General features: G+C 41.3%; 1 protein-coding gene across 1 annotated transcript; it reads right to left on the reverse strand.

Annotated features, from left to right (window-relative positions):
• Positions 1-38,126: 38,126 nt before the first annotated feature.
• On the reverse strand, positions 38,127-118,496 carry LOC139709964 (uncharacterized). The gene is made up of 5 exons (XM_071621913.1): positions 117,968-118,496; positions 82,727-82,861; positions 53,162-53,259; positions 48,884-49,101; positions 38,127-40,343 (listed from the first exon to the last, which is right to left on the reverse strand). Exons 1-5 carry the CDS (start codon positions 118,031-118,033, stop codon positions 39,817-39,819), a joined length of 1,044 nt encoding a protein of 347 aa, XP_071478014.1. The 5' UTR covers positions 118,034-118,496; the 3' UTR covers positions 38,127-39,816.
• Between the last annotated feature and the right edge of the window lie 25,683 nt (positions 118,497-144,179).

Genomic DNA, 144,179 nt, shown 5'->3' on the forward strand with positions numbered 1-144,179 from the left:
TATGATATGTTCCAGGAGTTTACATGTGACTGATGTTTTAGAGATGGGACGGTAGTTTGCCGCCTGGTGGACATCCCCGGTCTTGAAAACTGGTGTCACGTTGGCCTGCAACCAGTCAGTAGGTAGTACCCCAGTGTCCAGGGAGAGCTGGAATATCTCACTCAAAGCTGGCGCAAGTTCGGTGGCACACTGCTTCAGGATAATGTTAGGGATGTTATCCGGTCCACAAGCTTTATGGATGTTGATGTTCTGTAATAGCTTGAGAACTCCATCAGCTGTGATCTGCAGGGGAGGGAGGGAGCAATTGTAGCTTTTTTCAATGCTGAGCTTACGATTGGTCTGGTCCCTTGTGAACACAGATGTAAACTGCTGCAGGAGGGTGGTTGCTTTGGTCCTGCTGTCCTTCACAAGGTTTCCTTCCAGCATGAGGGGAGGAACTCCATTCCTGTCTTTCCTCTTTGCCTTGATGTAGCTCCAGAAGGGTTTGGAGTTCTTGTTGATTTCCAGTTCATCGACGATGGTGGAGGTGAGATGGTCCCTCTCAGCTCGACGGAACTCTTGTCTACACTGGGGTTGAAAGGCCTTGTAGTCGGCCCATGAGTTAGTCTTCTTGGCTCTCCTGTACAGTCGTGCCTTCCTCTTCACCATTCTTTTCAGCTTGTGGTTAAACCAGGGAAGTGACTGTCTGCTGCTGCTCGACTTGGAGGGGATCCTTTGTTCTATGATGTCTAACAGGGAGTCTCGCAGCATAGTCCATAGGTCTTGGACGTTTGTCACTTGCCTCTTTCTTTCAATGAAATCTTTCATTCAGTAACCGACTAACGGTTGATCACAGTGGCTAGTCATTTTCTTCAAATTTGCTATGTGCTTGTAAATATCTGTAAATAAATTGTATAATAATGTATATAACACAGTCTGCAAGAATCTTCAGACTATTGAAGGAGGCAGACTTAACCAGAAGATGAGAAGAACTTGAGCCTTCTATCAGGTGTTGTTCCGTCAGCGATGAAGAAATTGATCATGGTTTCCAAATCTGAAGAAGTCCTGCATGCCTCGCCAGCAACTCTCGAGTTACAGACTGATCTCAAACATCACCTATGTGTCCAAGATAGCTGAAAGAGCAGTCGTCACCCAGATTCAAGATCTACTTCTTCATGATCTATATGCTAAGGCACAGTCTGCCTACCGTCCACATCACAGCATTGAGACGGCCCTTGTACGTATACATAATGTCATCCTGGTATCACTTGATCAAAAGAAGGAAGCTGTACTAGTTCTTTTGGATTTTTTGTCAGCATTTGATAAGATTGACCATTCTATTCTGATTTAGCGACTGTCCCAATGCTTTGGGTTTTCTGGCACTGTCTTACGACTGGATATGCTCTTACCTGCAAGGACGCTTTCACATTGTCAAGATTAGGAATGCTGTATTAAAATCTGTCCCTGACACCACAACCACAAGGCTTGGTTATCGGACCACTCCTCTTCACCCTGTATGTCGCACCTATCCAGGACATTATCTGAGCTCATAACCTGGAGTCCATGCCCTATGCCGATGACACCCATGTATACAGCATCTTCAGTCCTTCTGACAGAGACTCTGTTGTTGCTAGGATTAACGCTTGTCTCACTGAGCTTGGTCTACAGTGAATAAATTGACACTGGATGATAACAAGTCAGAAGTGATACACTTCACCTCAAAGTTTCTTCATTATCGTCTAGACATCAGCATACAAGTAGGAGGGGAAGAGATATCCAGCACAACAGATGTTGACGCTATGCTTGATCAGCATCTAACCATGAAGGCTCATGTGAACAAATTATGCAGTTCAGCAATAGGGCGTCTCTGTAAAATTGGCAATATTTGGGACTACACGTGTACTTTGATCAGCAAAGTACGGAAAGGCTCGTGCATGTGTTTGTGATGTCTAAGCTCGACTCCTGCAATGCTCTGCTTGGATACCTACCGAAAACAGAGATCAAGAGACTACAACGGATGCAGAATGTAGCTGCCAGGATAGTAACCAAGGCCCACAAGCAGCAACACATCACACCTCTGCTTTTAAGTCTCCACTGGCTGCCAATTCACCTCCGTTTTCAGTTTAAGATTCTCCTTCTGGTCTTCAAGTTCCTAAATGGTAGCATCCCATCGTACATGTCTGAACTCATGAAGGATTACGCCCCCACCAGAAATATTCAGTCAACTCATCTGAGCCTTCTCTATACACCCAGGGTAAATACCAAGTCCTAAGTACCAAGTACACTCTGGAATTCTCTTCCTCCGCAACTCTGAGATGCATCAACTGTCAACAGCTTCAAGAAGTCACTAAAAACTTACCTCTTTCGCACTGTTGTACTCTATAATTTTCTGTAGATTAAGTTTTGCTTGTTTTGCTTTGTTTTCTGTTATTTATGCATGTTATGAATGTGAAGCGCATGGAGACTTGTACTTGTAGTATGCACTATATAAGATGTTATTATAATTATTATCATTATCTCTGTAGGCAAAACCCATGGCCTTGAGGACCATGACCATGCCCCCTCGAGGATTTCAGGGGAAAGAGACAGGAATTTCTTGAAGTCTTTGTGTTGGAACCTATATGGCCAAAATGTGGAGTGCGGAACCTCTGTAGTTCCAACAGCCTGGTGTATTCCCTTTGGAATTTGGGCGTCAAGGGAATCCTTTGATCGGCCCCAGACCAGCCTTGGAACACCTACGTAGCTGCAGGTTCTCATGTGACATTGGCTGTTTCCACTGGGCTGTCGAATTGCAGCAAATACTTCCGCAGCAGGGCATACACGTCTGCACTTATCTGGTACGTACTGGACACTGACTCTGCATCCTCCACTGAAAAGGCAGGGCCAGAGAACGAGGACTGGAAAGACATTCATGTTGGGTTCGTCCTCATATGGTAAATTCCACTCTGCGTATGTCTTCTTCCTGGGCAGGGCACCAAGAGCTGTCAGTGGAGGCCGTCCAAACCAGGCTGCCAGCCAACATCGCCTCCATGGCTGTAGCTGGCACGGGAAGCAAGGATGGCCTGGCGGCACAGCTTGACTTAGGCCTTTTGATAGGTGAATGAGAAAAGAGGATGTGCGAGCGGCATGTGTGGGGTCGTTAGGGGTTCACGGGGAGAGGGAGGAAATGCGTGGAAGTTTGTGCATGGTGTTATGTTTGGTTGTGGCGTGGTGCGTACTGGATATTAGAATAATATATGGGAAGTGGATGGATGTCTTTTTTGTTTTCCTGATGTAACTTGATGAAAATTACAATTTACGGAAAGATCAGAAATAACCTACTACTTGCACAGATCAAACGAGTCAGCATAACTTTATAAAAGGATGACAAACAAGTATTGCTATTATCATTAGTGTGATCACAATAAATACATCAAAACATTGTTGGAATCAGCATTGGGATACCACCTCGGCCTGATGTTTACATAGATGTTGAAATCTCCAAAGTTCGTTCGGTAGGTGTGTGGAGCCGGGATTTGTAAAAACGTCTCGCGGGGATTTGTCAAAACTCCGGGAATTGTAAAAATGTCTCGCCGCGAAATGTAAAAATCTTGAATAGTGCATCAACGGGATTTGTAAAACGTCTCGCTGGAAAATGTAAAAATCTCGAATATTGCATCAACGGGATTTGTAAAAACGTCTCACTGGGAAATGTAAAAACGTTCAATTTTGCCGGGAATTATAAAAAACGCTGTCGGAAAATGTAAGAATCATGTACTTCAACGGTATTATGTTCCAATGGCATATAGATAATCTCGATGTCTAACAAAATTGCTCATGAACATTTACCATTATAATTTTCTTGTAAACTTCAAAACAGTTTCACCAAACTTGGCAGATAATATCTTTATGGTGATATGATCTTAATTTGTTTAGATAAGTCCCCCTCCCCCCTCCCCCCAAAGGCGAAGGAGGGGTAGAAGGGAGGAGTCGAAGCCTCAGAGTCCCTAAAGTCTGGAATTTTTCATCTTAGTCGAACCAAAAAAGATAGAGGTAAGTTAGTGCTATGAAGACATTAATGACAGAAATTTCATGTTTGATTATGGCGGATCCAGAGGGGCGCCCTGATTTCTTTTTTTTTGGGGGGGGGGGTTTGGGGAGGAGGAGAATTTTTAACATATTTAGCATCTTCTTAAAAAAAAATCTTTGACGGATTTTCACCAAACTTGGCAAATAGATTTGTTTTGGGTGATATGATCTTAATTTGCTAATATGAGCCCTAACCCCTCCTCCCCATACCGCTGAAGGGGGGGGGGGGATGGGGGAGTTGAAGCCTGAGAGTCCGTAAAGTCTGGAATTTGTGTATCTTCGTAGTCGAATTTAAAAAGATACAGCCAAGTTAATGCTATATAAAGGCAGTGATGACTGAAATTTTATGATTGATTATGGCGGATCCAGGGGTGTCCTGATTTTTTTTTTTTGTGGGGGGGGGGTTAGGGGTGAGGGGAATATTTCATATTTTCAGCATTTTCTTTAAAAAATCTTTGACGGATTTTCACCAAACTTGGTGATTAGCATTCTTATGGTGACATGATCTTAATTTGTTAAAATAAGCCCTAACCTTCCACTGCCGAAGGGGGGGGGGGGGATGGGGAAGTTGAAGCCTGAGAGTCCTTAAAATCTGGAATTTTTTATCTTTGTAGTCAAATAAAAAAGATAGAGCTAAGTTAGTGCTATTTGAAGGCACTAATGACGGAAATTTCATGTTTGATTATGGCGGATCCAGGGGTGCCCTCATTTATGGGGAGGGGGATGAGGATGAAGGGAATCATTCACATTTTCAGCATCTTCTCGAAAAATCTATGACGGATTTTCACCAAACTTGGTGATTTGCATTCTTATGGTGACATGATCTTAATTTGTTAAAATAAGCCCTAACCTTCCACTGCCGAAGGGGGGGGGATGGGGAAGTTGAAGCCTGAGAGTCCTTAAAATCTGGAATTTTTTATCTTTGTAGTCAAATAAAAAAAGATAGAGCTAAGTTAGTGCTATTTGAAGGCACTGACGGAAATTTCATGTTTGATTATGGCGGATCCAGGGGTGCCCTCATTTATAGGGAGGGGGATGAGGATGAGGGGAATCATTCACATTTTCAGCATCTTCTCGAAAAATCAATGACGGATTTTCACCAAACTTGGTGATTAGCATTCTTATGGTGACGTGATCTTAATTTGTTAAAATAAGCCCTAACCCTACCACCCAATACCGGCGGAAAGGGGGGATGGGGGAGTTGAAGCCTGATAGTCCTTAATTAAAGTCTGGAATTTTTTCATCTTCGTAGTCGAATAAAAGAGATAGAACTAAGTTAAATAAGTTAAATTTCACGTTTGATTATGGCGGATCTGGGGGTGCCCTGATTTGGGGGGAGGGGGTGAGGCGGAGGAGGGGAATTAATTTTCCACACTTTCAGCATCTTCTTGAAAAATATTCGATGGATTTTCACCAAACTTGGCAAATAGCATCTTTATGGTGATATGATCTTTATTTGTTTAAATAAGTCCCCCTCCCAAAGTCTCAGAGTCCATAAAGTCTGGAATTTTTCATCTTCTTAGTCTAACCAAAAAGATCGCTCTATGTTAGTGCTATAAACACATTAATGACTAAAATTTCATGTTTGATTATGACGGATCCAGGGGTGCCCTGATTTGGGGGGGGGATGAGGAGGATGAGGGGAATTTTTTGCATTTTTAGCATCTTTTTGAAAAATCTATGATGGATTTTCACCAAACATGGCAAATAGCATCTTTATGATGATATGATCTTAATTTGTTAAAATGAGCCCCCCCCCCCCACACACCACCGAAGGGGGGGGGGGGGGCATGGGGAAGTTGAAGCCTGCCACTGAGTCCTCAAAGTCTGGAATTTTTATCTTCTGAGTCAAATATAAAGCAATAGAGCTAGGTTAGTGCTATATGAAGACATTAATGACTGAAATTTCATGATTGATTTTAGCGGATCCAAGGGTGCCCTGAAAGAGGGGGTGAGAGGGAGGAGGGGAATTAATTTTCCACATTTTCAGCATCTTCTTGAAAAATCTATGATGGATTTTCACCAAACTTGGCAAATAGCATCTTTATGGTGATATGATCTTAATTTGTTTAAATATTATGCCCCCAATGCCAAAGGAGGGGGGGGGGGGGGTGGAGGGGATGAGTTGAAGCCTCAGAGTCCCTTCTGAAATTTTCATCTTCTTAGTCAAACCAAAACAGCTAAGTTAGCGTAAGTGCTTCAACACCCCCATTCCCCCCCCCCCCGATCAGCTGGGCACCCCTGGATCCGCCATAATCAAACATGACATTTCAGTCATGAATGTCTCCAGAGCTTCATATCACTTACTTAGCTCTGTCTTTTTTGGTTCTAAGACTAAGAAGATAAAAAATTCCTGACTTTAAGGACTCTTGAGTCTTCAACTCCCCCAATCTCTCCTTCTTCGGAGGCGGGGGGGGGGGGGGGGCTCATTTTAACAAATTAAGATCATATCATCATAAAGATACTATTAGATAAGTTTGGTGAAAATCCGTTATAGATTTTTCGAGAAGATGCTGAAAATGTAGAAAATTCCACTCATCCCCCATCCCCCTGAATCTGCCATAATTAAACATGAAATATCATGCAGTCATTAATGTCTTCATACCTCTAACTTAGCTCTATCTTTTCCGGTTCGACTAAGAAGTTGAGAAATTCCAGACTTTATGGACCCTGAGGCTTCAACTCCCCCAACCCCCTCCCCTTCGGTGGTTCGGGGGGGGGGGGGGGGGGGGGGGGACTCGTTTCAACAATCAATTGATATTATATTACCATAAAGATGGTATTTGCCAAGTTTGGTGAAAATCGGTCATAAATTTTTCAAGAAGATGCTGAAAATGTAGGAAATTCCCCTCCTTCCCCACATCCCACCCCCCATCAGGGCACCCCCTGGATCCTCCATAAACACGAAATTTCAGTCATGACTTAGTGATAATGTACGTGGTACTAATGCGTACATGTCGACAGTCAGTGGGTCGACTGGGAGCGCACATCCCGCGGGGCCCGGGCCTGGCCGGGCTAGCTAACGTGTACGCGCGTGTACCAAGCTAGTAATCTAAGTGCTTTTGTGCTGAGCAGCGTCTGCTAACTGAGCACAACTCCGTGCTTATACGTCATCAATCGGTTCAGGGGTGTTGGTCACGTGACTATCTTTTTCACAAAAGCTGCAACGAGGTCCTCCAAAAATGTGATATTTGGGGGAGTTTACCATCTTTTTCGCAAAAGCTGCAACCAGGTCCTCCAAAAATGTGATATTTGGGGGAGTTTCTTGAAGCGATAAAAACCGGAACGACACTGACATGTTTACATTGATAATCATGACATATATCTTACATTTCTTTTGCATATCAAAACATTTTGCAAGCATTTTATTAGGTCTTTAAAGTATGGCGTTCATAGCTGGTATAATTTAAATCTGAAGTCTAGTCTGAATTACACAAAGAAGCAAAAAAAAATGGCGTTGGATTGATGTAACAAGCAGAGTGCTGTAAGCAATAGCTGTGATATCACATATAGACTCAGACTAGATGTAAATTCGACAACTAATTAGAAATGAAAATCTCTCACCACTTATTCAATGTAATGGTCCCATGGCGCTGATTTCTGGCCCTTATCGCGTGACTCCAGGATAAGTTGAGTTCCTACCAAGCGGATTCGGGTAGACTTTCCATGATCCTTTATGAGTCTGTACGCGGCGGATTCAAGTTCATAGCGGTGGGCTTTGAGCTTTGGGGGGAGGACTGCTTTCACAGTGCAGCATGGCCGGGTCTCAGGTGAACGATGTCTGCTCTCAAAAGCCTGGAGAACGGCATTCCTATCAAACATCGAGATGAATTGTGCGATAATCGGGTCAGGGGTCTTCGGGGGTATCTCCACTGGTTCCTGTGTGGTTGGGTCGGGGTTTGCGAGGCAGGCGATGTACGTTGGCAAAAAGCATCGAAGAGGTTTCTTGGTCAGAAAAGCCAAGCTGCTTGATGGAGGCCACGAATATCCAGCAGTGCCTGGTTGGATGTGGGATTCTGAGTTTCGGCCTTAATCCCATAAAACAGCAAATGTTGTTTCCTGTCGTATATTTCCATTGCTGTCATTGCATCAAACAGTTCCTTTTCCATTTTTTTCCTGTCTTTCTCTAGCTTAGGCAACTTCTTGTTCTCGATGTCTGTCAATCTATCTGCTGAATCCTGCGCTGACTTTTGGAGTTTGGCAAGGGTATCGTTGATGGTTTTAATCCCTCGACGTACTTCTGCCATTCCATCATTCATTTTGTCCAACTTTTCCAAAACTTGTTGCGCGAAACAGTCAAACTTGGTACGGAGTTGAGTTATGGAGTTGAGTCAGAGACTCTTCCGTAGCGTAGCTGCGTGGTTTGGACATGGTAGAAACAATGTTGCGATTTTGCTGGCTGTAGGAATGGTTTCTCAGGAAATATGACCTTGAGCTTGACAAAATGTCAGAATTGTTACAATTGTCCATAATTCGGTCGAATATTCAATGCCGTAAACAACGATGCAGGTGGATTTTACCTCTTAGTTAAGGAGCTCAAATCACAGTACGTCCATGTTGTTTCTAGGTCATGAGATGACGCCTGCATGTCCAGAGATCAGGAGGTTATAGGTTCGAATCCTGCTCGAGTACGTATGGCCATGATTTCTTTTATCATGGCTACTTCTAAAACACTAATCAATTCAGTGCTTATTTACGTCGAAGTAGGGAAATTAATGTCAATTAGGTGCAATGAAAACATCTCGATGGAACATGACGCAAATCTCTCGTTTGAAGAGGCTACACCCCAGTAAATAATGCCAGTGCATATCTTGGCAATCAATGACTTAAAGTCAAAGATATAAAACACCTGTTTCTTGACCCTGGCCTAATCTAAACATCAGTCATCGCCACAGCGCCACAGGAGGGGGGGGGGGGGGCACCGCGAGAGGAGGAGATTGTTTTGGTTTTGGCATGGGCCATGTAGCTCCATGGTGCGTGTGTGTGTATACGTGTGTGTGTGTGAGTGTAGACATTCAGCGTATGCAGACAGAGCATGCCTGTACTGTAGTGACCGGAACTATTGTCATTCCATTTTGCTCTCCCCTTCTCCCTCCCCCATCTCTCCCCCCTCTCCCTCCCTCTCTCCCCCTCGCTCTCCCTCTCTCTCTCTCTCTCTCTCTCTCCCTCTCTCTCTCTTTCTCAATGATCCAGTCAGCAGGCTGATTGTAACCAGGGAGGTAGTCTCACCTCCCCGTTGTAACTCACTGCCAAATAGCACATTGTCAGCACCGGCAAACTGGCAATGCTCTCCTTCTTATTCCTGTATTTTCGTTATTTACGGGTCGATTTTTTTCGTTCGAAATGTAAAATGGATGACCATAGAATTTCTCAATAGAATATAAAATTGAAAACTTTAGATAGGATAGAGAAAATTGAGTTCACTTTGAATGGTCTGCCACAGGCAGATATCCTTATCATGCTCTTATGTAATACGACAGCTGCTTTCTCAACGATCCAGTCAGCAGGCTGATATTAACCAGGGAGTAGTCTCACCTCCCCGTTGTAACTCACTGCCAAATGGCACCGGCAAACTGGCAATGCTCTCCTTCTTATTCCTGTATTTTCGTTATTTACGGGTCAATTTTTTTCGTTCGAAATGTAAAATGGATGACCATAGAATTTCTCAATAGAATATAAAATTGAAAACTTTAAAAAGGATAGAGAAAATTGAGTTCACTTTGAATGGTCTGCCACAGGCAGATATCCTTATCATGCTCTTACGTAATACGACAGCTGCTTTCTCAATGATCCAGTCAGCAGGCTTGTAACCAGGGAGGTAGTCTCACCTCCCCGTTGTAACTCACTGCCAAATAGCACATTGTCAGCACCGGCAAACTGGCAATTCTCTCCTTCTTATTCCTGTATTTTCGTTATTTACGGGTCGATTTTTTTCGTTCGAAATGTAAAATGGATGACCATAGAATTTCTCAATAGGATATAAAATTGAAAACTTTAGAAAGGATAGAGAAAATTGAGTTCACTTTGAATGGTCTGTCACAGGCAGATATCCTTATCATGCTCTTATGTAATACGACAGCTGCTTTCTCAACGATCCAGTCAGCAGGCTGATATTAACCAGGGAGTAGTCTCACCTCCCCGTTGTAACTCACTGCCAAATAGCACCGGCAAACTGGCAATGCTCTCCTTCTTATTCCTGTATTTTCGTTATTTACGGGTCAATTTTTTTCGTTCGAAATGTAAAATGGATGACCATAGAATTTCTCAATAGAATATAAAATTGAAAACTTTAAAAAGGATAGAGAAAATTGAGTTCACTTTGAATGGTCTGCCACAGGCAGATATCCTTATCATGCTCTTACGTAATACGACAGCTGCTGGAGTAATCAAACCCTGGCTTGGCCTCCAGGTTTGTCACGCTGAGCAGAAAGTTTATTTGTAATGGACAAGTACTTCGACTCCCAACTCTCAAACGACAGATAAACGCACCCCACTTTGGAAAAATTCGGCTGGGGTCTCGCCTCAAACGAGAGATTGACGGCATGAGAATTTCATGAATTTCAATATTTTTTCATTGTCGTTCATATATATCTGATATCTGAAACATCAGGCGAAAACCTACCTCAGATTCAGATTGGTTAATATGACATTGTTTATCAGTTATCAAGCTCCTACATTATGTGAGTGGAGCTGATGAATAAGAAGAATTTGTTGGAAAAACTGGTTTCAATATAGAATTGACAATTTGAGATGGACATATGTTCATTGCTTTTATAACATCTTGACCAATGACATTGTGCGTGACTGCATTGTGGGGTAAATGCTCATGAATGTAATTTTCTACAGTAGTCACGATATTGGCGTATGCCAGTGCCGTATATAAAGAGAGTCTGGACAAGTGCTAAATTGGACGCGATGTCATTACTCAGTGTATAACGCGTTACAGGGCTAGCGTGTACGTTCAGCCGTCATAATGAAAGCAAGCAAAATAAGGGGTACATGTAGTTCACAATGGTGTTACGACCAAAATCACTCTGAGAATGATCGCACAAAAGAAACAATCAACTAATGTTCAGGCGGTTTATTAACAGTGATATTGATGGTACAGACTCGTAATCAGTTGCACATCAGTACAATAATGATCAATAGAGACAATTACAAATCGGTAGTGGAATCACTTACATGCATCCAAATCTTAGATCACAAAGTCCCTAAAGTTCCCTGGTAGTATCCATATACGATGTTCGATGCACAGATGAATGATCCGCGATGCACCGATGAATGATTCCTCCGACGTAAATCCAGACGCGCAGGTTGCGATAATCCTCGGTATAAATCCGGGGTAAAAATCCAGGATATACGTCCACGTTTAACTCCACAGTATATGTCCACAGCGAAATGTGCAGAATCCAATGTTATGACGACCACGTCCAGTCGATGCGTTGAATGATGATTCAGCCAGTAATATCTCGCTAGGAATCCAGTCCGTCACAGCTTTGCCGAAACAATGTCCGTTGACATTAAAATATGGGGTCCATCTCCAATGAGGGCAAATCAATTATCTGCAGGCAAAATGTCTCCCAGGCCTTATCTCCACAAACATAACAGGTCAGCACGTAACACAGGACTGACTATAACAAGTCGCTTCAGAGCCAGAAGTGATGTAACTCTCAGAGCAGAGGTGTTGGGTACTCTGCCTACTGCAAAATTTCTCTGGCTTATATACTATCCATTCACCCCCTCCTAGCACATTCTGTAACTCTCTCCAACCTGGGGCGACACACCTGAATATACTAGCAAGTCCTAGTTCCAGGAATCCTGGATGACTCACTTCATAACATCATTGCCAAAATTAACTACCAATCACATTGGGCTACAGGGACAGTGCGCCTCACTCAGCCAAACATGTAAGCACTTCCAAAACATTCTGGAATGGGTGAAATCATTCTATATTGAGTGAGCTATAATGTATTTCCTGTTACATACATGTACTGTATAGCTACATTGTATACCACCTAGAAAATTCTCCACTGATCTGGTCAGCCTGTATGTACTATATGTATACTACATAGAATGTTCTCCATTAATCTAGTCCAACTGTGTACATACACATTAAAACAACCATGCATACAGTACATCATACATATGTACATAACTACTAGTGTGTACATTTGTGACACTATCCCCCATGGGAAAAAGAAAGCCTTGCCGTAGCAAGGGTTTCTTTTACCTTCACAATTTCTCATTATTATTTACAATGATTGTGAGGTAAAATCCAAGTCAAACTACAATAATCACATACTATCACATGCTTTTTGGATAATAATAATAATAATAATAATAAGGTCTTATTTACCCAGGGTAGCCTCTTCAGTGTTGTCACTGCTCTACCAGAGGGCCCTGCTATTATTATAGCTGTATCAATTCCATGTTCTCTTTACATGGATACCAATTACAATGATATTGCTTGAATTCTCGGAGCTACAGTTACAATCATGTATGTTTAAACACATACACTGTAAGTGATATGCGGTGAAAACTTTTCACCTTTGAATTCTACCATGCTATCCACTACCTATGTCACACCAACTGACTTTCTGTCATAGCACTCTTTCAGCATATTGACATGACACATCCTTTGATCATTGCCTCTGTCTGGCGTACTGATCACATAGTTAACATCACTGAGTTTCTTTTTGACACAGTATGGGCCACTGAACTTGGCTTTCAGTGGTTCACCTTGTATGGGCAGCAGCACAAGAACTTTGTCACCTGGTTTGAAGGTTTGGGCGTTGGCATTTTTGTCTGCCTTTCTCTTCATAGAGTCTTGTGACACTTTCAGGTGTTCCCTAGCTACCTCACAAGCCTTTGAAAGCCTTTCACAAAACTTTGACATGTAGTCAAGTAGGTGGACCTCATCATCCTCAGTCATGAATTTCTCTTTGATGAGCTTCAGTGGGCCCCTAACTTCATGACCGCACACCAACTCAAATGGGCTGAAACCCGTCGACTCATTTGGGGAGTCCCTCGTTGCAAACAGCAGGAAAGGGATGCCTTTATCCCAATCCTCGGGGTACTCCTCACAGAACGCCCTAATCATTGTCTTTAGGGTCTGGTGGTAGCGCTCCAATGCACCTTGGGATTGGGGATGATAAGCTGATGACTTCAGCTGCTTTACACCCAAACGATACATCACCTCTTGAAATATGCCTGACATGAAATTTGACCCTTGGTGCACTTCCTTGGGCAACCCATACCTAGTGAAAAACTGCACTAGAGCATCTACCACAGTCTTAGCAGTGATATTTCGCAATGGGATAGCCTCTGAAAACCGTGTAGACATATCCATGATTGTCAAGAGGTACTTGTGACCCGACCTAGTCCTAGGCGAAGGTCCAACACAGTCAACTAGAACCCGACTGAATGGTTCTTCAAACGCAGGTATCGGAATCAATGGCGCCGGCTTCACTGAATGCTGTGGTTTACCAGCCACCTGACATGTGTGACAAGTTTTGCAAAACTCAGCCACATCCACATTCAACCCTGGCCAATAGAAATGCCTCATGATCCGATCCTTTGTCTTTCTGACGCCTAAATGGCCGCCAACAGGTAACTAGTGAGCAATCCTCAAGATCTCACCGCGGTAACAGGGAGGGACAACAACTTGACGGACCACCGTCCAATCATCATCAGCTGGCCTATGGGGAGGTCTCCACTTCCTCATCAAAATGCCATCTTTGACATAATAGCACTCAGGGACCTTTTCAGCCTCAGCCTCAGAACACGCCGTCTGAGACAAGCCTTTCAACTCAGAGTCTGCCTGCTGTGCTTCAACCAAGGAAGACTTGCTAAACAGCCCATCACTGTTAGCCTCGGAGCCTAACACAGCAACCCCATCATTCAAATCCTTGAAAAAGGTTTCTGCCAACCAAACACCGGAATTCTCCTCCACATCAACAGAATCCGCATCATCTTGAACAGCTCTACCAGCCTGAGACCTAGTCACAACACAATCTGGGAAAATCCCAGGAAACTCCTCCTGCAACTGCTCAGTTTCAGCCACCACCACTGGTTTCTCCAAAACAACTGGAGACGCAACCACCTTGTCCCCAGCCAAGTCATTCCCCAACAGGAAGTCAATGCCTGCCATGGGCAACTCAGGAACAACTCCAACAGTAACAGGACCAGAAACTAGGTCACACTTCAAATCCACTCTATACAGTGGAACTGACATATAACTGCCATCAACAGTCTGAATCAAGACTTTTGCATTAACTGCACAGTGGTATCAAACACAATACAAAAAGCATTAAAACAATTGATTTCAGTGCGCAAAATTATCGCAATTGTTACTGCACAATTTGAATTGTTATTTTTCTTTGTTTTTAATGTGCTCATTCAACCGTGAAATTACGTGAATTGTGTGTAAAAACTGTTCAACACACGAATTCAATCTCAATTGATAGAAATTACCACGAGAAACATGTCAAACCGGCCATTTTGGTAATTTTCACCCCGTGTTCACTCAACCGTGAAATTTTGTGCACAAGTCACATGGTACGATAGGAAGCACATAAATTATACGTTGCATGCCTTTTTATCCTGGAAAGTTGAAATTTGTTCCGATATCACCAAATCAAAGTTGCAAAATTGGGCTTGTGAACTTCAAAAAGTGACCATTTTGACTTTAAGTCATGCTCACTCAAGCGTGACCAAGTGATATCCACTGAATTTCACATGAAAGGTAGCCGAGAAATACAGATACATGATCCTGTATTCAGATTTCCTCAGAGGTTCCCGTTTCATAAATTACAGAGGTTTGTTTTAGGGGGAACTTACTTTTTGTTTAGTGTTTATATTGAGTGAGCTATAATGTATTTCCTGTTACATACATGTACTGTATAGCTACATTGTATACCACCTAGAAAATTCTCCACTGATCTGGTCAGCCTGTATGTACTATATGTATACTACATAGAATGTTCTCCATTAATCTAGTCCAACTGTGTACATACACATTAAAACAACCATGCATACAGTACATCATACATATGTACATAACTACCAGTGTGTACATTTGTGACAATGGACACTGAGTGTGAGCGTACTTTGGTATTGTATGACATGGCTCCACAAAGATTTTGGGACCAGTTTTGACCAATCGCAGGCTTCAAAACTCATAAGCCGAAAAACCCGAGTTGGCCAGACTCTCTTTATATACAGCTCTGGTGTATGCACTGGGATACCCCCCCCCCCTCTTCTTCTCTTATTTCCATATCTTGTTTATTGATGATGATATGAGTGTGTAGGAGAAGGTTTACATGTAATGCATAGGCTAACTGCTTGATTCGTCAAGCAAATAGATTATTGCTTATGTTGGGTTGCATATATTGAGATATATAGAGAGGATATATCATTGAGATTTTAATATTTACTTTACTGAGTTGTGATCATGTTTATTCCTTATATGCAGTTATCTCTCTATCATTCTGAATTAGATGTGTTATTCTGATTTTGTATCATATCGAGGTAGTTACCAAGACAGCTATGAATTCAAGAGCTTTGTAGAAAGATTCATTCTAGTAAGAAAACACTGTGACATCAAGATCATGGAAAACATCAAAGTCACTTTAATGACAAGAAATGGAAATTTGAAGATAGCGGTTTACAGTGTAGGGCAGTACAGTATCTGATATAACACACACTGTCCAGTTTACTATGAGACATGCACTCTATTGTAGCCTACATGAATTACATTGCAGGCCATGGTCAAGGAGGGGAAGGGGACACTAATCCATGGGTAAACAAAATGAGTCATGGGCAGTGCTTGGCAGAAACTCCTTGTTCTATTGTTTCCAAGACCCAAGCTACCCCATCACTGGAAATAGTTCCAAGTTTAGAAGTAGTAAGGTGCAAAATGAATATAGTCCTTTATTTGAAGAACAGATATTTAACAATATCTGATGTCCATCTAGACCATTGGTGGTTTATACAATCATTACTTGTTGAAGGCAAGATGGTTATTATAAATATGCATGATGCACATAAGGTATGGGTAATTTTGATACAGATTGCATGGCACCTCGATATCGAATTTGGAGTAAAGTGATGAGACTCTCAGTGTAGAAGTCTTTGTTAAAGTTTTACCATGTGCTCATTGCTGTCCTGAACTTTGGAGGAGCTGGATGCAGTTTGTGAGTGCAGGAGGAACTTTTGTAAGTTGTCAACATTTTACAACTTTCTTACTGATTTTATGCAGTAACTTTTATTCACTATGCTGTTGTACTCTTGTCTAGTGATTCATTGATAATTTATGTTAAAACTGATTTGTCTGGGCTGGTAACTCCTGCATTTTAGTCAGAACAGAAGTTAGAAGACAGTCCACCAAGCTATTCTCTATAACATGTAAGATGGTTCTTAGTAATAGTATGTATGAATATATACAATGAGAGATATACACAGCTGGCGATTTAATCATATAATCACGAGTTATATGGTCAGCTGGAATACAGAATTTCTGACTATATTACTTAGTTACTGTGTCATATAGGGTTGCTTGCATTTTAGAAGAAGAATCTGACTTGATTCTATCTTATTTGGTAATTTGATATTCCAGCTATGACAGTTAACCAGATTTATAATTCTGTGCGTTAAGATTATGATTTGTTTGAATCTGTGGCAGCAATATATTCATTGGGATATATTGTATGTATGGTTTTGTGCACTTTGAGCCATTGATTTAACGGATATTGCATAACCCAAATTGCGACAGGTTTTACAAATTAATGATTGCTTGGTCAGACTGCACATTTAATTTTATGTACATGACTATAGATCGTTGAGGGCGCACTAGACGTGCATGAACAAAATGGCGGTGCCCATGAACAAAATGGCGGCGCCCGTGAACAAAATGGCGGCGCCCATGTGCAGTACATATACCATAGATACGAAGACAGTGTGTAACATGTATAAGTTATTTAGAGGGAACGACTGTGATTTTATACTTTATTGTTCTTGATATACAGTTGGTTCCCTGGTTTTGTGTCAGTGCATTGGGTTGTATGGTTTATAATAGCATAGCTGAGAGTTTATATCGAATTTGTTTTTCTATCACTGTATAATAGATTTACATGATTCATTTTTGGTATTTAGGACCTACATGTATGTGTGTAACTAGCTTAGTATGTATTCAGTGTTTTGAGGCCTGGTGCACGTGTTATAATCACATTGTATATAATTTGGAATATATGGTTATATGCTTACTATTATTTCAACCTTATATCAGGATGTTCGCACGAGTATGGTATTCCTGCCGACTGATGTCCACTCATGTGATTCAGGACAGTAATCACAGACCTGGGGTACATACATTGTTGCTTTGTCTTTCATTGTTTTCATTAATTAGTGTGAATTTTGTGTCATTAGTGATTCCCAACTGAATATTGATTGTTGTGAAATTGTCGGGGTATCTGATTTGATACAATAATTACAATAAGTAATTATATGCTTGTAAGTTTTAGAATTATTTGTTTAACCAATAAATTATAAAGGTGATTTGTTAGATTTATTTGTTTAATTAGTGTTAGAATTACAAAGTATAAATTATGGTTTTAATTAGTAGACATGATAATGGAAGATGTATTCATTATGATATGGTGTTAGTATATTATAAGAAGGGTAAATTTATTGAGTACCGGTAGTATGTTAGTGATTTAACCTATATGTTTATTTATGAGAAAACATAATCTGTGTCAAGTTGTGAGACATACAGTATTACATTTGTGTGTATAATCATGTTCATATGAATTAAGTGCCTCGATTGTTGTACAGCAAGAATTTATTTTGGTGTCTTCATAACACTTTTTGGATGTTTCGTTTTGCGTAACCACATGTTTATTATGTTTTCTTGTTTGCTTGATTTTTGCAGGGTTGTTGTTTGGGTATGACATCAGTGATGTCAGAATAAAGTTAGCAATAACAACATTCTGAGTGCTGATACTCATTCATTTGAGTCCGAACCCAAAGATTGTTACACAATCTACACACCGGTGACTAACATCACCTCACGACAAAGTTGGCGACGAGGATGGGATTGCGATCACGGCGACTGTAACAACCCCTGGGCCTGATGCATGGAGTGACCGACCTGGCGCAGCAACAAGGTAGCTGAGCTGGTCCGATTACGACGAGGAGAACCTGGCGAGTGACTGACCTGGCGCAGTGACGAGGTAGCTGAGCTGGTCCGATTACGACGACGAGGAGTTGGCGAGTGACTGATCACGTGCAGCAACGAGGTAGCTGACCTGGTCATACTACGACGACGAAGCCTTGGCGAGTGACTGATCAGGCAGATCATCGAGACGACCTGGCTGATCTGGCGACGATTGCGAGGAGTGGCTAATGAGTGACTGGTCATAGATCAGTTGATATTAATGATTTAAATTTTCTTTTAAGAGTACTTATATGATTTGTTGAGCTTGCTTTTGTAATTATATCTTGTTGACTAACCTCCTGTCTTTCAACCTTGTGAAGCTTCTATCTCTTCTCTCCTATTCAAAAGTTTTTTTTTTTTCATTCAGGATGGCTGAAACAAATGACGTTGGTGCGATGATCCAGGCACTCACCAGTGCTTTGCAAGGGTTGAGTGTCCAGCGTGTTCCACCCCCTGTGAAGCTGAGCAAGTTCAAAGGTTCATCGGGTGATCAGCCGCTTAAGGAGTGGCTTGAAGACTTCCATAGCTATGCATCACATTACCGCCTTCAAGATGAATCAAAAGCTCAGAGCCTGTTGGACCACCTTGGAGGGGCTGCTAAAGAAGAAATTATGTGCAGAGGAGACGATGTCAAAAAGAGTTACAACAAAATAGTAGAAATTCTCCAGTCCCTTTTTGCACCCGTGGAGTCGCTTCCTGCTCTAAGTCAGGTATTTCACAATAGGAATCAACAGGAGCATGAGTCTTTGATTGATTTCAGCCGGGCCTTGATGCGGCTCTATAGTCGGATGATCAAAGCCGCACCCTCTTCTGAAGAGAAGGAAGCCCTGGAAAAGCTCCAGGATTCTGCGCTAAAGGAGCGATTTGTTCGTGGTGCAAGAGAGAAATGGATACAGCGGGAATTGAGGCGTATCCAGATGACCTCCAAAACCAAGTCATTTCAAGATATGCGGGAGGAGGCACAAGAGTTCTTTGAGGACCATGAAACCAGCAGGAAGACGCGAGTTCACGAATTAGCAGTAGGTATTGATTCCACTGTGCAAGATGTTGCTATTATGCAGGCCACCAGAAGAGAGGAACCCAGTTTACGAGACGAGTTAAATTCGCTAAAGAGGGGACTGGCTGATCTCCAGCACAGTATGATGGCCCTTGGATCTCAGCGACTGCCACGCAGATCCAACAACGAGATTAAATGCTACAACTGTGGAAAAAGAGGTCATGCAAAGCCCCAATGCACCGAGGAGACGCTGTGCTACAACTGCAAGGGCTGGGGCCATTTGAGCAAAGATTGTCCCCAGAGAGGGACCCCTTCCACACATCCACCTATCCAGAGAGGAGCAACTCCCACACCTCCATCCGCTCCCTCTGCAGAACCAGGTGTGAAGAGGAGTGAGGTCTTGGAAGGTGGTAAATCAGAGAACCATGAGGCTCTCCATCGGCTTGTTGCTAACAGCCCGCGAGGAAGTATGAAGATTGGTGGAGTTGAAGTGGGCTACATCTTGGACACCGGAGCCGAAACATCCATCATACCTTCCGCCATCTACCACACCAAGTTGCGGGGAAGACTAGGAGACCTCAAGGATGCCTCCAGATTGTTCTTGAATATTCGTGGGGTAGGTGGTATCGAGGTCCCAGTTGAAGTTCCAATTCAAGTTGGCACCCAAGAATTGACTGGAAGTTTTCTCATAATATCTGATCAGTCCTGCGAGGAGAGGCAAACGGAACATCCAGTACTCTTGGGCTGCAACATCTTGAAGAAGTTGGATGTGTCCCATACAGCTGGTTTTGGGTGGACTGTCACCAACAGAGAGAAGGAGATACCCAAGCCAGAGAGTACACAAGGCCTTTTGAAGATCCGCACGATGTCAGGTGAGACCCTTCCACCTTTCTCTGTTCGTAGAGTAGCATGCGGTGTTGACACCACTGATTGCCGGTACAATGACATCGTGGTCCATCCTTCATCTCAGGCAAAGGTGCGGGCATATGAGGGATACCATCACATTGACCAAGGCTCTTCGTTCAATGTACTGCTGGCGAACGAGACTAGCAAGGAGGTACACATTTCACCTGCAACGATGGTCGCCGAAGCACTACCAGGGTCTGAGAGGAAGGAAGTGGTGATCGATGTACAAGATGACAAGATTCTCTTGGCGGTATGTGAAGTGATTGAAGAGGAAGGAGTGGAAATGTCAGCTTCCCACCAATTCCAAGGCCAAGTTGACATGAATCTCCCACAAGCACCACAGCTTCCACCTGGTGTGAAACTTGAAGGCCTCAGTGAGGCAGAAGAAGCAGCTCTTTCTAGTCTCCTGTCGAAGCACACAGATGTATTTTCCAAGGATACTTATGATGTTGGGAAATGTGACATAATCCCTCACCAAATTCATCTCACAGATGGTCCTGCCATCCGATTACCATACAGGAGAATCCATCCCACTCAAATCCCAGAGGTGAAGAAGATGCTCCAAGAAATGCTTGACCAGGGGATTATCCGACCTTCCAAAAGCAGCTTTGCGAGTCCGGTGGTCCTGGTAAGAAAGAAAGATAACACCCTTCGTCTCTGCATAGACTATCGGAGGCTAAACGATCGTACGGTAAGAGACTCATTTCCCCTCCCCAGGATCGACGAGACATTAGAGGCACTGAGTGGAGCTAAGCACTTTTCCACACTTGACTTGGCTCATGGATACTTTCAGGTCACTATGGATGAGGAGTCGGTGGACAAGACGGCTTTCTGTGTCCCTTGGGGGCTTTTCGAGTTTGTTAGAATGCCGCAAGGTTTGACTAATAGTCCATCTACCTTTCAGCGAATCATGGAGTTCATCCTCGGTGACATGAATTTGAGTGAAATTGTTTTGTATCTTGATGATATCTTGATCTTTTCCAGCACCTTCGAGGAGCACCTGGCTCGTTTGGATAAGGTCTTGTCCCGCCTACATCTCCATGGCTTGAAAGTGAAGGGCAAGAAATGCAGCCTTCTTCGGAGACAGGTGGGCTACCTAGGGCACGTAGTTTCAGGAGGTGGCATCTCGGTAGACCAAGAGAAGGTGGAGAGAGTTAAGGCCTGGCCCACACCAAAGAATGCCACTGAACTCCGCTCCTTTTTGGGTCTGGCTTCCTACTACCGGAGATTTATTCCCAACTTTTCTCAGATGGCAGCACCTCTCCATGCATTGAATGGAAGGCAAGCAAACAAGCGGGGAAGGCTCTGCCTTTCACATGGGGAAAAGATCAGGAGCAGGCATTTGCTGCATTGAAGGAAGCTCTTACCAGCACACCCGTGCTTGCATACCCTCGATTTGACAGAGATTTTGTGATTGAAGTGGATGCTTCTTACTTGGGCTTGGGTGCTTGTCTTCTGCAGTCTGATGATGAGGGAAAGATTCATCCTATCGCCTATGCTAGCCGTGGGCTGAGGGGGTCTGAGAGAGCATACCCGGATTTATCGAGCTTCAAATTAGAACTTCTTGGGTTAAAATGGGCAGTGACGGAGAAATTTGGGCCATACATCCAAGGTAGACACACAGTTGTTTGGACGGATCACAACCCATTGGCTCATCTAAAGACGGCAAATCTTGGTGCGACAGAAATGAGGTGGGTGGCTCAGCTTTCCCAATATGACATTGAAGTCAAGTATCGCCCAGGTAGAACGAATAAGTGTGCAGATGCTCTCAGCAGGTGCCCTGGGAATGTCACCGCTGATGAACTGAAGGCCGGCTTTCAAGAAGTAGCATCATGCCTGGCAGTGAAAGTCGACACTCTAACGTCTAAATCTGTCGACGGCACAGGTGTGCAAGATAACGGGCCAGCAGTCTTGCCTTCGTATTCCCATGAAGAACTGGCCACGATGCAGAGAACAGATCAGGTGTTAGGGGAATTATGGAGGATGTGGGAAAGCAAGTGGGCACCTGGGAACAACTACAACCGAGGACTTAAAGGGCTGAGTGGCTGGGTGCGAGAGTGGACAAACTTCAATGAGCACAATGGAGTGCTGTACAGGTGCTACACTGATGCTGTTTTGGGAAAAGTGAGACAGATCTTAACACCATGTCTCCAGGAAATGCTGCTGGAAGCCACTCACGATAAGTGGGCTCATCAAGGTGTCAGGAGAACGAGTGAGCTCTTGAGGCGGAGGTGTTTTTGGCCAGGTCAGCATGAGGAAGTAAAGCAGCATATCAAGAAGTGCTGGAGATGCACTACAACCAAGGCCCCAACACCTATCGTCAAACCCCCGATGCGTCACCTTCTTGCATTCAGCCCACAAGAGGTAGTAGCTGTTGACTTTCTCAAGCTAGATAGAGGACGCCGAGGATACGAAGATGTCCTTGTTATTACTGATGTTTTCAGTAAGTTTTCACTTGCAGTGCCGTGTAAGGATCAGATGGCAAAGACGGTGGCAGTGGTTTTGCGAGACCATTGGTTTGCCCACTACGGGATACCTCTCCGACTCCATTCGGATCAAGGGCGATCATTTGAGGCCACCATCATCCATGAGATCTGCAAGTTGTACGACATCAAGAAGTCACGCACGACTCCCTATCATCCACAAGCTAACGGACAGGTAGAGCGATTTAATAAGACCTTGTGCCACCTGTTGATGTCTCTTGATACTTCCGAACGCAAACGATGGCCCGAGTTGATGCAGCACATCATTTACATGTATAACACTACGCCACATAGTGTTACTGGAGTGACCCCATACTTACTCATGTTTGGAAGGGAGCCAGCCTTGCCTATAGACCATCTGTTGAACAACGTCAACCATGACTGGGACGAGGACTACACCAGAAGACAGGCGGAGCTACTAAAGCGCGCCAATGAAGTAGTTAAGTCCAGGCTGCAGGCAGCTGCAAAGAAAGGGGAGAAAAATGAGGTGCACTCACCCCATCCTGTGCTGGAGATAGGAGATCGGGTCCTCCTCAAGAGACACGGCTTCACTACCAGACATAAGCTGAAGGACAAATTTCATCATGTCCCATATGTTATCGTTGGCAGGAATGATGATCATGATGTATATCAAATACGACCTGCACAGGGAGGTGAGGCAAAGTGTGTAAATCGAAGGCACCTCATCTTAGATCCACGATCCCAAGGTGAGAGTGACGATGATGACCTTTTCATTGATCGAATCCTCCCAAGAGGAGATTGCATCTCTTCTGACTCGAGCCGAGAAGAATCTGAAGATGTTGACTCATCAGATGAAGACATCAGTACTTGGGAATTCAACTTAGAGTATATTCCTAATATGAATAGAGACCCAGTACGGCTACCTCCACGATGCTCTGCCAGGAGATCAAAAGGGAAGCATAGAAACCCTGCAAGGCTTCCTGCATCATCAGTAACAGGAGTGCCATGTGCAGAATGAGTGGTGTCTATGATATATACTTTTGACTTTCTCTCTATCCTCTTCTCTTTTCTTTCTCTTTTCTCAGCTCTTCCTAACATAGAATATTGTTGTAATTTTGTTGTGTTCACTGAATAGACCAAAGTAAGACTGGTATGGCTTCAATGCATCTGACAGTTTTGTCGTTTTGTGAATTAGTGCAATCCTTGTGCATGGGAACAAGCGGGGAAGGATATGGTTATCCTTCCTGTGAATTTGAGTTTCTATATCATGTATCTAACAGTAAGCGTATTTAGAGTGCGTATTATTTTTGTGTGAAATTCACTCGTATGATTGTGTGCTAATTAATTTTTTTGTTCATCAATTTTCATTTTTTTTGAATGAAGATACCTGTATACTCAGAGAGCAAGGGAGTGCCTTTTTTTAGTATTGGGGTTACTTATTAATTGAATGTAACTTTCGGGACGAAAGTTATTCAAGCGGGGAAGATGACAAGAAATGGAAATTTGAAGATAGCGGTTTACAGTGTAGGGCAGTACAGTATCTGATATAACACACACTATCCAGTTTACTATGAGACATGCACTCTATTGTAGCCTACATGAATTACATTGCAGGCCATGGTCAAGGAGGGGAAGGGGACACTAATCCATGGGTAAACAAAATGAGTCATGGGCAGTGCTTGGCAGAAACTCCTTGTTCTATTGTTTCCAAGACCCAAGCTACCCCATCACTGGAAATAGTTCCAAGTTTAGAAGTAGCAAGGTGCAAAATGAATATAGTCCTTTATTTGAAGAACAGATATTTAACAATATCTGATGTCCATCTAGACCATTGGTGGTTTATACAATCATTACTTGTTGAAGGCAAGATGGTTATTATAAATATGCATGATGCACATAAGGTATGGGTAATTTTGATACAGATTGCATGGCACCTCGATATCGAATTTGAAGTGATGAGACTCTCAGTGTAGAAGTCTTTGTTAAAGTTTTACCATGTGCTCATTGCTGTCCTGAACTTTGGAGGAACTGGATGCAGTTTGTGAGTGCAGGAGGAACTTTTGTAAGTTGTCAACATTTTACAACTTTCTTACTGATTTTATGCAGTAACTTTTATTCACTATGCTGTTGTACTCTTGTCTAGTGATTCATTGATAATTTATGTTAAAACTGATTTGTCTGGGCTGGTAACTCCTGCATTTTAGTCAGAACAGAAGTTAGAAGACAGTCCACCAAGCTATTCTCTATAACATGTAAGATGGTTCTTAGTAATAGTATGTATGAATATATACAATGAGAGATATACACAGCTGGCGATTTAATCATATAATCACGAGTTATATGGTCAGCTGGAATACAGAATTTCTGACTATATTACTTAGTTACTGTGTCATATAGGGTTGCTTGCATTTTGGAAGAAGAATCTGACTTGATTCTATCTTATTTGGTAGTTTGATATTCCAGCTATGACAGTTAACCAGATTTATAATTCTGTGCGTTAAGATTATGATTTGTTTGAATCTGTGGCAGCAATATATTCATTGGAATATATTGTATGTATGGTTTTGTGCACTTTGAGCCATTGATTTAACGGATATTGCATAACCCAAATTGCGACAGGTTTTACAAATTAATGATTGCTTGGTCAGACTGCACATTTAATTTTATGTACATGACTATAGATCGTTGAGGGCGCACTAGACGTGCATGAACAAAATGGCGGTGCCCATGAACAAAATGGCGGCGCCCATGTGCAGTACATATACCATAGATACGAAGACAGTGTGTAACATGTATAAGTTATTTAGAGGGAACGACTGTGATTTTATACTTTATTGTTCTTGATATACAGTTGGTTCCCTGGTTTTGTGTCAGTGCATTGGGTTGTATGGTTTATAATAGCATAGCTGAGAGTTTATATCGAATTTGTTTTTCTATCACTGTATAATAGATTTACATGATTCATTTTTGGTATTTAGGACCTACATGTATGTGTATATCTAGCTTAGTATGTATTCAGTGTTTTGAGGCCTGGTGCACGTGTTATAATCACATTGTATATAATTTGGAATATATGGTTATATACTTACTATTATTTCAACCTTATATCAGGATGTTCGCACGAGTATGGTATTCCTGCCGACTGATGTCCACTCATGTGATTCAGGACAGTAATCACAGACCTGGGGTACATACATTGTTTTGTCTTTCATTGTTTTCATTAATTAGTGTGAATTTTGTGTCATTAGTGATTCCCAACTGAATATTGATTGTTGTGAAATTGTCGGGTATCTGATTTGATACAATAATTACAATAAGTAATTATATGCTTGTAAGTTTTAGAATTATTTGTTTAACCAATAAATTATAAAGGTGATTTGTTAGATTTATTTGTTTAATTAGTGTTAGAATTACAAAGTATAAATTATGGTTTTAATTAGTAGACATGATAATGGAAGATGCATTCATTATGATATGGTGTTAGTATATTATAAGAAGGGTAAATTTATTGAGTACCGGTAGTATGTTAGTGATTTAACCTATATGTTTATTTATGAGAAAACATAATCTGTGTCAAGTTGTGAGACATACAGTATTACATTTGTGTGTATAATCATGTTCATATGAATTATGTGCCTCGATTGTTGTACAGCAAGAATTTATTTTGGTGTCTTCATAACACTTTTTGGATGTTTCGTTTTGCGTAACCACATGTTTATTATGTTTTCTTGTTTGCTTGATTTTTGCAGGGTTGTTGTTTGGGTATGACATCAGTGATGTCAGAATAAAGTTAGCAATAACAACATTCTGAGTGCTGATACTCATTCATTTGAGTCCGAACCCAAAGATTGTTACACAATCTACACACCGGTGACTAACATCACCTCACGACATTAACCTAGTGAGCAAACTGTTGACCTAAGATCATTGATTTCTCTCTGGCCAGTGAAGAGAGCATTCTTGACATATTTACAACCTAGGAGCTTTTCACACAACTGCACGTGTTATAGACCACTAGGGCTTAAGTCAAGCCCCCCAGTCACATAGACATGCTGGATCACCCTGGATCTGATCCGGGGTGATCTGGGGAGAGATCTGTGTTGACGCCTTGGGCATCCTTGGATGTCCATGTAGGTCTAGGGACATCCGGGAGGCTAACACAGCAACTTTTGGAGGTCAAAAACATCTGGCGTCATCCAGGGACTACCATGTTGGCTGAGCAGTCCGGGATGGTCCATGTGGCTGCTGTTTAGTTGCTGGGAAGGTCCGTGTGGCATGTGTGGCTGTCCGGGACGAATGTGTAGGCGCCCTGAGTATCCTTGGCAGTCCAAGGACAGTCACGGATCATCAAGGCAGCTACACGGACCTACATGGCAGCCACATGGCAACTACACAGACTATCACATTCAAACGCGGTATTACAGGGATGAACAGGGATCTACACGATCCCTACCTGATGAGAATGAGAAGATTGAAGAAAACCGAAAATCAGCTCGCTTTTTATGGCAGATTTTTGTCTACCCGCGTGGTCCATGTAGCTGCCGTGTTAGTCCGTGTAGACGCCATGCTCTTCCGGCATGAACCATGTAGTTGTCGGGTGGGTCTGGCATTTTTCGTGTAAGCGCTGTGTAGATGCCGTTCTGTTCCAGCCTTATCCGTGTAGCTGCTGTGTTGATACCGTGTGTATCAACGCTCGTCGATGCTCCATCAAGGGCAAAACTATCCCGGAACTCCCTGGATCATCACTGGCATGATCCAGGGATCGCCGTGTAGATCCTTGAGGATCTGTGTTTATGTGACCGGGGCTTTCAGCCTGTGGAAATTCTTGAACATTAGAGTCTTTAGCAGCATCTTTTGATGTAAAATTAACTCTTTGGGAGAAACCTGTATAATTTTGTATCAGTCACTGTAAATACATGTCTGCCATGGAACAACCATCAGGGTGCAATTAAAACAAATGCTCATTGACGATGTGTATAAACATTCACTAGTTAATATGACTGACTGAGTTTGAGTAGTAACACTTATTTGAATGTTGATAAATGCACAATTTGAAGAAACGTTAACAATCACGAATGAACACATCTACTGATCTAAGACTGTTTATATTAATGAATGTACCTTATTCACTACCAGGATGACAAATTTTCATCCTGAAGTATTCATTGATGATGAAAATGAAATCATTATTCCTTGTTTACAATGTTCACACATTACAGGGTTGGTTTGACTGATTGGCAACTATGATGATCAGAACTGCCATTAAAACACCTTTGTAACCAACAACACTGCAAGTCTCCATTTGTTGCTGATACATATCATACTGTCACACTCTACTGGACACACTTTTGACCTGTTATGTTTCTTTTTCCCTTTTGGTATGTAGCTCTGTCATGGTACATATACACTTTTTAACCCCTACAGTTCAACGATCCCAGTGACACACTTCCGTTGCATGGCAATGGATATTTCTACCATTTTCTACCATTTCTGCCATCTAACACTTCTGGTGTAAGAAACAAGCACATGCACACAGACGTAGTTAAAAATTCAGACTTTTATTTAATAGAGTTTGAAGTAAACATCATTTCACAGATCAAAATAGAATAGCAGCCATATTCAGTTTCAACTTTCCCTGGGGAATATGCCAAGTGCTGTTTGCACAATCATAGAGCTAGGGGCGTTTTAACACAGTAAAATCTTTATATCCCCATGAAAGTTTTGCCATCACAACATTAATTTTCTAAACAAGAGACCCGGAGGTCTCGCGCTCACCCGAGTATCGCAAGTTCACCTTCCATGTATTCTGGCAGACTCTTACCTGAGAACATTGGAAACTTGCGGTGGGGTGGCTTTGAGAGCTAGGGGCATGGTGTCCATTTGCATATTACATCACACTGGTAAAAATACCTGCAAGGTACACTGTACTTTATAGAATGTTGGACTGCAGTTTAAAAGAAAAAGACTTAAAGCCCTATCACTTTTGATTCTAGAGAACAATATTATTCAATATTCCTTAATTTCGGAGGTGCAATTGCCTCCCCCCCCCCCCCTCGGGTTTTTTTTTTTTTTTTTTTTTTGGGGGGGGGGGGGGCACTGCAATGAACAAACTTGGAACTACAGTCACCAATGTACACACACAAAGTAACTTTGCTTTATCAAGTCTGGTTCTAGAGAAGAATTGTAAGTATTCCTTAATGTGTGTGTGTGGGGGGGGGGGGGGATTAGGCCCCCTTGGGTCTCCAAAGGGGAGCATGGTGCCCCGTTGACCAAATTGAGATTTTAACTCCCTGGCATGCAACCTGTCAATTTTGGTAAATATTCATCAAGGGGTGTTTCAACGATTATGAACATGTACAATTTACACCACCATTTGGACCCATTCCACCCTACTCCCTTGGGTCCCAAGAGGGGGGGGGGGGGGATCCCAAAGGGGGGAAAGGGGCACCCCTGATTCTGCCATGATCAAACTTAAAACAACAGTCATCAATATACTGACTCATTGTATTAACATAGCTCAATCACTTCTGGTTCTAGAGAAAATCTTTACAGATTCCTAACTGGAGGGTGGGTTGGGCCCCCTGGGGGCCCCCAGTTGGGGCATGGTGCCCATTTAATGGAATTGAGATTCTATCCCCCTAGGGATGCTACCGGCCAAGTTTGGTGAAAATTCATAAAGGGGTTTCAAGAAAAATATTAAAAATTATAATTTAGGCCCCAATTTAGGGCCCCTAGGGCCCCCAGGTGGGGCATGGTGCCCATTTGATGGGAATGAGATTCTATCCCCCTAGGGATGCTACCTGCCATGTTTGGTGAAAATTCATAATGGCATTTTCAAGAAAAAGATGAAAATGTACAATTTGGGCCCCATTAAGACCCCTCCCTATCCCCCTCCCCTGGGTCCCAAGGGGGGCACCACTGATTCTGCCATGAACAAACTTGAAACTACAGTCATCAATGTACTAACTCATAGTACTAACTTAGCTCTATCACTTCTGGTTCTAGAGAAGATTATTTTTTAAGATTTCTTTTTTTTTGGCGGGGGGGGGGGGGGGGTTGGGCCCCTCTGTGGGCCCCCAAGGTGGGGCATGGTGCCCATTTGAACAAATTGAGATCCTATTTCCCTGGGAATGCTACCTGCCAAGTTTGGTGAAAATCGGTCATGGGGTTCTCAAGAAGAAGATGAAAATGTAAAAAGTTTATGCACGACGGACGCCAGACGAAGAGCGATCGTAATAGCTCACTTGAGCCTTTGGCTCAGGTGAGCTAAAAACCACTATTTATAATGACCGATACACCTCTGCCAAATTGCATCGTTTCCCCCAAACATCTATAGTACACGTGTACATCTTGACAATGTGAGACGACAGTTCACACAATTAGCAAAAAATTGGAAAAACATGTTTGTAACCAGAACTGCATTGAACTGCATTGAACTGCATTGAATGTTAAGATTCCTTAGATGGCTTAATTGTTTTAACTTTTCCTTTGACCCTTGCTGTTTGACCCCATGGCTCACAACTTTCTTCAAGTAATCACTAACTGGTACTGTTGAACATTCATGACAATAGTTTTGAGCTTTTATTAAAGCATGGGAAAAATTGTGACATTTTAACATTTTCACTCGACCTTTGACCCCATAGCCCAAATATTTCCCTACATAATCACTGTGCAATAATGCACATACCTAGTTTAACTAGAGCACTTGGCCGGGGTACCCGATCGAACACATGTACCCCCGAACCCCCCCCCCCCCCCCATATACCCCATTTGGATGATTTTTTTTGTTTTAGGCTAAACTGTAAATTTTGTCCTGATCAGGGTGAACGTTGGCCCTGTAAAAGGTGGAACAGTGGGGGCAGCATATGTGACCGTGCATCACAAAACGAACAAAAAGTCGCACGCAGTGATTTTGTATGAGGACTGAAAAAAGGTGAAATGGGTCAACCTAGCCAATCTTGAGTGTTTCATATTTTTTGAAAGAGCGACTCTTCTTCTACCTTATGCTGAAGTTTGGGATCATAAAACAAACAGGAAATGGTATTTTAGCAGTTTTTCTCGAACACTTCTTTGTAGAATAGTGTGATTAGGTGTGTCTTATAGAGTCCCCTTTTCATTCCTCAAAGGCCCCGAATGCACCCTTCACTTTCAACTCTAATAACAAATAGAATAATGCCACTGCTTTGAAAGTTGGCATTAATTGCAGACAGAAGGTGTTAATAAAACATGCTCAATTTCAGCTTAATCTGATAATTCCTTCATTGTTGTTGCTCTGATGGTTTACATCCTGTTTTTTGTCCCATTCATCTAACAGCAAGCGCGGCTTGGTAAAGACTAAACACTCGAATAGACCCTGTACTTCAGAGCTTCTTTTCTCAGTTCACACTTTTCTGGAGAGTATGCTTTCTTTCCAATATTTAGATAGGTTAGGAGAGGCCATTTGAGCCGAGTTTTACATCGTTTTAAAGCTTAGAGTCTGCTCTTTCAAAATCTGCTCTTTAGTGAAAATCCATGTCTGGCGACTTTTTGTTGGTTTTGTGATGCAGGGTCACATACATTTACCGTTTCGTGTATAAAGACAGAACACGTGAGGGCGCCATCACCAAAAACAATAGGCGTCTTTGCTTTACCATAATACACCTTCATGCCAAATTTGAAGATTATCTACGAAGAAATGCAGCCAGTAGAGCGCTCACAAGAAAATCTCTGCGGCGGACGCGGCAGCGGTGCAACAAGGCCAAATCTGAAGCAGACACTGAAATATTTAGCGCTTCATGTATAAAGACGGAACAAGCAAGGGCGCCACCACCAAAAACAATAGGCATCTTCATTTCACTATAATGCACCTCTTTGCCAAATTTGAAGAAAATCTGATAAGAAATGTGGCTCACAAGAAAATCTCCGCGGCGGACGCGGCAGCAGTGCAACAAGGCCAAATCTGAAGCAGACACTGAAATATTTAGCGCTTCATGTATGAAGACGGAACAAGCAAGGGCGCCACCACCAAAAACAATAGGCATCTTCAATTCACTATAATGCACCTTTTTGCTAAATTTGAAGAAAATCTGATAAGAAATGTGGCTGATAGAGTGCACACAAGAAATGTGACATGGCATCCAAGTTGGAACACCGAGGGCGCAGTCACCACAAACTGTTGTGTCCTTCATGTAGAATGACCACCCATACACCTCCTTAGCAAGTCTGAATACAATCCTTTGAGTAACAATCAAGTTATTGCATAAATAAGCACTTCTGCAAATTTTGACATGATCAGGGTGACCTTTGACCCTGTAAAAGGTGGAACAGTGAGGGCAGCATTTTATCAATAGGTATAGATGTATAGTTTTGATTATATCCCTCACAAATAGCTTTCGTCCTCTAATTGGTCGAGAGCACTGAAAACAACAACACATAATTCTACCATACAAATCCGCGTCTTGCTATTCTCCCTAGGGAAATAGTAAAACAAGGAAAAGTAGAAATTACGCGGTGCGTAATATATGTCCCCGCCGGAAGCAGCATTTAGTAGCAAAATGTACAATATAGGTAAAAAGATCAAGGTCAAAGGTCAAAGAAGTCAAAGGTCAAAATTCTATGTAGAAGTTTTGAAGCCCTCACCTAGTGCCATCACATAAAGCCAACGGAATCGAAATCGGGTTAGAAATGGCGAAGGAGTAGCATTTTGTAGGCAATGTACAATATAGGTAAAAAATCAAGGTCAAAGGTCAAAGAAGTCAAAGGTCAAAATTCTGTGTAGAAGTTTTGAAGCCCTCACCTAGTGCCATCACTTAAAGCAAACGGAATTGAAATCGGGTAACAAATGGCGAAGGAGTAGCATTTTGTAGGCAATGTACAATATAGGTAAAAAATCAAGGTCAAAGGTCAAAGAAGTCAAAGGTCACAATTCTGTGTAGAAGTTTTGAAGCCCTCACCTAGTGCCATCATATAAAGCAAACGGAATCAAAATCGGGTTAGAAATGGCGAAGGAGTAGCATTTTGAAGCAAAATGTACAATATAGGTCAAAGGTCAAGGTCAAAGGTCACAACTGAAATTCTGTATGGAAGTTTCAAAGCTCCCATGTAGTGCTATCATATAAAGCAAACAGAACCAAAATCGGGTTAGAAATGGCGAAGGAGTAGCATTTTGAACATTTTGATCACACACGGACGCACGGATGGACAGACGGACGGACGGACACACGGACACACACACACGTACGGAGCCCGTTTCATAGTCCCCTGCTCGAACTCGTTCGGCAGGGACAAAAACTATATCACGCTGGTGAAATTCGCGCCTTTTTTGCTTCGCGTCGCGACGCGAAAGATTTCATGTGTAAATGAATGGGTATCGCAGCACCTTCGCTTCGCGAGAGATTTCATGTACAAATGAATGGGTATCGTGGCGCCTTCGCTTCGCGAGAACTACACAATTTTCACGTACAAATGAATGAGCATGGCACGCACACTGTAGATAATGCACTCAATACGTGTAACGTTAGAGAAAATAAGAGACTCAGACTCTTATAAAGCCCTCGTATATTCGGTGCCAGGTAAAAATGGCAGAGGTAAAAATGGCAGAGGTAAAAATGGCAGAGGTAAAAATGGCAGAAGTAAAAATGGCACGGGTAAAAATGGTAGAGGTAAAATGGCAGAGGTAAAAATGGCAGAGGTAAAAATGGCAGGGGTAAAAATGGCAGGGGTAAAAATGGCAGAGGTAAAAATGGCAGAGGTAAAAATGGCAGAGGTAAAAATGGCAGGGGTAAAAATGGCAGGGGTGAAAATGGCATGGGTAAAAATGGCATGGGTAAAAATGGCAGAGGTAAAAATGGCAGAAGTAAAATGTCAGAAGTAATGAGAGCGATTTCGTCAGATATAAACGTATGAAGAGGTTGTGAATGATAACCTAGCCAGAGCATTCTGTATTTATCGAATTATCAAATCCAACTTGCAGATTTGAGGAATATTGATTGAATTATGTTTTAAAAAGATTAGGGCACTCTCATTATTCTGAGTTTGATTCAAGTGCAGTGGCGTAATCTGTCTGTGTGCAGCCTGAGAAATAATAAACCACCTAAGAGCCTAGTAGGCCTATGGGAAATTATTTTTATTATTCATTATTATTATTATTACTATTATTACTATTATTATTAGTATCTATCATTATAAGGGGGTTCCAACGATGCTGCAAAGCCCTTAAACAGTATAATCCTACGTTGTTTCGCCCGATGAAGTTATCACACACACACAAACACACACACACACACGAACCCACTTTTGGTATAAACATACTCTCACATACACACTCTTACACAAATGAATTCTGCTCACGTCCAGGCTAGTATATTGTCATTATTTTTCATTTTTTGAACTGTTTAGTATAAAGAAGTGAAGGAGACATAGTCGAAGGAAACCGCTAATTTTTCACCTGTTCAATATTATTTTCTCACATTCAGGTTTCGTAGGAGCCTATTTATCTCACAAGGCCTGATCATGACATAATGTAGAAGTAAAAATACAAAACGGAAAAAACAAACTACAGCAGATGTATCGGCAGACATAAGTAAGCTCTTGCAAAATATTTGATTACATTTTTCAAGTATCACATGGCGCAAAAAAAAATATCTCGAAGTTTAATGAACACTTTGTGGTCACTTTACAAACTTATGCCTATCAAAACTGGAGACGAACTTTAGCAATAAACTGTTCTAGTGAGAGTAAAAACTGATAGTTTGCCGTGGGATTTCTTTCAATCATTGTTGAACGAATCCGCAGGCGAAAAAAAAATGTAAATGTTTGATGCCTTTCAAACTTAACTGTTGCTCCAAAGTCAGATTCCATTATGTTATCAACCTGGTGTGTTGCTAAAGATTGGTAGATTCAGCCATCGAAAATGACGTTGTTCCCTCGTTGTACAACAACAGTAAGAAAATCCAACCCAATCCCATCCAGGTAAATTGAAATCACCGCCTATGACTACCATAACTGATAGCGATTCAATTTACACAGGGATCGCTGAAGCTCTGCAAGACTCTCTTTACATGTGCCGTGGGGAGAAATGTAACACTGCCCTATTAAATTTCTCCCAGTGGTAACAGAAACAGTAAAAGATCCCTGCCAATTTTTCATACCTGCATGTCTGTTATCAAGCAATTTTATTTTCAGAAGTGTGCACACTTTTTAAAATACGTATTCAAGGGATCATATAGCTTTGGTTGGGACCTAATTTCAGGTTTCTAACATTTTTTGGTGAGATAATGAGAAACCTCTTATGAAATATGAAAGAACATGTAATTCCATGAGGAATTCAATGTTTATTTGATGAAAATTGGTTTTGAAATGGCTGAGATATCCAAAGCAGAGCGATTCTAATAAAGTGTGGGACCCGCCTTTTATTACGATCGCTCTGTTTTACTTTGTTTTTGAATGTTTCAGTCATTCCAAACCCGATTTTCTTCAAATAAACTTTGAATTCCTCTTAAAATGGTATGTTTTGTATTATTTCACAAGTGTTTTCTTGGTATCTCACAAAACGATAAAAGCCCAATTCTCATCTCTACCAATACTGTAGTACCCCTTTAACATAGTATAGGACCTACCAGATCTAAAGTTTGATATTTTACTGACAAGATACCTGTAGAGCTGTATAGTGGTTAATATGTCCCTTTTCAGGTGTACCGAGGCTCATCTTTTTACTGATTTAATTGGATTGTTGACTGGCCGAGCATTTTTCAAGTTACATGAGTGTCCTTCTCCCCGTGTCCCATTTCTCCCCGGTCTCCCCCGTGCTTTATTTCAGGAGAAGGCACGAAAAGCGCGTATTGCGAGAAAGGTGTCAGAAACATGAAGAAGAAGAAAAAATCTCTGTCACTTTTACCTCGTCCTCTTGCATTTCAACGACTAAATTTTTATCAATGGCATTTTTATCTCTAGCATTTTGACCACTGACATTTCGAGCACTGACGACTTTACCTCTGACATTTTTAGCACATAATTATTTACCTCTGCCATTTTTACCCCTGCCATTTTTACCTCTGCCATTTTTACATCTGCCATTTTTACCTCTGCCATTTTTACCCCTGCCATTTTTAGCCCTGCCATTTTTACCCCTGCCACTTTTACCTCTGCCATTTTTACCCCTGCCATTTTTACCCCTGCCATTTTTACCCCTGCCATTTTTACCTTTGCTATTTTTACCTCTGCCATTTTTACCTATGCCATTTTTACCCCTGCCATTTTTACCTCTGCCATTTTTACCTCTGCCATTTTTACCTCTGCCATTTTTACACCGAACCGTATATTCTACCTAAAAAGATGCTCACAGCGTTGTGGAATAGAATATTACGTTACAACAGAGTAGGCGATATCGTAGATCTATAATTAGACAACAACAAGAAGCAAGGGCTCTACGATGTACCATATGGCGTAGATCTATTCTAACGTTTAGGCCTCTTACGGGTTTTGAAGATGCATGTCGTAGACCCCCTACATAGAGATATTGGAAGGTCGTTCCAAGGTTTTGGGGCAATGTATGACAAAGTACGATCCCTTAACTACGGTATGCTAGATTCGAGGTAGTGTCTATGGCTATGCCTATCCCAGTGTTGACTGTCTAATTTTGGGGAGTTCATGCTTCGCCACTTGAAATTTGGTCTCGCAGTTCACTAACTCGAGCGACCCACCCTAAAAGATGTTGACAATAGTGTAGTAGATAGATCTAGGCCTGCTTAATTATTTCTAGCATAAGTTAGATCTAGCTAAGCCTATTTCTACATGTCTACAGTACGTGTAGGTTACCTAGTTCCCATAATTTTAGAGTGTCTAGTCTCTAACGTTAGAGGGTCTAACTGTTTAATAACGTTAGAACACAAATTACACGAATTTACGGTCGGTGGCACTCAATGGTAACTGATAGATTTCTAGTGCCTAATCTAACCTTAGACTCGCTGTTACTGAATGATCAACTCAAATTTACAATGAATATACTTGCATTATTAACAGAGGATAGTCCATATTCATGTACAGACAGCTAGAAAACGCTAGAAAGACGACAGAAAATACAATCAGCTGCAGCTCACAGTCACATCGTCGATCAGCTCGCTCGAGCACATCACCAACGTACTTGTTGACAGACCGGATATGCGTGTCATGTATGAAGCGCGTATTGAGTTTTTGCAGTTTGCGCATGTTTACCAGTACGTTGTTGCATGCACCAAGTACTTTAGCGGCTGAGCGCGCAGTTGTCTCTTCATAATACGCGTACGCGCTGCCCTCCTGCTGCTTTCCAAAGCATGATTGACTTGTCAATCTTCTCGAAAAGAGTAAAGCAAGATGCCCTTAAAAAGGGTAAATTACAGAATACCAGCAGTCAAATACTCTTAAATTCATTGGGAGGGATATAAAACAAATATACCAGGCCATTGTTCGAGGCAACTGTTGAAACTATGTGCCTTCGGTGACTTCAGTTGCACTATTTTCTTCGGGGCTGCGCCCCTCAGAATAGTGATACTGAAGTCACCTCATGCACATAGTTTCAACCAGAGCCTCTCAGGCCTGGTATATTTGTATACTATGATACATTTACATACCAAATTTGAAAAAAAAAAAAATCGGTCAAAAAACAAGGCCAGCGTCGCACACACAAGCAGACCCTGTTAAATTTACCTTTTCATGTATAAAGATGGAATAAGCGAGGGCGCCATCACCAAAAACAATAGGTGTCTTTGTTTTACCATAATACACCTTCATGCCAAATTTGAAGATGATCTAAGAAGAACTGCAGCCAGTAGAGCGCTCACAAGAAAATCTCTGCGGCGGCGCAACGAGGCCAAATCCATAGTATCCTCCGCACTCTGTTCGGGGGATACAGTTAAGAGTATACATTGAGTACCATGAATCTCCAAGGTATGGAAGAAAAATAAATTCTGCATTAGATAGAACAATTAAAAAACAGTTCAACCTGACCTTTGACCCCATGACAACAAAATTCCCAGGAGAAATATTGTCAGTTACTACATGCATTAGTACTCAATTTCAAGGAGATACCAGAGGCCTTTATTTGAGATATGGAGGAAAAAAATGAAATGATCTTTGATCACAAGGCTCACAACTTGTCCTGGAGAATATTTCTCTGGTAATCTACATATACACCAAGTTCTGTGAAGATATGCTCAGGCAATCCAGCGATATGGGCAGAATAATGACATGTTAAGAATTCGTCCTTGACCTTTGACATTTGACCTCGAGCATGTGCACCCTACAGTTGATAATCACAGCTTTGTCCACTCATACCTACAAATGCCAAGTTTCATTTGGATACCTTGATGGTTCTTAAGTTAGGCTGTCCACAAAATCGATTGAGGATGAAAAAATGGATGAAAGGATGGACAGACAACCTCCGCTAGTGACATTCTGTGGTGGATTTGTCTGTCTCCCCCCCCCCCCCCCCCACCACCCAGGGCATTGTGCTCCCGAGGACCCCCAGGTGCCAATTTGTACAAGTATATATTACATCACCCTAGTGATAACACCTGCTAAGTTTGGTGGAAATTTGACATGTTTTAAAGAAGAAATTGAAATTGTAAAATTTATGCCCCAATTTGGACCCCAACACAGCAGCAAGGGAAGCACCTCTGGATCCCCCATGAGCAAAATTGATGATACAGTCATCAAAATACTTAATAATACCATGAACTTAGCTCTACCACGTCCAGTTCTGGAAAAGAAGATATTTGAAGATTATTTACTGATTTTTTTTTTTTTTTTTTTTGGGGGGGGGGGGAATAACAGGGTGGCTATTTGAACAAATGAGATCCTATCTCTCTAAGGACACTTTGCATTTGGTAAAAATCTGTCAAAGTGTTTTCAACAAGGTGAAATAGTAAAGAGTGCATGCATGGCACGTGACAGATGCTGAACGATGAGTGACTGCAACAGCTCACTTGAACCTTTGACTCAGGTGAGCTAAAAATCATCCTCAATCATTCTTAGCTACTCCACTCCTGTAAAAAATGTCACCTTTAACATTAGCTTAATATACTTGCCACAAAGTTATTAAAAGTCCCAAACTCTAATCTTTGCAATGATATATAACTTGTCCTATTGCATTTCCAAAAACCTACCAAACAAATACTGTAAAACATGATATATTCGCGGCATGAAATTTTCGCGAATTGGAGCTGACAGCCTTTTTCGTGGCATGAAATTTTCGCAAAGTGCCACTGGCATTCAATGCATATAGTGTAAACGAGAACTTTCGTGTGCATTTTAATTTCGCGAATCTTGGCGCTCACGAAATTCGCGAAATTAAAGTGCACGCGAAAATTCCTCGTTTTACAGTAGTACAAATAGCAGGCCATCAGACAAACACAATTTTCACAAATTCTACTTTAATGTTGGGCATGCACACATGTTTACAATGACAACAAACTTTTGAAAATATTCCCAGATGTTTAAATTCTGCCATGAGGCAAGTAAGATATCAACATTTTCATTTCTGAAACAGCACAAAAGTCATTTTTTGCTGTTTTTCAACTGACTCTCCTTTTATTTATTTTTTTTTGCAATTTCTGGGCAGTCTAATTGTCTGCAACTTTATCAAGGTATCATGGTGATTGGTCACACATGTTTCCTGCATGCAATTGATATGTTAATTGCCTGTACATGACATTCACTACTGCTGTGTGGTGACCCTGTATTATTAGTCAGGAACTACATGATCAAGACAGCAGCTGCAAACAATTACTCTACGTATATTAAAAAAAAAATACAATTTATGAAATTTTCCCTAGGACAAACACACACAAACACTCACACAAGAACACACTAACTCACACATTAACCTATGCACGCAAACATCCAGCCCTCCGCTTACACTGTGAATTAGTCGTTGAATGCCTTCAAATATGGAACTTTTCCTTTACTTTTTGTTTGTTATAACATAAATCTGAATGTGTAACCAAATGCCCATACATTTTGAGAGAAGATGAGAATCACAAGTTCTTACACCCATGCACCCAACCTGTTTACCCCTGAACACATGGGGGCCCACTTCAAATCAACCCATGTCATGATATTGCAACAATCCAGCTGTTGAGATATTTATAGTTGGATGATATCCAAAAATTACCAACATTTGAAAGAACTTGAAGGCACCTTGAGACAATTGTGATACTATCTGACCTGCTTACACATATCACACACATTTTCTTGGATCATTTAGACAGACCAGATCTGTGTCGAAGCCCTGATGCACAGCTGGAGTGCTCACCACATTCTGATTCTGCCTCTCGAGTGCTGGCAGTGACACTTCTGCCTTGATCTTCCTTCTCATGATCTGGATCTCCTATCCTTACTTCTAATTTCTCATCTGGCTTCTCCAGTTTAGTTACAGGTTCCTCACTTTCTTCACTGGTGGAGCTCTGTAATGACTCTGATAGGCTTCCCTCCCCCTTCAGTGTTTCAACTTTCAAACTTCTGTCCTGGTTGGAGTCGCTGTTGTCACTGCTGACCCCTGAACTTTGACCCTCAGGGCTTGTCTGTTCCATAACCACTGTTCTGTCTTCCTGTGACCTTGATGCATGCCTTCGTACAGTCCTATGAGGACTCTGGGAATGGGAGGCATAGTGTTGCTGAGAGGTCCCTGGTGCACCAGAAGGAGGAGAGGAGGCTTGGGGATGTGGGAGGTCATTGTCATGTGGGTCGATGATGGTCACATGGGGAGGACGGTTTCGAAACAAGGCTGTAACAGATGAGGAAAAATTGAAAGAATTTAAATTGTAAACAAGAACTGCAGCTTACTACTGATTGACAAATCGCCCTACATCGACGTAAAGAAGCACTGAATTGATCAGTGTTTTAGTCGTAGCCATGATAAAAAAATCATTGGTGCATGTACTCAAGCAGGAATCGAACGTATGACCTCCTGATCTCTGGACAGGCATCATCTCCATTAGACCACCGAGCTTCTGCCCGGCATCAAGTGTTGGTTCTAATCCTTATGGCATGCAGCCGTCACAGCGTAATTATTCAAATTAATGAAATATTTCTGTCTACATGTTTTTCATTGCAACTGATTGACAAGTGCCCTACATCAACGTAAATGCGCACTGAATTGATCAGTGTTTTAGTAGTAGCCATGATAAAAAATCATGGAGGTACGTACTCGAGCAGGATTCAAACCTACAACCTCCTGATCACCAGACAGGCAACATCTTCACTAGACCACCAAGCTTCTGCCCAACAGCAAGTGCTGGTTCTAATCCTTATTGCATGCAGTGGGTACTGCTGGTGGTCCAGTGGTGATGACACCTGTCTGGAGATCAAGGGGTTGTAGGTTCGAATCCTGCTTGAGTACGTATGCCCATGACTTCTGTCATCATGGTTACTACTGAAACAGTGATCAATTCAGTGTTTACTTACGTTGATGTAGGGCAATTTGTCAATCAGTTGCAAACTTAATGTCTCCTGACAGAAGACAAACTAATTTCTGGTTTACCCGTGCTTGGAACGGAATTTAATTGATAACTAAGTCTACCGACTTTCACCAGGGATAATTTCGTCAGTACTACACAGTGCCTGCTGAATGTATTGGACACAATATTCTTTAGCCACTAGCGTATAGGTAATCAGACAACTTGTGGGAAGGAAGATACATATCTTCTATAAAGGGATTGTCTCTCGTGGAAGAAAACTCGTCTCCTTGTGTGAAAAAAGAAAGACAGGGTTGAACCTAAAAGTGTAATCGCAAAGTGAGGAACATCCTTATGAACACAGAAATACCGAGAAATATATGCAAGAAACAGAAATGGTCATTTTTTTATCACCCTTGAGAATGCATGACTGATAAATTTGTTAGGTTAAAATTATTTTGAAAATTTGTTAATCATAGAATGCAATAAGGTCCGTTTTGGTGAAGGTTTGTGAACCCAAAAATTAAAAAAAAAATATTCTGAAGGTTCATGAATTTAAAAAACAAACTTAGAGAAGCACTCTGAGAGCACAGACCTCCGCCAAGCAGCTCATTGTCACCACTAATCTTGTTCTTCCATATGTATGCATGCTGAAAGTTGCCCGATTTCCCAATATAGAAGCTTTTTGTTATGTCATAAGCTGCCAGCTGTACGATGCGCCTCGTTCTAGCAAGAACAAGAGCATGCACTGGTGGACGTATTCAAATTTCAAAAATGCGCAGCTTGAACTCCTAAGTTCATCGGCCTGACTTGCCAAAATATTGAAAATCCTTCTTAAAATCCGCAAAAATTGCCTCATCACTACCAAAATTTAATCATCTGTTACTTGTGTCATTCTCAACCTTAAGGTATTCCTTGTAAGTTTCCTCCAAATCTGTTCACAACCTTTTCAGTTATTTTGCACAAAGATAAACCAACAAACGCCGAAGAAAACATAACCTCCTCCTGTGGCGTAGGTAATAAGACCTACACCTTATTCCCCATATTTGTTAGTACCTGTATATCTATACACAACTGCTCAAAATGCATGTTAAAAGGTAAAAAAAATGTGATACTATAAGCTTTAACTCTTAATGTGCCAGGCCCAAAACCCCTAATGTGCCAGAGGTTTTTACCTAACGCCAGAACGTTTAGAAACTGGACTGACAATGAAATTTAAAACCGCCATATCTCTGAAACTATTGACTGTTTTGAATTGAGTTCTACACAACATATATCGAGAAATGTTTGTTCTTTCGTGTCATGTAGTCAGTTTGCCATAATATCTATCTGAACCTGAAATATTGCAGAAATAATTAATACATCAAAAAAATTATTATAAATTTTTGTGTGGTATGGAAAAAAAGAGTCAGTCGTGTTTTTTCTTCAATAGAACGCTCCCTTGACTCTGTGAGAAAGTTTTAGAGCAACATCTCCTCTTTCAAATGATTAAAAAATTGCTTTCTAGAAGTGTATGATTCCAAAGATACTAGCAGCTTATTTTGTCGTAGCAATTTCTCTCTCTGCCTCAGTAATTCATTCCCAAATCTGAGTCCTTTAGTCCCAGATCCTGTATTTGAAACTAAAGTAATTGTCCCGAGCCCTGGAAGAGTGTCTTTTGTCCACTGGAGAAGGAAGAACCTACTAATACTTCTTTTGACTAAGCGGACCGCGGGTGGGGGGGGGGATACTCTATTGAAATCAGCAGGCCTTTGTCCGCGCGCAATTCCTATGCTAGCGTGGGGACAATTAGTGACGTTCATCAAAACAAAAGGATGAAAGACTTGACTGACGAATGAAAGTTGACTCTCTTTGAGGAACAAAATGAAAGCAGCTTCCCGCAGGACAGCATCCAAGCGGAACAATGCGAGTGGAACGGCATAGACAATACACGCAGATTCAATAGCATACACACTCGTGGTTTACCAACGATACTTTTGATCCATACACATCTTGCAGAGGGTGCGCTCGCTGTGGATTTTCCTGACGCGAAAAAAATACATCTAGCTGAAAAATCATGTATTTACTGAAAATTTTCCAATGTAAGCATGCTCATATTTTTAGTGGAAACAACGGCTATGCTTATCAGCTACCAGTACATATCATTGGCAGTTTCTTGGTGTAACACATTACGGTACCACAAGAACTTAAATGATCAATGCTTTTCTCGCTCTTCTTAGTTGCCGATCGGCGACCATGGCACGTCAGGACTAAGGTTGCCGTTCGGCGACCATGGCACGTTCAGAGTTAATGTAATACAGAGTTTAAGCTTTGGGAAGGCCATGGTTCTTTATAGGTTATATAGTGTTACGAAGTGACAAAGTATGAGAAATATGATAAGTACCATATATCATAAATAATTGGTAAACCCAATGTGAAAATTCAGGCTTGCAGTGCTTGTTGCTCATACGTACAGTATGTACAGCGTGGAAAAGTGTGACATGCAATAGTTCTTGCAGACGCAGCTGTTATAACGGGCATGTGCCTAATATGGGTGATCCGTAAGATAGACTTGTGGGTGGAAATGTAGCCATTTTGACTGTGTGAGGACAATAGATTTATGCAACCATAAAATCCTTATATTTGAAAACAATTTCTTTTTTGTTTTACATAATATCATAAATATGTCCCAGTTAATGATAGACAAACATTTATACAATTGTTATTGTATTATAGAAAAATAATAGAGATTATATTCATAGCCTGTGTCATGCACCAACAGAACACCTGCCATGCACAGACAAAACATCTGTCATACACAGACAAAACATTCTTGGATCAGCACCGAATGACAGCAACTGTTCACGCCATGTTTGCCAACTTGAACTCTCATGTCCCGGATGGACACTTTTATTCCACCCCACCCTGGTTTCACCAAGGCACATCACGGTTCTCCATCACACCTCCCCCCAACAAGAGGAAAGTTATGAATGTAACTTTTCGACTATAAACACCTTCGTTGTACGGCTTACTTCACTGTTCTTGCGTACTATTCAGCTTACACGATTACAAACTCAAAAAGTTTTGTGTTGTTTTCTTACAACCTCACCTGCAATACTGCACTTATAATTACTGATTTTGAGCCTTATCAGAATCAGTTCACTCCAGCATCAATTGTCCACTTTTAGAACAATATATGAAAACTTGACAAGCCCCCTACAAACCATGTAAATACAATAATTGCGCAATGTGTCTATAGTAAGACACATGTGAAACTGTTTTCAAACGGGTGCACATACGGGTGCACATAATCCGGAAAGATTACACCAGATGTAATCAATCATTTTTTCAGTAGCATCCATATTCAGACTGAGACAGTATTTTCTGTCTCGACTGTAATTGTATCCTCACATACTTGACCAATAAACTTACATAACTCCAAACATGTATTATTGTACAGTATGATATATTTTTGTTAACACAGGCACTTCATCTTTAAATGTGGAAAACAAACATGCACTTTTTTTTTGAAATTGTTCCGACCGTCGCAAAGATATGTCTGTTTCTCTTGATTATAACAACATCGTATTTAAACACTATGACACATGTGTACATCTACTCAATGTACTTGCTAATAAATCTTATACTTATGTCAACTCTGCGTCATAAGTTAACCAAAACAACAAAAATTTAACAATCGAACATTTCTCTTTGTCACTCCACACATATATATTTTGTCACTCGTTAGCATGTTATAATATACATTGTATGTGCAAACTCTAGAAAATATCGAGATCATACTCGACACACAAATGTGACTCTGTCACTCTGTAACGAAATACATATACAGGTTATTGATTTACAAGAGTGACATTATATCTTGGCGTCTTTATGTCTCGCTGTCATTCAACACTTTTTCACTAATACGAAACAACACAAATTCTTTTGTTTTAGCACAAATCGGTTGACATAAAACTCAAAATTTGATCAACAGTTTTTCTGTGACTGGCCGGTTGTGTTTTACTATACTGTTTTTTGCATTTGCTAGCATTATCTCTGTAACGTATTGGTATACATAACAATATGAATCCTTTGACTCTTTGCGGTACATTGAATGAAATCAAAATAGAAGTGTGCAACTGAAGCACAACTTTCACTGTAATCTTACACACCACAAATGTTGTATCCTGACGCTTCCTGTAATGTTGGGTTTTCAAAATATCATACAATGCTTGGTGTGTAACGCATCATGAAATTTTTCAAGTGATGTCTCCTTATGAAGACAGAATATCGTGTACTAGTACTTTCTCATACTTCCTAGCATCACTCACATATACTGTTTTCGTTTAAAACAAACATGATTAGCATAAATACAATTTCTTCCTTCACAGATCCTTGGGAAAGGAAGACAACTGAACGAAAATACATTAACACATGTATACGTTGTCATATATACAAAAAAAAATCAACATCAGTTTCTTGTCTGTTTTGAGTCTTGTTTGAAATGTTCCGCTTGATGTAGGTTTCACTGTAGATTTGAGATTGTTATCGTTTGGCAACATTATCAGCGCGTGCACAGTTTCAAACCCGTGACAAAGCGTCTGCTAATTTGTTGTCCTTTCCTGCTATGTGCACAATTCTCAGAGGGTACGGCTGGAGAATCAAACTCCAACGGAAGAGACGCTGATTCTTGTGCTTGAAGCGTTCTAAAAATGTCAATGGGTTATGGTCAGTGTACACCACGATGTCTCTTCCACCGTCCAAATATGCTTCGAAATGTTGCACGGCTAGAACGACACTGAGACATTCCTTCTCCACAGTTGAATACTTTTGCTGATGGCGATTCAGTTTTTTGGAGAAGAAACACATGGGTAATGTTGTCGACCTTGCTAATCCCCAGCTAAGTGAAAGTATCATGAAGTACGTCCTCTACGTACTCATTCTGTGCTTCTTTGACGCCACAGAAGAGGAGATTTGTGCGCCCACCATGGATCTCCATGAGTGTCAGCTTGTCCTGTAGCTTGGTGATTACATCCACCATCTTTTTTCCCCATATGTCTTTTTTTGTAAAGCTCTGTAAGTTTGTCTGAATTCACCAACACAGAATCCTCGAGGTCAAAAATCTTTTTGTTGATGGAGGAAACTTCATTAGACGTAGAGTCGAGCTTTGCATAGACATTTTCTGATGAGAGTTGGATACTGCGATGATTGTCAGTAAGTGTGAGGTCAGTGGGCTTGGTGTCACTTGAGGATTTGGGCCGAGCAGAGTGAGAGTGGTGGTGCTAGTTTCTTGATGGTTGCTGGGTTTTGCGGGAAGCCATACTCATAATGTTTCTTGATGAGAATGAAGAAGACTTTGAATTACCACATGATACTGCTCCACTATGTGAAAGAAAGGTTTCACTGGAACAATGTGATAATTGGCAATTTGTTGAGGGCACAATTATGTTGAGCAATAGGTAATTTAATTTGAAAAATGAGGTGAAAAAATACTGCGGCAGCCGAAAACCTGAAATAAACTACAGTTGCACATTAATCTCCATCAAGAGTCAAGTGCGTACTGATGTAGATCAGACCTGACTTGGAACAAAATGTCTACCGGAAATGATACAGATATATGACATTTAGTTAAGAAGATATGATTGATCATTTGACATCTGAAATTCACAAAAGGTACCTAGATGACATCATGGAAAAGCGATCTTGATTAAAACATTATTCGGATTTGATAGACATTGTCAATTGACATCAGCATGGAAAATTTCATGTTAATTGGTCATGTTGTTGTTTCGATAGAGCATGCACAGATATGGCAGAAAGAAAGTATAAAAAGAAAATGAAAAAGAAAGGACGATTTTGATGAACACAATAGCCAGTACGCTGTTAGCATATCATCTAAAAAGTACACAATATTCAATTTTTACAAACAATTTTAGGAAACTGCAAATATCATCAGGCATTACTCCACTTTTTATTTCCTTTGACACCCTGTAAATCTTCTAAATTCTCCTATACAAGACTCCATGTACCATTCTCCAGTCAAAGACTCTGTGTACCAGCAGGTTTGGGAGATCTGGCAGACTGATTTTGCTTGGATATTGCAGAGTGTCTTAAAGGGATGGTACAGTATTGGTGGAGATGAGAATTGGGCTTTTAACTTTTTGCAAGATACCAAGAAAACACTTATGATATAGTACAGAGCATACCATTTTAAGAGGAATTCAAAGTTTATTTGATGAAAATCCGGTTTGGAATGACTGAAACATCCAAAAACAAAGTAAAACAAAGCGATCGTGCCACACTCTATTAGAATCGCTCTTTTTTTGATATCTCAGCCATTTCAAAACCAATTTTCATCAAATAAATGTTGAATTCCTCATAGAATTACATGCTCTTTCATGTTTCATAAGAGGTTTCTCATTATCTTACCAAAAAATGTAAGAAACCTGAAATTAGGTCTCAACCACAACTATACGATCCCTTAAAGGTATTGTGCACTACATGGCACCACTTGATTGTCTTTAGTTAGAGTAGTGATACACAGTGTAGGTCAATGTGTAGAACAAACATATGACATAAGATATCACAATGCTCAATGAATTAACCCACTTTCTGCTGTGCAGCAAAATTATTCACACAATCAACTAGAAAAGCACTCTGAGAGCGCAGACCACCGCCAAGTAGCCACTTTCCACCGATGATCTTGCTCTTCCCAAAGAGATTTTTCTCCTCTCCACCACTGGGGAAAAGCTCTTTAGGCTCTTCCATAGAGATCAGTGATTTCCACCCATAATACATGCTGAAAAATCGCCCGATTTTTCAATATAGAAGCCTTTGTTACGTCATAAACCCTCAGCTGCGCGGCGCACCTCGCCCTTGCAGAAAGTGGAACATGCACTTTAGTGCTCGTATGAAAACCTCAAAAATGCGCAGCTTGAACTCTCAAGTTCATTGACCCTACCTGCCAAAATATCAAAAATCCTTCATAAATTTCCAAAAAATTCTCGGATCACTACCAAAATTTAATAATCTGTTACTTGTGTCATTCTCAACCTTTCCTGTAAGTTTCATCCAAAGATCCGCCATGAACAAACTTGAAAGTACAGTTGAACAGTCATCAAATGTTTACTCACAGCATTAACTTAGTTCTATATTTTTGTGTCAATACAATTTCATGAGTTGTCTCTAACATTCAATACGTATAGTGTAGACAAGAACTTTCACATGCATTTCAATGTTGGGAATCTTGGCTCTCGTGAACTTTGTGAAATTAAAATGCATGCAAACATTCCTCGTTTTACAGTAAATATTTTGCAATGAAGCCTAAAATATATGGAAATATCATTACTTTTCTCAATAAGCAATAACTGTAGATGGTTTAGTCAAGAATTTTAAAAATCATAATTACTGTGCACACTTTGTATATCTAACGACGCTTAAAATTGATTATACTGATTCCAATTTTAACACTGGTTGTTTCTATCCCTAATTCACATGTTAAAACTTTTTTGAAGCAAAAAGCTGGGTTTTTGTTTCATCTGCAAATGGTAAAATAATGCCTTCAAGTTTGTTAAAAACATGAGGATTTCAAGGAGAAGATAATAATGTAGAAAGTCTCACACTACGCATGACACATGAAGGACGCCAGATGAAGGACACCAAGAATGATCATAATAGCTCACATGAGCCTTTGGCTCAGGTGAGCTGAAAATGCATTTAATCCAATTATTTCAAATATGTGACTTTACTTCACATTGTGTGCTAAACATTTCTATACCAATTAGGATTTTCTCCCATGTAAAAGGAAAATGTATGAACGAATATTGCCTTTCTTCCTGTGGAAAGCCTTCATGACATAAAGCGAGTCAAACAAATGAAATATCCCACAAACCTGATCGTTCCTGGCCCATGCTCTGGCGGGTGAGCCTCCGTCTCTCTTCATAGGACAATACTGGTGACCTTGTCTCTAACTCAGCCTCTAGCTCTGGCTCCTCAATAAAGGCTCCAACACACTGGCGCCACATCATGATGGACAGGAAGGAGAGGAAGACAAAGTTGGTTACCACACTGAAGAAGGCTGACGTCATTGGCCAGTAGAACATCAGGTATCTATGGAAGAATATTGTGTTATGTGTACAGTGGAGGAATCGTGCCTATTTGTACAAATATATACACTGTATTCTATCAACCAAGTGATAATACCTGCCAAGTTTGGTGAAAATTTGACCATGCATTGTCAAGAAGATAAAATGTACAATCACAGCCCAATTTGGAGGGGGGGGGGGCACTCCCGGATCTGCCATGAACAAACTTGAAATTATGGTCATCAATGTACTTACTCATTGCATTACTTTTAGCTCTATCACTTCTAATTTTAAAGATTCTTTAGTTTTAGGGGTTTTGGGCCACCCTGGGGGCCCAGGTGGGGCATTTGATCAAACTGAAATCCTATCTTCATAGTGATGCTACGCACCAAGTTTGGTGAAAATCTGTCATGGGGTTTTCAAGAAGAAGATGACAATGTACAAAGTTTATGCATGACAGACGCCGTACAAAGAGCAATCACAATAGCTCACCTGAGCCAAGGTGAGCTAATAACAAGGCAAGTGCTAAATTGTGTCTCGCCCATTCGCGTACAAGAAATTAATATTTTTCTAAGTCCCAGAAGTTCATTGACCCGCCTATGACCTTTGACCTTGTGGTGACCTTCAAATCCCCAAGGGACATTTACCATCCAAGTTTAGTCACAAACGGACAAAGGGATCAAAAGTTATGAGCCATAATCGAAACATGCCATAAAACCTTAATAGGCCCTAAAAATTTGTTGACCCCTTTCTGTGACCTTTGACCTTGTGATGGCTTTCACCTCCCCAAGGGACATCTATACCATACAAGTTCGGTCACAAACGGACAAAGGGATCAAAAGTTTTGAGCCATAATCAAAACGCGTCATAAAAACTTAACATTGGGCCCTAAAAGTTTGTTGACCCCTGTATGGGACCTTTGACCTTGTGATGACCTTCACCTCCCCAAGGGACATATACCATCTAAGTTTGGTCACAAACAGACAGATACATCAAAAGTTCTGAGCCATAATCGAAACGCGCCGTAAAAACTTAACATTGGGCCCTAAAGTTCATTGACCCCTGCCTGTGACCTTTGACCTTGAGGTGACCTTCATGCTTATTAAAATGTGTAACTTTGTATAACCACTCTTCCCTCAAAGTTTGATTGAAATTAAAGTCCTAAGTAGAGAGTTATTCAAGTTTTTGTAGTGTTACAGACAGACGACAGACAGACGGACGGACAGACGCCGCAGGCGATCCCTTAGTCTCCCCGCACCTCTGGTGGGCTCGACAAAAATGAGAGAGTAGTTCAGACGGACACATACATCAAAAGTTCTGAGCCATGATTGAAATGCGCCGTAAAAACTTAACATTGGGCCCTAAAGTTCATTGACCCCTGCCTGTGACCTTTGACCTTGTGGTGACCTTCATGCTTAGTAAAATGTGTAACTTTGTATTTACTCACTTTTCCCTCAAAGTTTGATTGAAATTAAAGTCCTCAGTAGAGAGTTACTCAAGTTTTTGTAGCGTTACGGACGGACGACGGACAGACGCTGCAGGCCATCCCTCAGTCTCTCAACACCTCCGGTGGGCTCGACAAAAATGAGAGAGTAGTTCAGACGGACATATACATCAAAAGTTCTGAGCCATAATCGAAACGTGCCGTAAAAACTTAACATTGAGCCCTAAAGTTCATTGACCCCTGCCTGTGACCTTTGACCTTGAGGTGACCCTCATGCTTGGTAAAATGTGTAACTTTGCATAACCACTCTTCCCTCAAAGTTTGATTGAAATTAAAGTCCTCAGTAGAGAGTTATTCAAGTTTTTGTAGCGTTACGGACGGACGACGGACAGACGGATGACGCCGCAGGCGATCCCCTAGTCTCCCTGCACCTCCGGTGGGCTCAACAAAAATGAGAGAGTAGTTCAGGCTACAAGATTTTGCAACCGACTGTTCCCCTGGCCACTCAACCTCAGAGTGATTCCTATATACCCCATAAACCTATAACACAATGTGTGGGTGGGAGTATAATGAAAGAATCAAAAACCTGAGATAAATCAGAAATTTCACACCCCTGCCTTGCAGGTGCAAACTCCTATTATCAGGGTCTGCCAGTGCTAAAACACTTTGATGTCAGATTCAATTTTTGATCGCACTTTTAGCCATTTGAATGAACAAGAATTTCATGATTTGTTTCTATCTGATCCAATACTTTGAGCTATTTCAAAATATGGGGAAAAATTGTGACATTCCAAAATTTTGGGCTATGGTATCAAAGGTCGAAGATTGAAGGTCAAGTGAAAATGCTTAAATTTCACTTTTTTTCTCCATATCTCAGAAATGGCTCACTCCTAAAGCGAACTTGCACCAGAGGAGTGCTTGAATGCTCCGAAAGTGTACCCTACCATTCTGAACCAAGCCAAAAGTGGACCACTTCTCTATGTGCTCCAAAAGGGTACCAAAAACGTACCAAAACTTCACATGTGAAAATACGCGTAACATGCACATACGTCATAATGCAATGAGTTCAGGACATCTGTAAGTAGTTTAAGTGTGCCAGGTGAATGACCATCTTTGTACAAAATGTGTGACCCCCTCTAAAAATAACTCATGAGGTACGCTTTCTCAACAGAGTGCTCGAACGCTCCAAAGCTGGCACAGTTCAGTATGGTACGCTTTGGTCTGGTTCGCTTTGGTTTCCTTTAGAGTGCTCGAATGCACCCTTACACTACTTTTGATCCACGATCCAAATCTTTCCTTACAGAATCAAGGTGCATTTATGCACGCACTTGATATAGAATCCTATACAGACCTTTGACCCCATGACCAAAAAATTCCCAAGAAAATCATTGTTAGGTAAGTACATGCATATATACTAAGTTTCATGAAGATATTTTGAGCCAATTCGGTGGATTCCATATACGGTGCGCCACCTATCGGTTGTAGTGGACAAGCCGATTTTCAACTTTGGGGTCGACATCGCGCTATGCAGCCAGAGCTACGCTGCAGCGCAGCAGACAGTAGCTGCATGCGCAATGCACTGTTTACTGTACAATAACTGTACTGGCCTAGCACCTGGCGATCGGTATACGCAGTAACTAAAGGTACGTGTTACGGTCGCCACAAAGCACAGCGGACTTAAAAAAATGGCAGACCCCCCCCCCCCCCAAACCCAAGGCCCAAGGCGAAAATGGCAGAACCCCAAGACCTAGCTGTCTTCCGGCGAATGCGAGTTGACGAACTGAAAAAATGCCTGAATGATCGTGGCATACCTCCCGTGCAGTCAGGAGAGGTGGGCCAAGCCAGACCAGAAGGCCAAGAAGCATAAGGAGGCTTTGGCAGCCCTGGTTGAGTCTGTTTGGAACAGCAGGTAAGTAACAATTTGGCATGTGAGATGCCTTTTTTTCCAACCAGCTTTGGTGTCTTTTGCCAAAGAAATAAGTCAAAAGCCAAGCCTGCATTTTGGAGTGTACATACATCGCGTCGAACATGCAACACGGAAAAGCCAGTTTGCTGCTAATACCATACCGTATCTATCTATCTCTCGATCTCGCAATTGATATCCGGCCGGCCCATTCCGGGCGCCCGCCCGCCCGGCGCGGCCAGCTGAGCTGAGCTGCGCTGCTGCATGTGCATATAATGCGAGTAATTTTGATGTCGACTTTTTGGAATCCACCGAATTCTGAGATATGGAGACAAAATCTGAAATTTAAGCATTTTCATTTGACCTTCAACCTCTGACCCCTTAGCCCCAAATTTTCCCTAGATAATCTTTATCTGGCAATACATGTAATACACTATGCTTCAAGAAAATAGCCTTAGGCATTGCATGAGCACTGCACCAAGAAGTTGATCGTCACAACTTATACTCATACATGTTACATAATTATGTCAAATTTCATTTGGATACCTCAAACGGTACGCTGTCCACAAAATTTATTACTGACAGAAATATGGACAGGTGGGTGGACGACAGACGGATGGAAAACCCCAAAACATAATGCCTCTGGTGACACTACGTGGTACACAAACAGCTCTACAATAGTCTACTGACTGACTATGGAATCTTCACACAGAGGAACTGCTGCTCCACTGCCCTCACCTTAACCCCGTAAACTGAGCATGAATCTGCAGAGTTGAGTGGTAGATCTCTAGCTGTTTCACTTTCACCTCCAGGCTTGCCTTGATGGCTGGTTTGTACTGGAATAGATAAAAAGTAATTTGTGAAATTACTGACCTCTTGCAACATAAAGATGATGTTGCAGACTCTCAAACTCTGATAAACATCACACCACAGAAATTAAACGAAGGCAAGACTGTTATGTTACCAACTGCAACTAGTGAGATTAAGAGGATCAGGAATGATCATCTTATCTGTAAGTGATAAATTCTTGTCTGTGCCTTTTAACTGCATTTTCCTTAAATGCCGCCCTCTGTCTCGCAAAGTGAAAGAACAGAAACAAAAAAAGCCCCGCTGATGAGTCCGAAGTAGCCCAGACCCCACCCATAAGAGCCCTATAAAAGCTGCCTGACAGCAGACATTCTTCCTCTTCCTTTTGCAGGAAACCAACCGAGGCCACAGCAAAAGGGGAAGGAGGGAGAGTCTGCACAGGCGAGAATCTATCACTTACAGATAAGATGATCATTCCTGATCCTCCTAATCTGCCTCATGATGAATTCTTACCTGTGCCTTTAAACTGCAGAGTAGCACAGATCCTAGCAGGTTGCCATGGAGACAGGGAGGTGGCCAGACTTAACCCTTCAATGCACAGGCTTCTTGGCTAATCAACAATTACATTCCTATCTGTGAAGTTGGCCGTGAACTTAAAGCCCAAACAAAGTTCTGGTACGCCTGCAAAAGTTGTCAAATTTCGCTCCCAAATGTGAACGTATGCCTAGGAAATGTGCGGAATAACGCTGTAATAACAAGATATTCGATGGGTAACAATGAAAATGCGAAGTATTAACCAAAAACGTTCAGTCTCAGAACTTACCCGAACAGGATCAGGCTAAACTCGGACTTGGGGATAACTCGGCCTCGCTTTGACGGTGGGCTGAGTTGTCTTGGTTGTCCCTCTGGATTGTACAGTGTTGTACTATGGGAGCGGCCTGTATAGCGCTTTGCGTTCTGGCTACTCGCAGTAATGGTCCGAGTTGTTACAACGCGCGCATCAAAAAACCTCTTTGGCGCGCATGCAAAATTAGTGTGCACCTATTAAGCACCTCTAAAAACAATCAAAGACGCTTGCTAAACAAAAACAAAAAAAACTTCAATGACAGCGCGTCTCAGCAACTGAGGTGATATGGTGCGTATACGCTTGAGGACCGCCTGCTAGCTGTCCATTCGTTTTGTTCAGAATTAGCACGCACTTTCCTGTCTGTTCAGTTACAGAGGCCTTGTTTGGTATTGGGTAACAGTATAAGAATATGGCGATCACGAACTGCGTGTAAATTGTCTGAAATAGGGTTGAGTTTTCGCTGAGACCGAGTTAGTCTGGATCCTTCTGGAATAAAAGTCAGTTTTCCGACTTTTATTATTTTTCTCAAAATACTCCAAAACGACTTATCATCCTGGCAAATCGCGTCAGCCAGGTAAGTTTCTTTGTAGACTCTTTCGATATATTGCAAGCAAATATGAAATGGTGCCAGACGGGTTCTCAAACCCTTACCAAAACTTTGTTTTCACTTTAAGCATGATCTACACGGCGGCGCGATCTACACGTGAAGGGCATTCATATGTCATAGAAAAACTGTCTGTGTCATTCCCACTAGGCAGGAGGGTTGACGCGTGTACCCTCGTGTGAATGTGCACTTAGTTATCGCAATACAGCACTAGTTTATGTAAGTTTTATGAAAGAAAATAATAAACTGTGTATGAATCATGAAAGAAATATCATGCTTGCAGGGTTCTTGTCAATAGCCGGTAACCGTTTATTTTTACCGGCTGTAACGCCGATCGTAACCGCCTGTGGCTTCGTTGAAAAAAAAAAATAAAAAAGAACAAGAAAAAAAAATATAAAAATAACAAAAATGAAGAAAAAATTGTTTCAATTCGAAACTGCACGCGCGGGCAGTGCACACTGACACTACTCAGTACTGTGCCCGTTCAATTTGTACGCGAGTCGGTACGTACTCGTACGAGCTGGCATGCAACAAGCGCTATACTATCTTAAGGCGGGAAGACTCAGAAACATGTTTCAGTCCCACTGTTATCCTTCTTTACCGCTTATTATCTGTGACGAATAACCGAGTACTGTTCCTCCCAATTTTCTTCTCTACCACATAACATAATCATAGCCATTCCATTTCCTTTTCGCGAGGTTCCATTTCTTGACTTGCCGCTTTCAAACACGCAACAAACGGAACATCGAAAACCAAATTAATGCTATCCATGTCTCATTCCCGTTTTGCAGAGTAGTTCATGTTTTCTCCTAAACCTCGCGATAGGTCACAGAAATACCTTCCGATGTTCCTACTAATTTATTGATAAAATCATTCGATTTTGTTTTTCGCGAGATACGCGTGCATGATATTCATTTTAGCATCTTACGGAGCTCTATGTTTTCTGTATTCATTTCCGAATGTGAAAGGAAACATCCGCTATTTATTTTAGTATCTAATTGAGCCGATAGATACCGTTAATCATTTCCAAATGTAAAAGCATCAATCTGTTATTTATTTTAGCATCGTACGGAGCAGAATATTACCGTTATTCATTTCCAAATTTAAAAGCAAACATCCGACATTCATTTCATTATTGTACGGAGCCGAAAATTACTGCTGTCCACTTCTGAAAGTGAAATGAATCATCTGACAATCAAGCATTGTACGGAGCCGAATTTTACTGTTTTTCATTTTTAAACGTCAAGGCAGACATCAGACATTTACTTTACCATCAAACGCAGCTGAATGTTACTGTTATTCATTTCAAAATGTAAAAGCAAAAACCCGACATTTATTTTAGCATCCTCCGGAGCCGATTGTTATTGCTTTTTACTTTCGAACATAAAAGCAAACATCAAACATTTATTTTATCATCGTACGGAGTTGAATATTATTGTTATTCATTTCCGAACGTCAAGGGATCATTCGACATTATTTTTGCATCTTCCGTAGCTGAACGTTATTGCTATTTACTTTCGAACGTAAAGGCAAACATCCGGCATTTATTTTATCATCATACGGAGTTGTATACTATTGTTATTCATTTCCGAACGCCAAAGCAAACATTCAACATTAATTCTAGCATCTTTCACAGCTGAATATTATTGCTATTGACTTTCGAACATAAAAGCAAATATTAGACATTTATTTTATCATCGTACAGAGTTGAATATTATTGTTATTCATTTCCGAACGTCAAGGAATCATTCGACATTTATTTTAGCATCCACCGTAGCTATCTATACTTTCGAACGTAAAAGCAAACATCCGGCATTTATTTTATCATCGTACGGAGTTGTATACTGTTGCTATTTATTTCTGAACGCCAAAACAAACATTCAACATTAATTCTAGCATCTTCCTGAGCTGAATGTTATTGCTATTTACTTTCGAACATAAAAGCAAATATCAGACATTTATTCAATCATCGTACGGAGTTGGATATTAATGTTATTCATTTCCGAACGTCAAAGGGATTATTCCACATTTATTTTAGCATCTTCCGGAGCTGAATGTTATTGCTATTTACTTTCGAACGTATAATAGCAACTAGAAATGTCGCTATGGCGACTGGTATGCCTCCGCCATAATGCATGATTCTCCTAATAGGTCTAGATAGTACATGTGGACAATGTGTGATTATATTTTCACAAAACTGGCAAAATATTGAAATGACAAGTTTGTCAGAAATGTGTTGAATGTTCACCTCCCTTGAACTTGGTTTAATTGGATGAATAGGAGAGCATGTATTTGGGGATTTAAGGACTTTACCTTGACTTTGACCCATTCATACATTTATGCATTGAGTAATTTTCATGGTACCGGTATGGAGAAAAAGTGCAATTTCTGTACTGAATAGTAAATTGTTACCATGTTCATCTGGCCTTAGACCCTAAAATTCATAAGATAATCACTTTCAGGTAGAACATGCATAGATATGCAGTAAGTTTCACGATAAATTGAGCCACTTCCGAGATATGGAGGAAAAAGTTAGTTCAGCACTTTCACTTGATCTTTGACCTTTTGACCTTTGAGGCAATAAAAAAAAGAAAAAGAAAAAAAAACTCTCCAGAGAATTTCTATTAGGTTACACATGCATACACCAAGTGTAAAAAAAAAAAAAACTAATCCTGCTGGCATTGCATGAACATGAGGGAAATAGTAAAATTTTGAAGTGTTGCACTTGACCTTTGACCCCATGAACCCTACATTCTCTAGATAATCACTGCCAGTCAGTACATGTATATATACTATGTTCCATGAAGATACCTTGAACAATTTTCCAATTTACAGAAAAAAAAGAAGTTTTAATACTTTTACTTGACCTTTTGACCTTTGACCTTTGACCTCATAACCCAAACTTTCACCAGAGAATCTAAATTGGGTAATACATGTATACACTAAGTTTCAAGAAAATATCTTCAGGCATTGCATAGATATGGTGGAAATAGTGAAATTTTATGTATTTGACCTTGACCTTTTGACCTTTGACCTTGAGCACATGCACCCAAAAGTTGATAGGCACAACTTCACCCCCTAATACACATACATGCCAAGTTTCATTAGGATACCTCAACAGCTTTTGATAGTTACCTTGTCCACAAAATTCATTACGGACGGACGGAAAGACGGACGGACGGACGGAAGGACGGACGGACGGACGGAAGGAAGGACGGACGGACGGACGGACGGACAACCCGAAAACATAATGCCTCCGGCACCACTTCGTGGCGGAGGCATAAAAATCCAGTATTCATTTTATCATCGTACGGAGTTGAATACTATTGTTATGCATTTCCGAACGTCAAAGAAAATATCCGACATTTATTTCAGCATCTTCCGGAGCTGAATGTTATTGCTATTTACATTCAAACATAAAAGCAAACATCAGACATTTATTTTATCATCGTACGGAGTTGAATATTATTGTTATTCATTTCCGAACGTCAAGGGATCATTCGACATTATTTTTGCATCTTCCGTAGCTGAACGTTATTGCTATTTACTTTCGAACGTAAAGGCAAACATCCGGCATTTATTTTATCATCATACGGAGTTGTATACTATTGTTATTCATTTCCGAACGCCAAAGCAAACATTCAACATTTTAATTCTAGCATCTTTCACAGCTGAATATTATTGCTATTGACTTTCGAACATAAAAGCAAATATTAGACATTTATTTTATCATCGTACGGAGTTGAATATTATTGTTATTCATTTCCGAACGTCAAGGAATCATTCGACATTTATTTTAGCATCCACCGTAGCTATCTATACTTTCGAACGTAAAAGCAAACATCCGGCATTTATTTTATCATCGTACGGAGTTGAATACTATATTCATTTCTGAATGTCAAAGCAAACATCAAACACTAATTTTACCATCGAATGCAGTTAAATGTTACTGTTATTCATTTCAAAATTTAAAAGCAAACATCCGACAGTTATTTTAGCATTGTATGGGGCAGAATATTACTGCTATTCACTTCCGAATGTAAAAGCAATCATCTGACATTTATTTTAGCATCTTCCGGAGCCGAATGTTATTGCTATTTACTTTCGAAAGTAAAAGCAAACATCCGACATTTATTTCATCATCGTACGGAGTTGAATATTATTATTATCATTCATTTCCGAACGTCAAACCAAACATTCGACATTTATTTCAGCATCTTACGGAGCCGAAAGTTATCCTTCTTCATTTCCGAACGCAAAATCAAATATCTGACATTAATTTTACCACCCTACGGAGCTGAATCTTACCGTTATTCATTTCCAAAAGTATAAGCAAACATCTAACATTTATTTTAGTATCTTAAGGGGTCGATTATTACCGTTATTCATTTCCAAAATTAAAAGCAACACCTGACATTTATTTTAGCATCTTACAGAGTCGATTGATACCGCTGTTCATTTCCAAAAGTATAGACAAACATCCGACTTTTTTTTTTTGTGGCCCGACGTCAGTGTCGAGCCCTGGCTGCGCGGACAAAAACAAATGTCAATTTCATGTTGATTTTTACCAGTAAATATTCTGAATATAAGTCTGGATTGTGTAGTATTATTCAGATTTATGTTCCATTTTGCATAGTCTGAAAATATCCCTATGTTCATACTATGAAAGTACTGTAGACTAGTTCATCTAGTTAGACATCTAAAGCAGCAGGCATAGGATGTAGCAGGCACATCATGACATGGTCATTGGAGATTGTAAAATTTTTTGCCTGCAGTTCTCCTTCTAAACTTGTGGATTTTTGTATTTCTCACAGTCTGTAGCATGACGCAAATCTCTCGTTTGAAGAGGCTACACCCCCGTAAATAATGCCAGTGTATATCTTGGCAATCAATGACTTAAAAACCAAAGATATAAAACACCTGTTTCTTGACCCTGGCCTAATCTTAGCATCAGTCATCGCCACAGCGCCACAGGGGGGGGGGGGGGCACCGCGAGAGGAGGAGATTGTTTTGGTTTTGGCATGGGCTATGTAGCTCCTTCTTATTCCTGTATTTTCGTTATTTACGGGTCAATTTTTTTTGTTCGAAATGTAAAATGGATGACCATAGAATTTCTCAATAGAATATAAAATTGAAAACTTTAGAAAGGATAGAGAAAATTGAGTTCACTTTGAATGGTCTGCCACAGGCAGATATCCATATCATGCTCTTACGTAATACGACAGCTGCTGGAGTCATTAAATCCTGGCTTGGCCTCCAGGTTTGTCACGCCTGAGCAAGAAAGTTAATTTGCAATGAACAAATACTTTGACTCCCAACTCCCAAACGAAAAATCTTTAGCGTGGTATAGCACCCCATCAGCTTTGTGGAAGTGGGGTCTCGCCTCAAACGAGGGATTGACGGCATGGAGGAAGGGAATGTCAAGGGAGGCCCCTAGGAACACTGGAAACTGCTCAGGCAGGGTCAGGATTTCTCCAAATTAACTAAAAACCCCACCGACATGAAGAGTCTCTTTCAGATGAGAGTAATAGCTCCTTTGATCTTGCTACTAGCAGCCAGTTGAGGTAATACAAAATTTAGATGCCCTTTTGGCAGAGAAACCGAATGAGAACGGCTACTACGTGTGTGAAAACCCATGGAGAGTCTTTTAGACTGAAAGGGAGCACCTTCTACTGGTAGACTCGATCTTGATATTGATTGCCAAGAAGGCAACGTGATAACGGATGAATACTGTATATGCTGTTATTTTTGCATACAGATATTTTCGCGAATGAGGAGGTCATAGATATTTTCCTGAGATGTTGTTTTCGGGAATTGATGCCGAAGCTAACGCAAATTATGCACTATTACCCCAGCGCATGGAGACAGGTAGGGTCTGTGGCTACTTAGGACACGTCAGTGGGGCTTTCTTTGTTTCTGTTCTCTCACTTTGCGAGATGGAGGGCAGCATTTAAGGAAAATGCAGATTAAAGGGACTGTACAGTACTGATTAAGGTGGGGATTCAGGTTTATAACATTTTTGGTGAGATAATGAGAAACCTCTTATGAAATATGAAAGAGCATGTAATTTAAAAAGGGATTCAACATTTATCTGATCAAATTGACCTTGAAATGGCTGAGATATCAAAAAAGCGATCCTAATAAAATTGACAGGCCACGGCTTTTATCAGGATCTCTTTGTTTACCTTGTTTTTTGGTATTTCAGTCATTTCAAAACCGATTTTAATCAAACTTTCGATTCCACTTAGAATTGTATGCTCTTTAACATTTCATAGAGTGGTTTCTGAATATCTCGCAAAATGTTACAAGCTGAATCCTCACCTCAACCAGTACTGTACAGTCCCTTTAAAGGACAAGTCCACCTTCATATACATAAGGATTGAGAGAATGCAGCAATATTAGTAGAAGACATCAGTGAAAGTTTGAGGAAAATCAGACAATCCGTTGAAAATTTATGAAATTTTGAAGTTTCAGTACCGCCACTGCTGGATGAGAAGACTACTACAGCTTGTGATGTCACACGTAGAACGATGGAACAGCTTGTGATGTCACACGTAAAACGATATAAAGAAAATATAAAGGAAATTCAACATACTTTCACTTTTCTTGCATAATAAAATAGCACTTGATGTGCCTCTTTCAGAAAGCAGGGGGAATAATATCACCATATATTAACATATATATGTCAGTAACAAGCCGAGGGATTGTGTACTTTTTTCACAATATGAAATTTTGTGGAATTTTCTTTAAATATTTTTCTTATATCGTTCTATGCATGTGATATCACAAATTGTAGTGTTTTCATCCAGGACTAACTGCACAGAAACTTCAAAACTTCATAACTTTTGAATGGATGCCAATTTTCCTCAAACATTCATTTATGTTTTCTACTCATATTGCTGCATTCACTCAATCCACATGTATATGAATGTGAACTTGTCCTTTAAAGGCACAGGTAAGAACTTAACATGAGGCAGATAGTACGTTCATATTCCATGTTTCATAAAAAGGTACAGGTAAATCTTAATGTATTTGATACCAGGGTACCTACAATTTGCATCAAGATTCCTTGTTCAGTGAAGTTTGTATCAGATTATAGCAATGTAAACTTGCCAATTGCAAATCCAAAGGCATTATTTGGGGTGGATAAAGTCTATCACATTATAATTACTTGAAACTTGACTGATATACCGGTATTTACATAGCATACACATTTAATTGTCAACACGGAGGGTTTCCACAATGAGAAATTCTGATTGGCTGCCACATATTGAATGTCGGTAAATGGGATGAAGTGCACCTGGCCTTAGTCCTACATGGCTCTTCCTTTCCACCTAGCTGCATGCCTCCTAAGTGACTGCATACTTTGGATGTTCACTAAAAGTAGCAAGATTATATACCTGCACATTCCAATGTAACTAAATTTAAATCCCATAAGATGTGACAGATTTAATATCATGAGTGTGCGGCCGTGCCGGGATTATCTAATGTTCCTCCTTTTGTTACGAGACACCCCTATTCCCCCTGCATGCAGAATGGGGGGCTTAATAACTCTTTTCATCAGCCTAGTAGTGAGGGCATTCCTTGGATGGAACAGAACAGGCTGTCTTACAAGTCGCATTCATGGCATTCATTTCCTTTCCCACTCTAGCAACGCAAGGATTACCCAACCACATGCTTTCCGTACATGGCTTCTACGAAAAGAAGAATGTACATCGGCAATTGCGCAACTCACTGTGGACGCCAGAATTCCACATCGTTCTTGCCAGTTAAGAAGAAATCACGTGGCAAAAAACAGGGTGAGAGAAATTGCCCATTTCAGACAGTTTACAAAAGACTGTGACTCCCGATGCATTCGCAATCGTCCAGTACGGTTGCCTATTGTAGGCTAAAAGGGGGTATCTCACTGAGCTGTGAATGTTCGCGAGTGTAGCGACTTCTACGGAATTTCAGGGTTTGCTAACAGTTGCAATCAAATTCGTAAACAATTGTCATCCAATTCGCAAACAGTTTTCATTGTCGTTAACAGTTTTTCTTGTCGCAAAGAAATTTTGAAAAGGTTCAAAATTCCTTTCATTTGAAAATGAAAGAAGATTCGGTATTTTGAATGCTCATTTAGCCAAAAAAGAAAGTTTTGTACCATGTGATTTATTTTCACACGAACGAAACTTGGGAATAAGGCCACAAATCGGATTAACACGCCCTGATACATTTTCAGATGAACAGATTATCTAGGCACAGGGAATTTGCGTTTTTCAGATTAGGATAACGAACCATCGGAATTACGAACCTTATTCTCCTTTCGGAATAATGAACGCCTAGCAAAGAATTTAACGATGTCAAATCTAAGAATTAAACTTATTTTCTTGCCTCAAAGATTTTCCATACTTATTTTATGAACTTCTAATCCCCAATGCCAGATACAAAAAAAAAAATGGTTACAGGTATTCCGAAGGTCCGCTTATGCAAAAATGAAAAAAAAAAAAAGGCTTGTTACTCTGAAAGTTTGCTATCTGAAAACGGGAAAAAAAAGGAATAAGGTTTCTTATTTCTTTTCAGAGTAACAAAATTAATTTTATGTCCAGATAAATGCTCCTGTAGAATAACACACATTCATGCAGTTTTGAATTAATGAATTATATTTAATTTTTACATTACTGAACATCTTATTTCACTTTTGAACCTTATAGGTGCAACAAACATCAAAGAAAAAGAAAAGAAAAAGAACGATGTAAAATTAAAAATTAAACTGACTTAGTTGCTTTAAATCTTTCATCTCCCATCTATATTGCTTTTCTGATTTAATTCTTTATAAAAAGGTGATGTAACATGCCAGGCATTGCTGAATAAAGAACAAACAGGTTAAACAAAATAACAACAGAAAAAGAGGCACAGGGAGAATGATGGATGGGAGAATGGTCTTGGAAGCAGGAAGGTCTTTTGGGGAATATTTCAGATGTGCATGTGCACAAATTAGTGATGCACTCTGATGCACTCTGTAGTGAGTCAAAAGTCGTGAAAAATCAAATTTCAGTTATGCCTTTATGTGGATTCTACAGACTCTTAGCTTTACACAACCCAGTTCCACATATTCAATGTTTTCTACGCTACCAGTGTCAGTCCACTTTCAAACATAGAAAAATCACTCTCACATTTCAGGTTATGTTGATGCTCACAACCGGTTTCTTTCTTCGGACGAAACAATACAGGAGTCGTAAGCAACGGCGGCGTTTACGCTCCACTGTACGCATTACTACAATAAGGCAACTGCATGGGTGTCAGACACAACCATCCAATCACAGGACAGTATCTACCAGTATTATCGACCAATACAGCAGCCCGAGTGTAAATTTCGTTGTGTTTGTGTCAGTGCCTCTGCATGAATGAGTCGGCGCGCATTTGTGTGTTGGCTGCATTATAGCATAATGGAGCTAGTGGTTTGCTGCACCAACACTAGGAAAGCAGAAGAAAGAAAAAGGGCATATCCCTGCGAAAAGCCTCTTTAAAAACGAGTTTGTTTCTTGCCTTCATTACCCTTCAATGTGGAAACTAAAGAGGATGCTTTATAAGCGAGTACCAATACCTACAAAGGACCAGAGGACGCCCATTTTGTAGGCAACTTAAAAAAAGGGCATAAGAAAGCCAATTGAGCGAATTGGTGATAGTCAGTCGTCTGCTGAGATCATGTTCTTGCATGTAGGCCTACTATAAACCATCAAATGTATGCACACGAACATAACATTGCAGCACACATAAACAGAGCTGCCAACCTTTGGAAGCACAAATTAGTACTCAGCAGCTCCAAAATTCGTATTTTTCCACCAGAATTCATATTTTTTCCATCTCCCTCTTTTTGCTATTTTGAATTAAACTGGTCGACTTGTGAGGCCTACCCTCTCTAAACATAACATTACGACACATGTCGAAGTATCGAGCTGGTCACCAGCACGATAAAGATTCCAAACTAAGCAATGTTCAGCGTTGATTGATTGCTATCTCGCAATGAATGTGTACAAGTGCATGTAGGTACCTCCAAAAACTTGCTGGGCTGGTTATGGAAGCTTCCACTATCTAGCAGGGGAGGGGGAATACTTTCATCTTCTCAAGAGAGCTTCTGTGTGAGCGAATGCAAAACTCTGTTCGGTGTTTCCAATTATTGCTTACTATAAAACATAATCATGTGTTGTTTTCAGGCTTTTTCATTTTACTGGATTTTAAACATCAGTATTTTCCGAAGTATTCCAATTACTTTTACCCTGACTGGAATCGGAAAGTCTGCTATAACGATGATCGCAAAATGCCGTGCTGTGTGTGGTTGCGCCAATGTGCAAACATGTGGTTTCACTTTCAAGTTTAAAGGAATGCGCCATGTGCTCCAGCCTAGATGAGGTTACTGCAAGTTCAATGGATCGAATGCGCCATAGCTGAGCTGAATGGTTTGTTTACGGTAAACATGCAGTCTACGTTCGATACGAAGAAATCATTACGTCTTTCACGAGGAAAAACATACAAACCAAACAAACAAAAAACACCTATGAACGAATGTTGTTGATAGCCAAAACTTTGAAAAGTAATAAGCAGTTATGATGAGCGTGAACTGAAATTAATTGTCATGATTTTGCTGTCTAACCAGGTGATGACTGCATCTCATTGGACCTACTCGTAGTGAATTTCTCTGGGCATTCGAGACCTTTTATGCATTTCTGTGATTGCATTATTTTTAATTGACTGATTAATCGATCCTTTTTTTATTGTTCAGGGAACATAAGATATTCGATCAAGTACACTATATTCGACTGTTTGATGTTTCCTACTATGCGTCAAAAGAAAGGCTATAGAATCACGATATCTTTGCAATGATTCCTTTAATTCAACTGAGCTGGTTCTTCGACCGATATTTCCAGGATATTTACACGCTGTTTATTCCAGTGCGCGCATTTTTTCGTCTGGCACGCACCTGGGTGTGGCACCTGCTTTTGTGGAAATTTCCACAAGGGGAGAGGGGTGGGGTGTCAAGTTTCTTCGAGCCGAAGAGACTGCATGTAACGCAATCTCTTCGCTCTAATTTATTGTCATTCGTGCTTTCCCCTTATTCTTTGCTGATATTGAACATTTAGATTTAACTTTACGAAGGTTGGTAGCACGTTTTGTTGTGAGGTGTATGTAATTTCTTTTTTTATCATTCTTGGGAGGGGAAAGAAGAGTAAGGGGGAAAGAAGAATAAGAGGGAAAGTGAAATAAAACGAACAGCACGTACGCTCAGCATTCACAGTAGGCCGTCTTTTTACACCAGCATAGTTATCATCATCATCACCATCAGACATCACTCAGATCATTTTAGCCTTTTCCTATCAACATTAAGAAACACGCATAGTCCCTCGAGATAAACACCTAGGAAAATAAATAACAAATACAAAGTATCAACACCTCCCAACAACACAAATATTTAGAAAAGAGAACACACAACACACCGAAGCGGCTGGGATCAAACTCCGTTGCTTCGATTCGAAAAAGTATTGCAGCAAAGCGGAGAAATCGCCGTTACGAAAATAACATTGCGAGACACTTGAAAGAATTACGTTTAAATACTTCAAAGTATCAAGGGAACGGATAAAGTGATATAAAATGGAAGAAATCGTACCAAACGAGGTGTGAGAAACGACAGAAATAGAACGATAAGTTTAGTAGTAGGCTTAGGCCCTAGTAGCCTGACCAGACCGCTGTGGCGCTGTCGCGAAGCGACAGCGGCTGCGTGTAGTTAAGGCCCTAGCAAAAGTTTGCAGCACCGAAAGCTACGCGAAAATAAATACACATTGGAAACTCGGTATTGCGACGAGATCCTTAGGATCAAGTCAATAAACGATACAAAACAAAGGAAATTAATTCATTTTGACCGGAAAATAGTTTGTTATAAGTATTCTGTTATATGAGATCTCCTTTAATAGGTCTAGAAATACATGAGTTTCCACGATACTCAGGAAAGAAAGTTCAAACGCTTTTCACCTGCACATACTGCAGTGCACATCAATACATGAACAGAAACTCACCTCTTCCTTGCAGAAAAATGGTGCAATAACATTACAAAGAACACACACAACACTCTAAAAATCATTTCGTACTTGGGAGGCAAGGGAAAAGCGGATGAAGAAGAAGAGAAAAAGAAGCAGACATTGCACAACGGAACGCTTCTACCCCTACTCAAAACGAAATAGGGTACTGTAGTGGCAGCTGGCTACAGTGTGTAGCTAAGCTACTATACTCACACTCCCCAGCCAGCCGGCCACACATATATGGGGATACCACAGCGATCGATGTAAACATCCAGGGTCCGTAGGCGACAGGGATTCACGCACGCGAAGTTCCATTCGGTGTACACAGTACGCGAGCAGCGAATTGCATGTGCGCACACTTTTTCTATTCAGCGCTTTCCACACATGATGCGTACGCGTTGCATCGATATCCCAGCCGAGTATAGAATGATAACATGGCACATGCGATGTTCGTTTGCCATTTTTTTACCGATTATTTTTTCCCACTGTGAATTCGTACTTTGTAAGGATGTTTTCGTATTTTCGTATTCCCTTCGATTTTTCGTAACAGATACGAATTTTTCGGAACGGTTGGCAGCTCTGCATAAAGCAATGCACCCAAAATTGACTTCACGGTTGTTCTGTCCCAGCTACCGCCGAGGCATTCTGCATTCCCGGCATTTGTTGTTGACTTCGGTTTATGTTAAGCAGTCACAGTATACAAATATATACCTTGTCTTGAGAGTATCTGGTTAAAACTAGGCAGAGGTGAATCCAAAGGAACTATTCACTGAGGGGTGCAGCCTCAACATGAATAGTGCTTTTGGAGACACTGAGGCCTAAAGGGTTAACCAGAAACTTTAAATTAGCAAAGTACATTTGTTTTATATTTTGGATGAAAAATTTAAACAAAAGGGGAAAATTGGAACTAGAAATGTCTCTATGGCGACTGATGCCTCCGCCATAATGCATGTTTCTCCCAATAGGTGTATAGTACAATGTCTTCACAATGTGTGATGACAGTTTCACATAACTGGCAAAATATTGAAATGACAGGTTTGTCAGAAATATCTGGAATGTTCACTTTCCTTGAACTGGGTTTGCTATTATTGTCTAGAACTAAGAGTGCAGGTACACATATTTGGGGAATTGAGAATTTTTACTTGACTTCTGACCGACCCTTTTATAAGTTTATGCATTGAGTAATTTCCAAGGTATGAAGAAAGAGTGTAATTACAGTACAAAAAAGATTTTTTTGGGGGCATTGAAACCTGGCCTTTGACCCTTAACATTTGACCTTTAACCTTCTGGCTGGAAATTTCCCAGAGAATCTCCATAAGGTAATGCATATATATATTAAGTTTTAAAAATAATAATGCAAGCATTACATATACTACTATATGAGGGAAATAGTAAAATTTTGAGGAGTTGACCTTGACCTTTGACCCCTGACTATTGACTCATGACCCCTATATTCCCTAGATAATCCCTGCCAGTCAGTACATGCGCATGTACCAAGTTCCGCCATGAAGATACATTGAACCATTTGCGAGGAAAGTGATATTGCAACATTTTGATCTAACCTTTGACCTTTTGACCTTATGACATGACACTCTCTCTGGAGAATCTTTACGCAGTAGTACATGTCTACACTAAGTTTCAAGAAAATACCTTTGGGCATTGCATAGATATGGGGGAAATAGCAACATTTTTAGCATTTGACCTTGACCTTTTGATCTTTGACCTCTTGCTAATGTCACTAAAATCTACTCAACTAAGTGCCCCATCATACATCATCCTTGGACCAAGTTTGGTGAAAGCTGCTTCATCCAGTTTTGAGTTATCACGTAAACAGATAAATTTTAGGATTTGACCTTGATCTTTGACCTCTGTCCGATTTCAATAAAAAACTAATCAAGTAATTGTCCCATCATACATCATCCCCCGACAAAGTTTGGTGAAATTTGCTTGATAAAGTCTTGAGTTATCGCGTAAACAGATACAATTTCATGATTTGACCTTGACCTTTGGCCTTTGGCCGATTTCACCCAAAATCTTATCAAGTAATTGCCTCATCATACTTTATACTTGGACCAAGTTTGGTAAAATTCCAGTCAATATAACTCAAGTTATCGCGTAAACGAAAGCGGATGGACGGACGGACAACCCGAAAACATAATGCCTCCGGCACCAGTTCGTGGCGGAGGCATAAAAATGTGAAGCAAGAAATCATGTCGTAGTGGTGGATGCGATGTTGTGAAGGGACTCTCGTAAGCAATGCATGATGTCAGGCTGCTTTGTGTTGTTACAAATGTTTTGTTTGAAAAATGTTACAATTCATAGAGTGATGGTACAAAGCAATGCGCAATGTCAATATTTCTTTATGAAGTCACAATTGCTTTACAAGAAATTGATACATTTCACAGACTGACGGTAAGAGCAGCGTGCGATGTCAAAATTGCTTTGTGATGTCACTATTGTTAAAAGAAATTGTTACATTTTAGAGTGACGGTATGACGATGTAGTGTGTGATGTCAGAATTGCTTTGTGATGTAATAAATGTTTGTTAAAAATTGTTACATTTCACAGAGTGATGGGGCAAAGCTGTGCACAATTTCAGACTATCTATAGGCTTGTAGATTATATCATAGTAGACCTTCATACCAAACTTGCACAAAATCCGTCAAGAAATGTAGCCTATAGAGCGTACACAAACCATCCACCAACAATATGACCTTTGAGCCTACAAAAGATGGAACACTGGGGGGCAGCACATCCAAAATCTATAGCCTTGTAGACTACATCATAATCAGAAGAATCAGTAGTGATTCTCTTATCTACGAGATACAACTGGCCGCCTGTCTCTCAAAAGTATCCTATTCTTAGGCTACGCCGAAAAACTCTGAGAGCATATAAGCACAGAGAAACCAAAACAAAACTAGAAATATCACTTAAGGTGATTAATACCCCCGCCCCGTGACGACAGTCTTACCCAAGGAATGATCTTTCCTTGATCTTCTGCCATTTAAATGCCGTTACTATGGCAACGCAGCTTCCGACACGTCCGAAAAATATGTCTTGCACATCTTCCCACCAAGACTATTGTGTGTGCCACATTTCATAAGCTTTTGTCAAAAACTGAGGAAGTATTTCAATCCACAAGATCTTTCCTTGATCTTCCACCATTAATATGCCGTTACCATGGCAACGCAGCTTCCGACACGTCCAAAAAATATGTCTTGCACATCTTCCCACCAAGACCAATGTGTGTGCCACATTTCATGAGCTTCAGTCGAATACAGAGGAAGTAGTTCAATCCGCAAGATCTTTCCTTGATCTTCTGCCATTTATATGCCGTTTCCATGGCAACGCAGCTTCCGACACATCCGAAAAATATGTCTTCCACATCTTCCCACCAAGATCAAGGTGTGTGCCACATTTCATAAGCTTTGGTCAAAAAACTGAGGAAGTAGTTAAGTCCGCAAGATCTTTCCTTGATCTTCTGCCATTAATATGCCGTTACCATGGCAACGTACTTTCGGGTACTGTCAAAAAATGCGTCTTGCACATCTACAACCAAAGGCACACATCTGTACCAAGTTTCATGGAAATTGGGCAAAAACTGAGGAAGTAGTTTGCAACACAAAATTTTCCATCATTTTGGCTCATAATATGTGAGCTGTTACCATGGCAACATACTTTTTTGTCACTGTCAAGAAATGTGTCATGCTGACCTATATCCTAAGACAAACATTCAATATCAATTCCATGAGAATTGGAAGAACACTGATGAAGCAGTTTTGCCATGAAGCATTTTGCCCTATATTTTACCAATAACATGCCGTTACCATGGCAACGCACTTTTTGCCACTGCGGAAATATGTGTCTTGCACATTAACATATTCAGATGAACATCTGTACCTAATTTCATAAAAATTGATCAAAAACTGTGGGAGGAGTTCGCGACGCAAGATTTGTACCCATTTTTGCCCATAATATGCCGTTACCATGGCAACGTACTTTTGGGTACTGTCAAAAAATACGTCTTGCACATCTACAACCCAAGGCACACATCTGTGCCACGTTTTATGGGAATCGGTTGAAAACTGAGGAAGTAGTTCGCGACGCAAGATTTGCAACGGACCGACCGCCCGCCCGACCGACTGACCGCCCGACTGACCGCCCGACCGACCGCCCGACCGTCCGCTGATTCCTATATACCCCCTTCAAACTTCGTTTGGCGGGGGTATAAACAGTCACTTACCGCATGCACCCTCCGTGCACCCGCCGCGCACGCAGTCGGTGTGTGGGAGACCGCCATTGAATCATCCTCAGTAATGATGCAGACGTGGGCCCTCCGACAGGAGTGACAGCCCGGTGCGAAGCGAGGCGAGGGGCCGGTGGGCAGGCGGCGCCTGAGACAGGCAGCCAGTTGTATCTCGTAGATAAGAGAATCACTACTGATTCTTCTGATCTACATTCAATACAACTGGCCGCCTGTCTCTCAAAAGTATGCTAGACTGGCTCAGATGTGGGTGGCCAGCTATCGATGCCCGGAAGGAGGGTGTTAAGGTTTTTGGGGTCGCCGTGAAGGCTCCAAGTTGGAAGGAGCCTTCAGCGGCGGGTATGTCCTTCAGGTAGAAGGAGGTGAAAGTGTCAGAGGAGGACCAGTATACTGCGGACTGGGTTTCCTCGAGGGGGACGCCGTTGAAAAGAGCCCAGGAGGCACTAACGCCACGAGAGTCATGGGCGTGCGGTGAGGTGTTTGAGATGAGAGCCGACGAGCCTGGGGCTCTAATTGCCGCCACGATCCACATAGAAATGGTATCACAGAGGCGGGTGTGAAAGGCTCTTTAGTAATTATGAAGAGCTGTTTGCCCTGCTGCTTGGGTTTCGTGCGCACAAGATACCACTTTAGCGCGCGGACAGGACACCATACTTTGTCATCCTGAACCGCAGACAAGTCCTTGAGAGGACGAAAGAGGATCTCGACTGGTCCAGAAGAAGCCAATTGGTTTTTAGCAATGAAGCTGGTGCATGGGATGAGGCGAACGGCGCTCCTTTCCCAGCGGATGCGGCCGGGCGCGGTGGATAGGGCGTGGATTGTTCGAAGGGTCTTTTAGAGAGCGCTTTGAGTACCTTCGGCAGGCTCCCCGAGGGAAGGAGGATGCGTGAAGGGGGCCGTTGGAGGAAGAATGCCTTAGAGAGGCGCGTCAGCATGGTAGAGTTAGTGACGGATGAGGTGTTGGCAAAACCGGCGTGAATGGCCACTATGGCCGATCTATAACCTCTGATCGTGGCTAGAGCTAAGCCTTTGTCGAAACGATGGATCAGGAAGTCCGTGATCTTTTCTAAGGGGGCTAAACGGGGTTGGATTCCGTGCTCCTGGCACCAGTTAAAGAAACCTGCGAGACGGGAGTTATAGGTTTGGGCTGTGGATTGTCTATGCGAGGCTGCTACCAGGGAGGCTGCACGCTCAGAGAGGCCCGCCACCGTCCCGGCGTCCCTGGGTCTGGCCGGAGTGGTAGAGGGATCGGAAGTCCCATTACCAGGCTCCTCAGCTCTGGATACCAAACCCTCTTGGGCCACATCGGTGCGATGAGCACCAAGGTCGCTTAATTCTCCCTGATTTTCTGGAGGATGCGGGGTAGGAGAGCGATTGGGGGGAAGGCGTACGCACGGAGGTGTTTCCAGCTCAGTGAGAACACGTCGAGTGCCGAGGCTGCCGGGTCCTGAACCCTCGAGCAGTACTGCGGGAGTCTGGCGTTCAGGGCTGACGCAAAGAGGTCGATATTGAACGGCCCTAAGATTTGATTGAGCGAGTGGACTACCTCGCTGTGGAGGGTCCACTCGGAGGGGCGATGTTGCCCTTGAGATAAGAAGTCGGCAATGAGGTTTTGGTCGCCGGGGATGTACGAGGCAACCGGCAGGACTGCCTGAGCCCGGCACCATGTCCAGAGCTGAGCAGCTAGGGCGTTCAGCTGTAATGAACGTGTGCCCCCCTGTCTGTTGATGTACGTGGCAATGGTAGTGTTGTTTGTACGTATCAGTACAGTGTTGCCCTGCACACGCCGCTGGAAGGAGCGGAGTGCGAGAAGCACCGCTCTCACTTCCAGCATGTTGATATGTTGGGAGGCAACATTGGGGGGCCACGTGCTGTGGGCAGCGAGAGTGGAGGTCGCCCCCAGGTGGGGGGGGGGGGGCAACAGACGTCGCAGCGAGGCATCGTTCGTGCAGTGACTGTAGGGGAGAACAACGAGAAGGACCGTGATACCACCCTGTGTGGGGAGGAAAATCATGGTAGCAAGGCAACATCTTAAATGCATACGTGTATGAACAGCTAAATGCATGTAAGTATATATATTTGACCTGGGCACGAGAGACCCAGGGGGCAAGGAGTTGCGTTTCCGAAGCAATGACATTATTTAAAGATATTAGCCCACATTTGCAAACCCACGAAAATCAAAACTGCATAAAACAGGTCCAATATGACTTCAAGTACAAGTTATAACAGTAACATACCTCACCTGTTGCTCTTTGTCTATACCATTTGATAAAAAGAGAGAAAATCATCGTTTAAAAATCAATTTTCAAACCGGGTCAACCCGACCCAAAATCGAATTACGAGCGCGGGCTAGCTACGTACATGTAACTTACACATGTATCGCATGCATGTAGTACGTATGTGGACCGGAGCTAGCGAGCGTTTTACGCATGCATACGGTGCATTTTCATTCATTTTTATGAAAGTAATGGACTAATTGGAACGACATTTTGCACAGGTGTTACTGCAATCATACCCAAACTCCATGCTAACTATGAGACCAATTGCTGCAGGTTTACAAATGTGGGCTAATACCTTTAAGCATTTTCTTTAATAAAGATAACATTAAACAACAATGTTGAAGAAGCTAACTTACAAGCTTACTCCCCGAGAGAAAACCTTTAATTAAGGTAGGCAAGGGGCGGGGCGGGGCTTGGAAAGGGGGAGCGTGGGTGGGTTGGAGAAAAAAAAAGGAAGATTTTGAAAACCCGGGTACGGGGGTAATAATTCCGGGAGCCCGCACTTACAAGCAAGGCTCCGAGAAATTAAGCAAAAGAATCTTCATTGCAAAGTCCCGTCGCAGTAAAGGCAGACGGGAGGGGATATAAAATGCCCACGCGGCACGCCATACCGGCGCGGCGAGCTACACGGCTCGAGTGAAAAGTACCGAGCCCTGACCCGCTGTAGTAAGGTACGGCATTTGGCACTGTACCAACTGTGAAGGCGGTGAATTATTTAACCTTATTTATACAAGGTATAACCGCCGGGAGGACTGAGCGAGATAAGCTTAATTAATTAGATAAGTAAGGACGCTCGTATCCTACAGTGTCCAGCCCGGTGGAGAAACCAGGGCGGAGGCCGTGATTTCTCTGTCTAAGTATCTTACCACTGTTAAAATTATACTAAGGCAGGTAAAATTACTAGTCTGCTAAATAACCATTGATAGGTAATTTGGAGCTACCAAATAAATAAAGAGTGGGTCTGACCTTAGTACTGTCGAAAAGCCTGTAGTCAGGTGAATCGGTGAAAGTCAGAACACAAGGTAGCAAGAAGAATCGGAGCGACTAGTAGATACGTCCGTGCTCTAGGAGTCGCGAGCGGTAAGAGGATGATTCAATGGCGATCTCCCGCACGCCGACTGTGTGCGCAGCGGGCGCATCTAGGGTGTGTGCGGTAAGTGACTGTTTTTGTTTTGGTTTCTCTGTGCTTATATGCTCTCGGAGTTTTTCGGTGTAGCCTAGGAAAAGCATACTTTTAAGAGACAGGCGGCCAGTTGTATTGAAGGTAGATAAACCTCCATACCAAATTTGACCAAAATCTGTTAACAAATGTGACCTCCAGAGTGCACACAAACTATGCATTAAAATAGGGCATTTTACCCTATAAAAGACAGAACACTGGGGGCAGCATCATCTGAAGTTGTAGGTGTGGAGATATTACCAATATGAATCTCCATACAAAATTGCGAAGAAATCCGTCAAGGTTTGTGGCCGCTAGAGTGCACACAAGAATGTGACGCGGCAGCGGCGTAACGCTGCTGAATCCAAAGTAAAGTATCCTCCGTAGGGGGGGGGGGGGGGGGGCAAAGTCTTTGAACCAAGTAACCTATACATAACATACGTTCTGCGAATTAGCAAATAGTCAAATTGTTACACAAATTGTTGTCATTACGCTTGTATGAAAAGTCTTTTCTATCTTTGCAGATGAGTTTTAAACAGCTAGTTACACACAAGGCAACAGTTATAATCATACATGTAGCTTGAATGAATTTATTAATTAAATGTGACCAAAAACCAGTAAGCTGGGTAAACTTACCCAGACTGACAGCTTGCAAGTTCGTCAATATGTATTTAATACTTCAATCATATTACGAAGTATCAGAAAAGTTGCAGTGTGATTGTGCCCTGTATCAAACAATTTAATCATCATGTGCTTGGCACATCAATCATCGCAAGTGAAATGTGGCGCATGTATGTAAACTTTACTAGTACATGTATATGTACTTCAAAAACATCTCCCTGATCAGAGTCCTGCTCAGGTCACAACTTCACAAGTATTGCACAATTCTGAAGCCCTCACTGCCGCGCGCGCCAAGTGCAATGATACAGGTAGGGACCTCCTAGCAACAGGGGCAGAGTCTTGATCTGGCAAGAAAAAAAAAATGAATGTACTGCGAAACGAAACGCAACTCTAGGTAATGAGTGGTATCTCGTTAAAATAAAAAATAACAATATCTGTGTCAGAAGACCGTGTTCAGAGATACTTTTACTCATTTTTTTTTCATACTGAAATTATCAGTTAAAATAGATAAAACATAACTGAATAAGAATCCATCATACAGAATAATACAGAAATGACCCGGAGTGCTTCCCCTCCTTTGTCGAGTCATTACAGGAAAACTTCTGGTGCGACTTAGTCAGTACTCACCCCTTCCTCATTTTTTACTTGTCCGAACCTAAAATTTACAAACCTGAAAGGACTTGGAAACATATATGATTTCCTTCCTCTGTGTAAGACACAGTTTTACTGAGTGTGAAACAGCAAGAAGCTCAGCTTTGATAACTTGCAAGCTTAAGAGATGTAAATGGTCAGGTAAAATAGAACAATGAGAATAAAGATACTCTAGGTAAAAAACAAAACAGCGATCAGAATAGTCAAGGCGCTAATTCCTGTAAGAGGCTTAATTAAGGAGTTCGTTCAACCAACCCCGCAGAAAAGGTTTGACCAGACAAGGTGGTAGATGGGACCTCTATGAACATCCCCAGGTAGTATGTGGTTCCAAATTGTGGTGTCAGTAGAATTTTACTGGCCACTTTTCATCATGATTTGTTGGAACAAATGTAAATGAGTCTGCGTACGCCATGACTATTACACGCACCACTAGCGCTGCTACAGGTGCCAGTGCCAGTGCTGCGTGTAGTAGTCTTGGCGCACATATACTTTTTCTTCGATAAGCAAGGGTTTTGCCTGCAAACTAACTTTTCACGCCAAGCTGGGTTCGGTGTAGTGTAGTTTCCAGCCATTTTTATTTCGTCTTTATTTCAAGAGTTCAAGCAAGCTGAGTGAGAGCGCATACCCGGTGATTGTGACAACCGAATCGCAATCACTGGGTGTGTGCTCTCACTCCACTTAGCGCAATATATACAGCGGGCTTCTGCATAATACAAAAGCTGCAACTCAGAGAAATAAAGACGGAAAAAAACAGCTAGAAATCAAGACTAGGGTCGGTAAACGCTTGTCGCTATTTGGGGCACTGAAAACGACAAACTCACACAATTTTTGCATTTATTTCATGAAGAATTCATCAAAACTGCATAGAACTATATATGTACATGTTGCTAGAGATGTCATCCATACAGTGGGATTCATTGTAAGTTATAATATTGTGCATGGTTACCATGGTAACCGGATGCCTAAAGGTGACTGGTAACCCCCAAAATGCCTCCTGCTGCTGCAAACATTGTTTTTTAAAAAAAAAATCTTATAGATGCAATAAAACAAAGCACACAATTTTTTATTGATTTTCGTTAAAAAAGTTTTCCCTGTTGCCATGGCAACCAGTATTATCCAATCAGAATTTTGTTGTCAATAACTCAAAAACTAAAGCCCATAATTTCAAAAAGCTCAATAAGCATGTCCTTCCTTCTGCATAAAGTGTACGATATCAGGTATATGTGAAGAATATTTTGAAGCATTCTCAAGTTACAGCAAAATTTGTAAGCAAAGGCATAATAAACGGCCATTGAAAGAAAGATATCATTTTTGAATAGTAAAATGCATGAAAAAGTTGCATCCGTCGTACTTTCAACACAAATTTGACTTCAAAGCGTAGGCAAATGTATATAGTTTTTAATAATGTATGGACACAAATTTCCCTTAAAAATAAGATGAATACAGAAAGCAAAGCCAATATTCTATAGTAGCTCTTTCGAGTATTTACAGAGTGATGGTCATTCAAAACAATCCTGGAAAAGAGCAGAGGAAAGCAATTGATTGTTTATGTTCTTAAAGGAAGTTTATTCAAGAATATCGATAAATTCCTTTCTAAAGAAGGAATATACACGTGCGCTGGATTATCCATCAAAGAATTAAGCGTACTTTTGTGTTTGTTAGCTATTGTAAAAAAATATATATACATATATATATATATATATATATACATATATATAGAATAAAATGAAATATCATGATATGTAAATTTTATTCAAAACGTGCAGTAATGAATTAATGCTGAGGAGAGAATGAGGGAAAAATCTTGGGCGTCCCTTTTTATCCAGACTAATTTTACTGTGTAGAGCTCATCTACAATGACTGATGTGCACGAAAGGCAAAAGAAACAAACCTGTCTAAATTCCAGATATTTTTGGGAGTTACCAATCACCTGTAGGCATCCGATTACCATGGTAACCATGCACAATATTATACCTTACAATGTATCCCATTGTATTGCTGACATCTCTAGCAACATGCACATATATAGTTTTAAGGCGTTTCGATGAATCCTTCGTGAAATAAATGCAAAAACTGTGATAATATTGCCATTTTCAGTGCCCCAATAACGACAAGCGTTACCCACCCTAGTCTTAATTTCTAGCTGTTTTTATTTCGACTTTATTTCTCTGAGTTACAGCTTGTGTATTGTGCAGAAGCCCGCTGTATTGCGCTAAGCCGAGTGAGGGTGCATGCTCAATGATTGCCACAAAAAAACGGTTCGTGCGTCACAATCGCTGGGTATGCACTCTCACTTGGCTTGCTTCGACTCGGAGAAATAAAGACGAAATAAAAACGTCTGGAAACTACACTACACCGACCCCAGCTTAGCGTGAAAAGTTAGTTTGCAGGCAAAAACCGATGTTTGTCGCGGAAAAAGTCTTTGTACGCTAAGACTATAACACGCACCACTGGCATTGGCGCCTGTAGCAGTGCTAGTGGTACGTGTAGTAGTCGTAGTGTGCGCAGACGCTTCCTCTTAGAATATGGTCATGTCGCAACTAAAATGGCCTGTAAAATTTCATTGATACCACAATTTGATATCACATACTACCTAGGGGTGTTCCAGAGGGTCCAACCGACCACCCCATGCAGTCAAACCTTTTCTACGGGGTGGGTTGAACAAAGTCATTTTTTATGGGTCGCTGCGCCTGGACTAGAACATCCTTGTTGATTGTATCACAGTTACAATTGCATTTCTTTAAATTGTGAATATCATTTCAAAGTGTACCTTGGCCTATATCTAGTAAAATCAATCAAAGTCATTGGTTTATACTCAAATCTGATTTTGTGAAACTTATATAAAGATTGTTACAAGCTTTTGGAGGGTTAGAATTTTTTTCCCGATTTTGTGACGTCCACCATCGCCTTGATTTTGATTTTGTTAATTCGTTTAAAAAATGTTGCTCGATGAAGTTCATTAAGTGAGCGTAATTTGAAAAATAAAAATGTGTTGAATTTCGTATGGATAGCTGGATGTTGCATCTCTCAAATTTTTCACTTCCTCTGTAATTTGTTAAACATGTTGTCATGTAAAAAGAAATGTGTTAGAATTTGTTGGGTTTGTTGGTATAATTTTCTGATTCCGTGAGAACCAGTAGACAATCCGAGAAGAATTTGTTAGACTCATTGAGCGTGTGGAAAGCATTCGAACTAAAATTACAAGAGTTGTAGGGCTCGTTCCTTGAAGTTCTCAATGGAATTCTATACTTAATTCCATCTGACGCTGCATCAATGTGTTTTATGGACCGTACAGTGGGTGTGCGAGTGTGTGGCAGCGAGGAAACAATAAAATTACACGAACAGTGAAAAATAACAATCTATTATGATAAAATCTAAAATAGGAAACGTTACAATTAAGCATAAAAATACATGCATTTATATTCTATGCCATTCTTGCAAGAGGGAAAACAAAGAATCACAAATACTTATAAACAAATCCTAAAATAATTCTTGATCAGAGAGAGAAAAAGAAAGAAAACAAAAACAAAAACAAAAACATAGGCCTACTTCCATCGAGCGGAGAAAGTCATGGTGAGGGGTAACTGTCTAACGATAAATAGCAGATTTAATCTTTTTAAAAAAAGTTGCGAGAGTTTGTCTTGAATATGCCTGGTGTCAGGTCTCACTGAAGATTATAATTATTTATCAATAAAATCCATCCAAAAATCTGAATATAAAAGTGGCAAAATTCCATCCAAAAATGCGTTCCTCTGGAAGAAATTGTCATCCAAAACTGCAAGTTTTTGTTTTTTGTTTGTTTAATTGCAAAAAAAAAAACCTCTCACATGATTTTTTTGCATAAGTTTTATGCAAAGGTTCTCAGCATTATCCGACGCTTTCTCAGCAAAAATATCTAACTGCTAGTATCCAAGTCACGGAACAATTGTCAAAATTGTTACTGGTCGACATGGCCTGCTCAATAAAGAGTTAACAATTGATCCTTCACTCTCAAATTATTGAGCATAACTCTGCGTGCAAATTAGGTATAAGATCAACCCTGATCGTAGGCCTGTGTCATAAACACGATGAAAATATCAAGTTTGATAAAAAGTACATATTTGATAGCAGATAGAACATAACATCTTTTTTTCTTTTGAATTAGCAAAGTTTATGAAACAGTCCAAAGGGCGCGCTTTCGTGACCCAGCCACTAGCGCAGTTGATAGCTGCAAAGGCATCAAAGCGAGCGGTTTGAGCGATCGCGAGCAGGAAAAGGCAGGAAAAAAGTGCACTGAAGAAACTCGTCACACTCAACTGAAAGCGCACATGTTTGGCTGTACAACGTGTATGGCGCGACTTCTCTACAGCGACAGGGCAGAGTGTCGTCTATTGAAGGTCAAAGACAATAGAAGCGCACAAAGACAATAGAAGCGCACAAAGGCAATATTATTCTTCGTGTACGTATGGTTTCAGTAACGCGTCTGCATTCTCGGACACGTTCCGAACACCTTGACTAGAGGATTTAATAATCCCCATTCTCGGAATACGATGGAATGCCTCCATTCACAAGACTGAAGGGATTAACAGTAGGGTATTCTGAATGCAGGCAGAATGCCTGCATCCGGGAATGCAGTAGAGAATGCATGCATGCCAGATGCATTCTGGATTGTCGCGCCAAAGCAATTGCTTGTACTTGCTCGCAAACAATTGCTTGTTTTTAAGCGTATGGATTCAAGCAAAAGGCTAGAACAAGCAACTGCTAGTTTTTATGCATCCGGCCCATTGTGTACGAAACAAAAGCACTAAACAAAAGACTTTTAAGCTGGCATTCCTGGACATGGATGGTATGGGCGCATGCCAAGCTTGAGCCAAGCTGGCTACTTAACAGATAAGCAGGCAAGTCGGACCGGAGCGCACGCTCTTAACCCGTTCCTTCCGCAATTCTCTGAGTTTCTTTAACTCTTAATGTGCCAGGCCCAAAACCCCTAACGTGCCAGAGGTTTTTACCTAACGCCAGAACGTTTCGAAACTGGACCGACAATGAAATTTAAAACTGCCATATCTCTGAAACTATTGACTGTTTTGAATTGAGTTCTACACAACATATATCAAGAAATGTTTGCTCTTTGGTGTCATGCAGTCAGTTTGCCACAATATCTATCTGAATCTGAAATATTGCAGAAATATCTGATACATTAAAATAATTATTAGAAATTTTTGTGTAGTATGGAAAAAAAGAGTCAGTCTTGTTTTTTCTTCAATGGAGCGCTCCCTTGACTCTGTGAGAAAGTTTTAGAGCAACATTTCCTCTTTCAAATGATAACAAAATTGCCTTCTAGAATTGTATGATTCCAAAGATACTAGCAGTTTATTTTGTCTTAGCAATTTCTCTTTCTGCCTCAGTAATTCATTCCCAAATCTGAGTCCTTTAGTCCCAGATAATGTATTTGAAACTAAAGTAATTGTCCCGGGCCCTGGAATAGTGTCTTTTGTCCACCTGAGAAGGAAGAACCTGCTAATCCTCCTTTTGTCTACGCGGACCGCGGGCGGGCGTACTCTATTGAAATCGGCAGGCCTTTGTCCACGCGCAATTCCTATGCTAGCGTGGGGACGATTAGTGACGTTCACCAAAACAAAAGGATGAAAGACTTGACCGACGAACGAAAGCTGACCCTCTTTGAGGGACAAAATCAAAGCAGCTTCCCGCAGGACAGCGTCCAAGCGGAACAATGCGAGTGGAACCGCATAGACAATACACGCAGAGTCAATAGCATACACACGCGTGGTTTACCTATGAGACTTTTGATCCATACACATCTCGCAGAGGGTGCGCCCGCTGCGGATTTTCCCGATGTGAAAAAAATACATCTAGCTGAAAAATCATGTATTTACTCAAAATTTTCCTATGTAAGCATGCTCATATTTTTAGTGGAAGCGATGGCTATGCTAATCAGCTACCAGTACATATCATTGGCAGTTGCTTGGTGTAACACATTACGGTACCACAAGAACTTAAATGATCAATGCTTTTCTCGCTGTTCTTAGTCGCCGATCGGCGACCATGGCACGTCAGGACTAAGGTCGCCGTTCGGCGACCATGGCACGGTAAGAGTTAATGCCCCCAAACGAGATTCTTTTCGCCCGTCAACAGAGAGGCACACAGGTTGGTAATCCAGCTGTGTGAAGGCAGTCAAGCGGTTCATTGTGTCCCCCTTTCTGTGGTCAACTACATGTGCCCGTGAACAATGGAAATATTGATTGGGTGCGAGATATGAATAGAGCGTGCGCTGATGAGCTCTCAGAATCTTTTGTTCTACACAAAACCAGGTACCTGAATGAGGTGACTGGGGTCAGCGAACCCGCATTTCTAACTGATCTCCGCCTTGATCATTATGTACAGGTTCGTACGAGTTTACAGCAGAACAAGCAAAAAACTAAATCGGGAAAGGGTACATAATACTGTAAAACCCCCCTTTTTTTAAACAGCAGGAGAACAAATCCTGATAGAATAAACTCTGATCTTTTTATCAAACCCACTTTTCTGAGCATTTTAACACAAAGAAACATGAATTTAGGCCACTGAAGCAGGCACCCTTGTCTTCATTTTGGGAACCTACCAGGTTCCCGTTAATCAGTTGCTCCCACGGGAACCTGGTAAACCAGGTTCCCGTAAGGAACGGGTTAATATTGAATCCGTGACACCTTAATGTCTTGCCTTCTCCATTTGGAAGCCACTCTCTCAAAGTCTACAAAAAACATTGTCTCATGTCAATTCTAATGATTTGCTCCATTACTGTCTGCATGAAATGTATTTCGGATATTCACTGGGATCCACAGAATGAATCTATGGACAAATGTAGTGGTGCTACACTGCCACAACTAGAACTTAGCGGATTGCATAAATTCTGCAATCAGCAAGTGTGATCTAAATTATCATGCTACTTTGGAAAAGTGCCAAGTAGCACCATCTATGATTGCAGACAATTGATTTTGTCTTATTTCATTTGAAACTACCTTGTGCGTATTGTAAATCCACTTACAACATTGTCAACATAGTCAGTCATCAGGTCAACATTGAGGATTTGCTTCTCCTCAACATAGCCAGCAATGAAGAAAGGTGCCAAGCAGATAATGTCAATGACCTTCAATATTGGAGAGCGATATCTCAGCATTGCCTACAGAAGAAAGAAGAAAGATTACCTCAGTCTCTGAAACAATGTATTCAAAACAATTTAAAACACAATTATTGTATGCATTATCACATTTAAAATTGCAAATAAATGTGTTCTGTGTGTCATGTATAATGTATGAAATAACAAGGAAAAGTCTGTAAATCATCACGACACATAGGTACTGCCGTATTTTTTTTTACACAAAAAAAAAGGAAGATGTATTTAACAAAAAAATCATCAGGGCCCCGTTGCTAGAAACTTCATGTTTAAACGCAACTCGAACAAGAGACCCTCAGGTCTTGCGCTCACCTGAGTATCACAAGTTCACATTCCATGCATTCTTGCAGACTCTAACCTGAGAACATCAAATTGGCAACTTGGGGGGGGGGGGGCAGCATTTAGAGCTGGGGGCATGGTGTCCATTTGCATATTCCATCACACTGGTAAAAATACCTGCCATGTACACTGTACTTCACTTCTGATTCTAGAGAAGGATATTATTGAATATTCCTTAATTATGGAGGGTTGAGCCCCCTGGGGCCCCCAAGGAAAACATGGTGCCAATTCAAACACTTTGAGGTCCTATACCCCTAGGAATGCTACTTGCCAAGTTTGGTAAAAATCCATTATGTCGTTTTCAGTAAGAAAATGAAAATGTACACTTTAGGTCCGCATTTGGATCCCCCCCCCCCACTCTAAGGGGGGCAGACCTGGATCTGCAGATGAAAAAACTTGGAACTACAGTCATCAATGTACAAAGTCATAGTGACTTTGCTCTATCACTTCTGGGTCCCGTTGCTAGAAACTCAAATTGTGTTTAAATTGCATCAACGCAAGTATCTCCCACAAATTGCGTTTTATTCCTGCTTTCCATTGCTAGAAGAGACTTACGTTTGATTGCAATTTGCGTTTGATTCCTGTTAATTATTCAGATGTAAATCATTGTGGATGAGGATAGTCTGAAATTAGCAGAAATAAATCCCTGCAAACAGCAAGTGCATTGTGTATGCATCGCAACAAGAAATGACGGTAATTATTGTAAAGTATGGAAAAATATGCAAATATGTGTCCAATACCTTGAACAATGAAGTACAGAATGCTTGTTTAGGATTAGAATGGCTAGGATACCACAATATGTGCAAAATTTGAATGAACTCACGTTCATGCCTACTTCGATCCCAGAAAAGCACATTCTGTGAAATGACGTTGAAAGCAATAAGTGGGACTATGGGATCATCTAAAGCTGTGGGGAGTTCGTTGGCAAGTAGTTTTTGCGATCGCATTTATCGCATCTTGTAGTTTACACTTCGAATAATTCCTGACATATGTGAACTACGAGATCCTTATTACATAAGTTTGATCGTAAAATACTGTTACAGTGGGGAAAATGTCGCTAATTATGATAGAAAGTGTATGCTTTCAATTTCGCAGGGTTATCATTGCAAGGTCGCCTACATGCGGCATTATTATACTAGTACCTTGCTGTAGCTAGCTGTAGCTATATGAGAGTACAACGTACATAGGCACAGATACGTACGTGTGCGTAAATGCTATCTTCGTGAGACGATCAAGGGGGGGGGGGTGCATTCGTTTTCGCACTGTAGATAGTGTAGGGTTAGGGCTAGCATATCAACCGGCTACATTTATGCAGTTGATGAAAACCAACCTTCATATGAATTTCTGCAGTGTTATGGATTTATTTTACTTTGCACAATTAGATAAATCTTTGTTGAACAAAATGTCAGCATACTGGTGGTGACAATGCATTTTTTGCTACAATGTAAGCAGTTTTTCTGACCATTATGAATCCAACGCAACTTTGCATTTGATCTGAACCAAACGCAAATTTAAAGTGGCATTTGATTGCAAAATGCAAGTCCTTTCAGCAAAGGGATCAAAAGTTATGAGTTATGAGTTCGAATCCTGCTCGAGTATGTACGCCCATGCCTTTTTTATCATGGCTACTACCAGGTACAGTAAAACACTGATCAATTCAGTGCTTATTTATGTCGATGTAGGGCAATTTGTCAACCAGTTGCAAAGCTTTATTGAATTGTGTAAAATAAGATCAGTTGTGTAAACAATGCAGAAATTCATATGAAGGTCGGTTTCCATCAACTACTGAAATTGTAGTTGGTTGTTAAGTTTAATACACTGTCTGATAGATTCTGGAAGTGAACGACCCCCTCCCTCCCCATGATCATCGTCTAAAAAAAAATAGCACTGAATGTGGTCTGTATGCACACATAACGTATCCATGTACGCATAGCTTGCTACAGCATAGTGTTCATAGATACCTGTTTCTGATACGTGTAATGCCATATATATGTAGGCAACCCTGCAATGACAACTCCATGAAGTTGAAATCATACACTTTCTACCCGAATTAGTGACTTTTTTTGCCTCTGCATAGTATTTGACAGTTATATTTGTGAAATAAAGATTTTGTAATTTGCAAATGTCAGGAATTATTCAAAGTGTGAAAACTAGAGGCTAAGATAAATGCGATCATAAAAACTCCTTGCCAATGAACTCGCCACAGCTTTAGATGATCCCATAGTTCCACTTATTGATTTAAATGTCATATTGCAGAATGCGCTTTTCAGGATCTGAAGTCTGCTTGAATGTGAGTTTATTTTTTGTACAAGCAAATTATGTGCATATCCAGGTATCCAAGCCATTTTAATCCTGAAGTAGTGTTCTGTAAAACTTCATTACTCAAGGTATTTGACACATGTTTTTGTATTTTAGCATACTTTTCAATACTTACTGCTGTTGCTTCCTGTGATCTACAGATGATGCGCTTGCTATTTGCAGGGATTGACTTTGGCTAATTTCAGACTATCCTCTTCCACAATGATTTACATCTGAATAATAAGCGAGAATCATACGCAACTTGCGATCAAACGCAAGTCTCTTCTAGCAATAGAATACAGGGATGAAATGCAATTTGTGGGCGATACTGCGGGTTTGACGTGAAGTTGCGTTTAATGGAAGTCGAGTTTCTAGCAACTGGGCCCAGGTCTGTCTCCTGCATACAGTCAAGTCAACTGATCACCAATATGTCATACAAGAATTTACATGTAACCCTTCAGCTGAAGAATATTTTCATTCACTACAGATTGTGGTTGCAATACAGAATACCTGAGGGCAGTTATATTGTACCTGTGGCCGGAATGAATTACATTGTAGTCTCAGTGCCAGAGGCTAAACCTTGTTTTACCATTTGCCCAATGCCTTGAGAGGTTTCTACCTTTTCCTGAGGTTGCCGAATTTGAATCTGGATGATGCAACTCTTGCAGTTTTGAGGGTTTTGAGATATTCAAAATGGCCACTAAGATGGCCACCAAAATCTTAAATGTTCATATATTTCCTCATAAGGGGTGTTTTACAACAAACAACCAAAAAAGAAAAAAAAAAACAAACCAACAACCAAACAACAAAAAGTTTGTCCATATTTTCCTATTTTTTGTTTGCACATTGTAAGAAGATTGAATGTAAAACATCTGAAAAATTGGAGCTCACACTCATCAACTGTTCTTTTTATTATGTAAAACATGCCAGTGCAGAGACTCCAACCCCAAGCACCTTCTGATCTGGAGATTCTCCCGCCCGAAACCCCTAGCAAACGGGAGACTCCAAGTTGATGTGTGCGAAGCGCGAAGTTCCTAGGATTCTAGATGTTCTCTGGTGCTATCTTAGGCTTATTTTTTCAACATACGATAGAAATGAGTAAGAAATCCTTTCCACCGGGAGACACAGAGCCAGGGCGGGAGAAATCAAATCTCAAACGGGAGAACGGGAGATTGTGCAAAAATGGGCTTTCGGCGGGAGATCTCCCGTCGAAAACGGGAGAGTTGGAGTCTCTGCCAGTGGTGTTACAAACCTAGCTCTTGGCCTCTGATACCATCCTGCTGCACCCTGACTAGAAATTACAACTTCAGCTGAAAAATTTTATATATATATTTTTATAATGGAAGAATGCCAAGTAAGAAAATAAGTAATATTTTTCAGTTTCAAACTCTTTTATTCATATTAGCAATTTTCATGGAAAGATGCCATAATACAAATTAACAGTTTTTCTTGGAAAGATGCTATTTGTCAGTCCCTACGACAATGAAGAGTTAATCATTCTGACCCTCACAAATCAATTATACCAGGGGCCAGTTTCATAAAAATTGAACAAAAAAGATTATTCTCACACTCAATCCATTTATGATTGATCACAACTCTCAATCAATCACAATTTTTTATTTAATAAATAGCTTTGAGACTAGTTGTAAATTGTGCTCAATATTTTTGTGCTAAATAATATTTAAATGAACTATTGTACATATGCCTATTTGTATGTATGCGCAAAAATCACATTCCAGCCCTAGTGTACTTTGGTTTCCATGTAATTTTCTCAAACACTGCTTTACCAAATTGCATTTAAAAATACTCAATAGAGTATTTATAATCGTTAATAGTAAGATCAAACGAGAACTTACTAGTTTGAAGTTTGCTCTTTATCTATGAGGGAGTTGGAGAAAGAATTCACAGTGAGAGCCAGCTCAATGCGCGCGCAGTCATACTTCGTAGCAACAAGATTTGACTTCTGTCAGAGTGGAAAGATTGAGAAACTTACTTGAAGTTGATCTATACGTTTTGAGATAATTATATTCATGACAGGGAGGGAGAGGAGGGACTGTGAATTCTTTCTCCAACTCCCTCATAAAATAAAGATCAAACTTAAAAACTGGTAAGTTCTCGTTTAATCTTTTTATTTTATTTTGTGTGTTTTACGCAAGAACTCAAAGTGAGATTTTGTTGCACAGAAGTCACATTTGTTCCAACTGAACAATCTTAGGCATGCACAATGGCAAGCAAAAGGTAGGCTACAATTACCTGGGTCTGATGAGGCCATCATTTCCTCATATATCAGCTGTGACAGACACTTTCCCTCATCTTGCAGAGGCTTGTCATGGAATCTGCGAAATGTCTGCTCTTTGGACCAGCCTGCTTTTGCAAGGAACAGAGGAATAGGTGCATCTGCTGTTTGCTGCTGAGCTAGATGCTGCTCGGGTTGCGTTGCACACTGAACATTGTGATGTCAATGCCAGCGCTAGTCATGATTTCCTTGATCCATCGAGAAATTGACTGTGCCGTCAATCTCGTGAAAGGCTTGCGAAAACTAATGAAGAGATGTCGTTCCTCTCCTCGGATCTCTTTGGTTCTCCAAAGATAGGCCGTACTGTATGTGACTACACACGTACGTCTGTCTGGGGGTATGCTTTCAATAGTATGTCCAATCCAAAATTCCAGGTCTCGACTGCTTAAGATGTTCATTCGCTTTTAATGACACCAGAGATTGTTTGAGAATCATGTTGTCTAGATTCAGGCAGTGCAAAGTCTGTACCCTCTGGGTGGATATCAAGGTTAGTAACATGCACAGCTTCATCGTTAAATTGCTTCAAACTACGTGAGTTTGTGGGAGCTAGCATTCTCATATACTTGTAATAAAATACTCCTATTCACGTCCCAAATTTCCATATACCGCGACCTTGGGAGACTGAGCTGAAACACACCTCTCATAAATGAGAGAATAGCGGATGAGTGCCAATAGTAATTGTTCATCCTTTAGTACTAGAAAGGCCGCAAGTGCACTCCATGCTGAGTTAATAGCTGAATAGCTCAAGTTCTCTTCATAAAACACGTGCGGTAAAAAACTCCAAAACAAAATTAACCTTGGTGTGAAGGTGACTTTCCTTCTTAAGTATACAAAACTTTTTCCATTTCCTTATATATGTACAATACTGCCTTTGGGTTGATGCCCTCCAAGATGCTGCCAAGATGTCCACTGTTCTGCTGCTCATGAAAGAGTTCTTGAACAGCAGCTTCAAAACCTGCAACATAACAAATCAAGGCAAGCGTGTAAAGTGTGTGGTTCCCAAGATACTGGTTGCGCAATCAGATCCTGTGTCTTGGAATAAAGAGTGGTTCATCCTTCAACATTCTCCTCATGCGAGGAAAACCACGCTTGTGTCAGCCAGTTTGGGACAATAAAGAGACCATGCGCCTTGTCATTTTTGATTTTTCAGAGACATTTGGGGATGAGGCAGAAGGGAGGAATGCGTAGAGAATCACCCCAACCCAGAGTGAATGCATCCACTGAAACTGCATCTGGGTCAGGCAGCCATGTAATATAAGCATGCAGTTGTTTATGGAGTCTGGACGCAAAGAGATCAATTTGGGGAGTACCACATTTCTTTGTGATATATGTAAAAACTTTCTAATTCAGCATCCATTCTGGGGGGCGTTTCATGAAGGAACTTGTCGGATAAAATGTCCGACAAGTCAATTATATCCGACAAGTTCAGAGAAATCAGCCAATCAGACTAAAGAATTTCTCAAAACTTGTCGGATATAATTGACTTGTCAGATATTTTATCCGACAAGTTCCTTCATGAAATGCCCCCCAGTTCTGTCAGTGAAATGAGGAGATCTCCTGTCTGCCTCTGTATTGTCACAACCAGGTAAATACTTTGCTGTGATCCAGATGTTTCCTTTCCTTATATCAAAACCCATTTAATGCCTCCTATATTGTTCAGGTAGGCTACAGCTGTTGTGTTGTCAGTTCTAATGAGCACATGCGAATCATGCAAAAAGGCCACAAATGATTTCAAACCAAGCCCTATAGCCAACATTACAAGATAGTTGATTTCATTGTTTTGAGCACACACTATCTTCTGATCATCCCATCTATCGCCAGTTTCACAGCTTCAATCAGTGGCACCCAACCCTGCCCACTGGCGTCAGTACGGAGCTCTAGAGCTGGTCGATCTTGACTCATTGGTGCCAACTGGAAGTAAATGTTATTGAACCAAGCTAACTCCTGTTTAGAATCTTCAAGGCGCAGAGCTTTTGCTTTCGCTCCTCCGCGCATCAGCCTCAGCCAACTGAGCCTCGGAGTCGGCTCAAGGCCTGCTATCTTCCCCCCTCACTTTGAATCCTGCTTTTTGTGTGAAGGTTGCAATTTGAATGGACTACGAATTAAACCTTGAATTTTGCTCTGGTATTCAATTGTAATAAACTATCTGTTCACCACTTGAATGGTTTAGTAGAGATGTCTGCAGTTACGTGTAATGTTACTAATTTTGCCAGAATGTCCAAAATGCGAGGGTGTGGAATAATTTTGCATGCAACTGTACTTATTCATAGGCCTACTAAGTGCTAATACATGTAGGCCTACTAATATCCCACATGTACTTGAATTATCTGCTTCATTGAAGGAATTCAGGTCCGCTTCAGGGCCCGAGCTAACATCAGTATAAAAATGTATCTTGATTTTTCGCTTTGTCTAAATTCAGTGACACATGCAGGGGTGAAAGAATAGAAAAAAACAAATAAAGAAAAAGTGGGATTTTGCATGTTCTGCTTTGTATGTTTACGTATGCAGTGTGTGTTTGTATGGGTAACTTTTTCCAAAACTAATGAACCAAAAGTGGTCATAAACATTTCAAAGATTTTTAGGACAATTGCAATAGTCACAGTATTTACCATATGCCTCTAATGCCGCACAAAACTGAACTGAAACTAGTAGGGAAAGTGTAGCACTAATAAATTTTGCATTTGCGGTTAATACAAAGCTAGGTTACTAAGTAAATCCCGCTTCAAAAATGGGGCTAAAGCTGGACTACAGTAAAAGGGATATTAGACATTTTGTGTGATACTCTTGCACTGAAGTGTGAATGCAATTCAAAGGAAACCTACAGTTGATCGAATTCCCAAAATTGATTTCATACCTTAGAGCCCCAAGAATTCATTTGCTGGAGGTAGATACCAACAACCATTTTTCTCTTTGATTTGCCTCTCCAAATCATTAATTGTTCTTGATATCCAGGTACGAAAGTCGCTGAAAAGTTGGATGACATCATTTGCAGCACAACTCTTCTCAAAGATATCAAGAAGATGTCATGTGGGCAACAAACTTCTTCTCTGGAATCATTTCACAGTGTGATCGATCAGTTTGCACCCAGATGAAGTCGTGTATACAGATACCATGGCATGCTTTGCAGGCAAGTATATTTTTGTCTGTATTTTAGTTAAACGGGCATAGTCCCGGTAGTGTAGATGGCGCTGTTGATGCTACTGCCGTTCACCGTTAGCATTGATACGAAGATTGCCGAAATTGAGCTGTCATCAAGAGTAAAGCGCGTAGGTGTTGCTAAGTAACGTTGCCTTCGTTGTCTTCTCTGCGCATCACGCAGTCTGCAGTAATGCCAGGGTGCGTGATATGTGCTTCTTATTATGCAATCACAAAAGATTTGCTAAAGCTGTCATTCCCCTGAGCCGAATCATGAGCCGAACTGTGATCGGACCACTGACACAGTGGATCGGACTTCTTCGGACTCGGGAAAGTGGGCCAAAGCGTAAGCGCCCAAGAGAAGTCGATAGCATAGGTCTCTATAGGAATCTTGCGCCGTGCGCCTGCGTATGCATTTGACTAAAACACGGGGACCATGCACCTTTAATCTGTGCTCTTACCCTTTCCCCTGCCCTTCCAGCACCTCCCACCATCACCACAAAAAAGAAAGGAAAGAAATGTACTGACTTGACTTTACAATCTTTGTTTTACAACAATTATTTGAGTCTTCAGGTGTCTAAACAAGTCTTTCCTTAGTTCAAGACAATGTTTTAATGCACTTTACAACTTCTAGTGACATATTGTTTCTTCCTACAATGACAATGGCCATTGAGAATGAGAAGTAGAATACCTAAATTCACACGGTAAATCCAAGTGCACCTCCCCCTCCATTAATATACCTAGCTATGCCACTTTGTCCTTTTATTTGAATGGTTGTTCCAATGTTATGTTACTACTGAACATCATTTTTTCTACATATAACCTTGTGTCCAATGGCTGAATTTCATCACCAAGTTCTTATATCATATTTCTGTTACAGGCTTCACCTTGCAGCATTGCATCACAACCCTAACAATGACCGGCAACAAGCCACCACCAGTGAAGGAAAGCATCGTTTCATCATCAGCAAGCCCAAATATGAAGCCTGGATCAGCGACTGCGAAGCCCATCAAAGAACCTCCCACCTACTGTAAGTTAAAGCTTTGATAAGCAAAATAGGATGCTGTCTAGTTTTGCCGTAGTAAGCCTACTTTGTACATAGAAAATTATACAGTATATCACTTGGTAATGGTAATTATAACAGTGCCTCCCCACTACAAAAAAAACAACTAGAAATATCACTGAGGTGATTAATACCCCCCATCCCGTGACGTACAGTCTTACCCAAGGAATGATCTTTCCTTGATCTTCTGCCATTTAAATGCCGTTACCATGGCAACGCAGCTTCCGACACGTCCAAAAAATGTCTTGCACATCTTCCCACCAAGACTATTGTGTGTGCCACATTTCATAAGCTTTTGTCAAAAACCGAGGAAGTAGTTCAATCCACAAGATCTTTCCTTGATCTTCCGCCATTAATATGCCGTTACCATGGCAACGCAGCTTCCGACACGTCCAAAAAATATGTCTTGCACATCTTCCCACCAAGACCAATGTGTGTGCCACATTTCATGAGCTTCAGTCGAATACAGAGGAAGTAGTTCAATCCGCAAGATCTTTCCTTGATCTTCTGCCATTTATATGCCGTTACCATGGCAACGCAGCTTGACACTTCCGAAAAATATGTCTTCCACATCTTCCCACCAAGATCAAGGTGTGTGCCACATTTCATAAGCTTTGGTCAAAAAACTGAGGAAGTAGTTAAATCCGCAAGATCTTTCGTTGATCTTCTGCCATTAATATGCCGTTACCATGGCAACGTACTTTCGGGTACTGTCAAAAAATGCGTCTTGCACATCTACAACCAAAGGCACACATCTGTACCAAGTTTCATGGAAATTGGGCAAAAACTGAGGAAGTAGTTTGCAACACAAAATTTTCCATCATTTTGGCTCATAATATGTGAGCTGTTACCATGGCAACATACTTTTTGTCACTGTCAAGAAATGTGTCATGCTGACCTATATCCTAAGACAAACATTCAATATGAATTCCATGAGAATTGGAAGAACACTGATGAAGCAGTTTTGCCATGAAGCATTTTGCCCTATATTTTACCAATAACATGCCGTTACCATGGCAACGCACTTTTTGCCACTGCGGAAATATGTGTCTTGCACATTAACATATTCAGATGAACATCTGTACCTAATTTCATAAAAATTGATCAAGAACTGTGGGAGGAGTTCGCGACGCAAGATTTGTACCCATTTTTGCCCATAATGTGGACCGATGTGTTGGCTCAGTGAGTAGAGCGGCTGCCCTCACAATCGGGAGGTCGTGGGTTCAAACCCCGGCCGCGTCATACCAAAAGACGTTAAAAGATGGGAGTTGCTGCTACCTTGTTTGCCGTTCAACAGTTGAAAAGGTGAGAGCAACGTCGATCTGGCACTGCTCAGTGGCTGCCGGGCCCACGATCAATTGGGCAAAATGAGTTTCCATTCTTGGACAATAAAATTTGGAGTTTATATCCAAAAACAATTATTATAATTATTATATTATAATATGCCGTTACCATGGCAACGTACTTTTGGGTACTGTCAAAAAATATGTCTTGCACATCTACAACCCAAGGCACACATCTGTGCCAAGTTTTATGGGAATCGGTTGAAAACTGAGGAAGTAGTTCGCGACGCAAGATTTGCAACGGACCGACTGCGCCGAGCGCCCGAGCGCCCGCCCGCCCGACCGCCCGCCCGCCCGATCCGCCCGACCGTCTGCTGATTCCTATATACCCCCTTCAAACTTCGTTATGGCGGGGGTATAAAAAAAAAAAAAACTAGAAATGTCACTATGGCGACTGGTATGCCTCCGCCATAATGCATGATTCTCCTAATAGGTATAGATAGTACATGTGGACAACGTGTGATTACATTTTAACAAAATTGGCAAAATATTAAAATGACAAGTTTGGCACAAATGTGTTGAATGTTCACCTTCCTTGACCTAGGTTTAACTGGATGAATAGGAGAGCATGTATTTGGGATTTAAGGATTTTAACTTGCCTTTGACCCATTCATAAGTTTATGCATTGAGTAATTTTCAAGGTATGGAGAAAAATTGCAATTTCTGTATTGAACAGTAAATTGTTACGATTTTTATCTGGCCTTTGACCCTAAAATTCATAAGATAATCACTGTCAGGCAGAGCATGCATAAATATGTAGTACGTTTCAAGATAACTTGAGCCACTTCCGAGATATGGAGGAAAAAATTAGTACAGCACTTTCACTTGATTTTTGACCTTTTGACCTTTGAGGCAAAACAAAAGAAAAAAAAAACCTTTCCAGAGAATCTCTGTTCGTTTATACACGCATACATCAAGTGTAAAAAAAAATCCTGCTGACATTGCATAAACATGAGGGAAATTGTAAAATGTTTAAGTGTTGCCCTTGACCTTTGACCCCATGAACCCTAAATTCTCTAGATAATTACTGCCAGTCAGTACTGTATATATGCTATGTTCCATGAAGATACCTTGAACAATTTCCAAGGTACAGAGAAAAAAGGTGAAGTTTTGATATCTTTACTTGACCTTTTGACCTTTGACCTCATGACCCAAACTTTCACCAGAGAATCTTAATTGGGTAATACATGTATACACTAAGTTTCAAGAAAATATCTTCAGGCATTGCATAGATATGGTGGAAATAGTGAAATTTTATGTATTTGACCTTGACCTTTTGACCTTGAGCAAGTGCACCTAAAAGTTGATAGGCACAACTTCACCCTCTAATACATATACATGCCAAGTTTCATTAGGATACCTCAAAAGGTTTTGATAGTTACCCTGTCCACAAAATTCATTACGGACGGACAACCCGAAAACATAATGCCTCTGGCACCACTTCGTGGCGGAGGCATAAAAATAAAGAAATGCAGAAATAGGGAGAAATTTATCATTCGAAATAAAAGATGTACTACATTTTAATGTGAAGAAAAACATCTGTGTGTTAATGTGTTTTATATCTTCCCCCTTTTTTTTCTGTTCTATAGCATATGTTGAGGAACTCATGACTGAAGTTTCAGAGTATGACAGTGAGGCATCTCCACATGCAAGACAGCCATCACCACCTCCACTGTCCAGTGAACACACTTACCCATCAAAAGAAGATATCATTCAACAGCATCAGACCCGACTCAGTTCAGCCCATCAATGAAGTGAGGTCGAGTGGATTAGAGTTCTTAGGACACAATGCTACAAAGAAAAGAAATGCTGTCCAGTGGTAATTTATCATCGGAACAACCTTTAGAATAAATAGAAAATATATTTAAAAAAACATTGAAATTTAATTTATATTTTATGAGTAATGGGAGGATAGAGAATTCAGCCATTGGCTGCGCATTAGCCATTGGCTGAATTTGCGTAATATGAGAGGCCGTTCCGCCATCTTTAAAAGCTGATGACTACTGTGAAAAAATATTTCGAGATGAAATAGATCTTGTATAAGCCACATTTAAAGCTGTTCAGAGTAAGGGAGGGAGCGGAGGGTGCTGAATTCTCTATCCTCCCATTACTCATAAAATATAAATTAAATTTCAATGTTTTTCATTTAATTTTCTATTTTATCTCCTCATGTACGGTAGAGAATTCAGCCATTGGCTGCGCATTAGCCATTGGCTGAATTTGTGTAATATGAGACTTCAAAGATTTTCACAGTAGTCATTGTTCACAGAAGATATATTGTCAGAGATATGTTTTTGGGCAACTTTACCTACTATATTTACAGGACTGTATCTTGTCCCCTCCTAGAGGTCTGTTATCCCAGAACTGCTTGTCCAAAAGAAGTTGCCTGGGATGCGGGTTTCAGGTAAAAATTCCTGAACGTGGATTCACTTTTCCACCCAGCATGTTTGAGAATGTCTGCTATTGGAAAATGATTCCTCTTGGCAGATGAGGTTGCCGCTGATCTCGTTGAATGTGCTTTTAAGAGATCGGTGTCGATACCCGATGCTTTCAACACAGTTTTAATCCATCGAGCGATGGTTTGCTTTGATGCCCTCCCATGAGGTTGCTTGTAGGTGACAAATAGTGCATTCACCTCCTTCCTCAATGTGCTTGTTCTGTTAATGTATTCTTTAACATAGTGTACAACGCAGAGTTTCTTATCCCCGGGAAAGGCTTTCAGTGTTACTTTCACTCCCACATTCCCAGGTTGACTCTGCTTTATCAAATCAGCCACTGCTATCTCCACACAATCTTTGGACACCTTCACATTGTCAAGGGTTAGGTATGAAAGTGTTTGCACTCTTTGGGCGGAAGTCAACGCTAGTAAAAAACATACTTTGTGTGTCAGTTGACACAGCGAAATCTTGTGAGCTGGAGTTACTTGTCTGAGGTAGCTCAGCACCTTCCCTACATCCCATATGAAGCTGTATCGCGGAGTGGGTGGTCTGAGATTGAAGATGCCCTTGAAGTACCGGTAAATCCAAGGATGTGTAGAAATGGTGTATTTCTCGTCCCGTAGAAGAACAAGTGATGCGAGTGCACTCCTTGATGTATTCAAGGTGCTGTAGCTTGTTCCATTTTTGTACAGAGAATTAAAGAACGCAAACAAATTTCCCACCCTTGTATGGGTCCGACATAAATGACGCTCGTGACAAAACCTTTGCCACTTCCTAATACTGTATATGCTATATATTTCGCGGGGGTTTTATTTTCGCGAATTTCGCGAGTCGGGAGCTATTCGCGATATTAACAACACGCGAAAATATTACCTTCCAAAGTGAATCCCTTGCCTTGATGATACAAACATTTCAGTACTAGTATACCATGTCGCGGCTTATTGAACAGACCATACTGGCTAAGCTTGTTTACGTACATACAGCACGTCCATGTCTATACTTACATCCTACTTACGAATACTGTAGAGAGCCAATCCATTATCGCAAGGGGACCACTCGTCAGAAATCTAGCGCGATGGAATTAACCACTTCAAAAATGTTGAATTTTAACTTACTAGTTCGCAGAGTTTGGTAAGTTTTTTTCATGCAGTGTATAACTAGTATCATTCTTATTTGCTAGTAAGTTGAAAATTCACACTTTCTTTGCCACTTCATATTTTCTCTGGTCCCCCAATCGCGAATTTAACCACTCGCGAAAATGTGTGACAGCGGCAATTCGCGAATATTTATGTACGCGAAAATTATAGCGTATACAGTATACACCATATACTGCTCCTTGGTGGATTTCCTCCAAGATGCTGCCATTATCAGCAGTCTCTTCCATCAGCCCTTGAGCTATGAAATGTTTGCTCCAACCCTGCAACATAAGAGGGAGAGATGGGTAAGTGGATGGGGTCTACCTGTAATGGGTTGAGTTAACAACCGGTGTTTTCGCAATACCCAGGGCTCCTCCAGTAGCATGTTATGTAGTACGGTATACCAGGGCTGTGTTGGCCAATTCGGCACTATCAAAATTCCCCTAGCGCCATCTTGTCTGATTTTTTAGAGACACTTTGCAACCAAGCTAAATGGGGGAAACGCATAAAATTCTAGGGGTCCCCAGTCAATAGTGAATGCGTCTACTGCCCATGCCCCTGGATCTGGTCTCCAGGGAGCTGGGCATTCAGTCTGGTGGCAAAAAGGTCTACGTTTGGTAACCCATACCTCTGCACTATCTCAGTGAATATTGTCTTGTCTAGCATCCATTCTATATTGTCATTGAATTTCCTTGACATCGTATCTGCTTCTGTGTTCTTTGAGCCTGCGAAGTGAGATGCTGTTATCCAAATTTGTCGTCTACTACACCAATCCCAAATTTGTCGTCTACTACACCAATCCCAAATTTGCAACGCCATTTCATTACATGCATCAGACTTGACGCCACCCATGTTATTCAAGTATGTCACCACTGTGGTGTTGTCTAATCTCACCAGTATATGTGCATCTCTGACATTTGAACAGAAGCTTTTGAGTCCCAAACCGGCTGCTAGCATTTCCAGATAGTTTATTTCATTACCTGCTGCTCTTGCTAATTCTTGAGCATTCCATCTACCCCCTGTCTTAGATTGCAGGTCTGTGGCACCCCAACCTTGTCCACTAGCATCTGTTCTTATTTCTTTTGATAGTTTCCCTGGGTACAGGGGTTTAGACAGGAGATGTGCATGGGATAACCACCAAACTAGTTCCGCCTTGGCTCTATTCAATAGGCTCATATGTCTATCGAAATGTCCTTTCTGTTTTCTCAGGGCTCTGATTTTTTCCCTTTCCAGCTGCCTGTAATGCAAGGGGCCGTACTGAGATGCTGGTAAGGCGGCCACAATCTTCCCAATGACTTTAGCTACCTCACGGATACTAGGTTTGTTATTAGCAAGTAAGGATCTGCATGCATCTTGAATGTCATTGCTTTTACTGGCTGGGAGGGTGATTCTCATTTCAGATGTATTTAAATGGAAACCCAGAAATTCAATCTCACGAGATGGTTCAAGTACCGATTTCTCTGAGTGAATAATGAACCCTAGACCAGTCAAAAGGTCAGTGGTGGCTTGCACAGCTGAGGGAGTGTCTGCTTTATTGTTCCCAATTATCAGTGTGTCGTCCAAGTACAACAAAACTGTGTACCCCTGTTGTCTTAGTAAGGCAAGCACTGGTTTCAGTATTTTGGTGAACAGTCTTGGGGCGGAAGATAAGCCATTTGGCAAAGCTTTGAACTGCCACAATTGGTTTCTCCATACGAAGCGGAGATATTTACGAGAGTCTAAGTGAATGGGAATTGTGTAGTATGCATCACCGAGGTATACTGAAGCCATATAACACCCTTTTGAGAGGAGCAGAATACCAGATTGAATATTATCCATTTTAAAGTGTTGGTACTGAACACTTTTGTTGAGTTTGGACAGGTCAAGAATTAATCGAACTCCTCCGTTCTTTTTTGGTCTCGTGAAAACCTCTGAAATATCCCCTTCTTCATGGACACATTTTTCAATGACCTGTTTTTTTTCTAGAACAAGAATCTCATGGTCAATCTTGGCTGTTTCTTCAGCATTCCGCTTGTAAGAACGCAGAGGTTTTTCTCGAGAAGGGGGAAATTTTTCTGGGTCAAATTCTATTGTATAGCCTTGAACTGCTTGTATGATGTGTGGGTCTCTCGTGATATTTTCCCAAGCAGGGAAAAGGGCTCACACCCATAAATATTTCCCCATAGGGATGTGTGTTAAAAATTAAATTTCAAAAAATTCTGTAAAATAGCTGGGAGAAATGAGGTGTTTCAGCTTCACTAACCTGGATAAGTTAGATGTATCCTTTCATCCATCCAATTGTCAGGGTGGATAATTCAGTTCAAATTCTGTCCAGGGGTCCGAAAAGCCAGACTACGAGTTCTTGTCACTCAAAAAATCACCCATTTTCCGTACACGTACCCAACGAAATATAGTCCCCTCAAATTCCACCAGAAAGGCTTTCATCTTCTAACCAAAATGCAATTTGTAGAGGAATTCATACTCAATATCTACAGCTATTCAGTTTTTTGCCAAACTACATCATTGATTTTTAATCAATTTTTTTCTTCATTTATTTTGGTATCTTTGGTACGAATTTGTGAAGGGGTCTGGGACATTCCATTGTATTTACGGGTGTGAGCCCTATAGTGAAGGTCATATTTCTCATTTGACTTTTAAACATCATAAATGTGTTTTTGATGATATTTGCACCTACATCATATGGGAAATTACACATTCAAGGGTTATAAAGCTTCTCAAAGGGACACTTTTGAAACTCACACCCTTTGAGGTTTTTTAAAAAAATAAACATGTAGTGTTGATCAGTTCTTCATAAGATGAATACCTAGATGCAGGCAGTAATCTTTGATTACGGAGGTGTCATCATCACATTATTGCCTACAAAATACTTGAAAAGACTTTGTTTTGTCAAACAGACTAACTTTATGAATTTTGACCTGTTTCAGTGGTAGCCAAACAAAGAAATACATTAAAATAACACAGTCACTCAAAGTTGTGTGATACTGATGACTGCTATGTACAAAGATCTATCTATACCACAACAACATAATAAGAAAACAAATTGTAGCCAAACAGAGTTGGGGGGGGGGGGGGGTAGAGGAGAGAGGTGGGGGGGGGGGGGGTAGGAAGGGGAAGGGGGAGGGAGGAAGAGATCTGACACAATAGATCAACATAAACCAGCAGAGTTTGTATGGGATGAATACTTCCCATAGACTTGTGTGCATTGCATGCATCCTCTATAGGGCTCACACCCATAAATATTTCCCCATAGGGATGTGTGTTAAAAATCAAATTTCAAAAAATTCTGTAAAATAGCTGGGAGAAATGAGGTGTTTCAGCTTCACTAACCTGGATAAGTTAGATGTATCCTTTCATCCATCCAATTGTCAGGGTGGATAATTCAGTTCAAATTCTGTCCAGGGGTCCGAAAAGCCAGACTACGAGTTCTTGTCACTCAAAAAATCACCCATTTTCCGTACACGTACCCAACGAAATATAGTCCCCTCAAATTCCACCAGAAAAGCTTTCATCTTCTAACCAAAATGCAATTTGTAGAGGAATTCATACTCAATATCTAATCTACAGCTATTCAGTTTTTTGCCAAACTACATCATTGATTTTTAATCAATTTTTTTCTTTATTTATTTTGGTATCTTTGGTACGAATTTGTGAAGGGGTCTGGGACATTCCATTGTATTTACGGGTGTGAGCCCTATAGTGAAGGTCATATTTCTCATTTGACTTTTAAACATCATAAATGTGTTTTTGATGATATTTGCACCTACATCATATGGGAAATTACACATTCAAGGGTTATAAAGCTTCTCAAAGGGACACTTTTGAAACTCACACCCTTTGAGGTTTTTTAAAAAAATAAACATGTAGTGTTGATCAGTTCTTCATAAGATGAATACCTAGATGCAGGCAGTAATCTTTGATTACGGAGGTGTCATCATCACATTATTGCCTACAAAATACTTGAAAAGACTTTGTTTTGTCAAACAGGGAAGGCTTGGAGGGGGAGACCTCGAGACCCTCCTCACACAAAAATGGCTTCAGACGACCTCCGACGACAGCTGGTGCTGTAACTAGATTGTTGTCTATGTTGTGTTCATCATCACCTACCTGTTCTATTTCCTCCCCTGGCTTTGGCTCTGCCTGTGGTAGGCTGGCTGCTTGTTGCAACCCTCCCTTGCTGCTGTCGGTGTGTAAGTGTGAGGAGGGTCTCGAGGTCTCCCCCTCCAAGCCTTCCCTAAAAAAGGCTGTGCAGATGAACCGGCCATGGGGTTGGGATGTGATGTTCGGTGGTCATAACCCCTCCCTGACGGGCGGGTGAACCCAGTCGACGTGTATTGACGGCGAGATGTCACATCCGGTTTCTTGTACGGCTGGAACCGTGATTGCTCTCGTGTGAAGCGTGATTTCATCATGCCTGACATTGTTTTCCTTTGTTCTTGGATCTCTTTCACTTGACGCCCCAGGTCATCTCCAAACAAGTACTTTGTCACTCTGTGAGAGGGCTTGCACAGGTGGTGGAAATTTGAGTTCATGTCAGGCTTTATGCTGTCCTTTCTCATGCAGTTGAGGGAGAAGTTTGCATCGCAGAGAAAGGCCATAGCATCCTGCTGAGCTTCAGACAAAGTTGCTGGAAGGGTACGAGCAAACGCGTTTATCCCTTTCAAGAGGGATGATTGGATCATTTGTAGTTTCAGATCCCTGTGTCTTGTCCCCGTGGAGATGTTCTCCCAGATTGTGCTGTTAACTTTAGAGGTTTCTAGACATGTGCAGTTTGATGGGCAGGGGTAGCGAGTTGCTGCTTCATCGAGAGATTTCTGGTCAAGTTTCTGTCCCATCATATACACAATGGTGTCTGCGACATCCTCATCGAGTGGTTCCCCTATCCTGGACGGAGCCACAAATTTCTGAGCCATTCGTGGTATCTTGAATTCTGGCCGTTTGTCTTTGTCTGGATGCCTTAGGCCTCCCGCCGCTAGACAGAGTTTTGCCTGCAGCCTTCTTCTTCGCTGCCGGAGCTGGGCTGGCCTTAGGCTCACACAGCTCGGTATCTTTTTGGGCTTTTGCCTTCTTCGATTTGTCAGCTGGTTTATCCATGCTGAGAACGATAATCACGCTTGTACGAGAGCACGAAATCAGTTCCGTATTTCCGCAGATTTTGATGATATTTTTCGATTTTTCGGTCAGATAAAAGTCGCTTTGCGATTGAACATTGCGCTGGAACGAAGATGGCGATTGCGCGCAGAACGGCCTCTCATATTACGCAAATTCAGCCAATGGCTAATGCGCAGCCAATGGCTGAATTCTCTACCGTACATTACGAGATAAAATAGAAGGACAAAGTGGCTTAGATAGAATATATTGATGGGTAGGGGATGGGGTGCACTTTACAATTTTTTTTTTTCATTTTTGTCAGCGCGCTGAAGGATAAGAGACTGAGGGATTGAAATGGTTTCTATCATCTACCCGTCTGTCATAACTTGGCTCCACCAAGCTCAGTTTTGTCCAAACCTTTTTGGTACATAGTTCCTAGGGACAGTGGGATTTGGATGGAGTCAAAGGTCACACAGGTCAATGAGTTTTAGCCTGCTTTAAATTTTTAGTGTAAGTTTTTCTATATGCCAGTAACTGGGTGAGACATCCTCATGAATTGTCATTATTGGAAGTAAAAATATGTCACTAAAACCAAAAGGCATCAAAATATCAAGTTTTAGAACAAAGGAAAGAGTTGATTGGATAATTGAATTTAGCAGTATATGTTGTAAAACAAATAAGCATTGTGAGCATTTATGATGGAGGACTTACATGTATGTCAAAATATGTTTTTATTAATTTCATTTTATTTACTAATCAATGTATTAGTGGTATTTTTGTTGTATTTTTTTTATTGGGGGGGGGGGGGTGTTAAATACCTTCAATAAAGATACCCCATAAAGGGTCTCCAGAAAGACTCATGGGATGTTTTATTGCACCAAGCATTCTTGAAAGAAGAAAAATACAATGTAGGTGTCACAGAAGTATTTTGACAGTCTGGTTGTAAAGTATTGTTAGTAAGTACACGCATCACCACTTTTTATATGCCTGATGGTATGGCCTGTATTGTCTGTCCATTAGCAAATAGTTGTGAAGATAACTCATTTATTGTTTGGTAAAATTCATGCATTCTTGCATAGATGGATCATATTGAAGTGTAGTTGTGTGTGAAGGTGAGATAACTTAGGTAGGTCAAAGGTTATGGAGGTGGTATGCCTGAAAATACACATTTCTCAAGATAACCAAGTATTGTTCAAGATACAATTTTGAATTTTAAACCTGGCAAGTGTATACTTTGTACAGTGTAAATGATGTAATGTGATTATGGGTTCATGAGGAAAAAGGTCAAAGGTTACCAGGTCAATATTATATATGTGCCTGAAAATACACTGTTGTGATATGTTGAGAACTGTTTGAAATATGAACTTTTAACCTGGTAGATATTTACTTGGTAAGGTGTCGATGTAATGAGTCTGTGTGTTTATGAGGTCAAACGTCACAGATCAGAAACAGAAATACACAACACTCGTTGTATTAGCAACTGTAAAAGGTAGCTTTTTAGTTTCATCCATGTTTTAGATTTTGAAGTACGATTCAGCTCGTACAGTGGAACCCTGTTATAACAAGTATTGAGGGACTATAAAAATTAGTATTACCTTGTTTTATGAACTATCTCATTATATCTGGGTAGAAAACTAAATGTAAAACGTTTGCTCTAATTTCTGTTGATATTCTAGCCATTCAAAAACTCATATTTGAACATTTGGTTAAATGTTCCTCACTAAAACGGTATTTGTATCCAGTATCATAAATTATTATCTATATAGGACGTTTTAGCGGCGCATTAAAAACGCGTATTGTAGTCCGATCAATTTTTACCGTTAAATATCAGAGCATATTGAACGAAACGCATAGGCCAACGTATTAATTCCCCATAGGCTATCGTTGTTACTTGCCGTTCAAGATCACACCATATTCAATTCTGTCTCGTTTATTGCGCGAGCGCTTGCTGAATGCGCAAACGCTTGCTACTAGTGCGCGTCATTTTGTTACAATTCACAAACGCGCAAACATCTTGCCTGATACGCAGTTTTAGGGGCTTCCCCTTTTCAGCGCTGGGATGTGACTGCCGAGTCAACTTCAAAGACGAGTAGAAGCCGGGTAATTTTGTGCAGTTTGTGCTTGCTCTACTTGATTGTATAGATAATAATCATATTGGATGGCCATGATAATAATCATATTGGATGGCCTTGATTCATGGAATACCAGGGAATATTGCACGAGTTAGAGCCAATATTGCACTCATCTTTGATTCGTGCAATATTGGCCCTAACTCGTGCAATATTCCCTGGTATCCCATTCATAGCCATCCAATACAAGGAAAAGTAGAAATTACGCAGTGTGTAATATATGTCCCCACCGGAAGTAGCATTTTGTAGCAAAATGTACAATACAGGTTAAAAATCAAGGTCAGAGGTCAAAGAAGTCAAAGGTCAAAATTCCGTGTAGAAGTTTTGAAGCCCTCACCTAGTGCCATCACATAAAGCAAACGGAATCGAAATCGGGTTAGAAATGGCGGAGTGGCATTTTGTAGCCATTGTACTATATAGGTCAAAAATCAAGGTCAAAGGTCAAAGAAGTCAAAGGTCAAAATTCTGTGTAGAAGTTTTGAAGCCCTCACCTAGTGCCATCACATAAAGCAAACAGAATCGAAATCGGGTTAGAAATGGCGAAGGAGTAGCATTTTGTAGCAAAATGTACAATACAGGTCAAAAAATCAAGGTCAAAGGTCAAAGTCAAAGGTCAAAATTCTGTGTAGAAGTTTTGAAGCCCTCAACTAGTGCCATCACATAAAGCAAACGAAATCGAAATCGGGTTAGAAATGGCGAAGGAGTAGCATTTTGTAGCCAATGTACAATATACGTCAAAAATCAAGGTCAAAGGTCAAAATTCTGTGTAGCAGTTTTGAAGCCCTCACCTAGTGCCATCACCTAAAGCAAACGAAATTGAAATCGGGTTAGAAATGGCGAAGGAGTAGCATTTTGTAGCAAAATGTACAATACAGGTCAAAAAATCAAGGTCAAAGGTCAAAGAAGTCAAAGGTCAAAATTCTGCGTAGAAGTTTTGAAGCCCTCCACTAGTGCCATCACATATAAAGCAAACAGAATCGAAATCGGGTTAGAAATGGCGAAGGAGTAGCATTTTGTAGCAAAATGTACAATATAGGTCAAAGGTCAAGGTCAAAGGTCACAACTGAAATTCTGTGTAGAAGTTTCAAAGCTCCCATGTAGTGCTATCATACAAAGCAAACAGAATCAAAATTGGCTCATAAATGACAGAGAAGTAGCAAATTGAAGATTTTGATCACACACGGACGCACACACGGACACACGGACGCACACACGGACACACGGGCACACACACGTACGGAGCCCGTTTCATAGTCCCCTGCTCGAACTCATTCGGCGGGGACAATAATTTAAACATTTCTACATGTATGTTGGTTGAATGTTGATACCTTTGAATCATCTCATAGAAGAATTCAAGCTTACTTCATCCATTGTGAGATGAATAAATGTAGAAGTACTACACAGCATTACATGGAAGGTGTTCTCTTGATAATTTTAGCCAAATTTTACACAAGTTGTATGTGTATATGTGTGTGTGAGGGTGTGTGTGTGTGTGAGTGTGTGTCAAAGTGCGTGTGAATGTGTGTTGTGTGTGTTCTGAATTAGTAAGAAAATTGCTATTTGGGTATTTCCATAATTAAGGGGTGTAATTAATGAAATTTGTGTCTGTTACATCTGACAACCGCATGTTTTTGTTGCTTAGAGTACAGATACAGAGAGCTGAGAAAGATTGTAAAATGATTCTGTAAATGATATTACATCCTCATGTTTAGAATCACTTTGAAATCTCTCTGTACTATTTGCATCTGTACTCGGCACCACAGAAATAAGTGGGTGTCAAATGAATCAGGGCAAGAAACATTTCAAGGGAAGGAGATGGGTTGCTATGTAAAAAAAAAAAAAAAGATCTGTCACTCAAGAATACTTGTCACTGCACTGCATCACTTGCATTTATTGTTTGATCATATCTAGATGTGTAACATGTGAGAAAGCCATTACATAACTATAAATAATGCTCAACTAATTGAGAATAGATAATGCTCCACAAATCTACATTTTCATGGTCAGCAACTTTCACCTCATTTTGAAAGAGCAGGGAACATACCGACACTGGAAAAAAAAAAAGTACAACGTACAGTCAACCTCGCGTAAGTCGACATAATCGGGACTGAGAAAAACATGTCGACTTACGCGAAAGTCGCCTTACGCGTAAGTCGACATTTTGTCGACTTATAAATGAAAACTAATTTCCCCTATACAGAGTAAGATAACGATGCGGATCGCTACCCAAATCTTACTCCTTTTGCTGCCAAAACATACCTGACATTAGCAACAATTATGTTTTAGTTCATACATAAATCTCGCGCGGATTAGTAACGACAACGCGCAATTCCCAAATCTCTTGAGAGATTTTGAGAGAGCGGGATCGGAAACCTGGGCCCGTTTCTAGACACTGTACGTTTTAAATTTGATTTGAAATATCAAACGCATATTCCCCAAATTGCATGCAACTTTGTGATTTAAATTCAAGTGCGTCGCTGCGAAGATGTGCGTGTGAATTTGTATGATTCTGTCGAGACAAGTTTTCAGTGCCGACTGAGTTGAAATAGGATGTGTGATTTTCCTTCCCTAAGTCGCCATATTTGTTTTGCTTAAATTTCTATTGCCATACTCTGAAAATGAATTGTTCTCGCGCTCCGATTCGCAACAATACCACCGCTCTGTACGGCGCGGGCCAGTCTGAAATAAAAAGAAGAAAAGTTTGTTACTCGGAAAACGACATCTTTCGAATAACTAACTTTCATAAAAACAAATCTCTTTCCATCGTCGGACTAATTTAAATTTGGACTGAGATTTAAACCTTCGGCATAGCGAACTGTAACAATAATTTGCTACTATTTTTTCATTGACATTTCGTGAAGCAGCATGAGTTTCGGTAGTTTGAAACGTGTAAATGTTGCGATGTCTTTCCCCTGCAAGTGCAGACTAAGTTCGGTCACGGCGAAAGTTCCGTTACGAAATAAAATATAATGCAAGTCTTTTCAACAATAACACACTTCCGTATAGATTTTTATGCATTTAAACGCTGTTTCTAGTTTTGTATAAAATCGTAAGTCTTTTCTGCGATGCTCTTGCGTTTTAAATACAGAGTTGCTTGTGATTTGATGGACTAGCATTTGATTTTTAGAATTGCATTTAAACGCAATTGAGTTTAAGTTTTTTTTACAGTTTTCTAGTTTCGGATGATTATCAAACGCAGGTCTTTTCAGCGTTCTGTGCGATTTGATGAACTTGCATTTGATTTTCGGGGTTGCGTATAATTTTTAATTTTGTGTGCAAAATGATAAATAATGCGTCTTTTCAATAATAACGCACTTTCGTAGATGTTTAGAGATGCTTTTAAACGCAGTTTCTAGTTTCTTACGAAAACAGCAAGCCTTCTCTGCAACGCTCTTGCATTTGAATACAGCGTTGCGCGTTATTTGATGGACTCCATTTGATTTTTAGAATTGCGTTTAAACGCAATTGAGTTTTTTAAAAAAAGTTCCCTACAATTTTCTAGTTTCGTATGGTTATCAAATGCAAGTCTTTTTAGCGTTCCGTGTGATACGAGGGACTTGCAATTGCATTTGATTTTCAGAGTTGCGTTCAATTTCAATTATTCGTACGAAATAAAAAATAATGCAAGACTTTTCAACAATAACGCACCTCCGTAGATGTTCAGAGATGCTTCTAAACGCAGTTTCTAGTTTCTTACGAAAACCGCAAGTCATCTCGTCTGCAATGCTCTTGCGTTTGAATACAGCGTTGCGCGTGATTTGATGGACTTCATTTGACTTTTTAAGCGCAAATGAGTTTCAGGTTCGTATGACAACTCTTTTCTAGTTTCATATTCAAACGCAAACCTTTTCAGCAACGCACTTACGTTTATGTGCAAAATTGCTCGTGATTTGATACACCTGCATTTGATTTTTAGTTGCATTTAATTACATGTAGTTGCATTTTAATTAATTTTCTAAAAACGGGCCCAGGTTTCTAATACCGCTTCGGAATAATTAACGTTAGAATATTCGGATAAACGGAAACACCTATTTCATGTTCTCATAATGATTCTCTACTAGGACCTATAGGTGTACAAAATTTGTGCGTTTTGAGAATAACGACAAGGAGAAAAGGGGGAAAGTGAACTGCTTTGGGTACTACATGTAATTCTCCAATGTAAATGAGTGTATGCCCTTGCTATTCCGACGTACAAAACAATGGACGGATGGCGCGAACGCTACCGCGCCGTACACTAGCGAATTACCGAGTAGAAATGCTGCGAATCAGAGCGGGAAAACAATTATTTTTCAGAGAATGGCGATAAGATTTTGAGCGAAAAAAATTATGTCGACTTAGGCGTGGGAATTAACACGTATTATAGCTCAGTTGGCACTCAAAAATCAGGTCGACTTACGCGAGTTGTCGACTTATAAATGTCGACTAAGACGAAGAAATTTTCAAGGAATAACAAAGGCAAAAATCGGGACTTTTTTATCGTGTCGACTTAAGCGAGTTGTCGACTATTGCGATGTCGACTTAAGCGAGGTTTACTGTACAAGCATTTCATGAGAACACAAAACTTGTCATTTCCCCACTTCAAAATGTCATAGGAAAATAGGAAATGGATATGAATAGAAACAAGCTACATTAGTGGCAAAAATATGATTTACAGCTTCATGACCTATCACTCTCATGAGGCATTTCCCTTCTGTATTTACAATTTATGCACGTTAAGTCTATATGCTCTGCTTGAGTAGCATAAACATACTAGTATTGAATTATGATTACAACAGATTAGGACAAGATAATTACTATGTATAATATCCACACGTAGGGGATGTAAATCAAAGCTACAAGAAAAGAAACAAGGAAAAGTAGAAATTACGCGGTGCGTAATATATGTCCCCGCCGGAAGTAGCATTTTGTAGCAAAATGTACAATACAGGGGGGCGTTTCATCAACGAGTTCGTCGGAGTTTTCACCGACAAATTTGCTATCAGCCAATCAGACCAAGGATTTCATTAGCTTTTGACAGTTGTCAGTATAAATCCTTGCGTCTGATTGGCTGATAGCAAATTCGTCGGTGAAAACTCCGACGAACTCGTTGATGAAATGCCCCCCAGGTCGACAATCAAGGTCAAAGGTCAAAATTCTGTGTAGAAGTTTTGAAGCCCTCACCTAGTGCCATCACATAAGCAAACAGAATCGAAATCGGGTTAGAAATGGCGGAGTAGCATTTTGTAGCCAATGTACAATATAGGTAAAAAATCAAGGTGAAAGGTCAAAGAAGTCAAAGGTCAAAATTCTGTGTAGAAGTTTTGAAGCCCTCACCTAGTGGCATCACATAAAGCTAGTGGCATCACATAAAGCAAACGGAATCGAAATCGGGTTAGAAATGGCGAAGGAGTAGCATTTTGTAATCAAAGTACAATATAGGTCAAAAATCACGGTCAAAGGTCAAAGAAGTCAAAGGTCAAACTTCTGTCTAGAAGTTTTGAAGCCCTCACCTAGTGCCATCACATAAAGCAAACGGAATCGAAATCGGGTTAGAAATGGCAAAGGAGTAGCATATTGTAGCCAAAGTACAATATAGGTCAAAAATCAAGGTCAAAGAAGTCAAAGGTCAAAATTCTGTGAAGTTTTGAAGCCCTCACCTAGTGCCATCACATAAAGCAAACAGAATCAAAATCGGGTTAGAAATGGCGAAGGAGTAGCATTTTGTAGCAAAATGTACAATATAGGTAAAAAATCAAGGTCAAAGGTCAAAGAAGTCAAAGGTCAAAATTCTGTGTACAAGTTTTGAAGCCCTCACGTAGTGCCATCACATAAAGCAAACGGAATCGAAATCGGGTTAGAAATGGCAAAGGAGTAGCATTTTGTAGCAAAATGTAAAATATAGGTCAAAGGTCAAGGTCAAAGGTCAGAACTGACATTCTGTGTAGAAGGTTCAAAGCTCCCATGTAGTGCTATCATACAAAGCAAACAGAATCAAAATTGGCTCATAAATGACAGAGAAGTAGCAAATTGAAGATTTTGATCACACACGGACGCACACACGGACACACGGACGCACGGACGCACACACGGACACACGGGCACACACACGTACGGAGCCCGTTTCATAGTCCCCTGCTCGAACTCGTTCGGCGGGGACAACAAATGCGGCACTATATTTGAACACATTAAAATTTGTATCTCTGCAATACTCTCAAACTCAATAGTTTGTTTTAAAAATAGATAGTAAGATACTAAGTAAAACAGAATACATGACAATAATCCAGAGTCTTGTAGAAATGGTTTCTGAACTTGACTTTTTGGATTCTACTCACAAGTGTACAGCCATGGGTAATACAATGCAACATACAAGAAAATAATCCCAATCCCAGTCCCTCAAATGTCACACTTGAAGATCCAAGAAACAAATTTTATATGTCCTCGAATCCCCTGTACACCTCGGATGGATAAGAGTTGCGGATGGTTGTGACGTCACATGAAGGAAGGCGAACACGAACCCTCCTGCCCAGAAAACCCCAACACCACTGAGCCAGCCGGCTGTATGCAATGTGCCTTGATTGCCTGCACAGAAAATAGGAAATACAAGAAAGACAAGGGGGTTAGCAAGCATGTTAATATATTATCTCAATACTTGAATGCATAAGCATAGAATTGTTTTTCCCCCTTTTGATTCGTTCATGAATACGTTATTCTCTAAACATTTCTACATCACAGGATTTGATGTCATAGCATTGTACATGTAATTACCAAAAAGGCTTGAGGCTATAACATAGCTACAGACAGAGCAAATCCCCCCCCCCAAAAAAAAAAAAAAAAAAAAAAAAAATCAGGTCCTAAGGAGGACCATGGAACCATGAAAATTACTTTGTTATATTATGGTACAAAAACAAAAATTTTCATATACAGGGCTGGGACCTGCAAAATTTTTAGATATTAACGCTTTGTTATTTTTTTTTCAACTAAATGAAGTTCCACTGTACAACCTAATAACATGATTTATGAATTATACTCTTACTTATCAGCAGTTATTTGCTATGAAAAATGTAACTAAAAGTGTTCATTGTTGTTTACAACAACTTCCAATTTGGGGACATGTAAATATATATATTTTTTTTTTACTGATGATACATAACTTTGTTATAGTGTAAAACACTCTCACAAATCTGATAAACTTCTAACGTTCAATAGCATGCATGTAGTAGCACATTTGCACTAGTATAGGTACTCACTCATTCTCAGTTACATCCCTCCGGAGGTGACCCTCATACTGCTGTACAATACTGAAAATACGCTGTCTCCAGTACCCACTTGTCTAGACATACACTGTACTGGCTGGAATCCTGGGTGCTCCATGATGCAATTCAGGTCCTCCTCACCGTCAGTGTTGTCATTCATCTTATTCACGAGTACAGGAATTCTTTGCAGCATATGGACTCCCTCACTGACTGCATTGGGATACACCCACCACTGCATGAACACCTGTATTATCAAAATACAAAGCATGAATATAAAGTGATGCTAAAAGGGGTTGTTTATATGTAGATACTTCTGCAACAGTGAATTGTCTGCACAAATTAATACATGAAATAGCCATGTAAGCATGTACATACATGCAGCATACATGTACATATCTAACTTTGCTGGGCTGCCATCCAGAGGTTGAGATGACCTCCGCAAGATGTTGAGTTATACACACAAAATTTCTACAAAATAAGTCTATCACTATATATACCAGAGGCGTCTCCCATAAAAACACCCTATATTGTTTGTGAACGATGGCTTGCCACCCCATGGCAATGCTCAGCTGCTATATGTACATGTACTGTATAGAGTTTGTGGTAATCATCCACTTTAGTGGAATGTATTATTTTTGGTTGCCTGGCTTATTTCAGTTGAGGGTTTATTCCCTTCAAGTTTACCCAAGAGCTAAGGCTAAATTAGCAACCAAACATATCCCACTAGAGTGAATGATTGCCATAATCTCTATGCAGTAAATAGCAGTTATTGGCACTATCATAAAATATAGAGCTTTGTCACTCCAATGCTGTGTATTTTCTGCTTTAGTGGCAATATCTATACATGATCTAGTGATTTGGAGACTCTACTTCATACTTTTACGAGAAGATTATCATAAAAGTTACTTAGGAAGAAATTACAGCTATAGCGTAGGTCTATCACAAGTACCTGGTAGACCTCTACTAGTAATAGGCCTAGGCTACTGGTCTTCTTTGTGTCACCAGCAGCCCACTTCCGAAGCTTCTATTTCACTTCTGTTCTGAATAATATCTCACTTTATACTATAATGTACAAAATAATACTTAGGCCCTATGTTGTCCTTTTTCAAAACATAATTTCAAACTTTCAAAAGATATGTAACAAACGTTAGACTATAGATGAACAAATGAGCATAATATATTTGAAACTATGACTGGTAATGAGAAGTACAAGTTAACTTTAATTTACCAGTTTATTTCCCACTCTCAACTGCTCCTGCAGCAGCAGGCGCAGGTGCGTCGCCGTCAAGATCAGCGGCACGAGCTTCAGCATCTTCCCCGAGCCCGCCCGGAGGTGCGTCCACCGGCTCGGCCTCAGCCTGGCATGGGGCTCCACCTCTGCAAGCGGCTCAAACAAATAGGGCCGCTGGCTCGTCTCCACTGTCGTCATCTGATTCCTCCATCTCAGATTCGGGTTCAGACCACCAAATCCGACTCAAGCCCCAGATCCATTGTCAAGAAGCAGCGTTTTCTCAAATTTTCAAAGCTACAAATTCAGTACCGAATGCAGACGCTAGCACGTTAGTGAATCCAACAACGGCAGTTGCGCTAGTCAGTCGTATATTGATCGAACTATTGTGTACGCAAGACAATGCCCGTGTTAACAAATGCCCGAGTATTAGAGCAGAGAAATAAAACGCCTGTATTGACGTCTACATGTGCAACACATTTTCGCACTAACAGGTTCGGGAAGAATAAAACAACGTTGACTATAAATAAGATAAACTGGGTAAAATATGGGCCCAAATCAAAAGACATCGTATGTGTAAGTAATGTTCAAATTCCTTAAAATGGGCTTTTTCCCTTATTTACAATTTCATATACTTCATAATCCTGCTTTCAAAAGAGGGCAAAATTATCGCTCATACATATTTTTTTAACACGCAGTGCAATGCAGATATGCGAGCTCCTTCGAAGCCGAGCTGGCTCGTATATTCTGGTTGTGACGTATACACACATCTGTCAATCACCCGCCGCTGAGCCAGATTTTTTTAGGGGCGTTCCCGGTAGACTTGGGTTTTGGCATTTTTTCATGAAAATGAATAATATTTTTGAAAATCCAATAACGGATTCGAACTCAGACGTACACAATATGTGTAATTAGCCTTTGTTTACATGTTAAAATAGTATACTTTTCAGACAAATTCATAGGTCTATCAAAATGCCCTTTGCTTGATTTCAGTGCAAGAATTTTGTCTCTTTCTAGGTTACGATAGACGAGGGGGGCCATAGTGAATTGCAGGGAAAGTAGCAATCAGTTTCCCAATGACCTGCGCCACCTGCCGCATAGTAGGATTGTTTCCCTAGTAATTCCACACATACTGCCCTGATATTTTGACATTTCTTATGAGGGAGCGTTATGGTCACGTTTTCCGAATCCAAAGTAAACCCCAAGAATTGGAGCTGTTGCTGAGGCTCTAGGATAGATTTCTCTGAATGAATAACAAAACCAAGATCGGAGAGCAGTTTTGTGGTTGAATTATGAGAGTGTCATCTAAATACTCCATGACCAAGTGGCCTGCCTGTCTCAGTTCTGTGAACACTGGCTTCATAAGTTTGGTGAAAAGTCTAGACGCTGCACTAAGGCCATTGGGGAGTACCCTAAATTGCCAACATTTCCCCTGACAGACAAATCTCAAATACTTTTGATGTGTGGGGTGAATAGGGACTGAGTAGTAAGCATCTCGAAGGTTGACTGATGCAAGGTAACAACCAGGGGAAATTAGGGTGGTAGCTGTATGCATGTTATCCATTTTGAAATGCTGTACATTCAGACTGTCATTTAGGTCTGATAAATCTAAAATCAGGCGTATGTCCCCATTTTTCTTTGTGCATGTAAAAATATTGGACACAAATTCTCCTACCACATGTTGGCATTCTTCGATTATGCCTTTCTCGGCCAATTTTTGAATTTCAATTTCAATCTTGCTCTCCTCAGCATTACCCACTCTGTAGTGGTAAGGCAGTTTACCTCTGCAAGGTGGGGTTTTCGCCACTTGAAATTCAAGTTTGTAACCGCTAATTGCATCAAGTATGACAGGATTAGTGGTAATAGGATTCCACTGTTTGCTAAAATGCCTCAGTCGACCCCCAACGGGCAGGTCTAATGGAACATCTAGGTGTTCATTGTCAAAATCTGACAGTGCAGTGTGAGTAGATTGTCGATTTCCACAAGAGCTAGGGCTGCAACTTACCTCTTTGGGTAGTGCAGCTACTTTCTCCGTGACACAGTATTTGGCTTGGCTGGGACTGAGTAGCTCTGTCCCTGGTTGTGTGCTGGAGCTGGGCGAGTCTGCGTGTGCGGGGCTAAGCTGTTTCCCCGCTGTTGGCCTAAAAAAGGCTTGGATGTATCCCTAGCTGCGAGCCAGCCCGCGCTCCGATATTGTTTCTGACTGAAGCCACCACTGGCTGTGCACTTGTATGGGTGGTACGGATGATGCATTGATCTCTTAGCCTGCCCTTAAACCACACTAAAGGCAGCCCTATTCTCCTCTTTGAGATCTTTTACACTTTGTCCCAGGTCGTCACCGAAGAGAAGCATGGTCGTGGGCGTTGTAGGTTTGCACAAATGTGCATATGCAGCGTTCATGTTGGGTCTCATAAATTCCTTTCTCAGACAGTTAATTTCGTAATTGGCATTACAGAGTAATGCCAGTGCATCCCGTTGCGCATTGCAGTCAGTAGGAAGAGTTTGTAGGAATGCACATAGCCCGCGGGTGAGAGATTTCTGTACCCTGTGCAGTTTAACGTCCCTGCTGCGTGTAGTATGGGTCACATTATCCCAAATCACAGGATTTACTCTGGGGACTACCAAGTTGGGGCAGTTGCTTGGGGCTGGGTAATTTGCGGCTGAATCTTCCATTGATTTTTCCTCTAGACAAAGGGAGATGAGATAATTGGTAGAATTTGCCAGTTCGTCATTGATTGGTTCACCCACAGAGGAGGAAACAGCAAACTTCGCAGCTAGAGATGGTACTTGCACTGGTCGCCCCGTGTGCTCTGCTGGTGCATAACCCGCTGCCACCGCAGGGAAATCGCATTCATCCCCGCTGTAGCTGCTGCTGCTGTGGTCCTGCAGCGTACCGTGTGCCTGCGTACGGTCGTCAATTGCACACGCATCCATATCCCCAAACGGCACACCACCGTGGTCTGCAGTACAAGCCATATCAACATGGCCGGCACGTAATTGTTGTCGTTGGATACGATCGTATGGAGAACTCGATTGAATAGGCTGGGACGGTAGCACTTCCATTACTTTCTCAAACGTGGCTTCAAGCTTCGAAAGGCGGGAAAGCACATTCGCTTCTGTCTTTTCTTTAGGGGGGGGGGCTTTCTTACTCAAGCCCGGTTTACCAGGTTTTTGGGGAGGTCTCCTGTCCCCTTCTTTCTTTGGCTGAGCCGGCCAACACTTAGGTTCATGATGCGCGGCGACTGTTCTAATTGTAACCATGACAGACTTAGCTGTATGCTGTGAGGCGCTTGAACTAGTGATGTTCACGACAGACTTAGCTGTATGATGTGGGGCAGGTGGAATTTCCATCCCGCAACTGCGATGTGGAAAACCTTGATAATCACTAGTTAGATAATAGTCCTCTTCAGAAACAAAATTCAGCTCTAACTGAGCAACAATATGTAATTATCCAGAATTTGATAAAGTGGTATGATGATGCCCGGTACAAAAGAAGAATTAGACTGGATTTTCGACTGCACGGAGGGAACTTATTCCCTCGTGTAACGGGCAAAGAAGCAATATGACTGCATGCCCATTGAGTAAGCTCTCACTGTGAGTTCTTGCGTAAACTCACGAAATAAAATGCAAATTTAATCCAAATCGTTTATTGAGAAATGTTGATATCGACATGTGTCATGTTGCCTAACTGAGACTGAAGTTAAATGTCTCTTTTTGATAACTCATTATTTGCGTACAATTAGATTACAAACTTCAGCTTCAGATTGTGTAGGCAGTAGACACCGCTAAACCTCACGAAGACTGAGTTGTTTTGAGTGACAACATGCAATATCTCATACACACACAAAAATAAGATAGCTAACTACAGTTTCAGATTGTGTAGGCAGCAGCATACACCGAAACACATGACAACATGGAAGTTGACGTCGATATCAGTACTTGCCCATAATCAATAAGGTTTTAATTCACATGAGTGATTGAATATAAGCAATGAAGTATTTCCTGTGATTTTGATGCATTTTGTTACGGTGAATTTGTGACACTTGGATACGAAAGTAGGGCTACATTAGCGCTGCACATTTCATGGGGTATATTTGTATCATAACCTACGGAGATCTACCGTTTGTTCAATAATTTGATAAAATATTTCCCCTTCCCTTAAACATAAAAACTGCCCCCTTTCGATTCCCTACCCAACCCCTAGAGCTACTATGAATTTCCTTAAAAGTGCACTCACTAATGTGTTTCTGGTTTTCAACATTCTTTTTCTTTTTTAAATTGGGGAGTTCTGGGGTCCTTGTATCAAGGATTCCATGGGGGCACCCGGGGATCCACCATGAAAAAACTTGAAATTAAAGTCATCAATGTACTTACTCATAGTAGTAATTTAGCTCTATCACTTCTTGTTCTAGAGAAGCAGATTTGCAAAGATTCCTAAATTGAAAGGGGGGGGGGGGTTGGGGCTCCCTGGGGCCCTCCAGGGGGAGCATGGTGCCCATTCAAGCAAATTGTGATCCTATCCCCCTTGGGATGCTACTTGCCAAGTTTGGTAAAAATCCATCATGTTGTTTTGAAGGAGAAGATGAAAATGCACAATTAAGGCCCCAATTTTGACCCCTCCCCCTCCTGACCCTGGGCTCAAAGTGGGGGAGGGGGAGGGGAGGGGGCGGGAGGGGACTCCTGGATACATGTTGAGCAAACTTGAAACTACAGTCATCAATTTACTAAATCATAGTAACTAACTTAATAGCTCTATCGCTTCTGGTTCAAGAGGATAAAACTTTTTACATATTCCTCAATTTGGGAGGTTTGGGCCTCCCCCTTGGGGGCCCTTTAGGCGGGGCATGGTGTCCAATTTGAAAAACTTGAGACCCTGTTCCCAAAGGAATGCTACCTGGCAATTTCGGGAAAATCCATCACAGAGTTTTAAAGAATAAGAAAATGTACAATTTAGGCCCCAATTTGGACACCTCCCACCCCCTCCAATGGGCACCTAGGTGGGCACCCAGGCTGGATTTGCCATGAACAAATTTGAAACAAGTCATCAGTGAGCTAACTCATAGTATATACTCAGCTTTATCTGTTCTAGACCTATAGAGAGGAAGATTTTAAAGATTCCTTAATATTCAGGGGTTTGATGCTCCCGGGGGCCCTCAGGTGGGGCATGGTGCCCAGTTGAACAACTTGAGATCCTAACCCCAGGGATGCTATCTGCAAAGTTTGATGAAAATCCATTATGGGGTTTTCAAAAAATAGATGAAAATGTTAAAAGTTTAAATGCAAAACGGACACCGGATAGAGAGTGATCGCAATAGCTCACTTGAGCCTTAGGCTCAAGTGAGCTAAAAAGACGACCCTGCTGTATAACAGGAAGATGAATGTCTTACCGGTCTAGATGAAAAGACTACAGGCTCATCAGCTTTTGAAAACATCTGGATCTTCACCATAAACATTCCTATCACAAATAGAAAGGAAGAACATGAAAAGCATGACTGTGTTATGAGTCCTACTGATGGAAGAGGAAAGAAGTGGTATTTTAAATTTAAAGAGTGAAAAAAATGTGCATAGCAAGTATCTCTAGTTCTCTAAATACACAGGATGAGAAGCTTGTAGGTTCAGAGACGAAATTGCACATTTCCACTTTGAATTCAATCAAAGATAGAAATGAGGTACATCACTTTTATGTAGTCGGACAGAATAGTTTGAGATGATTCCTTCTTTTGGCCCAAAAAAGGGCATTAATTGAGATCAAACTTATAAAATCTCTACGCTTACATGGAGCATGAAGGGGAAGTGACAGCATGAGGGCATCGATTATTTGGGTGCACGTCATAAGACCGACACACACTATTCATAGAATCCACTACAGCCCACAAGTCATAAAGCCCATGACTTAAACACTATGTGAACAAGGCCCACGAGTTCAACATCAAGTAAAACAGGCCCATACGTCACACAGCCCATGGGTTCGACACTGGGCAAATACAGCCAATGAAATCAACACCAGGCAAAAAACCAAACAAAAAACAAGAGACACGGGGGTCTCGCTCTCCCGAGTATCCCAAGTTCACCTTCCATGCATTCTTGCAGACTCTTACTTGAGAAGATAGGAAACTTGTGGTGGAGGGTAGCTTTGAGAGCTGGCGTGCTACCTGTCAAGTTTGGTGAATATCTATTAAGGGGTTTTCAAGGATTATGAACATGCACAATTTACATCACCATTTGGACCCATCCCACCCCACTTTCTTGGGTCCCAAGGTGGGGGGGGGGGGGGGGGGGGAGGAGGACACCCCTGATTCTGAAATGAACAAACTTGAAACAACAGTCATCAATATACTGACTCATTGTATTAACTTAGCTCAATCACTTCTGGTTCTGGAGAAAATCTTTAAAGATTCCTTAGTGGAGGGTGGGGGGGGGGGGGATGGTGCCCATTTGATGAAATTGAGATTCTATTCCCCTAGGGATGCTACCTGCCAAGTTTGGTGAAAATTCACCATGGGGATATCAAGAAAAAGATGAAAATTCACAATTTAGGTCCCAATTTAGGCCAACTGGGGCCCCCAGGTGGAGCATGGTGCCCATTCGATGGGAATGAGATTCTTCTTCCCTGAGGGATGCTACCTGCCAAGTTTGGTGAAAATTCATTACGGCATTTTCCCTTCCAAACCCTCTTCCCCTGGGTCCCAAGGGGGGCACCCCTGATTCTGCCATGAACAAACTTGAAACTACAGTCATCAATGTAAACTCATAGTTAACTTAGCTCAAATCACTTTTGGTTCTAAAGAAAATCTTTAAAGATTCCCTGCCCCCCCCCCCTCCCCTCAGGTGGGGCATGGTGCCCATTTGATGGAATTGAGATTCTATCCCCCTAGGGATGCTACCTTCCAAGTTCGGTGAAAATTCATCATAAGGTTATCAAGAAACAGATGAAAATTCACAATTTAGGTCCCAATTTAGCCCCCCTGGGAGCCCCCCAGGTGGGGCATGGTGCCCATTTGATGGGAATGAGATTCTTTCCCTTGAGGGACACTACCTGCCAAGTTTGGTGAAAATTCATTATGGCATTTTCAAGAGAAAATGTACAATTTGGGCCCCATTAGGGCCCCTCAAAACCCCCTCCCCTGGGACCCAAGGGGGGCACCCCTGATTCTGCTACGAACAAATTTGAAACTACAGTCATTAATGTACTTACTCATAGTATTAACTTAGCTCTATCACTTCTGGTTCTAGAGAAGAAGATTTTTTAAGATTCCTGGATTTTGGGGAGTGTGGGCCCCTCTGGGGCCCACCAGGTGGGGTATGGTGCCCACTTGAATAAATTGAGGTCCTATCCCCCTAGGGATGCTACCTGCCAAGTTTGGTGAAAATCTGTTCTGGGGTTCTCAAGAAGAAGATGCAAATGTAAAAAGTTTACGCACAACGCACAACGCACGGACGGACAAATTTTCAAGAGATTTATTTGTGCTTGCATGTGTGTGCACACGCAAAAATTAACAAAATTCACTAAAAGTGTGCCCCAGGTATTTCCACCTCAATTCCAAGATCCAGGGCCTCATGCTCACCTGAATATGGCAAGTTCACCTTTTGCGCATTCTTCCAGACTCTTGAGAACATTGCAAACTTGGGAGGTGGGGAGCAGATATAAGAGCTTCCGGGGGGGGGGGGGGGGGGGGGGGGGGGGGGGGAGGGGGTGGTGGCATGGTGTCCATTTGCATTTTACATCACATCGGTACAAATACCTGACATGTACACTGTATTCAGAAAATCTGACGATGCAGTTAAAGAATAATGTGTCCGGCACCCTTCAGGCGGAGGCATAAACTAGAACTATCACTCAATGTGATTAATATCCCAACCTAAAACTGGGATCAGCTCAACCAGCAATTACTTTGTATGCTTTTTATTGAAGAAAAAATAGTTACCAGGCCAATGTATATTTTGCTCACTGATAGTCACATGTGCCATATCTCAAATCAAATGCTCAAAACCTGAGGGAGCAAGATAAGTAAATCAACAATTTCTATGATTTTCATTAAAAATGCGGTTACCATGGCAACACAATGTTTGACATTTAACAGAAAATGAAGTTTGCACAACTATAAATCATAGCCGTCACATGTGCCAAATTTCAAGTCAAATGTTCAAAAGCTGAGGAGTTAGCTGAATTCACATTATTGCATGATCGCGATCGCGACCATGATGGCAACATTTTTCAACAATGACAAAAGATAAATCTTGCACATCTAGGTAATATAGAGGTCACATGTGCCAGATTTGAAGCCAAATGCTCAAAAACCTGAGTTAGCTGAACCAAAATTTTTGTATTTTCATTCAAAATATGCTGTTACCATAGCAATGCATTGTTCAACAATGATGAAAAAATAAGCTTGCACATCTATGTACTATAGCGGTCACATGTGCCAAATTTCAAGCCAAAATGCTCAAAGACTGGGGGAGTTAACTGAATCCACAGTATTTTTGTATGATTTTCAATCAAAATATGCTGTTATCATGACAACACATTGTTCAACGATGACTATAGATTAAGTTTGCACATCTTTGTACTATAGCGGTAACTTGTGCCAAATTTCAAGCTAAATGCTCAAAGACTGAGGGAGTTAACTGAATCCACAATACTTTTGTATGCCTTTTAGTGAAAATATGCTGTTACCACAGTAATGCATTGTTCAACAATGATGAAATATTAAGTTTGCACATCTTTGTATTATAGTGGTCCCATGTGCCAAACTTCAAGCCAAATGCTCAAAGACTGAGGGAGTTAACTGAATCCACAGTATTTTTGTATGATTTTCATTCAAAATATGCTATTACCATGGCAACGCATTCTTCAACAATGACAAAAGATTAAGTTTGCACTTTACCATAGTGGTCACATGTGCCAAATTTCAAGCTAAATGCTAAAAGACTGAGGGAGTACACTGAATCCACAGTATTTTTGTAGGATTTTCATTCAAAATATGCTATCACCGTGGCAACACATCTGTCAACACTGATGAAAGATTAAGTTTACATCTACGTACCATAGCGGTCACATGTGCCAAATTTCAAGCCAAATGCTCAAAGACTGAGGGAGTTAGCTGAATCTATATTTTTGTATGCTTTTTATTAAAAAAAAATGCTGTTACCATGGCAACACATTATTCTACATTGACAAAAGATGTGTTCTGCACATCTTCATCCTGTAGTGGTCACATGTGCCAAAATTCAAGTTAAATACTCAAAAACTCAGGGAGTTAGGTCAATCCACATATGTGACCGGCGACAACGGTTTCAGGCAAAAGTCAGGAATTTTGAAAATTCATTTTTTTTCATTGAATCGCATTGCCCATTTCCTAAGCTTTACACTGATATAAAACACTTGTATTCTCCAGTATTGTAAGTGGTCATAGAAAGTGAAATATATTGCACTTTTTGATTTGTTAGCCTGACAAAATTGTGAGAAAATGGGCTTTGAAGATTCCCCTCATGCTCGAAGACGATGCCCAGCGGCGATGCGAGGTGAGAATCACCCATCCGTACAATGGTGCCAATCGAGATTAAGCTCCGCCTCTAGCAACCACAGCGGCTTCTGATTGGCTCACCGAGAGAGTCAAATTTCCTGGGCACCTTCCTCGGAACTCAGCGTATGGAACCAAATGCACAATGCGTTTCGCTCGGGTTTCTTTACCAGTACGTCTTTCAAGATGGTGGATACAATAATTAAAAGCTACTGGTTACGTGTGTATGGTGCACGTAACCAAAGGCATCCACACGCCATGCCTGTGTGTATACGTCATGGGAGCGGGTGGCACATTCGTATCCCCATCTTTAGAAATCACGTTTTCATAGCACTGATTTGTCTTGTAAATTTCATCATTGGGAACCTTTCGAAGGCAGAAAGATGAAAAGGGTCACGCTTCCTGTTTTTTTTTTTCAAGCCATGCATGTGTTGCATTGTGCGGTAAACGAGCAAGCAAACAAACAAACAAACAAACAAACACGATTTTACTTAGTTTGGTGCAATTTTGATGTTTACTATCAGGGGCATCACCAGCTTTTTTTCAAGGGGGGTGCGTTTTGACATTTAATGTAACGAGTTTATTGGACAGACATTTGGAATTTAGGAAGCTCTCAATCCCCAGACTTTTAGTATTTTTTAAGGGAAATCAAGCGGGGATAAGGGCACCGGCATAGCTAGGATTTCATCTTTTTTTTTTGGTGGGGGGGGGGGTGTTAGTATGCGAGGGAGCGAAGCGACCGAGCCCGAGCGAGCGGAGCGGGCAAGGGGGAGGGAGGGGAGGGGGTGCATGTTTTTGCTTGTTTAATTGACTTGAAACGGTCCCACTTGTTTAAGGTAGCAGTGTACTTTGATGTAATTATTGAACAATTTGCCTATAAAATAGTATCATTCAAATAAACTTCCTGTTTTTAATATTTACACTGAATATCATGAACACGACCAAACACGAGCGAGTAAAGTGAGCGAGGGGGAGGGTGTGTCCCCCTCCCATGGTGAGAACTTTTTGCATTTTGATGTTGTAAATGGTGCAATTTTGCGCATGTTTTTGCTTGCTTTATCGACTTGAAACAGTCCCACTCGTTTAAGGTAGCAGTACATTTTGTTGTCGATTATCATTGAACACTTTGTCTGTAAAATATAGTATCAGCCAAATAAACGTTATGTTGTAATATTTTACCTGAATATCATGAACGCGACCAAGCAAGAGCCGCCAGAGGAGTGAGCGAGGGGGAGGGGGTGTCCCCCTCCCACAGTGAGAACTTTTTGCATTTTGATGTTATAAATGGTGCAATTTGATACATGTTTTTGCTTGTTTAATCGACTTGAAACAGTCCCACTTGTTTAAGGTAGCAGTATATTTTGATGTAGATTATCATTGAACAATTTGTCTATAAAATAGTATCATCCAAATAAACTTCTGTTTTTAATATTTACACTGAACATCATGAACGCGACCAAGCAGGAGCAAGTGGAGTGAGCGAGGGGGAGGGTGTAGGAGGGGGTGTCCCCCTCCCATGGTGAGAACTTTTTGCATTTTGATGTTGTAAATGGTGCAATTTGATGCAGGTTTTTGCGTGTTTTATCGACTTGAAACAGTCCCACTTGTTTAAGGTAGCAGTACATTTTGATGTAAATTGTTATTGAACAATGTGCCCATATGATATCATTTAAATAAGCTTCTTGTATTAATTCTTACACTGATGTCATGAACACGACTGAACCCAAGCAAGTGGAGCGAGCGAGAGGGGAGAGTTTGTCCCCCCTCCCACGGTGAGAACTTTTTGCATTTTGACGTTGTAAGTGGCGCAATTTGATGCATGTATTTGCTTGCTTTATCGACTTGAAACAGTCCCACTTGTTTAAGGTAGCAGTATATTTTGATGTAGATTATTATTGACCAATTGTCTACAAAATAGCATCATCCAAATAAACTTCCTGTTTTAATATTTACGCTGAATATCATGAACGCGACCAAGCAAGAGCGAGCGGAGTGAGCGAGGGGGGAGGGTGTGTCCCCCTCCCATGGTAAGAACTTTTTGTATTTTGATGTTGTAAATGGTGCAATTTGATGCATGTTTTTGCTTGTTTTATCGACTTGAAACAGTCCCACTTGTTTAAGGTAGCAGTACATTTTGATGTAAATTATTATTGAACAATTTGCCCATAGAATAGTATAATTTAAATAAACTTCTTGTATTAATTCTTACAATGAATATTATGAACGCTGTCTGTTAAAGCAATCAAACAGAAAAGGCATGCACACGAGGGTGTACATATAAAGGGGCATTTCTCCTCTCACACGAAGGTGATTTTGTATTTTCAGACCTGAAATTCAGCGATCTTGTGCAAACTTTTGGTGCATTACTTGAATTTTCTAGCCCCCTCCCAAAAATAATAATTTAAACAAACAGGTTTTTTTCCCCATTTTTTTCATTGAGGTGTTAATGGCTCTTATTCAGAGTGTGCATCATCTCTGTGTATGTACAAAGTATAGCGAGGTACAGTTTAGGGGGAAGAATGCGGGAGGGGGATACCCCCTCCCGCTCGACGGAGTTCTTGAGTTTTTAGAATTGAAATAAAGCGATCTGAAGCACACTTTTTGTGGAAAATTTGGAAATTGTCATTCCCCATAGTGTACTAAGTCTATAGAAGGGACAAGGCAATGGGAGGGTGGCAAGATACCTCTCCCATATTCGATTATATATATATTTTTTTGCCTTCCAAATCCCCGGTCAAAATCTTAGGGGGGAGGCGACTGCCCCATCGCCCCCCCCCCCCTTTGCTATACCAGTGGGCATGGTAGGAAAAGGTTAATTGAAAGGAGATAATATCCCTTCCCCCACGACGGAACTTTTGAATTTTTATAAAGTTAAGTGACAGATCTGGTGCACACTTTCGATGAAACATTTGTAAATCTGTCAATGTATAGGTGTATTAAGTCCATGGACCGAACGGGGGAGGGTGTGGGCAAGGGTATCCCCCTCCCACACGAGAGAGACTTTGCTTTTTTAGAATTGAAATTCAGCAACCTGCCACCTGGTGCACACTTTGGATGAAATAATTGGACAGATTCCTAACAAACAAAGCAAGAAAATCTTTTCATCTCGGGAATTATAATTATGTGGGGGTGGGACAAATGGTGCGCCTGCCCCTCCAATACTATGGGGCAACTTTTTTTTCTGTCAAAAAGCAAGAAAAATCTTCTCATCTTGGGAATTATCAATTACGGGGGAAGGGGCAAAATCATAATATGCTTATGCACTTGTCAATTGTAGTCCCAGCCCATGGGTACCCGGGGATGGCCGGGACTTGCAACCAAGTTGGGCGGGGATTTCAGCATTTTTTTCACCCGGGTGGGTCGGGAATAGACCGGGCTTTGTAGGGGGAAATTCACTTACCGGTAATTTGCCCCGGTGGGCTGGGGATGTACCGGGGTGTTGTCGGGGGAAATTCAATTATTTTGCCCCGGTGGGTCGCGAATGGACCGGGCTTTGTCGGGGGAGATTCACTTATTTTGCCCCGGTGGGTGGGGAATAAACTGGGGCTTGTCGGGGGAAATTCGCTCCAACCAAATGGCAGGCATTTGGGGCGGGAATTTTGGCCGGGATTGAGCCAGATTTTGCTTGAGAGTTGACCATGACTTGTACTATTTCCAGTACGGTAATGTGACCATAAATTATTTCGCTTGACTAGCAATTCCCCGCTATTGAGGACTTGGTAACATTGCCCAAAAGTCGCGTAACCGCATGAATCATGTAAGAAAATAGAGCCTAGCGTGAAACATGCGCGATTTGCACATTTCATGAATTTTTCTGATGTGGAACCTTCGATCGTATCGTCCGCGGATGTGCGCCGGATCGGCGCTTTACGCGCTTCCATGCGGGCTCGGTCACACTGCCCAAAAGTTGCGTAATCGCATAAATCATGTAAGAAATTTGGTTTTGTGTGCTTGTCCGTCGAGACTTTGACCATTTTCGCTGATTTACGAAATGAAAAATCACCGATGAATTGCTCAAGAACTACGGAAAGATCACGCAAAAATATAGCGCCACAATCATACGTGAGTTGTTAGTGATATATTAGTGATTCATCGATCAGTATTTCGTAAGTATTACATGCGCTTATTTGCGTGTTCTGTTGAAGATACATAGACCTACGCCAATATTTTTTTTCAGTGATTTTCAGTGATACGTAGGTGTTACAAGCGCGAAACATGCGTCATTATTTATGTCTGCTAATCGTCGGTGGAGAGTTGTTGGTGAACGCGATAGCGGCAACATTTTCGCAAACAATCGCTGATATTCCACGCATATTTCACGCATTGTTCGCGTAGGAACCACGCAAACTCCGCAAAAATCACGTAAAACAGCGCAATAATGCGTAAACTTTTACGCGAAGCCGAGTTTTGAGCTCCTCAAAACTCGGAATTGCGTAAAGCGCCGATCCGGCGCACATCGGCTGGCAACTAGGAAGGTTCCACGTTGTAGACAAACTAATGAAATGCGCACTGGATCGCGCATGTATCGCGTAAATAAGGCTCGAATTTCTTACGTGATTCATGCATTTACGCGACTTTTGGGCAGTGTGACAGGTCCTCAAAGGCCAGGTTTTTGAGCAGCTCAAAACTCGGCTTCACGTAATTTTTGCGTAGTTTGCGTTGTTCTTACGCGAAAAACGGGCGAAATATGCGTGGAATATCAGTGATCGTTTGAGAAAATGTTGCCGCTATCAGTTGTATCACATTCATGTGCGAATCATGCGCGACTCATACGCAATTCATTGTGATAAAGCGCAGATTATGCGTGATTTTCCGTGGACCTCAGTCGTCGCGCACAACCACGAATTCGCCCTATTTGGGCCCTTTGCATGCCTATGTGCTGAAAGTGCGTGGTTTAATGATTTTTGAGTGATATTTCCGTAGTTCTTGCGCAATTCATTGGTGATTTTCATCGCGTAAATCAGCGAAAATTCTCAACTGACAAGCACGCACAACCAAATTTCTTGCGTGATTCATGCAAACTTACGCGACTTTTGGGCAGTGTGAACGGGCCTCGAGGGTCGGGACTTGGCCGGGGATTTCTATGCAAATATGCCCGGGTTGTCGGGGACTTGGCCGGGGATTTCTGCACAAATATCGCCCGGACTGTCGGGGAATTGGCCGCGGATTTCAACTTCAATTTTGCCTGGTCTGCCGGGGACTTAGCAGGGGATTTCCGTGAAAATGTCGGAGACTTGGCCGGGACTTGGCCGGGTAGTGTAACATCCCAAAATTGCAAGTGGGATGCAAGTCCCGGCCATCCCCAGGTACCCTGGGGCCGGGACTACAATTGACAAGTGCATTACCCCTTGGGCTCGTATTATATGGATTGGTCAGAAGTAACGTGCTGTACATCGACCCTACATACCTGTAAGTAGCATACGTAAATGCAAACGTGTACGTGCTCCGTACCGTACGGATGTACAGTACTGTCGATGAATAGTAAACACTGTAGAATACTAGTAGATATGTATAGAATCAGTGCTGCCAGAACCCAGGGTGCGAATTGTTTTGCCCATGAATTTTTTGTCCCTGGTGCAAAATGAAAAAATAAAACAATAAACACAAGAATAATTATGTAGCGTCCGGCGTTGAAGTCGCTCGCAGACTGAAGTGGTGACGCCCTGGTGACGCCCATGACTATGTCGGGTGTATTATGTGAATACTGGTCATTTATATGACCACTCCTTTTCTCTCTTCTGCTGTCTTTTTTAGTCAACCTGCTGTCATATTTACTACAACCACAATTAACAAGTCAGTTTCTGATCGTATGTTACACGATTTGTGTGGTGATTTGCCACTCTGATACGCTTAAACCATGTTCACTATCGTGTCTATTTTCACGTTAAGTTTGTGCTGCTTAGTGTTGCTGTTCACTTTTTGTTTCACTTCCGCTGTCGAACATTGCGGTAGAAATGCTCGGATAGAAAGCCAAAAGAAGAGTGTACGCTAAAGACCTAGCGTACTGGTTATCTATTGTTGCAACAACAATGGAGCATACATGCGTGGACAAAATATATCTGACACGCTGCGAGGCATATCTCCGAAAGCCAAACTATGTAAATGTGTGTGACGCACTATCCAATCGCACGCGAGATGCAGCGCCGTAGCAACACTGGGCATAGTGGCTCGGCATTTGAAAGAAGATCGAAAACTGACGAGTGCGCTCCAACATAGGGTGTTTAAAGGGATTGTATAGTTTTGGTTGAGACCTAATTTCAGGTTTCTAACATTTTTTTCTGAGGTAATAAGAAACCTCTTGAAATATGAAAGAGCATGTAATTCCATGAGGAATTCAACGTTTATTTGATGAAAATTGGTTTTGAAATGGCTGAGATATCCAAAACAGAGCGATTCTAATAAAGTGTGGGACCCACATTTTACTACAATCGCTTTGTTTTACTTTGTTTTTGGATCTTTCAGTCATTCCAAAACCGATTTTCATCAAATAAACTTTGAATTCCTCTTAGAGTGGTATGCTCTGTACTATTTCATAAGTGTTTTCTTGATATCTCGCAAAAAGTTAAAAGAACAATTCTCATCTCCACCAATACTGTACCATCCCTTTAAATTTCCATTTTCGGTAGGAAAAACTTAGTGTTATGCTGTGAAATTTAGTGTAGATGTAGAAAACATTTCAAAGATTCAATTTCTGCGAAAACCCAAATTCGACAAAAAAAATGGTCAAAATCTTTGTACCCCGCCTAGGAGGGAATTTCCTCTTGCGACTTTTGCCTGAAACCGCTGTCGCGGGTCACATATTTTTGTATGATTGGTACAAAAAAAACTGCTGTTGCCATGGCAACAGATTCGATCACACACACACACACACACAAAACAAGAGACCCGGGGGTCTCGCGTCTCGCGCTCACCTGAGTATCGCAAGTTCACCTTCGATGCATTCTGGCAGACTCTTACCTGAGAACATTGGAAACTTGTGGTGGGATAGCTTTGAGAGCTGGGGCATGGTGTCCATTTGCATATTCCATCACACTGGTAAAAATACCTGCAAGGTACACTGTACTTTATAGAGTGTTGGACTATGCAGTTTTGAAAAAAAAAAGACTTAAAGCCCTACCACTTTTGATTCTAGAGAACAATATTATTGAATATTCCTTATTTCGGAGGTGCGTTTGCCTCCCCCCCCCCCCCCCCGAGTTTTTTTTTTTTTTTTGGGGGGGGGGCACTGCAATGAACAAACTTGGAATTACTGTCATCAATACAAACACAAAGTAATTTGCTTTATCAAGTCTGGTTCTAGAGAAAAATTGTAAATATTCCTTAATGTTGGGGGGGGGGGGGGGGATTAGGCCCCCTCAGGTCCCCAAAGGGAGCATGCTGCCCTGTTGAACAAATTGAGATCTTAACTCCCTGGCATGCAACCTGTCAAGTTTGGTGAATATTCATCATGGGGTTTTTCAACAATTATGAACATGTACAATTTACACCACCATTTGGACCCATTCCATCCCACTTCCTTGGGTCCCAAGGGGGGTCCCAAGGGGGAAATGGGCACCCCGGATTCTGCCATGAACAAACTTGAAACAACAGTCATCAATATACTGACTCATCGTATTAACTTACTTCAATCACTTCTGGTTCTAGAGAAAATATTTAAAGATTCCTTACGGGGGGGGGGGGGGGGGGGGGTGGGTTGGGGCCCCCCCCCCTGGGGGCCCCCAGGTGGGGCATGATGCCCATTTGATGGAATTGAGATTCTATCCCCCTAGGGATGCTACCTGCTAAGTTTGGTGAAAATTCATAGTGGCAGTTTTAAGAAAAAGAAGAAAATGTACAATTTGGGCCCCATTAGGACCCCTCCCCATCCCCCTCCCCTGGGTCCCAAGGGGGGCACCCCTGATTCCGCCATGAACAAACTTGGAACTACATTCACCAATGTATTAACTCATAGTACTAACTTAGCTCTATCACTTCTGGTTCTAGAGAAGAAGATTTTTAAAGGTTTCTCAGTTTTGAGGGGTTTGGGCTGCTCTGGGGGCCCCCCAGGAGGTGGATGGTGCCCATTTGAACAAATTGAGATCCTATCCCCCTAGAGATGCTACCTGCCAAGTTTGGGGAAAATCGGTCATGGGGTTCTCAAGAAGAAGATAAAAATGTAAAAAGTTTACGCACGACGGATGATGCACGACGGACGCCAGACGACGAGTGATCGCAATAGCTCACTTGAGCCTTCGGCTCAGGTGAGCTAAAAAAGGCATCCTGCACAACACACATTACATTGAACATCTATATCCCAAATTTCAACTGGATTGCTCTAAAACTGAGAGAGAAGTTTGATCCACAACATTTGGTAAGATTTAAAAAAAAAATTTGCTGTTGCCATGGCAATGCATTATGCAATAATTAAGAAAAAAGTGTCTTGCACATCTTCCTTTGATAGCGGTCACACATGCCAAATTTGAAAATAATTGCTCAAAATGAGAGAGTAGTTCGATCCACAACATTTTGTAAGATTTTGTTTAAATTTGCTGTTGCCATGGCAATGCATTATGCAACACTAATGCACTTGTCAACTGGAGTCCCAACCCCTGGGTACCCAGGGATGGCCGGGACTTGCAACCAAGTTGGCATGGGATTTCAGCATTTTTTTGCCTAGGTGGGTCAGGAATAGACCGTGCTTTGTCGGGGGAAATTCACTATTTTGCCCTGGTGGGTCGGGAATATACCGGGGTGTTGTCGAGAGAAATTCACTTATTTTGCCCCGGCAGGTCGGGAATATACCAGGGTGTTGTCGGGGGAAATTCAATTATTTTGCCCCAGTGCGTCGGGAATGGACTGGGCTTGTCGGGGGAGATTTACTTATTTTGCACCGCTGGGTCGGGAATAGACCGGGCTTTGTTGGGGGAGGTCCACTTATTTTGCCCCGGTAGGTGGGGAATAAACCGGGGCTTGTCGGGGGAAATTTGCTCTAACCAAATGGCAGGGATTGGGGGCCAATCATATGTGAGTCGTTAGTGATAGATGGGTCATTCCATCGGGTTGGGGGCAAAAATTGTGACATCAGAGTCCAAAAATAGAAGTGTGATAAATGGATTGTTTTTGTTTTTTCCAAGTTTTGTGGGACAATTCTTCAACTAAATCCACTCAAGGCTTCATAATACTGTCCTTCATATTTGAGTAAACTGAGAAACAAGATTTGACAAAATACCACCATTACTTGGACATCATTTATCATCCTTGCTAAGACTATACTTGCTTTACCTTCAAAATAAAAGGAGTTGATCTCAATCACTCCTAAGAAACTTTTTACTAACAAAATTGTTAATCACTTTGTTCCACATTCTTCAACATGCTACAAGTATTTTGACAGATAGAGCATCAATAAATGGAACATGAGACTCCTTGTGTATAGCAGTACCGAACGAAATCAGTTTTTGTTTATTTTGAACATCCTAATATAAACCGACCTTTGATGTTGTTGTTTTCGATTAATAAACCTTCGAAGTACTCAGTAATGAATCGTTTCACTTTATGATTAAACAAACCTTATGAATAACGACCATCACTCGTGTACAGTAATCTGGGAGGTACATTTTTGTATGATAACTCTTTGATGTCACGGCCAAACTACCGCATTATACTAGTACCCAGAAAGGAAAGTGCAACGATGTCCCAAAGTTCTCGCGCTTCTAGCGCATTTGCATGCAGTAGGCCTACCACGTGGTCGAGCAGGCGAGAAAGCAAAAACTGTACTAAGTACTTGTAGTAGATAGTACACGGCGCGTTGTTGCGATGCAGAGACGGCTAATTATATTGCAACGGTGAAACGGGAAAGGCCTAAAAGAAAACGGAACCTTCATCATCGGCACCTACTTCTCTTTCATTTATCATTGAGGAACTGCTGCCAACAAAAGGTATGGAATTTCTGCATTGTTTCTGGGAGGATATGCCCCTCACAACGCTCATTACATCTCCGTGAAAATGTCGCATTTAGTGGCATTTTTAGCGGCAATATATAAGGCTTCCGCCCGTACCCACCCTAGAACAGCGCACATAAGTGCCCACAAGCGTGAAGAAATTCCTGGCAAGAGATGGCAGCATTCATTTTCTATGAATAGCCATTACTCATCGGAAAGAAAACATTGTTCACATTCCCGACCGGAACTGTAAACGCGTGTAGACGCGTGTAGGCGCGTTTGTATACTCGCCCAGAAAGCTGCACGCATTTGGCTGCGTGCAGACCAAATCTAAATGCGTCTAGACGCATCTACACGCATCTGGAGTGACAACTTGGACGTGAGCGCCACTGTACGTTGTTCTGCCTTGCTACTGCCGTGGTTAGCAGAACAACTTTTGTTGTTTTGCCTAACCACGCACTTGATCCGAGGTTTGGGTGATCAGGCAAAACAACGTATCTTCAAAAAGTCTGATATTTTGAACAAAAAATCTTATTTTGACTTGATTTTTAACTAGATACTAGAAGAGTGATATAAGCCATATAGAAAAAAAGTTTCTTGGAAAATTATTAGATTGGAGAGAAATGGGAACAATTCTAGTACTTTGTGGCTTCAAATTCTAAAATCGTGAATATTCTCTTAAGTACCAAAATGCAGATACGTTGTTTTGCCAAATCACATTCCCTGTGCAGAATGATGCGCAGAGAGGCTGCACGCTGCACAGAGGCTGCACGCTGCACATACGTTGTTTTGCCTTTCTACTGCTCAATGCGAGGTAAGATACGTTGTTTTGCCATGCTACTGCCGTGGTGTGCAGAACAACTTGCGTTGTTTTGCCTAACCACGCACGTGATCCGATGTTTGGGTGATCAGGCAAAACAACGTATCTACAAAAAGTCTTTGATATTTTGAACAAAAAATCTCTTTTTGACTTAAATTTTAACTAGATACTAGAAGAATGATATTTCTTAAGCCAAATTTTAAAAAAGTATCTTGGAAAATTATTCGACTGGAGAGAAATGGGAACAATTCTAGTACTTTGTGGCTTCAAAATCTAAAATTGCGAATATCTCGAAAGTACCAAAACGCAGATACACTGTACGTTGTTTTGCCAAATCACGGCCGAGTGGAAAGTTGTCAGTGAACGCGATAGCGGCAACATTTTCGCGAACAATCGCTGATATTCCACGTATATTTCGTGCATTGTTCGTGTGAGAACTACGCAAACTACACACAAATAACGTAAAACAGCGCAATACTGTGTAAACTTTTACGTGAAGCCGAGTTTTGAGCCGCTCAAAACCCGGAATCGCGTAAAGCCCCAATGCGGCGCACATCGGCTGACAACTACGAAGGTTCCATGTCAGACAAACTCATGAAATGCGCAAATCGCGCATGTATCACGTAAGGCTCAAATTTCTTACGTGATTCATGCGTTTACGCGACTTTTGGGCAGTGTGACCGGGCCCTCCAAGGCCAGGTTTTGAGCAGCTCAAAACTCGGCTTCGCGTAAAAGTTTATGCAGTATTGCGCTGTTTTACGTAATCTCCACCAATACTGTACCATCCCTTTAAATTTCCATTTTCGGTAGGAAAAACTTAGTGTTATGCTGTGAAATTTAGTGTAGATGTAGAAAACATTTCAAAGATTCAATTTCTGCGAAAACCCAAATTCGACAAAAAAAATGGTCAAAATCTTTGTACCCCGCCTAGGAGGGAATTTGCTCTTGCGACTTTTGCCTGAAACCGCTGTCGCGGTCACATATTTTTGTATGATTGGTACAAAAAACTGCTGTTGCCATGGCAACAGATTCAATCACACACACACACACACACAAAACAAGAGACCCGGGGGTCTCGCGTCTCGCGCTCACCTGAGTATCGCAAGTTCACCTTCGATGCATTCTGGCAGACTCTTACCTGAGAACATTGGAAACTTGTGGTGGGATAGCTTTGAGAGCTGGGGCATGGTGTCCATTTGCATATTCCATCACACTGGTAAAAATACCTGCAAGGTACACTGTACTTTATAGAGTGTTGGACTATGCAGTTTTGAAAAAAAAAAGACTTAAAGCCCTACCACTTTTGATTCTAGAGAACAATATTATTGAATATTCCTTATTTCGGAGGTGCGTTTGCCTCCCCCCCCCCCCCCCCCGAGTTTTTTTTTTTTTTTTTTTTTTTTTTTGGGGGGGGGGGGGGGCACTGCAATGAACAAACTTGGAATTACTGTCATCAATACAAACACAAAGTAATTTGCTTTATCAAGTCTGGTTCTAGAGAAAAATTGTAAATATTCCTTAATGTTGGGGGGGGGGGGGGGGATTAGGCCCCCTCAGGTCCCCAAAGGGAGCATGCTGCCCTGTTGAACAAATTGAGATCTTAACTCCCTGGCATGCAACCTGTCAAGTTTGGTGAATATTCATCACGGGGTTTTTCAACAATTATGAACATGTACAATTTACACCACCATTTGGACCCATTCCATCCCACTTCCTTGGGTCCCAAGGGGGGTCCCAAGGGGGGTCCCAAGGGGGAAATGGGCACCCCGGATTCTGCCATGAACAAACTTGAAACAACAGTCATCAATATACTGACTCATCGTATTAACTTACTTCAATCACTTCTGGTTCTAGAGAAAATATTTAAAGATTTCTTACGGGGGGGGGGGGGGGGGGGTGGGTTGGGCCCCCCCCCCCTGGGGGCCCCCAGGTGGGGCATGATGCCCATTTGATGGAATTGAGATTCTATCCCCCTAGGGATGCTACCTGCTAAGTTTGGTGAAAATTCATAATGGCAGTTTTAAGAAAAAGAAGAAAATGTACAATTTGGGCCCCATTAGGACCCCTCCCCATCCCCCTCCCCTGGGTCCCAAGGGGGGCACCCCTGATTCCGCCATTAACAAACTTGGAACTACATTCACCAATGTACTAACTCATAGTACTAACTTAGCTCTATCACTTCTGGTTCTAGAGAAGAAGATTTTTAAAGGTTTCTCAGTTTTGAGGGGTTTGGGCTGCTCTGGGGGCCCCCCAGGAGGTGGATGGTGCCCATTTGAACAAATTGAGATCCTATCCCCCTAGAGATGCTACCCGCCAAGTTTGGGGAAAATCGGTCATGGGGTTCTCAAGAAGAAGATAAAAATGTAAAAAGTTTACGCACGACGGATGATGCACGACGGACGCCAGACGACGAGTGATCGCAATAGCTCACTTGAGCCTTCGGCTCAGGTGAGCTAAAAAAGGCATCCTGCACAACACACATTACATTGAACATCTATATCCCAAATTTCAACTGGATTGCTCTAAAACTGAGAGAGAAGTTTGATCCACAACATTTGGTAAGATTTAAAAAAAAAATTTGCTGTTGCCATGGCAATGCATTATGCAATAATTAAGAAAAAAGTGTCTTGCACATCTTCCTTTGATAGCGGTCACACATGCCAAATTTGAAAATAATTGCTCAAAATGAGAGAGTAGTTCGATCCACAACATTTTGTAAGATTTTGTTTAAATTTGCTGTTGCCATGGCAATGCATTATGCAACACTAATGCACTTGTCAACTGGAGTCCCAACCCCTGGGTACCCAGGGATGGCCGGGACTTGCAACCAAGTTGGCATGGGATTTCAGCGTTTTTTTGCCTAGGTGGGTCAGGAATAGACCGTGCTTTGTCGGGGGAAATTCACTATTTTGCCCTGGTGGGTCGGGAATATACCGGGGTGTTGTCGAGAGAAATTCACTTATTTTGCCCCGGCAGGTCGGGAATATACCAGGGTGTTGTCGGGGGAAATTCAATTATTTTGCCCCAGTGCGTCGGGAATGGACTGGGCTTGTCGGGGGAGATTTACTTATTTTGCACCGCTGGGTCGGGAATAGACCGGGCTTTGTTGGGGGAGGTCCACTTATTTTGCCCCGGTAGGTGGGGAATAAACCGGGGCTTGTCGGGGGAAATTCGCTCTAACCAAATGGCAGGGATTGGGGGCGGGAATTTTGGCCAGGATTGAGCCGGATTTTGCTTGAGAGTTGATGTGACTTGTACCATTTCTAGTACGGTAATGTGACCATAGATTATTTCGCTTGACTAGCAATGCCCCGCTATTGAGGGCTCGGTAACACTGCCCAAAAGTCGCGTAAACCCATGAATCACGTAAAAAGTCAAGCCTTACGCGATACATGCGCAATTTGCGCATTTCATGAGTTTGTCTGATGTAGAACCTACGTATAGTTGTCCGCCGAATTGTTATCCGGCGCTTTACGTGATTCCATGGGGGCTAGGTCACACTGCCCAAAAGTCACGTAAACGCATGAATCACGTAAGAAATTTGGTTTTGTGTGCTTGTCTGTCGATAATTTGACCATTTTCGCTGATTTACGTGATAAAAATCACCAGTGAATTGCGCAAGAACTACGGAAAGATCACGCAAAAATCACTAATATAGCGCCAATCATATGTGAGTCGTTAGTGATAGATGGGTCATTCCATCGGGTTGGGGCAAAAATTGTGACATCAGAGTCCAAAAATAGAAGTGTGATAAATGGATTGTTTTGTTTTTTCCAAGTTTTGTGGGACAATTCTTCAACTAAATCCACTCAAGGCTTCATAATACTGTCCTTCATATTTGAGTAAACTGAGAAACAAGATTTGACAAAATACCACCATTACTTGGACATCATTTATCATCCTTGCTAAGACTATACTTGCTTTACCTTCAAAATAAAAGGAGTTGATCTCAATCACTCCTAAGAAACTTTTTACTAACAAAATTGTTAATCACTTTGTTCCACATTCTTCAACATGCTACAAGTATTTTGACAGATAGAGCATCAATAAATGGAACATGAGACTCCTTGTGTATAGCAGTACCGAACGAAATCAGTTTTGTTTATTTTGAACATCCTAATATAAACCGACCTTTGATGTTGTTGTTTTCGATTAATAAACCTTCGAAGTACTCAGTAATGAATCGTTTCACTTTATGATTAAACAAACCTTATGAATAACGACCATCACTCGTGTACAGTAATCTGGGAGGTACATTTTTGTATGATAACTCTTTGATGTCACGGCCAAACTACCGCATTATACTAGTACCCAGAAAGGAAAGTGCAACGATGTCCCAAAGTTCTCGCGCTTCTAGCGCATTTGCATGCAGTAGGCCTACCACGTGGTCGAGCAGGCGAGAAAGCAAAAACTGTACTAAGTACTTGTAGTAGATAGTACACGGCGCGTTGTTGCGATGCAGAGACGGCTAATTATATTGCAACGGTGAAACGGGAAAGGCCTAAAAGAAAACGGAACCTTCATCATCGGCACCTACTTCTCTTTCATTTATCATTGAGGAACTGCTGCCAACAAAAGGTATGGAATTTCTGCATTGTTTCTGGGAGGATATGCCCCTCACAACGCTCATTACATCTCCGTGAAAATGTCGCATTTAGTGGCATTTTTAGCGGCAATATATAAGGCTTCCGCCCGTACCCACCCTAGAACAGCGCACATAAGTGCCCACAAGCGTGAAGAAATTCCTGGCAAGAGATGGCAGCATTCATTTTCTATGAATACCGTAAAGTTCCGTGTATAAGACGCACTATTTTTTCGTCGGAAAACGTTGAAAATCGGGGGTGCGTCGTATACACGGGTACAGTCGAATCACGGAAAAAAATCTGTCATGTACACCCAATTTTATAAGGCCAACTTGGGGCCATGTATGCCCATCGACGTTTGGAAGGTAAGCAATCACTAGAACTTACGGATAAAAGAGCGATCTTTCAATCTGGACACACACAAAAGCTGCAAATACGAGATAAACTTACATCGGCCTTGTGCAGTAACGATGTATCAATCTGGCCATAGACAACAGCTGTAACACTATACAGCACTGCTGTATGCTACCGATGTCAGTCTACCAAGCTACCAACAGCCAACCTAGTAGCTGGAATACGCGATGTACAGGTATCATTACTAAATTACCGATACCGTAAAACTTATCAATGTACTAGTATCAATATGGCCATAGACAAAAGCTGTAAAATACGGAGTAGGATCGACACTATGTCACCGTAAATATGAACGATGTGTGAAGCATGCATGCATATCCATGTCGTTCGTTTGCTCTTCATTTCACGAGTGCAAGACCAGCTAGGATAGCATAGCTACACTGTGCTGTAGCTAGCTAGCTAGCTAGCTAGCAAGCCTTTGGCAAAGGCAGCAGCTGCATGTTATGCAGAGAGGCTTTTGCAATGGACTCGCGTGCACACAGCGATCGGATCGAAGCGCGCTTGCCCGTTGCGCGCTGTGTGTGCAAGTCCATTGCTCTCTGTGTGCTTGTGCTGAAATTATAGCGAGCTGCCTTTTGCAAAAGGCTAGCACTGTGCATACAAGCATGGTACAAGAGACACACATGTTACTGGTAACAGTGCATGAGTGTAATTACCGTACGCACCGTACGTCTTGCCGTATGATCCCTCTGCTACACTTGTTGATGTTTTTCTTATTTTTCGTGATGAACCTTCCACTCTGACATGCGTCAATATGCGAGACACCCTCTGCTATGTATGACAGCAAAGATCGTACTGTTACTCATGAGTATGATATGCATGACACATATACCACGATTGAAAGGCGAAACAAATAGCTAGTGAGTACCGAGACAAGTCTCGCATTTTGCGTCTTCCATATTTTGTTGATATCCGATGAATACCGTTAAAAGAAAATATAAAAGGAAACGAAAAATAGAGCAAATACATGCTGCATTCTAGGGAAATATTGAGCTGAAATAATATGTAGGACACACGCAATATTTGCGTGGACATTTTCGTGTTTTGTTTTTTTTTATAATTTTAGGTCCGAAATTAGGGGTGCGTCTTATACACGGGTGCGTCTTATACACGGAACTTTACGGTAACCATTACTCATTGGAAAGAAAACATTGTTCACATTCCCGACCGGAACTGTAAACGCGTGTAGACGCGTGTAGGCGCGTTTGTATACTCGCCCAGAAAGCTGCACGCATTTGGCTGCGTGCAGACCAAATCTAAATGCGTCTAGACGCATCTACACGCATCTGGAGTGACAACTTGGACGTGAGCGCCACTGTACGTTGTTCTGCCTTGCTACTGCCGTGGTTAGCAGAACAACTTTTGTTGTTTTGCCTAACCACGCACTTGATCCGAGGTTTGGGTGATCAGGCAAAACAACGTATCTTCAAAAAGTCTGATATTTTGAACAAAAAATCTTATTTTGACTTGATTTTTAACTAGATACTAGAAGAGTGATATAAGCCATATAGAAAAAAAGTTTCTTGGAAAATTATTAGATTGGAGAGAAATGGGAACAATTCTAGTACTTTGTGGCTTCAAATTCTAAAATCGTGAATATTCTCTTAAGTACCAAAATGCAGATACGTTGTTTTGCCAAATCACATTCCCTGTGCAGAATGATGCGCAGAGAGGCTGCACGCTGCACAGAGGCTGCACGCTGCACATACGTTGTTTTGCCTTTCTACTGCTCAATGCGAGGTAAGATACGTTGTTTTGCCATGCTACTGCCGTGGTGTGCAGAACAACTTGCGTTGTTTTGCCTAACCACGCACGTGATCCGATGTTTGGGTGATCAGGCAAAACAACGTATCTACAAATAGTCTTTGATATTTTGAACAAAAAATCTCTTTTTGACTTAAATTTTAACTAGATACTAGAAGAATGATATTTCTTAAGCCAAATTTTAAAAAAGTATCTTGGAAAATTATTCGACTGGAGAGAAATGGGAACAATTCTAGTACTTTGTGGCTTCAAAATCTAAAATTGCGAATATCTCGAAAGTACCAAAACGCAGATACACTGTACGTTGTTTTGCCAAATCACGGCCGAGTGGAAAGTTGTTAGTGAACGCGATAGCGGCAACATTTTCGCGAACAATCGCTGATATTCCACGTATATTTCGTGCATTGTTCGTGTGAGAACTACGCAAACTACACACAAATAACGTAAAACAGCGCAATACTGTGTAAACTTTTACGTGAAGCCGAGTTTTGAGCCGCTCAAAACCCGGAATCGCGTAAAGCCCCAATGCGGCGCACATCGGCTGACAACTACGAAGGTTCCATGTCAGACAAACTCATGAAATGCGCAAATCGCGCATGTATCACGTAAGGCTCAAATTTCTTACGTGATTCATGCGTTTACGCGACTTTTGGGCAGTGTGACCGGGCCCTCCAAGGCCAGGTTTTGAGCAGCTCAAAACTCGGCTTCGCGTAAAAGTTTATGCAGTATTGCGCTGTTTTACGTAATCTCCACCAATACTGTACCATCCCTTTAAATTTCCATTTTCGGTAGGAAAAACTTAGTGTTATGCTGTGAAATTTAGTGTAGATGTAGAAAACATTTCAAAGATTCAATTTCTGCGAAAACCCAAATTCGACAAAAAAAATGGTCAAAATCTTTGTACCCCGCCTAGGAGGGAATTTGCTCTTGCGACTTTTGCCTGAAACCGCTGTCGCGGTCACATATTTTTGTATGATTGGTACAAAAAACTGCTGTTGCCATGGCAACAGATTCAATCACACACACACACACACACAAAACAAGAGACCCGGGGGTCTCGCGTCTCGCGCTCACCTGAGTATCGCAAGTTCACCTTCGATGCATTCTGGCAGACTCTTACCTGAGAACATTGGAAACTTGTGGTGGGATAGCTTTGAGAGCTGGGGCATGGTGTCCATTTGCATATTCCATCACACTGGTAAAAATACCTGCAAGGTACACTGTACTTTATAGAGTGTTGGACTATGCAGTTTTGAAAAAAAAAAGACTTAAAGCCCTACCACTTTTGATTCTAGAGAACAATATTATTGAATATTCCTTATTTCGGAGGTGCGTTTGCCTCCCCCCCCCCCCCCCCCCGAGTTTTTTTTTTTTTTTTTTTTTTTTTTGGGGGGGGGGGGGGGGCACTGCAATGAACAAACTTGGAATTACTGTCATCAATACAAACACAAAGTAATTTGCTTTATCAAGTCTGGTTCTAGAGAAAAATTGTAAATATTCCTTAATGTTGGGGGGGGGGGGGGATTAGGCCCCCTCAGGTCCCCAAAGGGAGCATGCTGCCCTGTTGAACAAATTGAGATCTTAACTCCCTGGCATGCAACCTGTCAAGTTTGGTGAATATTCATCACGGGGTTTTTCAACAATTATGAACATGTACAATTTACACCACCATTTGGACCCATTCCATCCCACTTCCTTGGGTCCCAAGGGGGGTCCCAAGGGGGGTCCCAAGGGGGAAATGGGCACCCCGGATTCTGCCATGAACAAACTTGAAACAACAGTCATCAATATACTGACTCATCGTATTAACTTACTTCAATCACTTCTGGTTCTAGAGAAAATATTTAAAGATTTCTTATGGGGGGGGGGGGTGGGTTGGGCCCCCCCCCCTGGGGGCCCCCAGGTGGGGCATGATGCCCATTTGATGGAATTGAGATTCTATCCCCCTAGGGATGCTACCTGCTAAGTTTGGTGAAAATTCATAATGGCAGTTTTAAGAAAAAGAAGAAAATGTACAATTTGGGCCCCATTAGGACCCCTCCCCATCCCCCTCCCCTGGGTCCCAAGGGGGGCACCCCTGATTCCGCCATTAACAAACTTGGAACTACATTCACCAATGTACTAACTCATAGTACTAACTTAGCTCTATCACTTCTGGTTCTAGAGAAGAAGATTTTTAAAGGTTTCTCAGTTTTGAGGGGTTTGGGCTGCTCTGGGGGCCCCCCAGGAGGTGGATGGTGCCCATTTGAACAAATTGAGATCCTATCCCCCTAGAGATGCTACCCGCCAAGTTTGGGGAAAATCGGTCATGGGGTTCTCAAGAAGAAGATAAAAATGTAAAAAGTTTACGCACGACGGATGATGCACGACGGACGCCAGACGACGAGTGATCGCAATAGCTCACTTGAGCCTTCGGCTCAGGTGAGCTAAAAAAGGCATCCTGCACAACACACATTACATTGAACATCTATATCCCAAATTTCAACTGGATTGCTCTAAAACTGAGAGAGAAGTTTGATCCACAACATTTGGTAAGATTTAAAAAAAAAATTTGCTGTTGCCATGGCAATGCATTATGCAATAATTAAGAAAAAAGTGTCTTGCACATCTTCCTTTGATAGCGGTCACACATGCCAAATTTGAAAATAATTGCTCAAAATGAGAGAGTAGTTCGATCCACAACATTTTGTAAGATTTTGTTTAAATTTGCTGTTGCCATGGCAATGCATTATGCAACACTAATGCACTTGTCAACTGGAGTCCCAACCCCTGGGTACCCAGGGATGGCCGGGACTTGCAACCAAGTTGGCATGGGATTTCAGCGTTTTTTTGCCTAGGTGGGTCAGGAATAGACCGTGCTTTGTCGGGGGAAATTCACTATTTTGCCCTGGTGGGTCGGGAATATACCGGGGTGTTGTCGAGAGAAATTCACTTATTTTGCCCCGGCAGGTCGGGAATATACCAGGGTGTTGTCGGGGGAAATTCAATTATTTTGCCCCAGTGCGTCGGGAATGGACTGGGCTTGTCGGGGGAGATTTACTTATTTTGCACCGCTGGGTCGGGAATAGACCGGGCTTTGTTGGGGGAGGTCCACTTATTTTGCCCCGGTAGGTGGGGAATAAACCGGGGCTTGTCGGGGGAAATTCGCTCTAACCAAATGGCAGGGATTGGGGGCGGGAATTTTGGCCAGGATTGAGCCGGATTTTGCTTGAGAGTTGATGTGACTTGTACCATTTCTAGTACGGTAATGTGACCATAGATTATTTCGCTTGACTAGCAATGCCCCGCTATTGAGGGCTCGGTAACACTGCCCAAAAGTCGCGTAAACCCATGAATCACGTAAAAAGTCAAGCCTTACGCGATACATGCGCAATTTGCGCATTTCATGAGTTTGTCTGATGTAGAACCTACGTATAGTTGTCCGCCGAATTGTTATCCGGCGCTTTACGTGATTCCATGGGGGCTAGGTCACACTGCCCAAAAGTCACGTAAACGCATGAATCACGTAAGAAATTTGGTTTTGTGTGCTTGTCTGTCGATAATTTGACCATTTTCGCTGATTTACGTGATAAAAATCACCAGTGAATTGCGCAAGAACTACGGAAAGATCACGCAAAAATCACTAATATAGCGCCAATCATATGTGAGTCGTTAGTGATAGATGGGTCATTCCATCGGGTTGGGGCAAAAATTGTGACATCAGAGTCCAAAAATAGAAGTGTGATAAATGGATTGTTTTGTTTTTTCCAAGTTTTGTGGGACAATTCTTCAACTAAATCCACTCAAGGCTTCATAATACTGTCCTTCATATTTGAGTAAACTGAGAAACAAGATTTGACAAAATACCACCATTACTTGGACATCATTTATCATCCTTGCTAAGACTATACTTGCTTTACCTTCAAAATAAAAGGAGTTGATCTCAATCACTCCTAAGAAACTTTTTACTAACAAAATTGTTAATCACTTTGTTCCACATTCTTCAACATGCTACAAGTATTTTGACAGATAGAGCATCAATAAATGGAACATGAGACTCCTTGTGTATAGCAGTACCGAACGAAATCAGTTTTGTTTATTTTGAACATCCTAATATAAACCGACCTTTGATGTTGTTGTTTTCGATTAATAAACCTTCGAAGTACTCAGTAATGAATCGTTTCACTTTATGATTAAACAAACCTTATGAATAACGACCATCACTCGTGTACAGTAATCTGGGAGGTACATTTTTGTATGATAACTCTTTGATGTCACGGCCAAACTACCGCATTATACTAGTACCCAGAAAGGAAAGTGCAACGATGTCCCAAAGTTCTCGCGCTTCTAGCGCATTTGCATGCAGTAGGCCTACCACGTGGTCGAGCAGGCGAGAAAGCAAAAACTGTACTAAGTACTTGTAGTAGATAGTACACGGCGCGTTGTTGCGATGCAGAGACGGCTAATTATATTGCAACGGTGAAACGGGAAAGGCCTAAAAGAAAACGGAACCTTCATCATCGGCACCTACTTCTCTTTCATTTATCATTGAGGAACTGCTGCCAACAAAAGGTATGGAATTTCTGCATTGTTTCTGGGAG

The sequence above is a fragment of the Diadema antillarum genome, unplaced genomic scaffold, assembly GCF_040938485.1.
Source record: "Diadema antillarum isolate AM-2024a unplaced genomic scaffold, OU_Dant_1.0 seq00001483_RagTag, whole genome shotgun sequence".
NCBI classification, from domain to species: domain Eukaryota; kingdom Metazoa; phylum Echinodermata; class Echinoidea; order Diadematoida; family Diadematidae; genus Diadema; species Diadema antillarum.

Bases quoted from the DNA above. Each gene is read 5' to 3' on its own strand.
- LOC139709964 (XM_071621913.1), bottom strand. From the start codon at position 118,033: ATGTTTATGGTGAAGATCCAGATGTTTTCAAAAGCTGATGAGCCTGTA. The intron at 82,862-117,967 runs GTAAGACATTCA...TTTCTTCTGTAG, and splicing joins TAGTCTTTTCATCTAGACCG to GCAATGCTGAGATATCGCTC. The intron at 53,260-82,726 runs GTAAGTGGATTT...TATCTATTCCAG, and splicing joins CTGACTATGTTGACAATGTT to TACAAACCAGCCATCAAGGC.